This window comes from Electrophorus electricus, chromosome 2 (assembly GCF_041902795.1).
Source record: "Electrophorus electricus isolate QZ-2024a chromosome 2, ASM4190279v1, whole genome shotgun sequence".
Classification (NCBI taxonomy): domain Eukaryota; kingdom Metazoa; phylum Chordata; class Actinopteri; order Gymnotiformes; family Gymnotidae; genus Electrophorus; species Electrophorus electricus.
In genome coordinates, this window is record NC_137498.1 from 30,909,737 (window position 1) to 31,052,088 (window position 142,352).

At 41.0% G+C, this 142,352-nt stretch overlaps 10 protein-coding genes across 35 annotated transcripts; 5 read left to right on the top strand and 5 right to left on the bottom strand.

Annotated features, from left to right (window-relative positions):
- Positions 1-120: 120 nt before the first annotated feature.
- Positions 121-3,143, bottom strand: mpg (N-methylpurine DNA glycosylase). Its single transcript, XM_026995487.3, has 3 exons — positions 2,402-3,143; positions 879-1,083; positions 121-651 (listed from the first exon to the last, which is right to left on the bottom strand). The coding sequence occupies exons 1-3, from the start codon at positions 2,639-2,641 to the stop codon at positions 236-238; spliced, it is 861 nt and encodes a 286-aa protein (XP_026851288.2). The 5' UTR covers positions 2,642-3,143; the 3' UTR covers positions 121-235.
- Positions 3,144-11,579: 8,436 nt separating this feature from the next.
- Positions 11,580-44,113, top strand: rhbdf1a (rhomboid 5 homolog 1a (Drosophila)). 2 transcript variants are annotated; one of them, XM_027000641.3, is made up of 19 exons: positions 11,580-11,985; positions 29,934-30,075; positions 30,316-30,455; positions 31,613-31,720; positions 33,330-33,543; positions 34,018-34,224; positions 36,580-36,702; positions 36,833-36,993; positions 37,747-37,998; positions 38,394-38,505; positions 38,631-38,705; positions 38,812-38,973; positions 39,327-39,427; positions 39,516-39,579; positions 39,703-39,797; positions 39,942-40,017; positions 40,526-40,626; positions 42,754-42,907; positions 43,001-44,113. In XM_027000641.3, exons 2-19 carry the CDS (start codon positions 29,959-29,961, stop codon positions 43,418-43,420), a joined length of 2,682 nt encoding a protein of 893 aa, XP_026856442.2. In that variant the 5' UTR covers positions 11,580-11,985; positions 29,934-29,958; the 3' UTR covers positions 43,421-44,113. The 2 variants fall into 2 exon arrangements, with proteins under 2 accessions (XP_026856442.2, XP_026856525.2); XM_027000724.3 differs by lacking the exon at positions 31,613-31,720.
- Positions 44,114-44,293: 180 nt separating this feature from the next.
- On the bottom strand, positions 44,294-46,644 carry aanat2 (arylalkylamine N-acetyltransferase 2). Its single transcript, XM_035529127.2, is given in 3 exon segments — positions 44,294-44,796; positions 45,574-45,735; positions 46,481-46,644. Coding segments are annotated over 3 exon segments (609 nt in total). The 3' UTR covers positions 44,294-44,513.
- A 4,933-nt stretch (positions 46,645-51,577) lies between these two features.
- Positions 51,578-61,001, bottom strand: mgrn1b (mahogunin, ring finger 1b). 7 transcript variants are annotated; one of them, XM_081698681.1, is made up of 18 exons: positions 60,425-61,000; positions 59,773-59,891; positions 59,574-59,662; positions 59,204-59,350; positions 58,344-58,461; positions 57,206-57,272; positions 56,993-57,036; positions 56,748-56,795; positions 56,538-56,606; positions 56,142-56,301; positions 55,880-55,989; positions 55,376-55,590; positions 54,940-54,960; positions 54,722-54,833; positions 54,539-54,584; positions 54,103-54,189; positions 53,782-53,827; positions 51,578-53,539 (listed from the first exon to the last, which is right to left on the bottom strand). In XM_081698681.1, exons 1-17 carry the CDS (start codon positions 60,510-60,512, stop codon positions 53,787-53,789), a joined length of 1,581 nt encoding a protein of 526 aa, XP_081554807.1. In that variant the 5' UTR covers positions 60,513-61,000; the 3' UTR covers positions 51,578-53,539; positions 53,782-53,786. The 7 variants fall into 7 exon arrangements, 5 of the variants coding, with proteins under 5 accessions (XP_081554807.1, XP_081554812.1, XP_081554802.1 ...); XM_081698686.1 differs by lacking the exon at positions 54,103-54,189 and having other exon boundaries at positions 60,425-61,001; XM_081698676.1 differs by lacking the exon at positions 53,782-53,827 and having other exon boundaries at positions 60,425-61,001.
- Positions 61,002-61,511: 510 nt separating this feature from the next.
- Positions 61,512-64,916, top strand: ubald1b (UBA-like domain containing 1b). Its single transcript, XM_027005416.3, has 3 exons — positions 61,512-61,852; positions 62,304-62,357; positions 63,751-64,916. The coding sequence occupies exons 1-3, from the start codon at positions 61,745-61,747 to the stop codon at positions 64,045-64,047; spliced, it is 459 nt and encodes a 152-aa protein (XP_026861217.2). The 5' UTR covers positions 61,512-61,744; the 3' UTR covers positions 64,048-64,916.
- A 7,434-nt stretch (positions 64,917-72,350) lies between these two features.
- cdip1 (cell death-inducing p53 target 1) lies at positions 72,351-79,082 on the top strand. Of its 5 annotated transcripts, none has more exons than XM_026999459.3 (6): positions 72,351-72,485; positions 74,098-74,157; positions 74,839-74,994; positions 75,518-75,667; positions 75,934-76,186; positions 76,574-79,082. In XM_026999459.3, exons 3-6 carry the CDS (start codon positions 74,910-74,912, stop codon positions 76,683-76,685), a joined length of 600 nt encoding a protein of 199 aa, XP_026855260.1. In that variant the 5' UTR covers positions 72,351-72,485; positions 74,098-74,157; positions 74,839-74,909; the 3' UTR covers positions 76,686-79,082. The 5 variants fall into 5 exon arrangements, with proteins under 5 accessions (XP_026855260.1, XP_026855420.1, XP_081554914.1 ...); XM_026999619.3 differs by having other exon boundaries at positions 75,521-75,667; XM_026999542.3 differs by lacking the exon at positions 72,351-72,485 and adding an exon at positions 72,949-72,970.
- Positions 79,078-79,944, bottom strand: polr3k (polymerase (RNA) III (DNA directed) polypeptide K). The gene is made up of 3 exons (XM_026999734.3): positions 79,807-79,944; positions 79,580-79,667; positions 79,078-79,428 (listed from the first exon to the last, which is right to left on the bottom strand). The coding sequence occupies exons 1-3, from the start codon at positions 79,915-79,917 to the stop codon at positions 79,301-79,303; spliced, it is 327 nt and encodes a 108-aa protein (XP_026855535.1). The 5' UTR covers positions 79,918-79,944; the 3' UTR covers positions 79,078-79,300.
- On the top strand, positions 79,910-83,119 carry snrnp25 (small nuclear ribonucleoprotein 25). 3 transcript variants are annotated; one of them, XM_081698813.1, is made up of 7 exons: positions 79,910-80,033; positions 80,785-81,049; positions 81,174-81,264; positions 81,697-81,802; positions 81,897-81,971; positions 82,541-82,617; positions 82,931-83,119. In XM_081698813.1, the coding sequence occupies exons 2-6, from the start codon at positions 80,840-80,842 to the stop codon at positions 82,596-82,598; spliced, it is 540 nt and encodes a 179-aa protein (XP_081554939.1). In that variant the 5' UTR covers positions 79,910-80,033; positions 80,785-80,839; the 3' UTR covers positions 82,599-82,617; positions 82,931-83,119. The 3 variants fall into 3 exon arrangements, with proteins under 3 accessions (XP_081554939.1, XP_035384962.1, XP_081554936.1); XM_035529069.2 differs by lacking the exon at positions 79,910-80,033 and adding an exon at positions 80,250-80,633; XM_081698810.1 differs by lacking the exon at positions 79,910-80,033 and adding an exon at positions 80,250-80,474.
- Positions 83,120-83,272: 153 nt separating this feature from the next.
- Positions 83,273-86,899, top strand: LOC145643256 (uncharacterized). Of its 2 annotated transcripts, XM_081698794.1 has the most exons (5): positions 83,273-83,611; positions 83,729-83,830; positions 83,944-84,036; positions 85,666-85,813; positions 86,151-86,899. In XM_081698794.1, the coding sequence occupies exons 1-5, from the start codon at positions 83,464-83,466 to the stop codon at positions 86,257-86,259; spliced, it is 600 nt and encodes a 199-aa protein (XP_081554920.1). In that variant the 5' UTR covers positions 83,273-83,463; the 3' UTR covers positions 86,260-86,899. The 2 variants fall into 2 exon arrangements, with proteins under 2 accessions (XP_081554920.1, XP_081554925.1); XM_081698799.1 differs by lacking the exon at positions 83,944-84,036.
- Positions 86,485-114,319, bottom strand: mrtfbb (myocardin related transcription factor Bb). 12 transcript variants are annotated; one of them, XM_081698748.1, is made up of 17 exons: positions 114,174-114,319; positions 107,841-107,917; positions 103,423-103,597; positions 96,895-96,960; positions 95,243-95,298; positions 94,988-95,063; positions 94,592-94,753; positions 94,274-94,446; positions 93,705-93,794; positions 92,430-92,671; positions 91,663-91,804; positions 90,627-91,310; positions 90,416-90,538; positions 89,943-90,101; positions 89,426-89,560; positions 89,153-89,213; positions 86,485-89,058 (listed from the first exon to the last, which is right to left on the bottom strand). In XM_081698748.1, exons 3-17 carry the CDS (start codon positions 103,565-103,567, stop codon positions 88,586-88,588), a joined length of 2,787 nt encoding a protein of 928 aa, XP_081554874.1. In that variant the 5' UTR covers positions 103,568-103,597; positions 107,841-107,917; positions 114,174-114,319; the 3' UTR covers positions 86,485-88,585. The 12 variants fall into 12 exon arrangements, with proteins under 12 accessions (XP_081554874.1, XP_081554846.1, XP_081554847.1 ...); XM_081698720.1 differs by having other exon boundaries at positions 93,705-93,815; XM_081698721.1 differs by having other exon boundaries at positions 93,705-93,815; positions 103,423-103,649.
- Between the last annotated feature and the right edge of the window lie 28,033 nt (positions 114,320-142,352).

A 142,352-nucleotide genomic window follows, 5' to 3' on the forward strand; every position in this document is an offset into this window, starting at 1 on the left:
AAGAGCACAAGAGGAGATAGTTGGTTTAAAAGTGCTGAGTGTTGGCTGCGTTCTGGGTTTGGCTTTGAAACTAGATAGCATCTTCAAAACACCTGCAAAATCACTGAGCTCAAACATGGATTCAGACACAGATGTTTATTAGGAAATACACATCCTTTCTGGCTTCCACAGTAAAGCCTCTGTGAAAGTGAGTTGCTCTGATTATGCAAACAGAATGAGTTGCACATGGAGAATGTCAGGAAGAGTGCAGGATTGTGGCTGGCTGTCCTTCCAACTTGGCGGCTAGTCCCTGCTTGCTTTCTGCCTGCCTGTCCATGATGCTCACGCAAGGGTGGCCAAGCAGGTAGAAACGCAGTGGTTTGGTGGCCCACTCTCCATGGGACTCAACACCAATCCGGGGGGCCGACACCACCTCTCCGGTACTGCCACTGGGATCCCGTTCCAGCCACACCTCAGTGTCTGTGCCTAGGTCCCTACGGTCGAAGCAGCGCTGCACGTCCAGGGCCTGGCATAGTTTGGAGGGCCCGTTGCACAGCTCTTTGTCCTTCAGGACCCTGGCGCCCTCCCTGCGTCTTGCCGCCCGCAGCCTCCGCATGGTGTCCTGCCCATTGAGGGGCTCCAACGAGCGCAAAAGGACCGCCGCCCCCTCCCCTATACACACACAAAAGCATAACTTACCATGGCTCCATGTAGTCTCCTTCCCCTCTGGGCTCACACCTATTTTTGTCTAATGCTGGTATATAAATACTTCAGTTATTGTGTCAAAGTGCCCTTTAATAAAAAGCAGCTCAAGAAAACAGCACTGCATCAAACAGTGGTACCTACGCAGACCTAGGCCGGACATACCCTACCTCATTAGAAACAGCATGAGCTCTCACCTTGGCTGGAGACATTCATGCACAGGTAGATGCCATAAATAGGGTAGACGTAGATGGTGCCAGGCTTCATGAACATGGCCACATTCCTCTCCGTGCGCTTCCCGCCGGCCGAGTGTGACGCCTTGTCCTCGCCACCAAGATATGCCTCCGTCTCCACTACTCTGCCTCTCAGCTCTGTGCCATTGGAGTGCCTCCGGACCAGCACCTCTCACACACACACATTTAATACAAACAGTTGTACTCCACCCAATAATCTCTAGAGGGGAAAAACCCAAACTATGATTTGGCCAGCAGGTGGTGCATGTGTGCAAACAGTTTGTGTGAAATTAACACCAGCTACTGTTTATCAAAATCATCAGACAGCATGATAGAAAATTTTACATATTTTGAATAAAGAATAAAAATTCAATCACTGAACATCTGTAGGAGCTGCAGGTATCTATTTATGCCACATCTGACAATAGCTTTACAGCCTTTATGTGTGTTTTTCAGTGCCAGAATAAATACACTTTGGACCATGTTATGGTACCACAGTAAACCTCCATGATATAAGTCATTACAATAAAAATGATACTGACAGTTAATTTTGATGGGTAAACATCCATGTTCTGCCAAATTTGGGAAAGATCTTATCTTCCTCAGTGGTGCCCCCCAAAAAAGTATGACTTAGCTGGTAGTGTTTTTTTGTTTTTGTTTTTTTGTGCATGTTTTGTGACCTCACAGAAACCACTCAAACAGAAAATCAGAACAAAATCTTTTGTGCAATAGATGTGTATGCAGTGAACTCTGTGGAGTGTAAAACTGCCATAAGTACCGACTCCTACGACTGCCAGCTATAGATGGCCAGATAGCAGCAATTCATGATGCATGGTCAAATATAGGGTTGGGGGTTCCTGGTCCTCTTCAATCACAAACAAAAACTTCCAGAAATAGAGGTGCAACCACAATGTAAATTATGAGTTTTGCTATTGATCACTACTTCACCTGGCATTTGGAGATAAGTGGCCTAAATGCTTTCCTTAGCAGGTCTCTGCCTTTTCAATGACTCTTGTTAAATGGCAATAGGCACGGCTTGGGTCTGTGAACCTGGCTGCATGTTTGTCCTCTAAAGCACCTGATTACAAGTCAGGCTGTGTTGTGGCAGTTTATCTATGCTATATTTAATCAGAAACTGCTTAAACAGGTCACTTCCAAAACATGGATGGTATCCATGGCAGTACTATCCATGACAAGTGATTAAAGCATGTCTCATAGTACAAGTCTATCAGACATACGTGAAAATAACTTATTAGGAATACCAACAATACCAATCCATTATGCATTTTCCAATTTACAAAATGTTGTGTCCCACTTATTACCATTAAGCCTAACAACTGTGTTCGTTTAAATAGCTTCTTTTGTTCCTGAAGGAACGTTCTCTTAACTCCTTAGACTGCCACAACAAAACACAGTGTTGTCTAATTATGATTCATAGTGATATTAATAATTATACATATAATAATTCTAATGAACTTGAGCCTTACCTTGCCGATAAAAGCTTTAGCTAAATCAACACAGGGCTGGTTAAAGAAGTCGAATCTTAACCTGGCCCTATTTTCATCATTAATTGGAAAGTACTGACTGCGGATGCCTTCTTGGTCTTTGCCCTCGTCTCTGTGTCCTCCCTCCAGATGTGTTGTACGGTGCTGTAATTGCTCGGGCACAAAATTTAATTGATCGCAAACTTTTGCATTTGAAAGTAACTTCCTCTTTCGAGTCATCATGGTAATAATTAACTTAGCCTACTCGCTAGCAAGTGCTTTATCTATAATTACACTATTCTAAGTTATCGCTACTTCTTGCAAACAGCTCAACGTTATATTTTAGCGTTATCTCCGGTTACTGTATATTTAGCTAAGATCACCATATGTGGGTTTCTTATTAGCTAGCTAGCGTTAATAGAAATAGAAATCGCTAGGCTACGTTAGCTAGCTAGCTATGACTAGCTTCCAGGGCCCTCGCGATTTGAGCTAACGCTAACTCTACAACTAAACCAGTTAGATTACTGTCTTGGTTATGAGCTCTATTATGTTATTATGCCCAAGTCACAAACACTGATTTTCTGAGCAACAAAGCTTGCTGAAAGCTTTCTGAAACTCCGCTCAGCTTATTTGTTTACATTGTATCTAGTGGGTTTTTCCCCTGTAAAGCTAGCAACGTATTGTGGGATTGTTAAAGGCACCGCGACCACAATAAATAACAAACCGGGCCTTAGCATCTATGCGTGGAAGACGTTATATGGCAAAGGGATATTCCAGAAGATTTGTTATACCTTAAACTTAACCTTAAACTCTGAGCTGACCTAACTTGACCCGGCGTATCCTGATAGCGGCTGCAAAATAGGCGGTTAGAATTTCTTGGGTCGAAGGTCACGTTTAAGGTTTGATAAACTCGCTTTCTTGAATACCGATTTGCCTGCACAATAACGGCATGAAAAGATTTCTACGATTTTCACATACGCTTACTACTGAAAGAGCAGTAGTAACGATGCGGGTCTACACGGGCTATAAAAACACAAGATTCATGCTAAGACTCATTATGTTAAACTGGCCAAGCAACATACATTTTTAAAAGTTAAAGGGCCGTGGTTAAGGTACTTGACTTGTAATCGTAAGACTGCTGGTTCAAGCGTCACTACTGCCAAGTTGTCACTCTTGGGCCCCTGAGCAAGACCCTTAATCCTCAATTTCTCAAGTTGTACTCAGTCATAACTGTAAGTTGCTTTTGATAACTGCGTCAGCTAAAATGCCGTAAATGTAATGTAAAATTGTCTTGTCGACTTTCGCATGGGGAAACGTTTGTGCTAATGGCCAAATGTTCATCGATTGTTAAAAGCTTAAAGAGTAAAAAAATCAAATAGATTTAAAATGTCACATCCACGATCTTGTCGTCTGATTACGTTAAATATGATGGTTAAGAACGTACAAAAGATCTGAAAACGGTGGGTTAGTGAAAACAGTTAAAGAAATGTTTTAATGAAGTCTAAACACTCTACTTCCTTTGATATGATCACTTCTTAAAGTCAAAAGAATGATCCACAACTTCAGTTTCCTCTAAGAACAGTTTTTGGAACGCTGCGGATTTGGCCAGTGTTCTGATTACCTCTAGCCTATGTCCAGTAAACCTGTTAGTTTCCACTTATCTGGATATCACAGCAAACGGAAACCCCTGAGGTTTTACAAATTGTGAGTTGAAAGATCTGAGTTAGGGGTCAGAATTAAGGTGAAATTTTTCTTTACCTCTTTTCTGCTACTTTTGTCAGAATATATCGACCTGTACAGAGCACTTGCAAATGCGGGGCCCTTCTGGTGAAGCTAGATTTCAATGTGTCTGGTGAAGATAGATTTCAATGTGTTGTCCACATTTATTATCAGTAGGCTTGACTCAGGTAAAGATTTTTCTTGGTTCTTCTTCTTAGCATGTCTCTTTGTTACTACCCTGTCTAAAAAAAGGTTTAATTAACTAATAAAAAATAATAAAGCTTTATCAGTTAATTTTTTTCCACAAGTATATCTTGGAAAAATGCTGAGGCAAAAGCCATAGGCTTGTGTCATAAGCAGTTTTCCTGGCTGGCTTGATACTACATCATTACTGTATACTAATTACAGACACGGACCCTAGTAGAGTCATTCTCACCACAACAGGCACTTGCATCAGAAGACTAAGTTCTAAACAGCAAGCTAACTCCTGTGCCCATTCTTGCTGTTCCCACAGGACTCCCTCAGTTGAGGAGCCCTGCAGGAGAAGCAGGGGAAACCTGCCTCACACACCCCCTCCGACAGACTCTGCTGAAGAGCTTCCAGAGTCTTTTAAGTTGCTGGCAATATTCTGCTGTTGTTGAGCAGCTAGAGACGCACAGAGTTTCTGTCATATACTGTGTGTATGTTTTCAATTCGTCTTTTATTTTACACCTTTGCAAATATTGATACCCCTGTGAAGACATTTAATACATTAAAGGTTAGAAATAATCTCTTGGAAAACTGGTTTTCCCATTGTGTTTCCTTAGTGGATTTAATCAACCATATGGAAGAGTTGGTGTGTGAAAAGGCAAAGTGTTTTCTCATGTGGTTCTCTGTTAGTGTGGCTCAGCGACTGGGAGCCAGGCCAGCGAGACCAAATGCTCAGAGATTGCTGGTTTAATGTGTAACAGTGGTAGAAATAGGCAGGAAGCATAGTGCTGGCTGCTAATGGGTAAACTGATATATTTGGGTAACTCAAGAATGTAATAAACATTCCAAAATAAAATATGTGCGTGTATCGGTTTTACCAGACTATGGCAACTGTCCAGTAGTAATTTTTCCATCTGTCCATTAAATGTTTGTTGGAATTAACTCTTAAAAACACTGCAGGTCAATCAAATTTTTATGAGCAGTTTGTCTGCATTTGGGGACACGTGGTACCTCTGGCGTGAGTGATTTTTCATATGTGGAAAATTGCCAGGTAATTATGCTAGCCTTCACAATAAACCCAAGAAAACATACCCAAGTGGTGTTGCTGTTCTTTTAGTACATAAAATCTAGGGCTCAGCATAAAAAAGTTTACTCAATGACCTGATAACTACTGAACAGAAATCATATCTTGTTATTTCATGTATTCTTTGAATGTGAAACTTCACAGTACTGAAGAATATCTGCATATAATCTCCCTTCTGACTATTGATCACCATCAACACTCAATCTTCCGTTCATAGAACAACAAGCAGTTCTTTGCAGCTGTTGTTCAGCATGTGTAGAAGCAAAAGCCTAGCCATGGACACTGGGATCTACAGTAAATGTGCCCTCTGTGCCAGCTGGCGTGGGGACAGAGACTGACCGAGGCCGAAGCCAGACACACAAGCTCACCCGCTATAACTGCTAGTAAAAGCCAGGGAGGATTTGCTGACTGGGTCAGAGCTGTCGGCCTGGCTGGAGCCATTGTTGTTATACCTTGGCAGACTTTTGTGTGCACATCAGCAGAATGGATGGGGCTCTGGCAGGAACCTCTGCCATAGTTGTTTTCTGGTATGTTGAGTGCACTCAACCCCCATCACCCCCACCCGACACCCCACATCCCCCGCAAGGGCAGTAGGACATAGATCTGACATGCAGACAGGACCCCCTGCATCCCCAAATGCTTCGTTGATGCCGACTGATCACCTGCCACTTACTGACTCATGACTCACTGCTCCCAGCCATGTAGCATCTTTGCTGTGCAGGTAAAACACCCAGGTTTTCTAGGCAGCTGTGTCTGGCTTGCAGCTGCACTATATAAAAAGACTTCAGTTGTATTTTGGAAGAAGAATCTTTAAAGGGGTGTGTTGCTTCAAGAAAAAAAAAGGCATCACCTGTTTTAAATATTTATGATCGATTCCTAGTGGGAAGGAACAGGAGGGGAAAAGGCTAAAGTTGTCAGGGCAGGAGCCTGCTGTCTGACATGTTTTATGCAACTTTGACTATGGGGGTATGTAATGATTTACTTGCTAAATCATTTAGGCAGACAGATGGTCACCCTCTCTTCTTACCAGCCGACACCTGCACAGCACACTTCAGCAGAGAGAGAAGGGGAGAATAGTTGGTCTAAGTCCTGAATCATACATGACTTGCACTATATTGCTTACATGTCTGCTTTGTTCTGCTCAACCGGGCTGTTAGCACTGTCCGTCAGGTGGCTGGCATTTCCAGATGCACTCCACATTAGTAAGGAGACAAGGTAAAACCTAAGCATTTCAGTGTGAACTTTTCTCTCCATGACACCGTGCTCTGAGGATGGGAAACCTGCCCTACTGTAACAGAGTACCCGATCCTCTGGCTCCTGTGGGCGGTAAGTGCACGTGTGGTTTCTCCGAACCATGGCTAACGGGCCATTGAAGTAGCTATGGAGATGGCTTAACTAATTTTGTTTTGAAATATGAGGTCACATCATAGTGATTGCAGGAGTATAGAGACTTCCACTAAGTCTGCTCTGTTTGCCTCAGTGAACCTTGGCTAAATTTAAAGTGATAGCTCTGTCAGCTGACAGGAGGATTTTAGCATTACCAAACAGAGCCTTCACTGTCTCTTTTACTCTTTAATATTCCCTCTCTGCACCTCTCTGCCTGATACTGTATATTTCTGTAACTCAGCATTGTACACAGTGCTCCTCTAGAATTTTCCCCTTACTGTCACAGTTGAGTGACTCTGTCATTTTAATTGGTCTACAGTGATGTGCAATGCTCTTGTAGAACACCAGTTGAGGTTTGTTTGAACAGATTTCCCTTTGCTAAAGTGCATGTTGATGGTTTTGTTGTTCAATGGTTTGTTGGAATGCACGCTACTCTGCCCAGCTGAACTGTATCTGAGACCCACTGCCCTTGAGAGAGTTTGCTGAGTCCTTTGGGGAGGCATGTCAGAATTCCCCTTCCCACAGCCGAGCCCAGGACTGCTCCATTTTCCTGATTAAATTCATCACTAATTAAAAGCTCATTAATGTTTAAGGCCACTCCAGCTGTGCTACGTGGCGGGTGCCAGGTGTGATGCAGGCGCGTGGGTGACTCCACACGGGAGGGAGAGAGAGGCTGGATTACATGGGGGATTTCATGGGGTCAGTATCCGGACGCTGCACCTCTGGCGGGTGAGCAAATCAGCAGCATTGCTGCTCCAAACGAGAAGCAGGAAAACCATCCCAGCTGTATATCTAGTAACAGCAGCTGGAATGTAGGGGCCCACGGCCTTAGATGGCCTGAAAAGCAGAGGAATGTAATAACAGAACCTGGAAGTTCAACTTTCCTCTGGGAAGTTCACAAACACGCCTAAGGCATTGTACCCGGCATTAAAAATGGCTCGTGTGCAGCATATATTTGTTAGTTTGCACAGGGGATCCATGAGACCTCTTCTCTCTGACTTTGTTGTTCCTTTTTGCCAGTGTGGTCTCTATTTTCTTTCCAATTAGAGAACCTGACTCTGCGCTAGCATGCTTGCACACAGCTGTTAGTAAAGAAGATATGTGTGCAATCAAATAAAAACAACTGATTTCTAAAATCTGCAGAGGTTGGTGATAATACAAGCTGAACTTCATACAAGCTGAGAGACAGTGGCCACCCTTGTTTGATTGACCTTCTCACTTTGGTCTGCAAATTCTTCCGTGATGTGAACAGAAAACACTACTATATTTGACACTGATGTAACATCCATCACTGCTATAACAGAAAACACTGCCACATTTGAACACCGATCCAACAGAAAACACATCCACATGTGTCACTAATGTAACAGAGAACACTACCACATTTGTCACACATTCATGTGCTGTAACACATTCATCACTGCTGTAACAGAAAACACTACCATATTTATTTTACTCTGCTGAATTTGGCATCTGTCTAATGCATTTCAAAAATTATTTAGAAATAAGTAGAGAAGCTACAGCAATATCTCTGATCTGAAGATTAAATATTGATAAGTGGCAACATATGAAGCAACAAATCTTGTGTGTTGTTCCCTTAAGTTAGCAGGATAGCCTGTCTGGAGCACTTATCTTACTAAGGATGTGTGTGTGTGTGTGTGTGTGTGTGTGTGTGTGTGTGTGTGTGTGTGTGTGTGTGTGTGTGTGTGTGTGTGTGATAGGGTGGAGAGGTGGCTGCTCCTCAGACAACATAACTCTTTCATCAATCTTTAATCCACTGTTGGCACTCCTCCCTGTCCACTTGGTAAACTGCAGATATTCCAGAAGGGAAATGTTGGCATTCTTTCTTCCTGCATGCAGGTTCTTGCTTTTGCATCTTCTATGTATTTTTATACTTTATTAATCTTTTTGTGTGTCTCATAATAAATTTACACTCTGACAGAATTATTTTGAATGAAATGTCAGTGTGAAATGTAGAAGCTTACAATGTATGAGCTTAACCATTACTTCATTGTACAAATGGTTACTTGTCATACTGTAAGAAAGTAATGCAAGCAATCATTCCTGGTCCTAATTACACAATGACAGAATTACTTCAATAACATGGTAAGATGTCAGTGACTTGTAGGAAAGCAGTGGCATGTGGCTGGTGCCTAGTGGGCAGTTATTGATCTCTAGCCCTAGCACAGAAGTATGAGCCTGGGGGATTCAGAGTTGGGGGATTGATGCTGCACAAAGAACATCTAACAACAGAAATTCATCAGTACTTGTTCCTTTTTCTGATAGTTTACACACATATGGTGACAAAGGCACTGGAAACTCCAATCAAAAGATAAATGATTGTGAAAAGTATGTTTATGACAGGGTATTTTATTACATTAGAACTTCATGGAATTAAGAGATTTCTATGGCTGATTAAGGTTCCTCACAGATTTAATTTGCTCACTCATTCTGTGTCTTTTTAACTGAGGAGGTCAGTGATTTGAAACAGAACCTCTGATTGAGAACACAGCTGTGCTTCTTGGTCCCTGATAACAATTCAACACAGTGAAAATATCGAGCCTTCGTGTTCCGGTCACCTCTTCTTTCTTCCCTCCAGAATCTGTCATTAATCTTATCTGGCAAACAGGTTGTCTAACTTAGTCACTTGCAAGCACCTCACACATTTTTTCTGTGCAGTCAGTGCCAGCGGAAACCCTTTACAGGCCGTCGGCCTTTGTTCGTCAACTAAACAGGAGTCTGGTGTGCAAAGCCTTTTATCTTTGCTTGACTGAAGGGTTTTCAGAGAAGCTTAAATGGTCTCCCACCTTCACCACTAAGGCAACTGCACCCCAACCTCACTCATCTGCGCCAACTCGTTTCTAGCCCATGAGAACACTTCAGAATCCATTCATTACTCTTGGCCCATGGTATAGCACTCAGGAGCTTTGTCTAAGTTCGCAGGGAAAGTCAGTGCTGCTTATGTCTTTGAGTTTGTCTGAATGTTACAATGTTGTCATTCGGTGTGTAGGTAGATAAACCCCCAAGTAATCACATACAGCTTGCCCAAATGTGAATGTATAACTGGCTTCCAGATCAGACCTGTCTTCACCAAACTGGTTCTGGATAGCACCATTGCTTCTGCTGCTAGAAGAGCAGCCCATAACATGTCACCCACTGGCAGGACAAGAAAAGCTTGATGTGTGAAATTTGCCCACAACATGCCGAAACTGTACTGCATTAACCTGCTTGTCACATTAAAACAACAGCCAAAATCCAACTCTTGCCTTTCAGCGATTTGTGGAAAAATCCTATTTCAAACTACTCTGTGGGTGTCAGTGCTACAATGGGCTTGCGAAACACTGGGTTATAGTCTCTGTCTAGGTTAAGTGCTTTAGAGATGAGAGAACAATGTGCCAAGCTGCAATATCCTGAGAGGTCTATGTAGACTCTGCCCTTGTCAACACCACACTAATCCTAAACCTTTCAGGCACCAAATCACTCCTCTCCATGGTTTCTGAGCAGATATGAACTTGAACCAAAAACACATTACATGCTGAAGGGGCTATTTTCTTCACTGTTTCATAGAAACCTTTCTCAATTACATGGAGATTAGTAGATTTCTTTCTTTTAAGGTTCTGTCAAAAAAAAATCATATGATCAATATAGTTCACAAAACCTTTTTCAAAATATTTATCCATATAGAATGTTCCATTACACAACATTAATTACAGTGCAGTTGTAATAATAAAAAACAGAATACCAAAACCATCAAGGCATTTTATCCTTCCAGCTATTGTGAAATACCTGATCACTGCCTATGACCAGGGCAGAGGGCCAGGAGGTTAGATGAACAACTCTGTCAGGCACTCTGGAAATTCCCTGGAAGCAAATGGAATCTCAACAATGCAATGACAAAAATGGAATGTCATGCATGGCAGTGTGATCTCTATGGCTTAGGTCTGAACATTGAAGCTGAAACCTGAACAGTGAAGCTGAAACACAAGTCTAAACATTGAAGAACAACCTGTGGGAGTAATAACCTCTCTTTCTCCTTCTTCTCAGTATCCCTAGAGAACCATGCTTTGCCATCCCTGGAATGACTTACAGTCTCAGGAAAGAGTGAAACTGCACCTCAGCTCATATAATATCCAAAATGCTTATCACGATGCCTCAGACCTTCATTGCTTTTTTAAAAAAAATCGCACACAGTTCTGTTAAGAACCAAAATACTGTGTTTGAGATCCCCCAGGATAAAGACAATTGATACAGTGTTTCAGGTAATCTACAAAGCCATGGACACTTTTATGTGACATTCATTTAGATTTCATTTAACATGAAATAATGACGAAGTTAAAATTTTCAAATACAGGTCAAACAAGACACACAACAACAAAGACAAGATAAGGGTGCCATAGGGCTCCGGAAATAACATCTATTATTTTTCTAAGCATAAAGCTCCTTTTAGCCCCTGACACACACACACACACACACACACGCACACACACGCACACACACACACCCACACACCAAAACTGCACTAACCATGTAGATTAATTATGCTGACTTTTACACCTCAGGCTCAGGCAATAAACCAAAGTCTATGTTTACAGTCAGAATTATAGGACTAGGTTATGAGTGATATTTCAGGTAAATCCGCATATTAAAAAAAAATCTTTTTAAATGTCGACAAACCATCTCACACCACAATCGTTAAAGAAACTCGACTTTGACGAAACTTGTTCTGTCTCTTTAAGTATTCAAACTTGAGACCTTGCTTAGTCACGCCCGCCGGCTGAGCACAGCAAGCGACATCGCTGTGACTCCCAGGCCACACCGATTGGCCCCTGCGATTGTCAGGCTCCTCGGCCGACGCAGCGATACTTCGTAGCCACGGGCGGGGCACCGGTCGTCAAACTGAATTACCGGCAGCAGGCGAAAACTTACCCGAGCTGTTCTGTCGTCTATGGGAATGTACTGGATACTGCGTGGGAAAATTGGACTCAGTCAGCAATTTTTGAGAACGTCCTAACGTTGGAATGTTAATTCGATAACGCACATCCTGAATCAGATTTGAAGCTCCGACTATTCATTTTTTAAACTTATTATTATATTTTGTTTGTTGTGTACGATGAAGTGACAGCACATCCTCTATTATCTGAGATCTCAAGATTTCAGCGGAACTATTTTTTTCGCCACTTGTCGTGGTTGACTCGGGACCAGAGTAAGGGTGAGTTGATGTTTTTACAGCGCAGCAGCAGCACTCAAAATTCAGTTTAATGGAACACCTTGTCACGGAAACAAACGTCCAAGGCCGTTGAAAATCACTGCAGATCCATCAATACGAATATATTTTCCACGTTTGCGCGTGTCGCGAGATCAGTGAGAACTGCGCTGCTACACTGAATTATACAGTAAGAAGGGCGCCGCAGAACCGAACTGTAATGAATTTGCTAGAGATCACACCAGTTTATGTGTTTATTCTTGGACACGGTAGGGCTCTTATGTTTCCAAGTATTATTATGCATCTACTGTCCAGAAGGAATACTTTTAGTGCATGAAAAACGTAGAATGCATGCCACCTGTCAATCAGTGTGGACGCACCAAAAGGTTGCTAGCAATATTTGATCACGAGACTCGCTGGAATCTCACGGAGGTGCGCCTGTTCTGTTTAGATTTCACGGCAGTACCCTTTCCGTACATGTCGGCTGTGTTTGCTATGCTTATGTCGTGATCGCATGGCCGGTGAGAGGCGTTCTGTCTTACGCCTGAATGCCAAACTAGCGAACATTTTTTTACTCATAAGAACTGATGATCTGTTTTGCGCGTGCTGCCATGTATATACCGTGTGATTTATTTCGCCTCCCCCTGTGCTGTGTAACATGAAGGTTACTCTTTGATTACTTGAGTTTACACTAGTGTCAATTCGTCATTTCTACACGGTCAAGTTACATATATGGCGGATGTGTGTAAGACACTGCCATAATCTTGCTACATTAACTACTAAGATTGTTACTGCATCCTTTGGGAGAGTGCAACTTGAAATGGCTGGGGTGTTTTTTGTATTTGAAACAAGCATAATTTTTGATTATTAGATGTTTACAACATACCGGTATACAAACAGGCCCATTTTGGTTGGATAGTGTGAACTTGTTATAACGGTGACGAGCTGTCTTTAGTTGTGCAGCACTGAGACACGCGTGGCCCTCTCCCCGCAATTTGCTTGGGCGTGCTGTCACGGCCTTCGAAACATTATCTCATCCAGAGGGCTTCACATTCGGGGTGTTGTAATAAACCTGATAAAGCAAAGGGACCTGATGAGAAGACCACCATCAGCGTGCACCACGGGGAGTCCAAAGGGCGCGAGGTCAGTTCTTAGCATTCTAGAGATGGGGAAGAGTCTCTGGAACAGAATGAGACCTCCAGGTCTCGTTCTGGTATTGAGGCCAGCAGGTGGACTGTCCTGGCCTCGTTTTCAGTTATGTGGGCGTTACAGGAAGGAGAATGGGAGTAATACTGTCATGCCTCAGAGGGTCAGGGTGCAGTCTCTGTGTGTCTGGCCAAAGCTGGATCACTTTCATTACATGTGGGTTTGTTTTCTGGCAAGTCCCCCAGTCCCCCAATCCCCCCCCCCCCCCCCACCCAACCTAAGTATTTCTGGCACAGAAATTGTTTTAGTCCACAAGGCTAAAATTAGTCCCAATACTAGGATCTGGATGTACATGGTTTCACTACCCATGAGCACACCCCAAAGTCAAATGGTGTAAATACAGTTAACACATGACCTGTTGTTCACTGGGTGTTGTGTGGGTAGCCAGCATGGAAAAGCAGGATGTGTTCTTTTTAAATCTACAGAGCTATATTTCCTTTTTTAACATTAACAATAAATTCAGTGTGAGGTAATGGGGACTGTTGCCATAACCCACAGATTTAACTATGTGTAATTGTTTGCATTGTTTTCCCTTAATCTGAAGAATGAATTGTTTTTGTTGTCATTCATATGGTACTATGACACCTTTGTATGCTATTTACAGTTTTGAGTTTTGAAATGAGCTAATTACAAAATTGCCACATTCTTTTCCTAGCATGTGGTTCTGCGCAAGCATGTGGTTCTCCAGCTTGGCTAGAGCATGATACGTTCCATGTGCATGTACCACATGTGCTGCTTAAACATACCAGGTTGTGCTTTTATCTTGCTGGGCCAACTAGCACACATGATCGTGAGTGGAGCATTTCAGCCCAACTTGGGGTTCTGTGGTCTCATGCGCTTTGGCTATAAGCATACCTGCATCTGACCTGTGTGAATGTTTTTGAGATAGGAGAGGTATGATATGGAGATCAAAATAGGCCCTTCTAATCTAAGAAAGTATTTTTGTGCTCAAAACTGTTGAATCCTTCAAGATATCAAATGCAACATGGAAGCACACTGAGAGGAGAATTCAGCTAGGGATGCTGTCCTTTTAGTAAAACATGGAAACCTGTTTGACAGCTTTAGAAAAAAAAGGCTGCTCTTGAGCTAAATTTAAGAGGTCAGCTTTTTAAAAACTGTTTTATATCAGTACATATTTTTGAAGGTTCTTCTCTGGGTTTGGTCAAGCTTTGAATGCTGATAGCATGGGGACGTGTAGTTTAAGTCAAGGTGAGAACATTGGAAAAGTTATGCTGCTGTCTAAACCCATACAGCCTGTTCCTCTTGGTGTAAGACTGCAGTCTCATGGAAATGTTTAGGGAGATTTCCCTTTTGCAAGGCATTACTCTCAATATGTATTTGGCTGGGCAACAGTGACATACATATCACAATGACATACAATGCCTGCAAGTATTTTCCTGGTCAACACTAAAATGTATGTGTTGGGTGGGTGTTGACCATGCTTAGAGCATTTCATTGTGTGTGAGTTTAGATCATGCCATCCTCGTGGAGTAGGCCTGCTGTATGTCTACCAGCTATCAGCTGATTGCAGTTAAATTGAGTGTCGCCACTCCCACTGCTGTCATGGTTGTCGTGATGTTCTGCAAGAACAGGTGACTGCAGACTTGTGACATGGCCACAGACCTTCTGAAGTCTCATGGCTTGGCTACTGTTATCATGCTTCACAGAGATCATCTGCAATATGACAACATATCACCACTATATTAAAATCATATTGCTTAGCTCCTTCTCATAAAGACTCCACACAAGTTTTTCATTATATGTGAGAAGGTCATTTTTCCTCACCAAGCTTAGCCTTCATGAAAGTAGAGTAAAAAAATTATCACAGTGGTCTGTGCTGTGGGGCAGCCATATGTCTGTCTGACAGTGGGCCGGTCATGCGCCAGTCTGACAGTGAGCTGGTCACATGTCAGTCTGACAGTGGGCCAGGTGTGCATTAGTCTGACAGTGGGCTGGTCACCTGTCAGTCTGATAGTGGGCTGGGTGTGTGTCAGTCTGACAGTCTGATAGTGGGAATGTTGTGGGTGTTCACTCAGGAAGGGCTCCTAGTGCTTTAATCATAGGAATCTCTCACACGGTGCATGTTTTACCTCTGATGGGTGGTGTAGGAAACTGGTTCATGTCTTTAACTTTACACCCTCATGGTGTGCTGGAAACTCTGGTTACAAAACACTGGAAACTCTTTCAGTGGTCACACAGAATAAAATCGTACTTGAAGGAACACTGTAAAAGCTTAAAGGTGCATTCTGTGAAGACAAGTGTGGTGTCCATTTCACTGCGAGTTATACTGTGTATGACTATGTATGTGACGAATAAACCAAACTTGAACTTGAACTTGGTGGAGTGACCCTGACACTTGTTATAAAACTACAAAAAGGATATGAGCCCTTCCTCTTCAAACTCACCAGCCAAGCTCTTCGTTCAAGAACATAACATGTAAACATGTTTAGAAACCATAATTGGTTTGTTTACACTTGAGATTTTGTTTGTTACAAATGTAGTTTGTAATGTGAACAGTGGATGCTTCATGTGTTGGCTCATGAAGGGATAAAAAGGTACCCTAGCCATAAGCCATCTATGGTGATTTTTAAAACTATGTTTACAGGATGTAATATCGGTATATGAGCGCATGTTTAACTCGTGATGTATCGGTGTCTGCTGTTACCATTATTGCTGCCCCTGTCATCATCAGCACAGTATGCTCTACACAGAGAGAGGTTATGTTCAGTTTTTAGTGCTATTACTCAAGTGCAACACAGGCTCCATTTCCCCTCATTTTGAGGATGTTTAAACAGGAGTTCAGATTTCTCACAATACTATCTCAAGCTGCTGTTCAGGACTACAAATGGCTCAGAGTATTACACAATTTCCACAGTTCCAATATCCCTGTCTTTATTAAACAACCCCTTCAGAGACTTGTCCAGACATGCTAAACAAAAAAAAACAACATGCTTCTTCTTCAGCATGGTAAGGGCAGGGTTTGGAGCAAACACCCCTTCATATGTATCTTTAGCATGCATCCTGATGTCACTCAGAAGAAGCTCTCCGAAAACCCTCAGCCCCTCATGATGGCAGAATTTCTCGTGAGCGGTTCCTTGCTGACGGGGTTTCGGCTACAGCCAAGCACTCTGTCCAGACAGCAAGGGCGGTATATGAGGGCTTCAGCCTGACTTATAGGCTTAGCAGTGGGCTTTTGGGAAAGGGTGGAGAAGTGATGACTAGTAAAAATTTAAAGAAGCTCTTGTAAGAGCGAATGCATAAAGGCCGCATGCTCAGAGAAGGTCTTCTAGCTGAAACGCGGTGCTCATTCCATAGAAGATGATGTAATGGCACGCCCCCAACCACGCATGAGAGAAGTGTCTTGGGACCCAGGCGTGGCTCTGTCAGCCACCCTATGCTGCCAATACCAGAGCATGGTTCTCACACAGTGCTTCTCTCCATTCTCTTGCCAGGAACGATACCATAAATGCTCTTAAAATATGCAGGAGGAGGCCACCCAGGCAGGATGAACCAGGCTTGTGCACCTGCAGCTGAGAGTCCAGAAGGAAGGCTTTTTCTGGGCATAGAGACTCATAACCATGAGACTCAAAATATGAAAAAAAAAAAAGAGCTATTTAGAGTGGGCAGCCGGATGGTTGCTCTGTTGGGAGGGAGCCCAGATTCACTGTGGCACTCAAACAGGAGGCTCCAGACAGATGCGGACTCATCATATCACTCTCCTGGGTTTTGTACACACGCACATGCGTGCAAACACCCAGTGTTTTCCGAGTGCATTGGAAATGTGTACTTCCTCTCATCTTTTCTCCCTGGCGTTTCTTTCTTTCTTTACTTTGGATTGTCCACAGTAGTTTGTTTTTTGTTAGTCAGCAGCATGGGCTCTCCCACTCTCCAGCTTGGTTTCTCCCTGAGGCCTTTGTCCTGTCTTCCTGCGTCTGTGTGCTTGACCTTCCTTCATGTACCTTCTCTCTCTCTTTCTCTCTCTCTCTCTTTCTTTCTTTCTCTCTCTCTCTCTGATTCCTTCTATTTCTGGCTCGTTTTTTGTGTGTGCCGTGACCTCTACTTTCAGAATGACCCTTCCCAAGGTCAGTTTCCCTTCCACACAGTAACTTCTGTCAGTGGTAGCTCAGTTGATAGGTATGTGAAGTTAAGTGGCTTACACCACCAGCAGTTGACCTGCTCTGCTGAAAATGAATAGATACAGGAGGATGAAAGTGGAGAGCTTTGCCGAGTCACCGTCAGCTTTTGTAATTCACTATGACACTGTAGCTGTTTTGGTGTCCTTTGGAGACTGCTACGATCTAATTCTTCTCTAGAACACATGCCCATTTACAATTAATATGCTAAACAATCTATTTCCTTCAGCTACATCTCATATACATCATCCTCTGGGGACTTTGAAAACCTTGATGTTATTCTTTCAAACCAAGATAGTAATGTTTGGTGTTGTTGAAGCATTTAAATGTATGTTCATCTTCCTCTTTTAAAGAGCTCTGAATTTCCAGACTCACAGACCTCTGTGAGATGTATCCCATATGGGTTAGAACGTCATAAAGAGCATATCTGTAGCAGGCTATTATTTTAAGCCCCAGATCTAGCTCTGAGCCATCTTCCGGGCTTTTTTCCTTTAAGCCTCCTTTTTTGCACATAGGACGGTATATGTTTGTGCACCTCTGTGCTAAGGTTTGGGTGGGGCTGTGTGTGAAAATTGGCCCACATGTCAGAGCCTGAGGTGAGAGCACCTGTCTAAACCTCAGATCAGAGCAGCACTTCTCAGGCATCTCCAGGCCAGCTGTTCTAGTCTCACTTTAATGGAGGTAGGCTCCACCTGATAGGGCTTCCCTCTCTCATCTCATGCTACATGTTCACATAGGATTTGAGAAGGGACTCCGGCTGTTGTCTTTCTTGTAACTCTAACTGCTGGCGTGAATGGGAGCTTTTAGATGGACCTGAATTCAGAACAGGCCTTCATGAATTATGATAGATCACTGGACCATTGCCAGTCCATGGCTTAGTCCTGTTTATTTTGGGAATAACTGATTTCCAGTTGTAGCCAACTATGCTCTGTATATGATATATGTACTGTATATAGAGAGCTATTTCGGGAAGCCTTCAGTATGTTACTACTGTGAATGCAGCAGTGAAGGAGTCATGTGGGACAGGAGACCCGAGGCATTCCGTGCCACTACCACTGCTGGTGCGCTGCCTACACACTGACTATCTCAGTACATCAGGCCTCCGGTTGAGGCAGGAATTATTGAGGCTTGCTCAGAAGAGTGTTAAATAAAGGTCTTTTGGACTCAAATTGTATCAGGTTCTTTTAAACCAGATACAGGGTTGTCACCTTTTCGAACAGCATCTCAGGTTTCACTGTGTTGGTGTGGTGTGGTGATGACTTGTTAATGACGATCCAGGCTTCTGAAAGAACCAGGACGGGAAAGTCGCTAAGGGCATTTCCTGTAACTTGATGATCTCATGGGCCTGTATTATTACTAATTAGCATATTTGATTTTCACAACACATCCCAGCAGTCTGATGCTTTCTTTGTTTTAGACTAATCATAGACTCATGTAGACACATTGCTTGTTCCCTCTTTCTTTCAGAGCAGTAAACTGGATCTCTAAATGGCAGGAAGTCCCGGAATTTTCAGCCCTCTGTGTTTTTTCCTGAGTGGCAGGACTCAGAGGGTGACGCGACATGTCCTTCATGCATCATCTGCACATCATCTAGATTCTTTGTGTCAAAACAAGTCACTTCAAAACAATCAGTCTCAATTTCTTCCCAGTGTGTCAGTGATTTCTATCACCACTTAGCTGCCATAGGCCGCTACTCAGCTACGGCATGTTGGTGGTGGAGCATCTGAAGTGTGGTGTGTTGTTTCTGTCACTGCATCTGGCCAGGAGACAGCTCCCAGACGTGAGGGCGTTTCCTGTCTCCGTTTGGATGTCATCCTCTCCTCTGCTCTCCACTTCCTTCCCTCTGCTCTTTAAATAAACTAGCCTCTGACCTCGGGGGCTCCTGGTCACTGGCAACGGATGTGATATGATTTTGCAACCACTATTCCTTGGCCACTGTTTGTTGTTCCTTTTAATAGATAAGACAAATTTAAGTGTCTGATGATATGGCCTAAAGAAGGTGCATGTTATTTATAGAGCACTGGTAGTACTGAGGATTTGTCTGTTTGTTTGTTTGTTTGTTTGTTTGTTTTGTTTTGTTATGTTTGCTAATCAGCCAAGTTGGAGTTAGGACCAATGACTTTAGTTTTCTGGGGTTATATTAAGCCACCCCTCAGCCCCCGTTGTGAGTGACAGAGGTGGCTCAGTCTGTTTCATGGATACTGACCTCCTGTTGGGCTTCATGCTCACCGGGCTGATCCACATCGCACAATAGGGTCCTTTGTGACTTGATTCAGGCTGATATCATGCTGGAAAGTATTCAGATGGAGATCACATGTTGTTTGGCTATGCTGCAGTTCTGAGTCTCTTCCTTATCTAGCTCACGTAACAAGAAAAGTGTCTGTCCCACAACAGACAGTAAAGCACTTGTTTAGTGTTTCAGGGATGTAACTGGGAGCCTCTCTGCTGGGATCCCTGGTAAAAAACAGCTAACATCCTCTTTTGTCTCCTCCGGGAGTTCTATAGGGAAGGAAACTTGGTGCTGACTGAGCGTCATTTTAAAATGGCAAACATGTGGTCTGAGTACTACTGTGAACTGCTAATGCCTTTGACCAGTTAGCAACTGCAGCAGTGTCTACATCTGTTTCTTCTTGAGTTTGCAACATTTAAGTTTCACATGCACCTTTGCTGAATTTGTGGGAAAGAACATCTAGCTTGTCTTCCTGAAAGTAGGTCAGTAAATAACTGCTACTTGACTGCTGTTGTATTTATACCTGTTAAGTCACATTTTCATATGCATTACATGGAAAGTCTATTAGCATGTATTTAGCAAGTGTACTTAGTGTATTTAACCCATAGATTTAGTGTATTCATTTATTTAGTGTATAGAATATACAGTGAAATTAGAAATTGTCACCTAAATTAAGTCACCTAATATGTCATCCTTGCCCCATATTACTGGGATGAAGATGTTATTTATTGCACTGGTCATTTTACTTCGTTTATGTATTTTTGCCTGCTGTATCCAAGTATGTTTTCAACATTTCTTGATCATCTATAGTTGTTTTGTTTCAGTATGCTCATATATCATTAGTTATAGTATTGAAAAGTTGTTCCAAGGAAGGTGGATCCCCTCTGTGTTGTCAGACAACTGCTGGACACTGTAGAGGTGCTGGATACCAACAGTGAGAGCTTGATTTATTATGGGCAAATCCAGGATTGTACAGAACAGTCAGAACAGTCCAGGTGTAACATTGTCCCGAGGACGCACAGACTCCCTTGATGCTGTGAAACATTTATTGACATGAAACACAAATGACAACGGGGGCACTCACACAGAAGAACAACAGTGAACGTGAACACACACAAATGTTTTTTAAACAGCGTGAACATTAGCACAGACTGCATAAACATCAATGATGGCTAATGCTAACATACACCGACACTAACAATGACCAACAGTGAGGGGGTTTAAATAGACAGACAGACACTCAACGTTAAACCCCGTGCAGGTACGTGCCATCACAGAGGGCATGGCTACATACAAGGGTGAACCCCCCCCCCCTTGTACCTGGCAGGCCGTACCATGTGACGGGGGGAGCATCCCGTGACACCAGGGTCATAGAGCCAATACGAAATGTACAAGAATACATGGTGAAGACAAAACAAAACACATGATGACAAAAGGGGACAATAAGAACAAATAACTGAGACTAGAAATAACAAACAGGCAGAGAAAACACGAGGCTTGGAATAACACACAGAGGCTAGGATTAACATTGACCAGCCAAAACACAGGCAACAAGGCAGGGTTTAAACACATGTACTAATAAGATTTAACAAGACACAGGTGCTACACAAGATGGGCAGGGAAAAACAACATGGAAGAAAAACAAATACACGAGACAGGGTAACCATGACAAGGAAGATGCTAGGAGGGACAAAACAAGAGGAATGTTCCTGAAGCCTAATATAGACAAAAGTCATACATTTTAGAAGTATGTTTGTACACATTTTAAGTGTAATAACAGACCTATTTATGAATAAGTAATATATACTTAATGTAATTAATACTGTTGCTTAAAAACCATGCACAATAGAATAATTCTAAAAATAAGATTCAAATTCAACATAAAAACTACTATAAGGTCCATCTATTTAATTTCGGAAGCAAAAAAAAGTCAATTATTTTTTGCCAAGTATTATATGCATGCATAAGTCAATCCTTTCAAAGTGTATTTCCATGTATTTAGTAAATGTATGTAGAGAATGTAATATATAAGTGTATTTAGTGTATTGAATCTACATTTAGAAATTATGCATTCACCTAATATGTCACCCTTGATGTAGATTATTGGGATGTAAATGTTTTTATTATTTGCATTCATTCATTAATATTTTCAAAGACATACACTGTGCAGATAAAGCTCATTTTTAGTCCATTCTGTTGAACCTGTATGTCACTAATCATGCTGATTGCTACTGTGTATTTGGAGTATCTACATCATGTACTAATGAAGAGACAATACACAGAGACAGTACATAGTGTAGGCTAGCTCTACTGGTTTGACCACTCCATGGTGCGTGTGCAGTGTGCAGTGTGCGTGTGCGTGTGTGTGTGTTTAACCCTTCACCAAGAAACCCTACACAGACCTGCAAAACCTCACACAGAGACCCTCCACAGATCAACAAACCTTTATACAGAGGCCCTCTACAGACCAGCACACCCTCTCTCAGAGAGACTCCACAGACCCGCACACCTTCATACATACCACTTTTTCACCAACAATGTGCTGGTGCTTGTGGTGCCAGTTCCTGTGAACTAGTGAACCTTTTAAGAATATACCCACTAGTTTGAAAGCCCATTGGTTACACATGTGGATGTGGGCATTCCATCATTCAGAAACAGAAGTCGGAAGACTTCGTATAGACTACATGGCAGAATGCTTTCTTCTTTTGCATATTTTGTTTCTTTGTTTGAGGGCATAACTTTTGCAGTGTCTGTGGCCACCCTTTGGCCACTCGTGTGACAGATTGATTGGTTCCAGACCATCAATATTATGGGGCCAGAATGTAACCAATTTTTGTCCAAGAACCTGTGATTTTGTTGGGGGACGTGCAGTACCGTTCGGGATTTTGGCACCAGCACTGACACCATGCCAGTAGAACAGAGACCCTGCCCAGACCAGCACCCCTTTACTAAGAGATAAGGCCAGTACTGCACCAGAAAGGAATATAGATTTGTTTAGACATTCAACGCAAAAAGGTATAGACAGTCTTGCACTGATACCATCCTATATATTCTCACAGAAAATAATTTATTAATGCCACCATTGCTAACCCTGTTGTGGTAATTGCCATCCTTTTTTGTGTGTGTGTGTGTGGGGGGGGGTGCTTGGTGTAGTGGTTGCTGTGGTTAAGCCTAGATACCGTGTCATTGTGTAGGACAGGCTTCTTGGTCTTTACCTGTCTGGTGTAGCAACTCCTATGCCTGTATAATTCAGGTCCCACATTAGTGTTTTTCAAACACTGTGGCTGAACTAGACCTTGACCTAATTCATAGTGTTTTTAGATGCAATGCAACTTATGTACCTGGCTTGTAACTCACTCACTCACTCACACATGTTCAACATAATTTGCCATGAGGCGGCAGTGTTGGAACTGAAATAGCTTGGTGCTTTGTATCATTGACACTGTATGTCCTTGTTTTTCCCTGTAAGCCCAGTAAACATTTACTTGAAGCTTTATAGTGGATAATAAGATGGACCATTGTTTGGGGTGGTCTTGTTCTGGGACAGTTGTCTGGGGTGGTCTTATTCTGAGACAGTTGTCTGGGGTGGTCTTGTTCTGGGACAGTTGTCTGGGGTGGTTTTGTTCTGGGACAGTTGTCTGGGGTGGTCTTATTCTGAGACAGTTGTCTGGGGTGGTCTTATTCTGGGGCAGTTGTCTGGGGTGGTCTTGTTCTGGGACAGTTGTCTGGGGTGGTCTTGTTCTGGGACAGTTGTCTGGGGTGTTTTTTTTTTTTTCTGGGACAGCTCTCTGTGATGGGTTTGTTTTGGGACAGTTATCTGGGGGATCTTGCTCTGGGTGGTCTTCTCATGGTGCACAGCAAGGGTCCAAAAAGCAAATGCACTGTGAATTATTAATCGTAGGCCATCTAAATCATGTATTGATTTTATAATCTATCCAGCTGTAAGCTTTAAGACAGGAGAACTAATAAAAAAGAACAAATAAAAAAAGGTTATGTACTTGCGGTTAGCTTCTCTCAGTCCTTCTGTGCCTCACAAAGTCTTGAAAAGAAGACAGGCCAATTAATCTCTTGTTCCCTCTGGAACTGCATCATGTAACTGTAAAAGGCTCATAACATCTCTGAAGTTTCAAGCACAAGGACTGCAGTAAAATATCGAGTGGAACTTATGCTAGGAGTTACAACAGAGACTCTAGATTAAGGCCTCCAGAATGAGTGTTAAATATATACAAGCCTATTTTGGATCCTGGGTGTTGAGTGGTAGAACTCTACATTATACTAGAAACAGCGAAAGGTCACTGAACAATATGCAGCCAGAAGCTCCTCCAAAAACCAGGGGCAGAGTTCATTCAGCACTAGGGATAGAGCTCGCACTTTCTAAGTGTACAACAGCTGTATTGTCAGTAATTGAGTCCTTTGTAGGAACTATATGAAGAGGCGTGAGAGAGAGAAAGTGATTAGCTGAGTGACTTCCAAATTGTTCATAGATCACTTGTATTATAATTCTCATTGAAATTTTGCCCCAGTAAAATAGAACACTTGATTTGACCCCTTGGTTTGAGGCATGTTCTACATAATAGTATGTCACGGTGTTCAACACTGCCACTCTGGCAGTCAGTGGGAGGCCTCTGCAGCTTTTTGATGTGCATGTGCACACACACACACTCTCACTCTCTCTCACACTCACTCACATTAGCACTCATCCCAGTCTGCAAGTGCCCACTTTGAAGTGTTTGCTTTGCCTGGTGAAAGCAGTGTTGGTGGCAGCAGGCCAAGCTTCAGAACTATGCAATCACGGGTGGTGGTATGAGCTCCCGCAGACGGTTCCACCCACCCACTGGTCTGACACTTGATCACATGGTCTGCTGTGGTGGGTGGGTAGGTAGAGATGTTCACGCATGTGTGTGTATATGGTGTTTGTTTGTTAGTGTCCGATGGAAAGGTTTTGCCATTGTGTTGAGCCCAGTGTGAATACATGCAATGTACCTATGGAAGATGGGCTGCCTAGCCCTTATCTTCCTATTGCCTATGTCAGACAGACGAAATTGCTTCTAGAGAATGGAATTCCCCATGCTGGCTGGAAGCAGAGGGGCCAGACAGTGAGACCAGCTTCTTCTGCTTTAAAGCTGCTTGGAAATTTGTTCGTGTTTTTGCTCCTTGTGGGGAAGAGCTACACTATTCTGTTATTCATCAGACAGACACAGAGAGAATGTTTATAAACCAGGAAGAGCTGAGCCAAGACTGGTAAAGCAAGTCAGTGAGAGTGAGAGTGAGAGAGTGAGAGTGAGAGAGCGAGAGTGAGAGAGAAATCAAGAGAAGAAAAGTGGGAAAAAAAATGGGAGTGTGTGTGACTGAAAAAGGGTGTGTACTTGTATGAGTGTACGTGTGTGCGCTCAGAGTGGCTTGGCAGTCTTGATTACATCACTCTGGCAGTAGTCTCCAGAACACAGCACAGTCACCTCGCTCAACTCTTTCTTATACATGAAGAGCTTTATTTTTAGAAGCTAAATCTAGTCCAGGACTTGTCATTGCCAGGCCTAAATTAGTCCTCAAACCTCAAAAATGAAATATGCAATTAACGCGAGAGTTATACAGCAAACAACTAGATAATTTTCTAGATAACACTAGATAATTTTCATTTTCAACAATTCCCCATAAATGAGTTTAGTTTCTCCTTAAAGGAATTCCCCACCCCCTCAAAATAAATAAAATCCTAATGTAGTTTATAACAATGGAATGGGAGTAGAGATGGGTTAGCATATTTTCCTGACTCACACTAGCTTTAAGAAACATGAGCGATATTTCTCAAGGTCTGCTGATGCTCTTAGACTGCTGTTCAGCAGCCTTGCTGCATGAGACAGGGATTAGTAACGTGACATTTCAGAAGAGTGACTGAAGAGGCTTTGGTCTGTGTCATACATACATCCTCGTGGGTGGAGGGGAAAGGGCGAGTGAGTGTGCTGTGAGCTATAATGAGCCTGTACATCTAATCAGCTTGTTTGAAAAGGGACAAATGGCATCCAAATGTCATTAAAAGTGTTTTTTAACAGGTGGCTTCCAGAGGTATCTGAGTATCCAATGGATAGCTGTTCTGTGTGTCCAAATAATATTGTGGGGGGAGGGGAGAGAGAAAGAGAGAGAGAGAGAGTAAACACTTCAACCCAGGATGTGCAGTGCTGAGGAAAGAAGCATCCAGTGGTGTATTCTCTCTCTCTCTCGCACTCTCTCACACACACACCTCACACACACACACACACACATACATTGATGAGCCCATCCATAATTGTGCTTGGTCCACTCTCTCTCATCCCCCAAGACTTTTCTGGCCAGACCTGTCAGCCCCAGTAAGATGCAGCCATGTCTGTGTGTCACAAGACCTACATATCTACTGAGTGCTGTGGTGCTGGCACACAGATCCCCTGCACAACTGCCCGTTCTGGTTGGACAGTATTCTCCCTGCTTCACAGTCTACTCTGTATGCTTTCTCTAGGAATGTTCACATGACAGACACAATTAGACAGTTAGATCATCTTACTCCACAAGGACCCTCTTGGGAATGTAGGTTTTAAGGGGCTAGTTTGACTGAGAAAGCTATCTAAGGTGGCTAACAATATATGTAAAATTATCCCGTCTTCTGGACATAAATAGGATTCATCAGCAGATCTACAGTTGGAGTGCTAGAATGGCTCTGTAGTTAAGTAGTATGTCTGCATGACTGTTAGCTACCAGCTTTTACTCTGAGACATTTTGTTCTTGCAAGAATCCCATGAAAATGAGAATTGCTGCCATATGAAAGGGCATACAGCCCAGGTGGTCTTGGAGACTTTAAGCTTTACTGTGCCATACAGACTGAAATGCCTAAAATGCTATGTGTATGAACTACATACATTCCTTATTTGGTCCTTATAATACTTAGTGAATGTGATCCTTTCTTTTGGCATTTCTTTTCATTTGTTTTTTTAGTCAAGACAAACGTATTAGTCTCTGAAAGAGCTCTGTATAAATCCTAAATGATTGGAAATGTTGGACAGGAAGTTTCCATTAAGAAAACACTGTGGGGAACATTTGTCTTTGCTGTGAGATAGCAGGAGGAAACATGTGTGCTAAAAAGCACACAATAGAGAGAGTTAACCAGGACACACCCCCCTCCCCTTTACCCATATCCCCACCTCCTCTCCCTCATCTAAACTTTTTCAAACAGGCAAGTGAGAAGGCACCACATGCAGCTATGCTAAATATTACTGTACACCTCATCTCATCTGCTTTAGCAGTATGGTTGTAGTATTATTAGTATCAGTCCTCAGCAGTCACGCATGAGTAGTTCCCATTCAGAAGCTTAATATATTTGTTTGTGGCCTACTATGTGTGTTGGCCTATGCCTGCTGAACTATAAGTGTCCTTCAAATCAAGTAGATGCAGCACCTGCAGTCTGATGGGCTCAAGTAAAGCCAAAACAACATCAGTCCCCATAAAAAAATACCTTCACAGATTTTGAATCTGACAGTGTATCTGCAGCCTGGGTTTAAGGTGCCAATAGATAATCGGTTTCCCTGTAACCATTGCCTGTCAGACTAAAAGTTATATAAACAACTAACTGATTTGTGTAAGACCACATTTTTTTGCTTCCTCTGTGTTTTAAATGTTTATGATCGTAGCACGGGAAGGATTATCTACCAGTGTACCAGCCTGGGGGACGGAGTGCAGGAAGCTAATCATATCCAGCATGTCGCTGAGAAGGGAGGCCAGGGTTTCTTTCAACAGATTTTGATCCGAACGTCAAAACAAACGTCTTCAAGGCCATATATCAACCTAGGCTTGTTTCCAGAAACTAAATTCCCCAGAGACTCAGATATGGTGCCGTCACAGTGGGCCCTGCTTACATAAATTGGAATGCGACAAAAGTTGTCTGGGTCCGCTTGGCATTCCTCTCAAATATCCACATTACTGCCACAAAAATGCTTTTATCTGTTATAATCTGTACATGTCACATAACTTGTGGTACAAGTGACCTTTCCAAGGTTATTATATGTCTGGATTGAATGGGACAATTTCCTTTTTTGTGTGTATGAGCATAAATCTTCAATCAAAACCTTCAAAGAAGGCAAAACCAGATACCATGGATGGGGGCCAAGTGCAGAACTTAATCCACTCATTCCCCCTGGCAAGGCTGGCTGTGTTGTTCAAGGATATCTCCCTTGGCCATGAACGTGGTGCCTTAGACAGTCAAACCTAATTCAGGTGTAATGGGCGAAGGCCTAAAGGCCTTCAAGTACTGCCTTTCCCCAATGGTGGGCCCCAGTGTCCTGCCACCTCTCCCTAGTGGTGGGCCCCCATGTCCAGCTGCCTCTCTCCAGTGGTGGGTCCTTGCTTACAAAGACACCAGCTGTTGGCCAGCCTGGGGGTTGCTTACCTGTTTGTAGCAGAGGAGAAAATGAGGGTGGCTCAGAAAAAACATGTATCTGGCTTTCCAAGGTTTGGGCTTGGTGTCTCTTAGAGTGTGACAACACCCAGTGTCCAAAGAGTGGTTAGTGGCTGCAAAGCCCACAGGGAGCTGGATTTGGTGAGTTGCTGCATGGGCAGACAGATGCATGAGCCCTCAGGGATCATTAAAGGGGGAAAGCAATTAGATAAGTGATTGAGGTCTGACATGGACACTAAATGGAGATGGTGGTCTGTTTTCACTTAGAGAGCAGAAAGGAGGCCTTTCACTCAAGCTCTGTTCAGCCGTCTGACACAGGGTGTGTCTGTGACTCCAGATTCCAATGTCAAACAGTGCTCACTACCTTTCCATCAGACACAGGCCAGGAAATGGAGCCAAGCTCCTGACTAAGAGCTGACCTAAGGGATGTTCTGGAAGAGGTTTGTGGTCATTGGGTTGAGAGCTTGTCAAATAATGGGAGGTGGTGGTTCCTGTAAGCTCTCCTGACTGAGCATTGGAGAGCATTGCTGGGAAAGGAGCAACCTGAGTGTTCTCTGAGCTTCTGTCTGGACCAGCTTTGTTAGAGTCTGCCGCCATATTCCACACAGTCACTGCAGTGTAGACAAGAAGGGTGATGATGGCATCTGCGCCACGTTTCTCCATTACCAGGCGAGTGGTTCTAATTGGGCGGACCTAGCTGTTGGCTCAACACAACAGTGTTCTGCACAACAGTTCTCCGCTTTTAATTCCATCCTCTCGCATTTCAGATACTGGGTTCATTACAGGGCCAAGCAAGTAGATACTTTGATATTTGTCTTCAGTTGCATGTAAATTAAGCTTCTAATGCATATCCTTCACTTTAGCTTTTCAAACTAAGGAGGTGCAACTTCAGTGAATGTCTTACCATACTCACATCTCATGCTTAGGAAGGCTTGTTTTTCTCAAGTTCCAGCCATGTTTTTCTATGTAACCTCCACCACTGCCAAACCTTCAGAGGATTTGAAGTTTTGAGATTCTCATTGACCATGCTCCTTATCTACACAGCTGGACGTGGGCGCTGTGTTGTGTTAGAGCTCTGTAGTTTTGGCTGCAACCCAAACCTGATGTGATGGACTCCCTAAGATGAGAGTGCATATGACCCAGTATGGCTTGCTCGGTGATTGGCTCATGGCTCTGACCATCTGCTGGCCAGCTTGAACTGTACGAGAACAGGACAGAAGACAGCATCTTGCTTTTGCTCTGCTTTTCTAATGCGTCCAGCTCCAGTTGATTCCAGGGAATGGCACTCCTGCACCTGTCTCTTATCTTCCTGCTTTTTCCAACAGATGAAGCAGCACCTCCTTTTCTCCACAGCCAGACTTTTGCTTTTTTTTGTATTTGCATAGGCAATGTTTCCTCCAAACCCTTAGACCTCCTGCAGGCTGGAGCACTACTGAACGTATGCGTAAAGGAAAAAAGTGAGAATATACAGACACAGCGAGGCAGTGGCAGCTTCTTGTCTGTGAGGTTTCGATGATATGGGTGAGGCTATCACTCGCTGCACTAGCCAGCCTCCTGCGGTGACCCTGTAGCTGGGTCTCACTAAAGGTGGTCTCCCCCAACACCAACTGTGTGGCCATGAAAGACACACATGCAGTCACTTGAATATGGAAATCGGAGGCTAAGAGTACGTAAGCTGCTGTGTAGAGTGGCTTCTTCAGTCACTGGTAAACCTTACTCCTTCCTGTAGAGCAAATGTTCACTGCTCACTGGAACAGAGCAGGGATGCTTTAAGTGAATGCAGAGCTCTTCACTTGCAGCCACTGGGTTTTCCTTTAATAACACAGTAGAGCTATATGTTGGACTAATGATTTTACAGTGCCATCTTCTGGTGCAGTGGTAACCATGACTCAGGTTTTATATGGTTTCTCTCCCTCTCTCCCTCTGTTTCTCCCTCCCACTCCCCCCCTCCCTCTCTCTCTCCCTGCAGCTGGCTGGTTTGTGGAGAAGCAGGCATGGCTGAACCCAGGCGAGACAGCAGCAGCAGTTTGCAGAGGAAGAAGCCCCCATGGCTCAAATTGACCATTCCTAGTGCTCAGGCATCCCTAGATGAACCACCCACCTTCATTCAGGTGCAAAAGGCGCTCTCCCTCTCCCTCGCTCTCTCTTTCTGTTTCTCTGTGTCATTTTCTCTTTCTCCCTCTCCCTCCCTCTCTCTTTCTGCTTCCCTTGCGCTCTCTCTCCCAAACCATCAATGCATTTAACACTTTATTGCTGTGAATGTGAAGCCTTACATTACTGCATCATATCTCTCTCTTTTTCCCTCTTTCTCTCTATCCTTCTATCTCGCCTTCCATCTCTCCCTGTGACAGCCCGGGAAGAGGCAAGGCTTTCTCCGCAGCGTCAGCATGCCCGTTGAAACCTCCCATCTCGCCTCACCACCACGTGACCTTTTTGACCACCGGCGAGCTCCGCTGCAGCACCAGACCTCCATCACACAGACCATCAAGAGGTAGGTGGAGCCTGCAGCCAGGTCACTGGCTACAGAGAGTGGAAGCTGCTTATTACTCATTCCCTTGGTGTTATGGTGACATGCTCCTCTTCCACAAATCATCACTTGTGTAACAAAACTAATCTTACTCCAGTTTAGAGGTATTTGACTCCAGACTACAGACTCCGGTCCTGGATTTGGTAATCACATGTAGCTCATTGAACAGGTAATTAATGACTGGTCACTTTGTTGTCAAACCAGTAGAGAGGAAAAATCAGTGGGACCTGGACCTTGTGGGTTATGATTTAAAAACCTTTGTTCTATGACATTAACTTACTACCCGTGATTACAAAATCCAGAATCTTCTGTTTGCCTTAATCTATATGCTGTATTTAGGTATGGTGTGAGTCCAACAACCATGGTAGTGTTGCAGTGTGGACATTTAAAGTTATAAATTGCTGTTGCTGGGCTCTCTTGTTTGCACGAAATGCGTTGTTTCGAAAGGAACGTGTGTGTAAGATGTTTTGTAAGGAGCATGTGTGTGTGCTGGCTCATCCATGATGATGTGTCATCCTTGGCATATCTTCCTCCATCCCCAATTTTTAATGAGAGGGACAGCAGAGGGCCTCCTATTAGATAAGCCAAACCACCGTGACTGCAAATCTGAGCTGTGAAGCTTTATGTGAACTTGCTTCAGCTATGTGTGCAAGTCTGTGTATGTAAATCTATATATGTGTTTGTGTGTTTGTGTGTGTGTGTGTGTGTGTGTGTGTGTGTGTGTGTGTGTGTGTGTGTGTGTGAATGCACTGATGTGTGTATGTTATATGCATGTTTTGTGCATGTCTGTGGGTATGTGTGTGTGTTTATGTGAGTGAGACGTTTCCCCCACCCCTGCATGCTTCAACTCATCAGCTCTTCATGCCGTGTGTGATTATGTGCACTCCATAATTGGAGGACCCAGTGCTGGATTCCTGAGCTTTCCCTGGCCAAATGCTGACCTGGGCTGAACGTCACACCTGGGCTGATCCTCACGCCGTGCCTCTCACACTCTGTCTTCCAGCTGTTCTCATGCTGCCTTGCCTTTTCTCTTTGTGTCTCTTTTCCTCTCTTCCCTGTCCTTGCTTCCTCTTTGTCGTTCTCCTCCTCTTCCTCCCCTCCCCCGTGCACCCCGTCAACAGCATCAGGAGGGTCCACTTTGAGCGGATACACACAGTGCCCGTTAAGGGTCACCGCGCTGGACGCCATAGTTTCAGGAAGCACCAGTCACTCTCCAGAACCCTGATCAGGTACACCCTAAGGACCACCGCACCCTCCACCCCGCCTCTGGGCTGACCTGATCTGCCCTGTGCCATACTGAGATCTTTCAGTAAGAGGTCATATGGTGGTTGCTGTGTATTTTTGTTTGTTTGTTTGTTTGTTTGTTTTTATAACATGCCTGAGTGGATTTCTGTGGGACTGTACAACACTAATTTACTATAAAGTGTATTTCTTTGAAGGCTAGTTAATGTGCCACAAAGATCTGATCCCCGGGCTTTTGTTAGTCATTTATTACCGCCTCATTGTTGTGACTGCTGTAGGCAGGCTCACGTGGGTGAGCTCACGTGGGCTGCTGCCTCAGCAGCACAGGGTGGATTGGAGGGTTGACTCTCACTTAATTCTTAGCATACTTTCATGCTAAATTAGCCGCGTTATCACAGGTACATTCCTCTGCTTGAGACCGTTATGCGGCCTTAGCTAGAAATCAACGTCATCCACAGCGCTGTCCTAGCATTTCACAAGTGCTGATGTATCCTTGTTCTTCTTTCACCATTTGCCAAGACTAGCTGATTGTTTGCTGCCCCAGAGATGTACTCCAGTAAGCCACTGTTTTGACGCTAAGTTGGTTGTCAGTGCAGCCCCTGTCAGAGAGAGGGAGGTTCTGTGAGTGTCCTCCCAGGTCCTCCAGGCTACAGGTGCACTGGCCTGTTTACACCCAGTCATGCTAAGTTGTGAAATATCACTAGTTGATGTGGCAAGACCTTTGGTAGAGATGGACTGGCAGCAGTTTTAATGTGAAAGCCAACTTTACATACTCAGGTTTTCATAGACTCCACTGTACAAACCATTTGTCGTGTGATTCATAAGCTGAGGAAACCTCCCTTGTGAAGATTAGGTTGTAATCTCTTTTATGGACTGTAATGTAAACCTGATCATTGTATTAGTGGACATATTGTTGTCTTTAACCCCTTGGGTTTTTCAATACACCATCACAACCCATTTATTCAATGTAATCTATCTTTCTATTGTTCTATTATTCTGTTATTATTCCAGTGCTTTTAATGAAGTGTACAGTTACATGTGGACAGTTGTGTGGTCTGGGTGTGTATGATCTTGAAAGTGGTAATCTAATTGGAGGATGTGAGCATCAGTGTGGAATCTTTTCTCAGCTGGACATGTCTGTGGTTCATTATCAGTGAGGGACAATAAGGGAAGAATGTTTGTCTTACTGCCAAGCAGCAGTGCAGAAGGTGAGGCAGCAGCAGACCCTTCTGTGTGTGTGTGTGAGAGAGTGTGTGCTGGTTACAATATAAGAAGGAACTTTAAAAGTCTGTATACGGAGGCATGTCTGGGCAAGTCCCTTTTTCCCTTCCAAGCACCTGACGATCTTCCACGCTTGTCTTGCTTCTTGTTTCTTGGAACATGCCCTCATTAGTTGGCTGGATTTTTCCAGGCACTCTCTGAGCTGCCCACCCTTGGCCACTGCTCTGCTTTCCCTCTGCCTTTGCCACACTCTCACTTCCTGTCAGCAGATCAGCGTACACCTGACCGAAGCCCAACGTCCAGATAGGTCTGCCGGCGAACTGCCTGTTCTACAATCAATGATCTGCCTGAACAGCCTACCTTGCTTATTGTCAGGGGCACAGCTGACTGGTTTGGGGTCAGCAAGGATGGCGACGCGACACAGAAGTGGCAGAGGAAGAGCCTGCGACACTGCAGCCTGCGCTACGGTAAGCTGAAGCCCCAGGTTATCCGGGAGATGGAGCTACCCAGCCAGGACAACATCTCTCTAACTAGCACGGAGACGCCGCCACCACTCTATGTGCCCTCATCCCAGCACGGCATACCCAAGGTACAGCTCCCTAGTCTGAATATATATATATATATATATATATATATATATATATATATATATATGTGTGTGTGTGTGTGTACATTGGCATCAAGGACAGAATTAGATTTACAGTTATGACACTTTTATCCACAATTCTGACTGAATATGAGGGTTAAGGGCCTTGATCAGGGGCCCAACAGGGGCATCTTGGCAGCTGTGGGGCTTGAACTGGCAACCTTCTGATCACTAGTCAAGTACTTTAACCGCTGACATACCACTGTCCTTAAACTGCTGTCCATACCATTAGAGAGAGGCTCCTCATCAGACAAGCACACTCAGGGTTATTGTTCATTTGTTCAGCTGTTTTCACTAAGTGTCAGCCATTGATAAGGTTTCCTATGACGTCACCACTTCTGCTGGGTGCTAAATTGTTTGGGAAAGGTTGATTACACTTTATGCAGGTGTTTTACTGATGCTTTTGCATCCAATCAGATCGTTGACCCACTGGCACGTGGGCGGGCCTTCCGCATGATGGACGAGGTGGATGGCTACAGTGTTCCCCATACGCCCATCACACCCGGTGCCACCTCCCTCTGCTCCTTCACCAGCTCCCGCTCCGGACTCAACCGGATACCACGGCGACGCAAGCGTGAGTCTGTGGCCAAGATGAGCTTCAGGGCAGCAGCAGCACTTGTCAAGGTGAGCTTCAGATGCTGCCCGCACGGATTTACTCATGGCCCCTCAATAACGAACAGAAGTGTATTGTTTCAGGGGACGGATTATGCCACTGTTCACCTACTGCTATCAGCTTTATCGATTGGCATTGAGAAATTGAGTCATATTTAATGAAAAGAGTGCAAAACCCAAACAGCTGTTGTGCAAGGACAGTGGGGCACTTTCATGGCAATGATCACATGTTCCCTGAGGCTCTCTGAAAATGATTGCCTGATTAATTCAAGTAGAATTTTGACTGGCCAGCAATTACAAGCACAATCTAGAGAAATGTAAAAATGTAACACCATATGCAAAGTATTTTAATGACATCCTGTGACACTTTTCTTGAAAGTGATTTTGGTTAAAAATGTATTTCACTGTATTTTCAGATAGTTTTGATAATGTGTAAACTGATGATAACTGGATGGAAATCCACAGTAAATAATCTGTATATGAACAATACCACTTATTGAAACATTTACTAGCATTTAGTGACATTTATTGATGTTAGCAAGACCATGGTAATCTTTCTGACCAGATAAGAAAAAACTGCATTGCATTGGTAAGGAGTGCTGCTGATGGTTGTTTAGATCAGAAAATAAATGGATACTAAAGCTCATGGAATGGGTTCACTCTGGGAGTATTTTGTAGGTTTTTCTTAATTCCTTCCTTATTTCAAGAAACAGCATCTCTGCTATAAAATACCATAACACAGTTCTCAAAGACTTGCATTTTGCCAATCCTTATATATTGTGAGCAGAATTAAATGCTGAGGTCAAAACCACAGATATTGTCCTCAAAAATATATTTTAATAGCAGTATTTACACTTATTGTGTGAATCTAAACTGTTTTCACACTTCACTAATAAATTGAGGACACAGCTGCCACTGTTTGTATGCTGCTATATTTGTTGTATCCACAGAATAGAGGTAGGTGATAGTAAATGCATAATTGACAAATGACAGTTATCTATTGATGCATTTACTTATTTAAAGTAAAATTAAAGTAGGGTCCTACACTAACAGGGATTGCAGCTATAGACCACCCAGTGGCAAGAGGGGAAAAATAATTACTGTAAAGGAAGGAGAATGTTGCTTTAAAAAGCAGCTACGGAAAAATATTAGATTACATATCACATCATAAAACACATCCAAAAACTAAAAATCTAGGCTCCAGGTACTCTACCCGTCTCAGGAGCTCAGACCTGTTGCTACACAGGATTGGCTGGTTGCACCCATGATGAAACCAGGGTTTATCACCTTTCTGATTTCTGGTGCCCAGATTTTAGAAACCACTTGCACAAGGCCATCCTAGTCTTCCATCCTAGTCTCTTCCTTCCCTTCCTCTCTTCACCCTTGTCCCATTGTAGAGGTTATCCCTACTGCTCTCTCCCTGTAGCTACAGCTACTTACTGTAGAGCCACCTACTGTTGCAATACAGTAAGTAGAGTAACGCAACATACTGCTTCTTTGTGAGTTCATATCCACTTCTTCCTGCATTTATCTAGAATGTCCTGACTTAACATTTACCAAAATATGGCATATTGTTATGATTCCACCAGGAACAGGCAGAGTTAGAATGCAGTTGCAGGAGGCGGTTTATTAAATGAGGAAACAGGAACATGAAGGGTAAAACAAACAGAGGCAAACGGGGTAACACTAAGGGTAAAATAACACGCTACTGGAGTAAACAGAAAGTAATGACAACAACAGTAAGTGAGCATAAGGCAGAACTGACAGAAGGACGTAGCTTACCACCATAATCAACAACCAGAAGACAAAACCACAGGGCTTAAATAAGCAAGACAATCAGACACTAAACAGATACAGCTGAACATGGGAACAGCGGAAGCTAAAACAAGGAGTGGAATAGAGGAACCGACGGGGGCAGAAAAAAACGAAACTAAGGCATGGAACTAGGGAATGCAGGAAGACAGGGAAACCGTGACATCAGGGACGTGAGGAGGGTGGCCATTTGTGACACATATAGGTTCAGCAAGTAATTTGTTCAGCATCGTGCTTGTTCAAACACCAACTGTTTGTTCAAATACTCCAAAAAATTCATTTTTACAATAAGAGGTTTAGAAATAGCATTGATGCTTTCTGGGTTCCACTGGTCTTCATCCAAAATGCAGAGTAATGAACAGCAGCTATTTCCATAACATGATATTATGGTGTTGTTACTCAATCCTATCAGTGCAGTTAAAATGTTTGTTTAATTTTATACTCTTGTGTTTTCCCTGAATTACTCACTTTTTTAGTGATTCACTATTTGTACAATAGTACAGCAAATTCGGACAAGCGTGTTGATATGCATTGATGTTATTTGTGGCTTTCCAGGGACGCTCACTAAAAGAAGGCACACTGCGGCGAGCTCACAGACGCAGTTTTACTCCAGCTAGCTTCATTGAGGAGGACGTGGTGGATTTTCCAGATGAGCTGGACACCTCCTTCTTCGCCAGGGTAAGCCCGTATGCCGTTAAATGTGTGGCCAGCTCTCTTCTCTCTCTTCTCTCCTCTATGCTGCCTTCACGTGCCTCACTATGTGCGCAGCTCACATGCACCCAACCTCTGGCTATGTGTCCGTGCCCAGGATGTGCTAATGCAGGAGGAGCTGTCAACGTTCCATGACGAGGTGTTTGAGTCTCCCTCCGACTCCACCAGCAAGGATGTGGACAGCAAGCAGTTGGATGAGTCAGAGCTGACGGGTAGTGCCCTGGACAAGAGCGAGCTGGAGAGGAGTCACCTCATGCTGTAAGTCCCTGTGCTTTGAAAGGAGTCACCTCATGCTGTGAGTCTCTGTGCTTTGAGAGGAGTCACCTCATGCTGTGAGTCCTTGTGCTTTGAGAGGAGTCACCTCATGCTGTGAGTCTCTGTGCTTTGAGAGGAGTCACCTCATGCTGTGAGTCCCTGTGCTTTGAGAGGAGTCATCTCATGCTGTGAGTCCCTGTGCTTTGAGAGGAGTCACCTCATGCTGTGAGTCCCTCTGCTTTGAGAGGAGTCACCTCATGCTGTGAGTCCCTGTGCTTTGAGAGGAGTCACCTCATGCTGTGAGTCCCTGTGCTTTGAGAGGAGTCACCTCATGCTGTGAGTCCCTGTGCTTTGAGAGGAGTCACCTCATGCTGTGAGTCCCTGTGCTTTGAGAGGAGTCACCTCATGCTGTGAGTCCCTGTGCTTTGAGAGGAGTCACCCCATGCTGTGAGTCCCTGTGCTGTTTACTCTGCGCCTCCACCTTGATGCTCATTGCACAAGCGGCTCAGTTACACTACAGCACCAGAATGATTTTTATCCCTCCTGCCTGTGAAATGTTTGAGATGCTCTCTGAAGCCATGATCTGTGTGTGTATGTGCATGTGTGTATGTGCATGTGTGTATGTGCATGTGTATATGTGTATGTGTATGTGTATATGTGTGTGTGTATGTATGTGTATGTATGTGTGTGTGTGTGTGTGTGTGTGTGTGCGTGTGTGTGTGTGTGTGTGTGTGTGTGTGTGTGTGTGTGTGAAAGACCTCTGGAGCGAGGCTGGAGAAAGGTCAAAGAGGGAACGCCGGCGCCGCCCAAAGTGCGGCTGAAACAGGAAGTGGTCAGCGTCAATGGGCAGCGACGAGGCCAGCGCATTGCTGTGCCTGTCAAGAAGCTCTTCGCCCGTGAGAAAAGGCCATATGGGCTGGGTATGGTGGGCAAACTGACCAACCGCACGTACCGCAAACGCATTGATAGCTATGTGAAGAGGCAAATTGAGGACATGGATGATCACCGGTAAGTCTGAGAACATCAGAATCTTTTAGGAGTTTTAAAAGTGTGAGCAGTTGTCATGTCATCTTACTCTCCTTAACTAGTGCTTCTGTGGAGATTTTGACATGTGATTTGAAGGCACAATTTGACTATTACAAACTATTCCACTGCAGGCTGTCAGATGTAGTCCGTAACTGAGCTGTTCTTCCTGCAGGCTGTCAGATGTAGTCCGTAACTGAGCTGTTCTTCCTGCAGGCTGTCAGATGTAGTCCGTAACTGAGCTGTTCTTCCTGCAGGCTGTCAGATGTAGTCCGTAACTGAGCTGTTCTTCCTGCAGGCTGTCAGATGTAGTCCGTAACTGAGCTGTTCTTCCTGCAGGCTGTCAGATGTAGTCCGTAACTGAGCTGTTCTTCCTGCAGGCCTTTTTTCACCTACTGGATCACATTTGTCCACCTCCTCATCACCATCCTGGCTGTTTGTATTTATGGCATAGCACCTGTGGGCTTCTCCCAACATGAGACCGTTGATTCTGTGAGTATTGCCACTTTGGGAAATGTTGCCTTGTTTTGTTTGCATGCGTGCTTGCGTATGTGTCTATATGTGTGTCTTGCCAGCTCATGTAATGCTTTGACAATGTTCTTATGCTTTTTGTTAAGGTTCTAAGAAATAAAGGTGTCTATGAGAATGTGAAGTTTGTGCAGCAAGAGAACTTTTGGATTGGACCAAGTTCGGTATGTTAAGTTTCATTCAGAACCAGCTATTGTGTTAATGGATTATTCAGGAAGTGTGTAATAATTATAAATCTGGTCATCACTGCTCTTCACCTCCACACCACAGGAGGCGCTGATCCATCTGGGAGCCAAATTCTCACCCTGTATGCGACAGGACCAGGAAGTGTATGATCTGATCCGGCAGAAGCGTGATCTAGAACGGAACTCAGCCTGCTGCGTGCGCAACGACCGCTCAGGGTGCCTGCAGACTTTGGAGGAGGAGTGCTCGGTGAGCGTGCTTGATTCTTGGTTCTCCTGTAGCTCACTTCGTAGAGCAGCTAGAGCCTGGTGCTTGTAACACTGTTTGTGGGTTCAATTCCCAGGGATCATGTGTACTGTCATACTGATAAAATATACATAATTTCTCTGGACAAGAACATCAACCAAGTGGGAACAGACATTAGGTTTTATCATGCAGTTAGAAATAATACATTGCACAGACATTGCTGCTGCTGCTGCAAAAAAAAAAAAAAGATTATGAGACACAGGCTAAAGAGTGGGTTAGATGCACATTTTGCTGGGAAGTGATTTAAAGCCTCCATTCAATTTTATTTAATGTCCATGGATGCCTCTCTCGCTCAGAGCACTTTGGCCGAGTGGGTGAAGTGGCCCCAGCACCCCAGCACCCCTCAGCTGGAGGGCAACCCCAGGCAGTACGGCTCCGTGTGCCACCAGGACCCCAGGTGAGGCCTGCACATGTCTCACTGAGCTTTTTCCAGTCAGTGTACTTAACGCCTTGTAACCGAGTGTGTGCATTTGGGCTGTGTGCAGGATATGCCTCGAGCCAGCCTCCGTGTCACCTCATGAATGGCCTGATGACATCACCAAGTGGCCAGTAAGTGTAGCACCAGATCTGATCTGTCGGTGCTCATGGACTGCTCTACAGCTGCCCTGGGGGCTTTTTTAGGTCTGATGTAGAATGCCAGTGGGTTACAGTCTGCTCTGGTGGTTGTTGTAGATCTGCACCAGGTATAACACAGGGAACCACACCAACCTACCCCACATCGACTGCACCATCACCGGCCGGCCCTGTTGCATCGGAACTAAGGGGAGGTGAGGGTGACAATACACACACACACACACACACACACACACACACACACACTTAATTTCAACTAACTGTTAAATGGAGAAGCAAACTCTAGTTCTTTTTACTGGTAAGTATTCTACTTATACATTACTGTTCACCATGTGTAGGTGCGAGATCACATCAAGGGAGTACTGTGACTTCATGAAAGGTTATTTCCATGAAGAGGCAACACTATGTTCCCAAGTAAGCAACCATTTCACATAACATTGAAACATATATTTTTAATTATAGTACTAATGTGTGGGAACTTATATTGTGTATGTGAAAAACACTACCCAAAATTGTCTAAATTTCTCCCATACCTATGCCTTCATCCACCTCATGGGTTTTACCTTTTGCCGTATCCCCTGTTTCTTACCCTGCTAAGTTAATGACCCTGGCTGTTACCAGCTACAGACCAAGATGCTATCCCAGACTAGGTGCGCAGTAACCACTGTGGAGGTTGCCATGCTAAACTGGTCTCGGTTTGGCAAAATCCCTTTTTAGTCTGAGAGGGCATAGTGTGTTGGCTTTATTGTCTGTGCCAGCTCTTCCAGTCTGGGTGATGTTTAGAATCACTTTGTGTCTTGAAGGTGTGTCTTAGAGATTTCCCACCAGTAACAAAGCACTTTTGTTCTTCCTATTTCTGTTGTTTCTGAAAAATTGTTTTGGGACTATAATGTGCTCTCCTTCTCCCTCCCTTCCTCACTAGGTGCACTGTATGGACGATGTGTGTGGCCTCTTGCCCTTCCTGAACCCAGAAATCCCAGACCAGTTCTACAGGCTGTGGCTGTCTCTCTTCCTGCATGCTGGGTAATCTTCCCTCCTGTATCCTCATTGGCATGACACTGGTACAGACTGACCAGTGTCATGGTACCACATAAACAGCTCTGCTTGGACCTCTGTACATACAGGACTTTTACTTACATGTGTGGACCTTTATATTTGTACAAGACTTTTCACTGTAAGGGTATGGACTTGAGGGTCTACATATTAATTCACTGTATGGTGATGGAGGTCTGTTTTTAGATTTGTATAGAGTGTATCTCTGATGACGAAGGACCTTAATCTTATGCTGGGGTCACTACATTAATTCAGTCCGATTTTTGACGCAATATTGTCGTAGTTGACAAATTTGCAGTCAGACCCGAATATGAGCATCAGGAACGAGGAACAGGTAGCCCTTTTTGACCAACATGGACCAGGTTCCATTCCAGTTCGCGCACCTAATTGTGAACCCTTCGGTTCATTTCCACCAAAGTAAACAGGTTCTGGAACCAGAAAAGGTTGTTCCTAGCTGGAACCAAAGACTAGTAGGTTTTTCAGTGCGACCTGTGATGGCAAGTTGAACCGTGATGGCAGGTTGCTCCTGCTTTATCCATTAGCATAGTGTTATTATATTTCAATGACTATTTAATATTTAATATTGTAATATTAATTATATTAACATTGTTTATTACTTGTAATACTTATTTCATATAATTTACTTTTATAATTTATTTAATATTTCATTAATTTCATTAAACACTTCAGTTGGAGACTCACAAATGCTTCCTCCTTTTTTCCTGCACATTCTTCGTCTGTGACAAATATAACTAATAGTTGGTTTGGTTTGGTTTTTGGATAAAAACAAACATCTGTAACAACAGCACAAATAATTGCAGGTTACAAATGATGCACCACCTTGTTACTACTCTTTACTTCTGTTGTGCAACACCCTCTGCTGAGGATGCATCCTTGGTTCCAGCAAAAACTGGTGTAAATGTGGGATGGTACTCTCAATAGCAACAATGGCCTAAAAAACCTGAATGGAACCTGTTCAAGCACCAGAGTTTTTGGTCAAAAAGGACTAGTAGTGTGACATAATCAAAGAACAGCAATGTGGCATCTGTAACACACCACAACAGCCTGACGAATAGTCTAGAATGTCAGAATTTACTCATTTATTTATTTATTGCTTTTTCTCACCTAGTCTGATAACTTCCTTTGACATATTCCTCATTGTTGGCCAGTAGTATGACAGAGTCATCTCTGGTGTTACTGATGTTTTCAGTTACAATTATTGTGAAATGCTCTGATATCATAAGATATTGTATCTGCATTAATCAGAGTATATAAACCGAAACATTTTAACTCCACAAAACATTCTGTTTACGTACAATGAACCTGGCAACTAGCTACATTTATGTGACGTTTTTGACATAACACATTTATGTTTTTGAAGGGCAGACAGTCCAGTGTCCTCGCCATGACACTCATGAACAGATCCACAGTCATTTTTGATTTCTTTCCTGTTTTATTTCTAAACACAAACGTGGCAGCATCACACAGTGCCTCTGTGGCCATGACTGATAGTTTTTTGATCCGCATCCCCAACATCCTATGATCTCGAACAATGATATGTGCGAGGAAAGTTTGGTGTCAAATGTGTAGGGTTGCCAGTCTTGACCAAGACACAGGAAGAAGTTATACCACTATGATCACCTAATCTGAGACAGTGACCATCATGAAAGACAAAAATATTGTGTAGTCTGAACCCAGCATTAGAAGCATGTTTGATTAGGTTGGCTCTTTTGCGAAGCATCTTACTGTAATGCTGTGAAGAGCTGAATTGCTGTTGTGCAGTGATTTCAGGCTGGGTGGACAGTAATTAAAGACTGCCTTGTCAAAGCCTGAGTCTCCCTGAGCCTTTCTGTCTGGAAGCATTTCCTTTTCTTACATATTCCCTCGTTGCACTTTTCATTAACCTGCTACACGTGCACACATACACATAAACGCACAAATAGGCCAATACGCACATGTATACATACATACATGCACATTTTAACAATTGAATAAAAGCATTCAAACGTATACAGACCTGTTAGTCTTAAAGAACCTACTTTTTGTGTGTGTGTGTGTGTGTGTGTGTGTGTGTGTGTGTGTGTGTGTACACAACAGGATTCTGCACTGCTTGGTTTCAGTGCTGTTTCAGATGACTATCCTGAGAGATCTGGAGAAGCTGGCTGGCTGGCTACGTATCTCCATCATCTACATCCTAAGTGGCATCACAGGAAACCTGGCCAGTGCCATCTTCCTGCCCTACAGAGCTGAGGTGCCTACCGCCCTCCCTGATGCTGCTTCTGTGGCCTTGTGCTGTTCAGTTTTGGTTCTAACTTTGTTCTCCCTCTCTCTCTCCCTGGCCCAGGTGGGTCCAGCTGGGTCACAGTTCGGCATCCTGGCCTGCCTGTTCGTGGAACTATTCCAGAGCTGGCAGATCCTGGCACAGCCTTGGCGTGCCTTTGTCAAGCTGCTGTGTGTGGTCCTCTTCCTCTTTGCTTTCGGCCTGCTGCCCTGGATCGACAACTTCGCCCACATCGGTGGCTTTGTCTCAGGCTTCTTCCTCTCCTTTGCCTTCCTCCCCTACATCAGCTTCGGTCGCATGGACATGTACCGTAAGCGCTGCCAGATCCTGGTCTTCCTGGCCGTATTCGTGGGCCTGTTTGCCGGCCTGGTGGTGCTCTTCTACGTCTACCCCATCAAGTGTGCATGGTGTGAGCTGCTTACCTGCATTCCCCTGACGGACAAGTTCTGTGAGAAGTACGACCTCAACGCCCACCTCCACTGACAAAGCAGCAAACGGACAGGAGGTGGGGCTTTGGGGAGGGAGGGGATTGGATTGGACTGTTGTTGCACATCAGTTCTGTGCCTGTCAGGGAATGAAGATAAGATGGACATTGTCCTGCCCCTCTGAGGTAATTTCTGTGTGATCTTGGATGATGCTTGTGTTGTATAATTTTTTAAACTCTCAGTACAAGTTGGAATGCCACCTTTGACCATTGTGATGATTCTGAAAATGTTTTTTAGGTTTCCCCAAAGTCATTTTTGTTGGTTGAACAGGGTGTCTTGTGATGATGTCGTCTTTAAAATATGGACACCCTAGCCCCACTCTCTCACACTCAGTTCCTTGTCGGTCTATGGGGTGTGAGTCTAATCACCGGTACAACAAACAGAACAATACCTGATTAAAAAAACATCATTTTGAACTTCTCTTGTTTTAGCATGTCACTAAATCATATTTTATGATTGTTCAGACAACCTCAGAATCCAGGGACAGAAAAGAAAAACAATCTATACCTTTGGTGCCTTGGTAAATGTAACTACTACTGCCATATTTTGGTCACATGTCAAGCATTCAAATGTTATTCTTTTATTTCTGTACTGCTTCAAATGGAGTAATGATTAAATACTTAAGGGTAGTGTTTTAGCTACCTATTCACTCACTTGTTACAAAATACATCTTAAAACAATATGCACCTCAGATGGTTGTTTGTCTGTTTCTTATCACCGGCCAAGTCTTTCTTAGTGTAGGTTATGCATTTTAATTAAGCATATTTTTCTACGTAAAATCTACATAATATGATTAAATCAAATTCTTAGGGTTGATAAGATTATGTATTATAAATGAGAACTTGGGGAACTCACTGACAGTTTTCAGATATATTTGTAATTATCCAATACATTTATAGGCTACCCTATAAATTATCATTCTGAAAAATGCCATGTCACAACACTCTCACTGCAGCATCACACAGAAACATTTTTTATCTCCAAAAAGAGTCAGCCTGCTTCACACACCATGAAAGAAAACTGCGATACTGACTGTTGCAGCTTGTGCATAATGCAAGCACCGTGCCTGCTACTTTAAAGCCGATGTCCTGTCAACAGCTGCTGTTGCGACACGTGTAAGACAGTCGCCTGAGCGTGTATTCCATTTCTCTGAAGCAGAACGATCCCACTGAGATGTCTGAAGGAGCGTTCTCCTTGAAGCCGGCCTTCTCGTAGAAGGGCACAAGAAATGCCTCGCATATGAGCAGGGCTCGGCGTACGCCAGGCAAGCAGCGCAGGTACTGCAGGTAGCGCCACAACAAGACGAAGGCCCTCCCCTGCTGCCTGCAGTGCCGGTGCACAGCCAGCACGTGAACGTGCACAGACAGGGGCATCCTGTTGAAAACACGCACCAAGAACAGTGCAGGGATACGACAGTTTAAAGTGAAAATTCACTTTTATATTGCTGTTAACATGGTTTTACTATAAGTGTATAATGTTGTATGGACGCAGGTTTGATTTTCAATCTTATTAGCATAGTTTTTATCATTTGAATCCATGATCATTCAGATTATAAAAATATAGAGTTTTACATGTAAAGCGTAAAGTTTACAGATATCTTTTCCTCGACCACATGTCCAATTCAGGTCCTGGATTACATCCAGGCAGTACAAAATCTGGGGCATTTAAAAAGTTATAATTTAAGTTTTAAGTTTTTAATTTAAGTTTTAATTTTAAAAAGTCATTTTGATTAATTGAAAGATTTTGATTACTTTTTCCTTCATCAAAGTCATCACACTTAAAAAAGACCTCTTAAAATTAGATGTTTAATATACCTAAACTTTTCAGTGAAAGAAAGTGTATAGCAACACTGATATACAGCACAAGAACTAATAAGAGAATATAATCTACTAGCACATAAAGAGCAAAATCCCCAAGACTGAATCAACACCTTCATCCACACCAGCCACTTTATTAGAAATACACACCCTGTTCCTGTCCTCAAATAGACTGCTGGTGAAGGGTGAGTGGATGAGTAACACAAATTGTGCAAGAGAGCCACTATAATGAACTGGCTGGATAAAGTGTTTGTATTAATTCCACTGGAAATTAAGGCTCTAAGAGTTAATTCAGCAATATATGTGTTAATGGGTGATTTTAAAGGGTATACACTTTACCTTTTGCAATTTTTCCTTGTCCCAGCCTGATCTAATGATAAAAGCCAGCAGCTGTCCTTCCTTGAACCAGCCCATGAAGAGCACAGAACACAGGCCTAGGATGCTCAGCACTTCAGCATGCATGAGCAGGCACTCCCTAGACCCTGAGATGAAAGCTACAACTAACAGACAGACAGGCAGACAATCAGATGCACCTGAGGTGGTGGTGTCAGTCCCAAAGGACTAAGGGCTCATAATCCTGCTCTAACATGAGAGCACAAACACAGGATTATCTGCAGATCAGCCAAGAGTTCAACCCTCTGCCCACAATCAAATTAACCTATCATCCATAATCCTCTTTCCACATTTTTTGTGTACAGTGCAAATAAAAGATGTCATTCTGCGTTTGGCAAATTTCAGACCATTTTTCAGTATTATGTTCAAGAGCTACATAATTGGTAGAAATAACATTTTAGGAACTACTGTAAAATGAACTACATTAAAATTAGTACATTGATAAGGGTTACAGTATATTTAAATGAAAGTGTTAGCAGAAATCAAATTTACACAATTATTATTCACATAATTCATATATGTTTGATGTCTAGGCTAAATTTTAGGCTAACGTGACTAACAAATACTGTAAACATATGGACACCATGGTCACTAACACTACCATGGCAACAAGATACTTAAGTGGTATGATGCCAAAATACTGGCTAAAAAGAATTTATTAAATTCTGGCTGCCACTAAATGTTTCAGCTATTTAATGTACTTTTGTTTAATTTTGTTGATCAGACAGGGCTAAAAAAACCCAAAACAAAACAAAAAACCTGCTACAGCCTTTCGAGGGTCATAATTTTAGGACTGCATCATGTAGCCTACACGGCAGACCTCTTTGCCCTTTGTGAATTTCTCAGCTTCTCTCTGGAACTCAAACACGCTGAGGGTGTCTTGTGGCGTGAGGTTGCGGAACTCACTGGCATGGAGTGTGTGTCTCTGCTGACAGGGAGAACCAGATATGCTCAGTGCAGGCTTTAGGGAAAACAGCTCATGGAAAGGAGAGCTGTTTACCTACTGGGTCATCCTTGCACACAGATATGCTGCCCGCAGACCCACTGTGCATGGAGAAGCAACGTTCCACCTTCCACCTTCTTGCTGACTTCCTGCCTCTTTCTGGCTGGCTGGATTCATTTACTCTTGGGTTGACTCTGTGATGTGTTTTTTTTTTTGCAGTCTCTCAGCCAGCCCTCTTTTGTCCTCTTCAGCCTCTCTCTCTAGTACAGCTCTCCTCACACACACACACACACACATACACACACACACACACACACACGCGTGCACGCGCGTGATGTCTCCTGCCCTCACTCCTGAGCTCCTACAACAGTGTCCTCTTTAGACGGTTGTGCACATGAGTTTCATGAGCCACAGATGTCTGGCAGGCTTATGTGGTGCTAATACGCCAGAGCACTGCTGACCAGGCTGCACAGCTTGCTTAACTCCATCTACTGCAATTCCAACCATGATTAGGGTTCTGTGTAATGCAAGCTGGAAAACACCCCCAGAGACACAACATATGAGTACTGTGGGCTCACCTATAGCAGATCGTTTGGAGGACTTATACTGCAGTAATTTGCTATTTCATGCCACCAGTGCTGTATAATTATTCAGCATTTGTTGTCTGTAATTACTTGGATTTGCTGCCATTAAGATCAAAGGAAGTACTGTAAATTGATTCAATTTCCTGACTGATGTACAGGTGAGCTAGTGATATTGAATTATGTAAAATGTGTCATCTATCAAAGAGATGAACAAATTCAGAGTGATTTAAATGAATCAAGACAATAATAATTTCATTATTTTGATAATGCAATTACTCCTCATTTGAAAACCTCCACGAATACAGAAAATGGCATGTGGCTCACTTAACAAAGCCATGGAAGTATGTGTGTGTGAACATAAGAAGGATGAAAGACCTGATTTCATGTGACAAAGTGGGTTAGGGGAGTCATTAAAGTGGAAAGGACCTGTTTTAGCCAATTTGCTAAATTGTTCCAATCTGCTAAATTTATTTAACTTGTGATGCTTGAGTTAGTCTATAGGTTTGCAGATAACTGTATAGGGACACATTTTTCATTGTGTTCTAGCAAATTAGATTTTTAATGAAATAGCGACCATAAAATTTAAGCACAGACAAATTTTTGCACAGCACAGATTTAATCCCAGGGTATGCACATCCAAATGAGATGGATACTTTGAAGAAGAAACCCTTTTTACCCAGTCCTAAAAAAAACCTAACTTTTACCCAGTTAGTGGCTCAGGGAATTTTGGCCAGCTGTGTGCTGCTGCTTGGTGAGCTCAAAGCAAGCAGGAACTGAAACTGGACGAATTACAGGCCTGGCCAAAGGGAAGATCCTCAGCATCCGGTGATGTGTAGATCTCAGATTTCAAGCAGGAATGACAGCCAAGGATTTACAGCCATATAATGAACATGACAATAACATTCATGATTCAAGAAAATATGCAATGGTTGTAGTAGAGTTCACCCTGTACAGCTGTACAGTCAAATTAAAGCTACGCTTCTACTCATAGTTATTGTTTCATTTCAAATCCAATGTTCTGGAATAGAGTTCCCAAAACAAACAAGCAAACAACACTGTGTCACTGTTTAATTACTTATGGACAGCATTTGATGAATCCTGGCTAGTGGACTGTGTTTCCCCCTGGTTTGCCTATAGATGAGAGGAAATCCTTTGATTGAGCTCTGTGAAGCATCAGGACAGAGAAAGGAATTCGTAGAGTAACCATGAGAAAGCCATAGTGTAACTGTGAGCCTAATTAGGCAGCCTGGAGTGGAATTAGCTAATTGCTGACACTGAACAAGAGCAACAGAGACACTAATCACCTCAGAGGCAGTGAGCCACTTTAGCCTGGGTGAGGAACTTGATTGGAGCATCACATACACAAAGGTTTAAACAGACAACTTGCTGAATTCATAGTGGCATTATGTACAATTATTACACATATTTATATATGTAATAATATGTAATATATTCAATAATTTGAGCATAGTGTGAGTTGCTACAGAATATAATTAATAATTTATATAATCATATAATTAATGTTTTACTATAATATTTTATAATAAAATTATAATATAATGAAATATAGTATATGTAAATAATTAATAATATAATTCATTGTACTTTCTCCTACAAACTGTTAATATACATGCAGCATAGAACAGAAATGAAAAAATAAACAAATGCATTTTGTGGAATGTATTTTGTCAAAAACTCTGAACATTAAAAGAATAACAGCACATTAACATACGCTAAAATACATACATATTGTACAATAAAAATTAATTGCAAAGATTAGAATGCAGACTGAACAGAGCAACATGTAATTTTCTCCATCGGCAGCAGAGGGCACACTATAGAAAAAAAAAAACAAGTGTTGAGCTAAATAAATCAATGACTAATTAAATTATTGTATAATGTTGTTGGTATTAATAATGTTTTGATGGGAAAAAAAAAAACCCAAAAGCTGGGTCAAAGAAGGTATTATGCATAACCAGGGACACCAGTCAGTGAAGAAGGCTTCACACTATACACGGAAAATAAGGGTTCAGACAGGGGAAGGGTTGGTTACTGAACCTTTATGAGTTAGAGCTAATTGCCCAGAACCAGCCAAAGGTGAGCCAGGATTAGAAACAAGTGCTGATGTTTATCTGTCAGGGGGAGGGACAACTAAATTTGACATGCTGTTTAGAAGTGAGTGTATTATCTCCAACACTACTACAATTAGTACTGTTACTACTACTACTACTACTACTACTAATAATAATAATAATAATAATAATAGCTAGTATAAATATGGCCGCATGTAACAATAGTCTAAACTTCCTGCTGCTTTGTCCAGCTATAATCTCTATCATACATTTATTACTGGCCCAAGAATATACTCAGAGGTTAGCTTGCTGACTCTAGCATGGCCAAATAAATGTCCAAAAATTTCAATAAAATGTTCCAGTCCACTTGTCTTTTGTAATCCCAGTCCATATCAGACATGCTAATCTAATGAAACCATAAAATATTTGTGAGTATACTAACTGTGCACAGCAGATTTCTTGGGAGTATGACTTCCACATTTCAAGAGCTCTGATGATGCTGGACAGGTGCAGTTCTACAGTCCTATTGCAGGTTGATCCTGCTCCTCCACTACTGGCTCCCATGTGGTGGACTAGGGTTCAGTCCCTGTCAGGCCAAGTGCTCTATGCTATACCAATATGAGCCCTTGTGCAAAACTCCTAACATTACACTCACCTACCTTTGTTACATTGAATAATTCTGAGTTGCTCTACCAAATGTGCTAAACGTAAATATCCCAGCAACTGGGCCAAGGAATTGACCCCATTCTGAGAGCATGCTACAGTCACCCACATCCCTATACCTGTCCTTCTGATACCTTACTTTAAATCATATATAATACATGTATAATAAAATAAAACAAAAGTAACTCTAGCAGTCAGAATACATAAAGCACAGAAGTGAAACATTGATCTTCCATGAGGCTCAATGGATTGCCTGAGGGCAGAAGGTGGAAGATGGAAGAAGGATAAAGCAAATGACCTAGTCAAGGTAACCCAGGAAACAGACAAATGGGAGCTTGGTGGATCATGTAGAGTCAACAAGTGTACATGAAGTGATGGAAATGCAGTACTCAAGATCTTCCTAATAGAGATGCTCAAAAGAGGACTGGTAAGGAATTACAATTTTACTAAACAGAATGCCATGGTGATGGAAGGCCACAAAGAATTGGGGAAGCCATGTGCAGGAGGAGAACAATAGGTGTCTACTGGAATGGGGACAGAATAAATGGGGAGGTTGGGATGAAAGTATAAGAATATGGATTAAAAGGGGGTGGGGTTGGGATAAAAAGGAGGAGTTGGAAAGGAAGGGGGGAGGCCAGGGATAGAGGATAAAAAGGGGAGGTTCAAAAGGGAGAAACCATCTCTGGATTGGTCCATTGGTTGTTGCAGAGGAAAGTCTGAGATTAAAACAGAAGAGAGAACTGAAGCAGGCAAGGAACACAGGCTGAAGCAGAAGACTGCATAACCAGACATGCTGGGCTGTAGTCAGGAAAACATGGGATGGGTGGGACTTGGCTTTCTGTGAACACTGTAGAAGACATGATGTCACACAACCAAGTCAGACAGTATAAACTAAAGGACTTTCTGTTAATAATGCAGACAGTGGAGGAAAAACTTGGAAGATTCAGAGTTGTGCTGATCTCAGTTTGAAATGATTTGTTCAATAAAGTGTTTAACTTTTTCTACTTCTCTTTTTAAAAGTCTTCACCAGGCAGTTGAATATGTGCACTGCCAGATAGTAAGGATTATTGGACTACGGCAGATGTCAATGTTAATATACACTGAATATCATTCTTTAATTAACTTATGAAAGTGAAGTAGCCTACATACAAAATGTCATGGATTGATTATGGATTATTATACCAACTCCCACATGCTGTTACAACAATGTGAGTAGTCAAGCATAAGGATACTTTACATTCCTTGTTTGTCACAAACATGTTTATGCACTTGCAATAAAGTATATGGACTTACAAAACACAAAAGGGGCACATGTTAATACTTAAGGATTACTAAAATTTAATTACATTTTGAAACTTTTAAGTCTTACTTGTACAAGATTGTTTTTAGTTTTAGTAAACATTTGTCTAATTCTCCCAGACCGGACACATGCCCTTATCTGTTATCTGCAGCATAGGCATGCTTAGTGTTGTTATATGATTGAGATCTACTTGCTGTGACAGCCTAAACAAAACCCTCCATACCTCATCATACATATTAGTCTATGACTACAACAGTAATACAATAACTCCTTCATTGACTTTCAGCAATTAATTCCCAGTTTCAGTCACTATTCAATAATCCATAGTAGGTGGACAGCATGTTCAGAAATTTAAACACTGACAGAAACTAGCAGAGACAAGCTACTTTTAATATTAGTTTTATTGGTATTCACATGCAGCAGTATACTATGCATTTGGACAGAACATATGCTAATCTTAAGCTTGAAAACCATGGCTGACCCAATGTTAACATCCTGGATACCAGGCCAATATTACAAGGAACAAGAAGGCACAGTGGATCAAGTTGAAATGGCACACTATTAGAGGGAGATAAATAAGTGAGCATCTTCCATTGCCAAGAGCTGTATTAAGTACCAACATATCATGCAGAGTTTAGTCTGATAATTAATAAGAAGCCACTAATCGATATTGCATATTACATATCTGAGGTTTCAAATACATTTATAGAGCAACCATCTATGAGTAAACCATAAATCTATTGATCCGCTCAAAATTATGTTGCACTAAACATATCTGTATCAAACACACACCCACACATATCAAATAACTAGCTTCATTATCCAATATAGTACCTATTTAAATAGTCAAAGATTCATCCTTCATTGGTAGATCATTAGAAATACTCTCAGAACCAGTCATACTACACAAACACTACAAACTTTAGAGCTTAGTTCAATGCATGGTCATATGCCATAAGCAAAAACAAAACAAAAACCCCCCCAAAGCAAACAAAGAAAACAAAAACCCCCACCTATCTCTAGCTTCCAAATGCTCCCCCATCACAAGAACTGAGGAAAAGAACAGCTCAAAGCACGATTAAGTAGCAACATTTGTTCTTGCTCAAAGGCACGTATACCTCTATGCATAATGCTACATTTACAAGACAGTTTAACACTGCAAGTCATGGTGCTTTGGGTTGGATGAGATAAGGGCAATGATGAAATAAATGCATGCTGAGAGTATACTCATCAGTGCATGTGCACATTAAGCAGTTCTTTCCTTTTACAAAGCACAGAAGCCTACTAGCAATGGTAAAGGCAGAAATATAAGACAGGATCCAATATCCACCACTTTTGCAACCATGCATAAAACACTTTCTCAGCTGTAGACCAAAGGAAGGGAATCTCATTTGTAAAATAAAGAACTTAAAACAAGGTACTTTAAGGAATGATCATAAATACTTCACATTATGTAGTGCATTGTTTGTTGTACAAAACATATGTTGGAGGTGTAAATTCACTATATCATTATTTGGTCAGAAAACTGAAGTAAGCATCTGCCTGTATGATACAAACACACAGGGGCCAGCTCTCAATCACATGCGTTTGCAACTATTCTTAAATTAATAAAAGAAAGAAAAAAAAAAGTCAAAACATTTATACACTTCCTATAAAACATTACTTCATATGAAATTCACAAAGTTACAGATCTGTAGTATACACAAAGTGTTAATTCACACCACACCTCTATATTATTATCAACACTGATTACAGTCATAAAGACATCAAGACTGAAATGCTGAGACTTCCTGCTTATTAAGATGTGCTTTAACCAGACCTGGTTAGCATGGTGTCTGTTGTGATACACCTCATTGTTCCCACACTTGCCTCAAAAGAACACTTGCCACAAAAAGAACAGGCAAAATACACAGATTGTTCTCCTATCTCTGCAGTTGGCTTTGTGCTGGCCTGTTTATTTTTATGGTAAATTTGTCAGAATTTTAAAATAAATAGACATTTAAAAAAAATCATCCAGTGGTAAAAGGAACAAAGAAATACAAGACCTTTTCTTTTCATGACTTGCCATTAAAGCTAGTACACCTTGGACAGGAGGCAGGATTGATGTAATTAGCGAGGGTGGCGTGAACACACATCCCATCTGACGAGGAGCTGAGGGGGGGCGTCAGGAGCAGTGAGGCTGGCACTGGCGCAGATAGGAGAAGCTCCACAGAAAGGAAGGGGAGTGGGAGGGTTTATGGTTCTTTATTCATCCTCCATGTGCAAACCGCTGGTGGGACACAGGAGAGGCTGGCTGGAACAGCTCGTGCCCTGAGTGTCCAGGCTCTCCATGGAGCCCGAAAGACCTGCGAGGTGGGAGGGACATCACAACCAAGGCCACACGACGGATGAGATGAAAGACATGTCTACATCACACTGTAGTTTAACGGCCAAGAAGAAACAAGCAGGCACCATGGCACCCACTGACTCGCTTTTCAACATTTATGGACTTTTGTTTCCAGGGTTATGGAAAACATGAAGCACACTAGTTTGTCTGCGTGAACAGAGGAAAGGATAATGAAAGACTGAGGCAGAGCAGCCTACATACCAGAGTTACTCTTCCATACCAATAGAGCAGGAATCAGGACCTAGAGCTGCCCAGAGCAAGGGGAAGGAGATGGCAGGCAAGAGAAGTGAGAAACAGAAAGAGAGAAGACAGCACACAGGTTAGACTGCACACAGGTTAGACTGTGAAGCTGACAAGGCAAGTTAAGAGATGCAGAGTGCCTGCTAGAAAACCCACAGAGGGCCGTGCACACACACGGGGCCACACACACTTTTGTTAAATTTATGTTGCAACAGTATTTCTCAATCGGGTCAACTGGGTCTTTGGTAGAAGTCTGGCCATCCTACCAAAGAGGCTACTCACCAGTTGGTTCACTTTCAGTTTTAGTCAGGCTGCTGTGCTCACTACTACAGTCAGGCCCAATTTCCCCCTCCGAGTTCAGCCTGTCCTCTGTACAGAGCAGGGTACACACATGTACAAGTACAGAAACACACATACAAATGGTCCTGGGTGTGAAATAGGACTCTAGGACCAGGCCTGAGAGACTGTTTTATACCTTGTTTCAACTCTGCCATTTGTAATAAGCTACTTCAGCCAGAGATAAGCTTAGATCAGATATGTGTGCCCTTCTGCAATTTACACTTGTAGTTAGATTGCATAATAGAAATTACAATTGCACTTTGCGTATCTCTGGATCTTTGTTTCAGTTTGTCTCCCATTAAGGAGACTTTAGTTAATATGGAGTTTTGGGCAGAAAGAGCTCTGGGATCTTTAGGATTATATGAAATACACCACTAACCATCTTCTGGAGACAGAGAGTCAGGAGCATCCTCTCCTGCCGTGCCCTTTGAGTGAGAGAGGCCACAGGGTTAATGTGTGTGTGTATGTGTGTGTGTGTGTGTGTGTGTGTGTGTGTGTGTCAGAAAGTAAAACAAAACAAAACAAAACAAAACAAAAGCCAGGATTGGCCAGCAAGCCTGACCTCAGTAGGAGCGGGACTACTGGACAGCAGGGTGTGGGCTTGTGTGTCAGACAACTCTGACAGCTTCTCCTCATCCTCCTCCTGGATGGGTGAGGAGGGGGAGCGCAGGGTGCTGTGGACAGGGCAGAGAACACTTCAGCTGGGAAGACCCTGTGGGCTGCAAGATGTGACCTGGCCTTTCACCCCACCTCCCAGGCTGCCCTCCGAGCCCCACCAACCTGGCTTGGCCCCAGTGCTGGCTGCAAGAGGAGGTCATGTCCTCTGAGTATTGCAAAGGTAGAGAGAAGTCTGCTTTTGTCATCAACTCGTGACATAGCTAATTTTAAACCGCACTCAGTGATGCGTCACATCAGATCTAAAGGAATGCCTCAGCCATGCTAACGCAGCTGATGATCAATGTTGGGGCCAACTGTGTTTTGGTTCATTTCAGTCAATTACTCCAACAGACAAAGATAAATATGAGAACAACTGATATTGGGAGATAATTTTAATTCATCTGGAAATAGAATCTACTTCTTTAATTTGATCCAACCTTACTAAGATTAAATGAGATTGTCCGGTTAGTATGATTGAATTTGCATAATCATTTCCTATTAACTTCGTATTGGTTTTGAGGTGAATGACTTCTTTAAGATGCAGTGGTGGCAGGTTTACCTGTCGGGCGACTTGCTGACTTTGCCCTTCTGAAGGCCGCTGTCTCCAGAGTGTTCTGGAGAGCTCAGTTGCCTACTGTCTCCGCTGAGGCTCCCCGAGAAGTTGATCTCATCGTACAGAGGGGCGGAGGGGACTCCGGGGGAGATGGCGGTGAGCCCGTTCAGAGCCTCCAATAGTGAGATGGGCTCAAAGCCGGGAGGAACAGAGTCAGAACTCTGACAACATACCCAAAGAGATACAAAGAGTGAACAAACCAATACTGGTGGATACTGCATAGAAAGCACTAGTTAAATGCAGACCTGGTCAACATGAACTCTGAGAGGAAATCAACACATGTATATTTCAAAGACTATTCTGATACCCTAATCATTACCAAACATAGTGTATCAGAATTTGTTGTGTTTGGTAATGATTAGGGTACATGCTTGTTAGAGTAAGGGTACAATGCTCATGACTGTACTAATGGTACTGTTCAGAGGAGTGCAGGCAGGGTAGGGCACGTACAGAGTGCTCGTCATGCTCCATGCTCTGAGCCAGCACGGGACTGAAGGAGACAGGGGAGAGAACACCGGCTTTCTTCCTCACCGCCCGGATCTGCAGCAGGGCTCGAAATGCTGCACATGCACACATATGTACGCACACAGACCAGTTTCACCATTCCAAACACTGTCGATACAGAGATGGCTACTTAAAACCACCTGTTATGTATTAATCACTTGTTCTGATCATAAACATGCTGTAGTTAAATGATCCAGGTGATACGTACGCAGTCTGCAAATGGGGCAATTGTTGGCCTGGTAACGCAGTGTATCTGCACACGAGTTACATAGACACAGGTGTCTACATGGAAGGATGAGTGTGTCACGTAAGTCCGACAGGCACACGACACATTCATTGCTGTTGTCACTATTCTCATCATCAGATGGCTGGTGGAGGGATAGCAGACAGAAAGTTAGGTTAGGTTTTGACATTCAAACCACAGGCCAGTTCTGTTTGAAAACTCTCACCATGCATTCTTTTTTTAAAAAGAAATTAATTTATATTAATACGTTATCAAGCGGCAAAATTCTTTTCAGATTATGAAATTTCAGATTTTCACATTTCAAATTGTGACAGAGACAAGTCTAACTGAAGTCTAACTGAAAATGGGGATTACATTCACCTTAGTCTCTTGGTTGTTCTTGTTTTCAATGCCATAGATCTCCTGGAGCAAGTAACTAACCCGATCCACCTATGGACAGTCAGCAGGGATATCAGGTGACACAACAGACACTTAGCACAAATGTAAGGTGATCTCATGAACAAATCAATAATCCATTCCGCAGTGTTTAATAAGTAAAATGGTGAATGAATGGAGAAATGTATTACTTACGATTTGTTTCTGCTTTAAGGGCTTCACAGAGAAGCTGCCATCAACATGCTGCCAAAGGGGGAGGGGAAAAAACCCCAAAAAAAAACAAAAACAAAACACCACATCTCTCCAATTCCAATATCCAGTAAATATGTATTCTCTTCAACACGCAAATTAAGTCACTATTTTCATCATAGTTTGGTACTGTACAGATATTGACCATTTTGTACATGGTTAATCTCAAAACTTAGTTTGGCTCCACCTACTTTCTCAAAGGCAGCCAATAGCACATGTGCATGTCCCAAGCAATCTGCAAGAAAAAGGTGTCAATTAACAACCTGTGCCAAGCCAATATCATTCCCAAGTCACTGGCCTCTATTAAGACACAGCACACAATATGGGTGATAAGATTTGGAATGAGAGTAATATATATATAGACATGTTCTTGTCCAGGACACATCACCAACTTTGCCACGCACCATCTCCTTCATCCACCACGGCCTGGATGACTATAGGGAAAACACCTCTGTCCAAATCAAAGTTCAGCTGAAATGGCATTAGAGAAAATATATTTAAATTGTTCCTTTAGTTCACTTAAAACATTTGAAATATTGATAGTTTATAATTGATTTCTATCCCTGTTGCACTATTATGTCTTCTAGCAAGAGGAGTAGCCAAGAAGGACTGGCTGTTAATCTCAGGTCCTTTAAGGATAGGCTTGCTGTTTTTTAAGCCATATTGAAATGGTTTCTTCACATCGTTTATGACAGTGTAGTCAAATATGTATACATGTAGTTTATGTTTATTGAGGACAAGCTTTTCCTAGCATAATTTAAGCTCCTGTTCTGCTGCACATGCTGCTAAGAGATCCTTTTTGCAGAAATGCAAATCAAACCAAATAAGACATCCTTGACTATTTTTTTTAAAATGTTTTTGTTCATAAAAAGGACAGTATAATGTAAGGGCTAACAAAGCATATTCTGATGTTTATAGATATCTATTTTTCTGTTAGACAAATTAAGCATGTTTTTTACATGAAATACTGTAAAATATCCTGGAAATGTATGTTTGGCATCATAGCTATCAGTCCACCAACTTCCTAGTCTGCTGTTATATACAACAGCTGCTGCCTTTACAGTGGTTTCATATAAGCTTTTTCTAATTATTTGTTCTATTACTCATCAATTCTATTTTTTTTTGTCTAGTACAAAATGTGTAGTTTTTAATAGAGATTACATTTATTCTTAAATTCCACCATTCACACACAGATATTCTCTTGCTTCATGATTGTTGATCACTTTCTAGAAAACCATATATCCAATAATAAGTTATCCCCATATACTCATTGGACTTCAAATAGAAGTAAAACTGAAAGCTGACTTATTAGTGGTTCTGCAGATATACTGTACACAGACATAAATAAATTTATCTGCATTTTCGCCATTACCAAATTATCAAGCCTTTTCATATTGTTACTAGTTAAAAATGTCTGTTTTTGTCTGTCATCTGTTAGACTAATCTCATTCTACTAAAAATGGAGGTGTACTAGAGGTAAAATGCAATATTTGTCCTCATAAAAGATGATTGTGACATCATTAAGGTGGTTACAGAACTCACATCTTCCTCCTTCCATTCAGAAAAATTGATCTTGAAGGAGGGCAGAGAAAACTGCTGGCTCACTCCCCGCTTGTAGTGCACTGTTTCAGACATCATCACAGGATTCCTGGGATTATAACTTCAGGGAAAAAGACAGCAAAACAGTCACACAAAATCTATTTGTTTGACATCAAATTGTATACTTTTCTTTGTTCTCTTATCCCCAGGGCTTGTGAGAAAATTTTAAGAATGTCTGATCATGTATATGACTCAAAGTAAATACTTTATGAAATTAGACATCTGTGAGCCAAGTCATTGAATTAACACAAATGGAGGAAATGGGGAATCTAAGAGGCTAATTAATTAAAGCCATTAGGTGCTTATAGAACTCTGCTATACATAGCCTATCCTCCCGCTCACTGCAAACATGTTGTATATCCATGGAAACACTCTTGTTGCTAAGGGCTCTGAATATCTCTTCACGTGGTTCTCAGGCCTACATCTATTATTCTTATTTAGCTTGGCGTATAACCCAACAAAATTTTAACCAGAATGGCAGATGTTTTTTAAAGCATATAATACAAAAACAAACAATTAAACAAAACAAAAAAAACCTTGATGATTAAAACTGCAATTTCAGCTGTATGTAAGGCATTATATCTTTTATATGACAGCAATACCTAAATAGCTGAAGTGTATAATAAATAAGACTAGATTGACTGAAATCAGTTAAGATGTTTGTCTTATGAACATAAAAGCTTATCTGCCTCTATGAACCTCAGGCTGAGAAACAGTTCCTCAAAGGTGAGGCAGAAAAATCTGAAGTTTGCCTCTCCAGGGTTTGTGTAATGTGGTCTAATAACATACACAGCTATCCTTACATTGCCATTCCATTAGTGAACTCCTCAAACGCCTGGCAGTAGACAGTGATAGCAATTCGAGCGTCTGAGTCGAAGGTGAACTCCACTCCATATAAAACCTTAGGCTTCACTCCATCCTCCGTGGGTGTATCACCATCATCTTTGTACCTGTAAAGTACACAAAATATCACCTCAAACTCTGCAGAAATTCCATAGACTTTGTGTGTGATCTAATGTAAATTCAAATTTTTAACTGGTTCCTTTCCCAGCCTCTGAATCAGCAGTTGAACATATTCAATAAGGTGCAACTAATCCTCCTTTTCTGCTTTAAACCATGGCATTGAAGAGGTGAGCACTGCATTAAAATGAGTAAATTTAGAAAGGTGCACACCTGACAAGTCGTAAAGAGTCTTTTCTGATGTTAACAAGGCTTCGTAATGTCTTCACTGGTTCATGAGGTGCTGGGGTCACATAGGGAAACTGCGTATCAATGTTAACAGAGATGTTACGATCATAACAGCTTAAACACACCAAATTAGAAACATGATGACTTATGATAAACTTCTGAGGAAAGCCTTTCACTTCCACACCTGCACAGGACGGTTGCCTAGGAAATTGAGGTCCATGTTTTCTCCAAACAAGTAACCTTCAGGGTGGGGTGTGTCAAATTTCTCACCTCCCATGAAGAAGTGACTAGCAAAATAATTCCCTTTGAGGAAAAGAGGGAACCAAATTGGATTGAGTTTCACCTTCAAAAAACAACAGCCCAAACAATCTGTTATGTAACTCGCACCATCCATTAACATGCCATTACAAAACATTTGGCGTAGTCTGTTAAGATATCGTATATAGGTTATAGTGGGTCATGTTAACCAATAGCAATGATCTGAAAGCCTTTACTACGATTCATTAATAAAGCTATCAAAGGGAACATCATAAAAGGCTGTGGACCCCTGAAATCACAAAACAAGACACCGAAACTGTAGTTAGTGACCCCATCAACTAAAGCATCGCAACGTATAACTTTTCTTTCTATCGCAGAGAATAAACAGAATGACAGACATGAGCAGCTGGTTAGGTAACTTAGTTAGCTAACCGCTGTCTACGCTGTGGGAGAGTATTATTAAATAGCTAGCTAGTACACAAACAGCTAGGTTATCTTGCGTTAGCTAATCAAACTAGCAAGCTAGTCTAGCCATTTTAGCTAACCTAAGTAATTGTCAAACAAGCCGACAAACTTACCAGATTTAGGTGGAAACCTGTATGCTGAGTTAGCCTGAATATCAATGTCCTCCACCCCAGCGATCCTTCGACCAAGGACTGAGCCCATGATTCACTACCCGAACTACTCGCTTAACTAGCTTGCTAACTAGTTAGGAGAGCAAATTGTTTGCGGGAGCTAGCGACAATTTACAAGGACAGAGATGCCAACGTCGGGTAGTTATTTGCTTCTATGGTTTAAAACCAATACCAAACGATATTTCCTTGACGTTCAATTGGATAAATAGTTTAATTTAAAGATGACAAGTAACTATTCAATCGCCATTTACCCACGTAGCTAGCTATATTTACGTTAACGTTATGCTAGCTGGCTAATTAGCTAGTTTGTAAAGCCAGCTAGCTACAAACGCAATAATTAGATAGCTAGGGTCAATCTACTTTTAGATAGCTCAGAAAGGAGCTTCGCCTTTCCAAAAACGCAAATTCGTAGAGGCTATAAACTTTCGTAGCGAGCCACCTATTTTATGATAACGTACGCTTTAAAGACGACACTAACACTAAAAAACAACAAACCGGGAAGTGCTAGCTATTTAAGAGATAGGCTGTGCTTGGATTTGTCATCGTGACAAACAGATTATTCATCCAATCCAGTCTACAGACGCCACAGGCACGTTTTCTTTTGTCCCCTTTAAATAACGAAGATGCAAATTTGCTATGTAGGCAAAGTTCACACTGAGGTGCATGTTTAATTAACAGGATCGAAGCTAAAGGCGCACCGACGTACATTTGCTTATATAACTAACTATCAGATTAATGTCTACACTGTTTACACTGTCTACACTGGCCGATTTATTGAGTACATCAGAAGATACATTAGGTTGTCCCTATAAAAGAGCAAGGCAAGATATTAAAAATAATTGAAGACTATGTAAAAGTGGGCTTCTGCACTTGAGTAGACGCATAATTATGTTGATGCAAATGATTACTCTAGCTAATGAAAATGTTACTATAATATAGCACAAAAATCTAGGAAGTGTTTCTATTCATCCAATGCCGACAAATGTCAACGGATTTCTATAGAGCACAAATACAATGTAAAAACAATTAGTTTTATTCGTGTACTCACTAACGTTTGGTTTTATAGGCGTACAAGAAATACGTTTTTTTTTCTAGAATCCCGGGAGTTTTGACGGTTACAGGGTGCGCCCATTAGGCGGCGCTATGGACACCGACGTACACGGCAAAATATTTTGCATCAGCAAGTACGATATGAGTGACCACTCTGAGTTGGAAGAAGTATAAGGGAAGCGATTCATATAGACTGATAGATTGCTTAGTAGCATGGAAGAACTAAAGCATCAAGTTATGATAAACCAGTTTGTCTTAATAGCTGGATGTGCGTCAGACCAAGCAAAGCAGCTTCTACAAGCGGCACACTGGCAGTTTGAGGTAGGTTATTTTAGCAGGTTATTTACTAGTTAATGCACCTCTGCGGTCATAATACTGCATGTAATGTAACTAGCTAGCTTGCCAGCCTGTACAAGTTTTTTAGCTAGCTAGCTACTACTGAATCCATTTCGTTTGGCTATCTAGACTATAACACAAAAATGTTTTGCAGTTCAAAGTTTCCTAGAAATTAGAGTGAAGAAGGCAAGAACACGAGCATGCATCACTCATTTTATGGGTTGATTTAAAACTTCCAAAATTGAGTAACTCATCCTAGCGAGCTAATTAACGTTATGAATGAAAAACCTAGCTATACCGTGGAGCTATTTAACTTATCGATTTAATTACGAGGGTAGCCTGATTCCTGTTATATGCACATTTCTTAGTATTAGCTAATTAGACTAACACTACAGATATTAGCTAGCTAACATGTTTTTCCTTCTTTTTGTTATAGACTGCTCTTAGCGCATTTTTCCAAGAAGCTAATATTCCATACAGCCACCAAATGGTGAGTTTAAATAATAATATTATTTATAAATGGTTCTCAATTTTTTACTTCCGCCATGTTGTGTGAGCGAGTACATGAGTCAGGCGAAAATAAACATATCTGCCACGCGTTTTCCCATGGTCGAGATTTCATGTTAGTCTACAAAGGCACAATTTAATGAATAGTTTGCTGTCTAGGCACTTAACGTCTGTCAGCCTTGATTCTATATTTTTAACAAGTTGATTTTTTGTAAACATGTCCCAAGCCGTGGGGGAGAGAGATTCCTGGAAAAGGAGAGAACAAGATACAACTTCCGACAGTTATGTTTATCGCCTGAACAAAAACAAAAAAATATGTAGGATAGTGATCTGCCAAACTGCATGCATATTGGTGCCAAACCAACGATCCCGTTAAGCAAATGATATACACTACTTATTACTTAATTTATTAGTTAAACATACATTTAACCTCAAGATTTTTTATGTACAGTGATATAAAAATGCCTTTGCCTGATTTTCATTGTTTACTATGATTCAGACAATGCCAGCCAAATCTAGAAATTTTAATCTCTAATACTATATAAACGTCTGTTTACATTTATTACTGGTTATGGCTAATGTATTACTATAAATTTATTTTTTGAAGACAGTTCTATGAGTGTGTTCAGCTCAGCACTCCATCCACATTTCGTTACAATGAAATCATCTTTTGGTTGATTTGACTTGGAGCCAAATGTACATATTTTACAAGGAAGCCGTTAGAATGTCTGTGGGACAGTGCTGTGCTAAATCAGTTTGGGGGGTTTCCCGGATGTGCCAGGAATGACCTTGCATGGGAAATGTGCTCAAGCCTACTGAGCTCAGAGGCCTCCTGAAATCTGCTAAAAGAATGAACACCAGGACTTGTGAGCAGAAGGCTGAGAGAAGGAGCCATCTCAAATAACACAGCTCTTGCCTGCTTGAGCCTCTCAGACAGAGGCATTCTTTCAGAAGGAGAATGGTGCTTCACTGTTCTTGCATGTGCACCCCTCCATGTTGTAACCAAGTCAGATAAGTGTTTCAAGTGACATATTTATGCCTTACTGACTATTAAAGTGTGTGTGTGTGTGTGTGTGTGTGTGTGTGTGTGTGTGTGTGTGTGTGTGTGTGTGTGTGTGTGTGCGTGCGCGTGTGTGCATGTGCGTGTGTGCTTTTCTGGAGGTCATCTGTGACTTAGCTGATATAAAGGATTTCTGTAGTAGTGTACATAACAGCAATGAACACTTGTCTTGATCGCTAGTCTTGGAGTACCTGACTGTGAGTGAAAAGGATATTTATATGTTTATAACTGTCTATAAACAAAGTTTGCCTCTGAATTAAATCCAAACCTGCTAACGAGACTCTTGCTTACACCCATCTCTCATCTCTTGCAACAGATGTGCACGCCTTCCAACACCCCGGCAACTCCGCCCAACTTCCCGGACGCTCTCACCATGTTCTCCCACCTCCGAGCCTCCGAGAGCATGAGCGCTGGTAGCTCCATGGCACCCATGGCCACCTCGCCGCCCCCGTATATGAACTGGTCCATGGGCGCTGCACACAGCCCCGGGCCGCAGGGACTCTGGGCTGCGGCTCAGCTGCCATCCCAGACAGTGGCATCGGACTGGCCCTCGGCACTCACCCAGCAGGCATCCTCTGAGCAGCCAGGTCTCGCCGTGGAGGCAGAGAGATGAGGATGTGGGAGGCCTGGTCCGTCCTGCAGGCGGTCCTGGTTCAACAGCGGCCTGAAGAGCAGCTCTGGTGGTGCGACGGCAGGAGAACACTGAGAGGCTGGATAACGCAGCGGGTGGGCATTTGAGACATGGGAGCAGAGCACGTGTGCTTGTTCCAGAGACTGGACAGGAGACTAGAGACAGATAAAGTTCCTGGGTTTTTTAAAATGTTTTTGTTGTTATTGTTGTTTTTCCATAGTAATTTAATTTCAAAGCATTAATTTCTTGCTTATGTATCCCCTTCAAAAGAGCTCAATGAGCAAGGAGTCATTTCTGCTGTTTGCACTGTGATGCGTATAATTTCCTGTTGCAGTGTTGATCCTGATGATGAACTGAAATCAGTTTGTGTGTGACTGTTGTAGGCAGTAGGAGCTGGAATGCTGAAATCATACTTTGAGACACAGGACAACTTGATTTTAGTTTTTTTGTTTGTTCGTTTTAACAAAAAACACCACCACTGATTATGATGTTAAGATGGTCTAGGAAGTAATGTATATGTCAAGATCCAATTAATCATCTGTTATGTGTATGGAGAAGGGACATATTTACACAGAAGCAGTTTTCCACGTAACATTATTTATTTCCTTAAAATGTTTGTATAATAGCTCTAGTTAGAAATGGTCAGTGTACAGATCCCTTTTCTAACAGTTTATTAAATTGCAAATGGCCAGTCTAGATATGCTCCATTTTTGCTAAAATCACTAAGTACAAATATGGCATTGTTATGACTCTTCTTTCTCTATGGCTGTGTTTTAAAATCCATAACATATTTGTTAATTTTAACTAGATTGCCAATTTTTGTCAGTTATTAAATAAACAGTTTTACAGTGTGTTTTACACAGCCTCCATGACTTCAAACCCTGCCCCCTCCTTGCGTGTCTAAATCTGTTAGGCCAAATGCAAGAGATGGCAGTGCATAGTCACAGGGCACTCAGACATTCAGTTCTTCTCATTGTTATGACTGGCAAAAACAAAACAAACAAAAAAGAATGCTTTAACATCCAAAGTCTGTTTAGAACAAATCCCAAGGATACATTCTATCTGTCCAGACAAAATTAAATCATGGTACAGCCACTTTCTTCTGAAGCCCTTTTGCTTTTTATCTTGACTGCCTGTTTCTTCACTGTTTATATTGGTTCTGCAGGGTGTGATGTGAACACCTGGTGGCTTCCAGGTTTTGTATAGGTAGTGAATTCCCATATCTGATTCCCTGAAGCATTACTGGCCAGGATACTTATGTACATGTTCAGAATTAATGGTATACTAAATTCAAGGCAAAGAAGCTTAGCAAACTGCTGGTCATTTGGAATCTGTTCTGAAAAGTCTCAGTGTCTTTTTCTCTTTTTCTATCCCTTGATTCCTTTACCCAGATGCCCTGCAGCAGCAAGCCTGAACTAAGTAAGCAGAAATTACTCTCTTCCTCAACATTTACTTTACTAACCTATACAACTATGGTTGAAAAATGCACTGATGAGTGTTATGGGTAAAATGGTTTATTTGTGAGCCTTTATGTACCATCTGAATAGGAAGTGGCTAAGAGGTCACTAACACATGCAATACAAAGGTCTGTGCAAAAGGAGCACCCATGGAAAATTATGTATGTGATAGGCTTAATATCTAAAAACAATCTCAGAATTAAGACTGAAAGTGATGAAAAGGCTGCATATTGTGTCCCTCATCCTCTACAGAACCTTCTTATGAAAATAACTACATACACAGTAAGTCATGTAATGTATAGTAATAGTAATGTATAGCTGTGCTATGCAGAAAGGTTTGGCCGCACAGACTAACAAAATGTTAAAAACAAAACAGAAACACAAAATGATAGATGTGCTCACAATGTCCTTTTATTTATTAACAACAGATATTCCTCCCAATAACTACATTCCACCAAAAATTTAAGAGGGGTAAAAGAGAGAGAGCGAGAGCACTTCCACAGGGACTCCCTCTGGTTGTTGTCTCTATTGAAGCGCAGGCACATCAGAGCACTCTCGAGTACCCTGCTGCCTAATTGCTGGTCCCCCATGTGGTGTGTGCACCTCGCTTCCAGAACAAAATGTTCTGGTGTAGCAAAACGTACATGCCATGACAGAGGCAGGAGATTTCCTATGATTACAGCGCTACCATGACTACCGTGCCTGCCTAACTACACCTAACTCACCTAAACTCTCATCTGGACACACTCAGTGACTTTGTTTTTAAACTGTTACAGACATAGACATAAATTATTTATTATATCTAATCCCATACTGTGGGTAAAAAGAGAAAAAAGAAGAAGATATAGTGAAATACATGCACACACATACATTACAGTGCATAAACTATATATACTGCGGTAAGAGATTTTCAAAATTGTAGTGAAGTACATAAGGTTGGATACAGAGTACTATCTTTAAATTGATAACATCTATATTGGAAGACCTATATAATTGCTGAGCTTTTCACAATTAGTTTTATATGCCATATATGTTACAAATATGATTAATTTGACTAGGTCATTGTACATGTAACATATCAAATAGACTAAAACAGTCAGTAGAGTCCACAGTTGAGTCCACAGAATATATAATAAAATTTCTATAGTAATATTGTGACCTATTGTTATATAAAACATTTATAGTATATTACTGTAGGAAAATGGGCATTTCTGTACATATACAGTTCTATTCTGGATAATAAAGATAGAAAGTTACATTTGTGTAGTGCAAGCAATGGAACTCTATAATGAAGAGGATGCTAGATGATAGGCTAAAGTGCCAAATGTTCACTGTGGTTAATGAGGGCCACAGCTCTGGGGATAAGTTTGCCCTTGTGTCTCTCTGTGCTGGATTTGATGACTCTGAGACTTCTGCATGATGGAAGGTGGTTTCCAAGGTGAGAGGGGTCACTTTTGAGTTTTCCCTGCATGCTTCATGACTCTTGATGATGCCAGGTTGCATATGATAATCCTGTTTAGGCTAGTACTTGGTTGCAGATCTATGTTTTGTCTTAAACCTGCAGTCCAGAGCACATTTTGTTTTGTTTTTTTTGTTTTTTTTGGTTAGAAATATCTAATTATAGGTTATTAATGTCTAATCCTATTTCCAGGACAATTAAATGAGTTGAAACAAAAATTAGTAATTTACATTTAAAACAGACTTCTCAATATGCACTTGCACAAGGTCCATGTTAAGGTATTCCATGTTAAACCTTCCCTGCTGTCGTTTTCATATACAGTATTTCCAAAATTTAATTACGTCATGCAGTGTTTAAACGCATTAAAGGTTTTTGATGTTTTTGTGTGCACAGAGCCCCCTAGTGATACACTGGAGATCAATTCTTCATTGCATTGACATGAAAGAGATCAATAAACCTATATTTACTGAAAATACTGCAAGCTTCTGTGCCTTAGGTAGGAAATCACACATCTGTTTAATCCTTTTTCAGCCTTCTTCAGATTTTTTGTTATTAAAAATAAAGCTGCGCAGAGCCCCTTCTGTATGAGTTTTGAGTATTTTACATGAAAATAAAAATATGTAGTTTTAAAAATTGAAATTTCTAATTCTACTAATTGTATTTTCCACTTTGTTTGACATACAAAACTGCCAAGCTGCATACAGAGATGCAGAGATAATCAGTGGCTGGGCTGCAGAACATTCTCTCTCATAATGGGTGTTTTTTTGTTTTGTTTTGTTTTGTTTTTTTGCTTTGTAAAAGGAAATATGCCATCCCTTGTAGAATCCCCAGTCTCTATGGTGGTTGACAAGGAGACAACTTAAGGTGAGGAAGAAACGACTCAGAAGAAAAGAAAGAATCGCCGCAAGAAGTGCAGAAATGCAGGAGAAAGAAAGGCTCTGCCTCAAGCAAAAGAAGAGAAAAAACGGATACAACTAGAAGCAGAGAAAAAGGCTTGGGAGAGAATAAAAGGAGGAGCTGAAGAGTCAACTGAGTCTGTTGTTACAGAGATTTCCTTTGAGTTACCTGACCCAAGAATAGGACTGAAACTTGTTACTCACCAAATGGATGTATTGTGTACTAAGCTGGAATGTGGAATGTCCATGTTAGATATAACTGAGTACAATTGGTTTGCTAAGTAACTGAGTAATATAACCTGCTAATAAAAGGGACATCGCTTTGTGAGAGCCATGCGCTCAGAACTTTAAGTCATATGCGGATTGCATTTTTGAGCACGTGTTAATACCGGATCATTAATGTTGGACCAATTGCATTTGTGATTATTATTTGTTGTAAATAGATAAAATTATAATTAATAAAACAAAGCCCACCATTTGGGTGATTCGGAAAAAATATAGAGTTCAATCCCTACTCTTCCCTTTAAGAGAACCCATATCAATTTAGGGTAAGATTCTTAATCTTGTTTTTATCTACACTATAGGAATTGTCAGATAATTTCTCACAGCATATCTATCTTCTTTTTATTTTTTAGTTATTTTTCACTTTTTATTTAAGTGGAAGTGAATAAGAATAGTGACTAAGGCTTTACTTTTTTTCACAACCAACATAGCATACCATTAAACCTCATTACACTTACCCTTATACATAATTTCAACCCATTAACCACCCCACATGCCCATTACATAGTACAGAATCCACACCTACAACTGAATTGTATCAGTGATAATTAAGTGTATGGTATTAAGGCACCCTTGCCATCACTTTGAAGAAGACCATTTATATCGACCAACTGCATAAATAATCATGAATAATACATTCCTTGCTTGTGGCAGGAAAAATGAACACCTGTGCTCTTCATGGGTTTGAATGACTGTCACGTTTTTGGGAGCAACTACATGGTAAATTTCATTACTTACATTGACAGCGATATCAATGTATTGATGTAATGTAATGTAATGACAGTAGAACTAATAGAACACTAGTAGATCAGCAGAACTAGAAAAACCAAACACTACAATCTAGAATGTTCCTAAATTTCCCACATTAAATTACAGGGACAATAATGTATTGATCATTCAACTCATTAATTTATTGAATACTTCAAGTTTCAAGTTTGGTTTATTTGTCACATACATAGTCATACACAGTATAACTCACAGTGAAATAGTTGAGAGTGCTCTGTCCAAACTGAGGAAAAGAAAACAGGGATGCATAGAGAAATATAGATATTCTATATATGTGAAATATATATATGCAAAGAGAAAAATATATATTCTATGTATGTACAAAATATATCAACAATGTATGTACAATATATGTATATTATGATTATATACACAATGTACAATGTACATGGTTGTGTATATATGTACACAATGTACAGAATGTACAGATCCATTTTGTAGAATAACATATTTACAGTTGTGTTACAAGGTAATTGAAAATTATATTATATTATATATATATATATATATATATATATATATATATATATATATATATATATATATATATATATATATATATATATATTATATATATATATATATATATACATACATACATACATATACACACACACACACACACACACACACACATATATATACACACACAGTTATACAGTTATGTTACATGGTGGTGGTGGTCCCCACAGTTTATAAGTTTCCCTGATTCAGGGCCTGAATGGCCTGTGGAAAGAAGCTCCTCTTCAGTCTCTCTGTCTTGGTCTTCAGGGAGCGAAAGCGCCTCCCTGAGCTCAACAGAGAGAAGAGTCTATTGTTGGGATGGGTGGGGTCCTTCACAATCCTCCTGGCCTTGGTCTGGCACTGCTTGTAGTAGATGGTCTGCAGGTCAGGAAGTTCCGTGTGAGTGATGCGCTCTGCTGAACGCACTACCCTTTGGAGTGCTTGTCTGTCCTGCCTGGTGCTATTCCAAAACCAGACTGTGATGTTCCCCGTGAGGATGCTCTCGATAGAGCAGGTGTAGAAGTTCCGCAGTACCTTGGAGGGCAGTCTGAAGTCTCTTAGGCGTCTGAGGTGGTAAAGACGCTGACGAGCCTTCTTTGCCAGGGAGTTGGTATGGCGGGACCAGCACAGGTCCTGCGAGATGTGAACACCAAGGTACCTGAAACTATCTACTCTCTCCACAGTGGTTCCACTGATCCTCACAGGTTGGTAGTGCCGCTCCTGCTTCTTTCTGCAATCCACGATCAGATCCTTTGTCTTACTGACGTTTAGGAGGATATTATTTTCCTGGCACCAGTTTTCCAGGTGTTTAATCTCCTCCAGGTAGGCCCTCTCGTCGTTGTCCGAGATCAGACCCATGACAACGGTGTCGTCAGCAAACTTGACAATGATGGTGGAGCTGGAAGTGGCTGTGCAGTCATGGGTGTACAGTGAGTAGAGCAGGGGGCTTAGGACACAACCCTGAGGAGCTCCAGTGCTGAGGGTGAGGGTGGATGAGGCGCAGTTGCCCACCCGTACTGATTGTGGTCTGTCTGTTAGGAAGTTGGAGATCCAGTCTTACAGGGATGTATGCAGTCCTAGACCCCCCAACTTAGTAGTGAGTAGGGAGGGGATGATGGTGTTAAATGCTGAACTGTAGTCGACAAACAGCATTTTAACATAATTTCACCTCCCTTCGTCCAGGTGAGTCAGCGTAGTGTGGAGCAGATACGCAATTGCATCGTCAGTGGAGCGGTTGTGGCGGTATGCAAACTGCAGTGGGTCCATGAAGTCTCTGGCTAGCTTTTCAAAGCACTTCATTACGACTGATGTGAGGGCAACAGGGCGGTAGTCATTGAGGTCGGAGGGGCGAGGTTTCTTCGGGACGGGGACGATGGTGGATCGCTTGAAGCTGGACGGGACGATACCGAGCGTCAGGGAGAGATTGAAGATGTCGGTGAATACCGGGGCTAGCTGATCTGCGCAGGCTTTGAGGACCCTCTCGCAGATACCGTCTGGTCCCATCGCCTTCCTGGTATTCACCCTTTTAAACACTCTCCTCACGTCACTCCGTGATGATGAGAGGGCGCTGTTCTATGGTGGGCCCTGCGCATGCGCCATTGGCTGCGCCTATAGTACTATTAGCACTAACGCTGCTAGCATTAGTGCTGTTAGCACTAGCGCCGTTGTCATTAGCGCTGCTAGATGTAGCCTCGAAGCGAGCGAAGAATGTATTCAACTCGTTCGCCAGAGACTCATCCGCACTCATCAGTCCAGAGGGTGGGCTCCTGTAGTCCATGATCGTCCGTAGTCCCTGCCACAGGGATCTGGAGCCACTCTGCTGGAACTGTGTGTCTAATTTCTTCCCGTAGCACCGCTTCGCCTCCCTCACCACCCTGCGCACTCCGTATGCTGCAGACTTGTACTCGTCCATGTTCCCGCTGATGATCCCCGCATTGTAGGCAGCAGTGCGAGAGTTCAGAGCCGCGCGGATGTTTCTGTCCACCCAGGGCTTCTGGTTGGGAAACCTCTTGATGGTGGTTCTTGGAATCGTGTCAACCACCAGTTTCCCAATAAACCCCACTACTGCCTCCGTAAACTCGCTGACATCATCAGTGCTGCGCCGGAACATGTCCCAGAATGCGTCATCCAGAGCGTTCTGCAGAGCGGCCACCGATTGGTCTGTCCAGCGCGCGACCTCCCTCTGAACCGGAGCTTCCCGTTTCAGCCTTTGTTTATATTTTGGTAGGAGGAAGATGGCGGCGTCCGACTTATCATATAGGAGAAAAAAGTATATAGGAGAAATAAGTAATTTTCAAAAAAACTCTTCTTCACATTATGAAATAACCATTACATTGACATCTAGTGGCCTGGATGTTTATGAGATGCATGACTGCTTCCAGGTGTGGGACCCACTCTATGGAGTATAAACCATAGACTGTATACAGTTGGGCATAATGAACTACAAATCAATATCACTTGAACTGTGTATAATACAAAGCACAAATATTTAACTGACACTTTTATCCAAAGCGACTTTATGACTGAATATAACATGAGCAACTGAGTGTTAAGGGCCTTTTTCAGGGGCCCAACAATGGAAAATTGGTGGTGATGGGGCTTGAACTAGTAACCTTATGATTACTAGTCAAATACTTTAACCACTGCTACGAAACTACACACAAACGTCAGAAGTAGGGGCAAACATATGTCACATATGCAAATATATATGCAATATTTGAAGGTATCTAGCTATATGTAATGCAAATTCCCTAAGTCCCAAACAACGTTTCAGTTTTGAGACATACAATTAACAATTAACCTTACTAACTTATTAAGGTATTCAGAACATTTTACATTTTTCTTGCCTAAACACACACACACACACACACACACACACACACACACACATCACACATCACAGTTACGTCAATCCTTCCTACCAGTGGATATTATTGGAGAAATAAGATAGGTTGTCTCTTCAAGAGCTAGCTCCCGAAGGAGTTAACTTCACGGAGTTCTCAGGTGATATTCAAGTTGGAAAAATTCACTTATAAGGTAAACTGAAAGTTATGTTCATCCACATTGCCTCTGATAAATTATTTCAAATTATTTTTTGACGGAGTACGTTGACATTGGCTAAGATAGTCAGCACTGTAGCTAACCGCTAGCTAACCATGGCCCAAGTAATTGACAGAACGAAAGATTCTCGCAACCTATTTAATAGCGACAGTTATCAGTTTATTTAATCCAATGTATAAGATTTACTGGGTGGATACCATGGTGATCGCTAGTCATCATGTCAATATGTCTGACAACCCGTTTAATAAAAAAACAACAACTGTCATTTGTACGTTTCAGCACTGGACATTAACCAAGCTGGCTAATTAACTAGAGCAGTTGTTTACATTACATGCATTATCACCGAGCCCTGCCTACTCAGCTTGAGTTAGATATCTGTCTAGCTTTATGTCAGTCCTGTTAACCGAGAATAGCCATACATTTGCTTGTTTGAACTGAGTCGGGTAATAAGCTAACATAAGGTAGTTTAACAGCTGGGTGTGTGCATTTTATAATCATAATTTACGTTGGCGTGTGTATTTCGTGTTAGCCTATGCTATTGAAATCAAGTTACTATCTAGCTAGGTTAGTTAACTAGTACTTTAATTTCTGATAGTGTATGCTAGCTAGCCAGCTTCTTTGACAGTGCAGTTATAGTTGGCGATAGTGAATTGCTTTGCAGAAGTTTTTTTAATACTACCACAAGCATACTAAAATGCTTCCATGTAAGACTGTTCGTTATCTTTAGACTATATAAGATAACTAGCTACAAAACGTTAGCTAGCTAGGTTAGCGAAATCGGTTGACCTGTCTAATAATTAGCTAGCTAAGCTACCCTTTGGATGGCGTGTGAGAAGGTACTAGAAGAATAGGGTCCTAGCTAATTTAACGCTTAGCTAAAATTTAAATGGTTCACGACCTGGGTTGCTAACGAACGATCATCGCAACGGCGCTCTTATAGCTAAAGAAGCAGCAGCCTACTGGCAAAGAATACGCTATGTCTAAGACAGCAGCTAATATACTCTGTCTATGTAAGACAGCAGATAAATTTACTATGTCTGTGTAAGAGCAGAGAATACGCTATGTCTATGTAAGACTGTGATCGTTCCTACTTAAACAAATAATGACAATGTACTAAAATGTATTACACTTATTCTGTCATTTGAATTATACAATTATTTTAGGTAAGAATCTAAGTAAGACGTGTACGCTTTAGACTAAACAACCACGGGAGTTGTTTTGATGCACGTTTTAAACTTCTAAAATGATGAATGGTCTAGTTTATTGTGAAGTATCTTGTATCTAAGAATAGTTTTTAGTAGGTGGTCATTAGATTCTTGACTACGGCACTGAAATGTTTTCCCTGCTCTGATTAATCTGATTCAAACTGTAATGAAGCCCTTGAGCTGAATGAGATATATTATAGCTAAACACCCCTAAACTGTACTGTGGTGTTCCAGAGCTGGCCTCAGACATCTCTAGTTTGTATAGGCACCAACTTACCTGATTATCTTTCATTTAGAAAGTGCTATTTGCATTGTGGGAGTTACCATTATGACTATGTACAACTTCTCAGTGTCTTATCAAATTATCTTTTTGGGCTTTCTAGGTAACACTGGTGTTTTGCAGAAGAAGAGGCTTATTTGATTGGGAAGGCTTTACCTAGGAGGTACTGCATTTTCCTGTCATCTTAAACTGGTTCTGTCTGGTGTTACTGTTCATAAAAGGGAACCTCAGCTTGCGGGCCCTTCAACTTTTAGATAAGGAATGTAGGTTAAAAGCCTTTTGTTATTGATTGGTTTACATTTTTATTTATTACTTTGTAAGAATTGTGAACCTCAGTAACAAAAAATATTTTTCATGTATAAGCTTTTAATTTGAAGACAGAGGATGTACTTGTTAGAGTGATGGCCTTGTATTCTGAACAGAATGGTGACATGGTGATTGTAATTTTATATGGACTAACACAATACTTAAGCAACATTCCAAGGTGGTTTTCACAGTGTGTGTTGTGGGATGTTTTTAAGTGTTTTTTTAAATTATTATTGCCACAACGTATTAAGATGCTTCTATGTAAGACTATTAGTTTTAGACATCACCTAGTTAGATAGCGTCAGCTATCTTAACTTGTCATTTGTGGTGGTATAACGTAATTAGCTAGTTATCATTTTGAAGGCAGATGACAAGGTACTAGAATTGATGCTTATCTAGCTAGCTACAAATTCAGAAGGTTCATGGCATGGATTTCTAACAAGTGGTCATCACAATATAATAGTGTTGTCTTAAAAAGAAAACTGCCTGTTGGCATAGAATATACTTGAACTTCAAGTATCCTTTGTGCTTACTTAAGAGACCCCGAGAGAGTCTGTGTCTGGGCTGTGAGCAGAGCTACCTTGTGAGTTCTCCTCCAAGAGAAGCAGTATGTCTGGTGAACCCCCTCCTCCCTACCCGGGGGCACCTAGTGCCCCTCTAATTGAGGAGAAGAATGGACAACCTCCAGTCTCTGGTACATCTTTTTATTTTCCCTTCGTTTCTTGGACACTCCACCTGATAGGATCATATTTGTGAATTTGTAGAAGGGTTTGAATTTGACTGTGAATCAGGAACTACAATCATGCATCGACCTGTCAGTTTCTTCACTTGGGAATCGTTACTAGCTGTACTTTGGTGCTGAATTACAAAAGTGGTAAAAGCCAACAGGAAACCAGGGAGACTAGGACTGAAGGCTGGCCATGCTTGTTAATGACTCTAGTTGTCCTACTGCTTTGATTCTCAAACAAAAAAGAACTGAATGTTTTTAGTTTGTTGCAAGCTTTGAAGTTCAAAGAGTATTTGTGCCTTAATCTTCCAGAGTCAGCTGAATTTAGAAAAACTAAGGAAAAGTCTTAGAATGGAAAAAGCCATGAGAATTCTAAAATTCTCACTTTTTGAACTACAATCTTTAATAGACTGTTTTCTCACAGAAAGAAAGACAGTAATTTATATATTACTGCAGTGGGTATCAAAATGCCATGTGATTGGTTCTCCAGCAGGCCCAACTATGGCAACCAGCGGGCCCCCACACGGACATACCATGCCCCCAGAATATGGGCCTCCACCATACGAGGCCACTATGCAGCCAGGCTTTGTTCCCCCACATGTCCCGGGTGAGGGCCCCATGCCCATGCCTCATCCCCAGGGTACGCCTACTGTTGATAAAGGCCACATCTCTGCTACAGGAGCTTTGTTTAAACTTTATGTATGAGATTCTGAACTCTTAAGTGAAAAGTGCAATATTGATGATGATGATTTCTTCTTCTTCTTCTTCTTCTTAATAATAATAATAATAATAATAATGTTTCTGAACCAATAATATACCTACTCTAAGGATAACTTTCTATTTCTGGTAAGAAAAAATGTTACCAAAGTCTTATAAGACGTGAGCATTGCTTGTCATGCTTTTCAGGTGGTTTCTACCCTCCTCCTGGTCACTACCCCCATCCAATGCCGGGTCACTTTGGCCCGACTCCAGGCCATACGGCCACAGTGATCGCCCCACCGGGGGCTGCCACCACAGTGACGGTGCTGCAGGGGGAGATGTTCCAGTCAGCGCCCGTGCAGACAGTGTGCCCCCACTGCCAGCAGGCTATCATCACCCGCATAAGCCATGATGTAGGCCTCATGAACACCCTCTTCTGCCTCTTCTGCTTCTTCGTGGGGTAAGTGGTCCTGGCTAGGCTAAAGCCACATATGGATGCTGCTCAGGCCTCTGGGAAGACTAGAAGGTGTGTTCTTTTTGTCACAACTATCAATAGGATAAGTAAAACCACAGTGAATTTGGAAGGGATATAAATGAATTTGACTGTCTTTATTTATAGTCTGTGGACATGCCATTATGCAAAATTTCTCTTTTCATGCAACAAGGCACCAATATGTGACCACTGAGGGAAGTTTACAAACTCCTTTCTGCTCTTTTAAAACACTATTGGCCCATTCAGATGTTTTCTGGCTCCATGTAGCATAACAAAGACAGATAGATCGATCTTTAATTTAACCATTACGTGAGGGCTGTAAATGACCTTGTCTCCCCCATCCTTTTCTTGCAGTTGTGATCTAGGCTGCTGCTTAATCCCATGTCTGATTGATGACCTCAAGGATGTGACACATACCTGTCCCAACTGCAAGGGCTACATTTACACATACAAACGCATATGCTAACGACATCCCTCCTCCCCATACTGCTCTGTTCCTCCCCTCCCTGCCCATAGTGGCTGCACTAACATCGTGGTTCACTCTCGTCTGTTTTGCAGCACTCTCTTCACTTTCTTTCCCCACTCCACGTGCTGTGCTTCATTTACCCCCCTGCCAGTTGTCCAGTTTGTTTTTCCCAGGCTCCCACACACTAATCACTGTATATAACTACACAAAGAGACCTGGGTTTAGTTGGCAATGCTACAAAATTCAATAAAAAAAGAACAGTCTAAATCTTCACTGAAGAAGGGGCGATGAGTCAGGACTTTTTTTATGCACATGCAAACAGTACTGAGCTGTGAAAGTAGCGTGAAGATTTTTGTATTGGTTGAGCATGTTTTAGTGGCAAATGGCCATGTCGAGGGAGGCTATGAAAATAGTCAATTTTTCAATCTTGTATGGAAACTGTACGTAGCATAACTGAAGGATCAAGTACATTTCAGGGTCAGTGTTATTTTTAATGTAACTTTCAGATATTATTTATGTCATTATTTTAAGATATTAACATGAGAGCCTGTAATAGTGCCGTCTGTGAAGGCGAAAACGACCACGGTCGAGCTATCTAAGATGTTCATTCTACATGTGAAGACTATCGCTTGTGTATCCAATTTCTCCTGCTCATGTTACAGCCAGAAAGATATTTTTAGTTTGCCAGTTTGAGGTTATTTGGATTCAAAAGATTTAATATGCTCATTAATGGTTATGAAACACACTCTTGTATAGACTTGTGCAATTTTACATGCAGAAATTCTTAAGCTGACAGCAAATGTAATGCAAATGTCCAAATTAATTTGCTCTTTGTAATAAAGAAATATTAGATGGGTTCTGCACAAAGTTCATGTATCAGTGCTGCACTGTCTTATCATTTGTGGTATGCTCGTGGTGCACTTATTGGAATATTTGCTGTTCTGTTAAACTGTGAATCACACAAATGGCTCTAATGCTCTTCAGCCATTATCCTTAATCATTCTTCTATGCTGTTTGTGAGTTGTCAGGCTCTTATTGTTGGGGCTTCATATCTCCGTACCATTTATTAATGTCAAAATGTAGACCCAAGAGTCAGCTAAGCAAGCATAAATAAAAAAAATCTCACAAAAACCACCACCTTTATAGTCCATTGCAGGCTCTTGTGTATGTTTGAATAATTGCCTCCCATCTGGACCAATAGGGGGAAACAGCATGTTCATAGGAAGCAGTCTATTGTTTAGCCTAGAGTGATAGTAGTAGCTTGTACTTTGTGGGAAAAGGGGGCCCACTGTCAGTGGCAGCACAGAGAAAAGCTGCTTGCCCAGAGAACTCTATCAAAGTGCAAGGAGTCACTATGCATGATATCGCTGTAATCCCGAGCAGCACTCGCTGTCCTGTCCTGTCTGAATTGGGAGCTCAGTGTTGGTCTCTCTGCTGCTCACTGCACTGGGCCTCCAAAACCCAAAGCAGATTAACCATTCACTTACTCATGTCTACTGTTGGGATTTAAAGACAGGGAGGACTGTTTTTCTCCACAATCTCTGGAAAATAAATCTCCTAAGACCCACCTACTCTGTAGTAATAATAATTAGTGTGGTAGTGAGATCAACTTTCTTAATTCTTAATCAATCTAACTCCTGCTTAAAACTCTTGGGGTATGTTATCCAGCACTGAAATACTGCGACAGATGTATCAGTGGTTTTCACCAGTGTGTTTTCCCCTCCTGTATGCTTGATTGACTGTTAATTATATGGACTATTTAAAAATTAAGTTCTGTTTAGCTGTGGTTAAAAAAAAAAAAGTTTTTTATGCAAGAAAAGAGATACATCAGGTTTGAAGCTTTATTCCCTTCCTAGAAATTATCCAATGTCATGCATTCTGCATGTAATGTGCCACAACAGAATCATAACATGTTAGTTCAGAAGGGAATTTGGATCAAATGTTGTTTTACAGTCTGTTTTATCTGTTGTATCACCACTAAACCATATTTTATTCTTCCAAGACACATCTCAACACATTTAGATACCAGCATGAACATACACATGAAAATCACATGGATGCCTCTCTGTGACGAAAACAATCTAATGCAAAAACAGTATGCATGCTCCTCTGAATTTGAGAACTTGCACAATCTGAGCTGACACCCTTTAATCCAACATGCTTTTGAACGCTGTAGGCCTACAGTGCTTTGTTAAGTGGCTTGATGCTGTGGAAGACAGATTAGATGTAAAGCTTGTGTTACTGGAATGCATCAATTTTAGATAAGTGACTACAGGTAGTTTGTGGCATAGTACATGTTGCCATTCTAAACTGGAACTGAATATGTAATGTATGTAAAGCGGAATAATCTGACTGTATATTATTTTAAGAATAATAATAAAAAATACAATAGTCTGAGTGGTTGTTTTATTACATTTAAACATAAACTGTTTTACAAATCATCAACATAAGTTCACAACTTCATATGCAACACTTTGTCAATCCTTTTAAAGAATCTGCCTATTTTACCTAAATAGAGCCTTAAGATTCTCATCTATCACCACGTAGGACTGTTGTCTGTGTTCATGACCTTTCATGGCACACAATCTATATAAACCACTGTACACACTGATTGTTCAGTCTCTCCAACGATGACCACACTGTGGATTGCAGCATTTATAGAAAGTGGTCATCGGTTCATCAGCAGATCTGGTCTGTATCTGCATGAAATAAGCCCTCGGATGTTCGCACTTAGGACAAGGTTCTGTAGTTAAACACATTTAAGATAGAAAAGGGTTTGTGATCGTGATAGTGATCAGACAGTGAAAATAGTGATCAGACAGAGACTGCTGAAATAACTTACTGTCCATACACTTTGATTATTTAGCTAGGTTAGGTTAGCTAACCTAACTTACCTGCTGTGGAATCTACATTTTCCCAAGCAGCAGCGCCCCCAAGAACGTCATCTACCTCTTTCAGTTTGGGGTACTTTCTGTTGTTAACCTAATAACACAAAGCGTACACCTAGAGACTATCGTCAAGTTAACGGAACAAAATCTCTACAAACTTCAAAAGGCAGTGACATATGTTGCTGTTATATATTTGTAGTTAGTTATGCTAATGCTAAGCCTAGCTATCTTACCTTCCTTGTGATGTTGTGAACGTAGGGGCATGTGTTGCAAGCGAACCTGTAACATCTTTGACCCTCCTCTACGATCAGCACATTTCCACACGTTGGACAAAATAGCAGCATTTTCTTTTAGCTGTGATACAGGATAACACAGTCGTACTACAAACAAATAATTGCTTTCATTACGTCTTCCACATTTAGCTAGCGAACAGCGCTGTGACGAACGGAAGCTAACTTTGGCAAGTGTAACCGATTATTTGAGTTCGGCAAGAAACAAAGCGAGAGACTCAAAAGAGATGTATGTAAATAATTACACTTTAAAAATACAACCAACAAAATCCAAGTAATTTGCATGTTATATCGTTTGTAATGTAATTTATTTGAGTAGTTTAACTTTCTTTTTTATGTCTTTATTTGCTTTGGGAACCTGTGTGCCATATATTTGATACTCTCGATTCAATAACATGGGACGCACATGCTTGTAAAAATCTCATGGCTAGGCTACATAGCTAGCTACCGTGCTATCTTACACGTTACTTAATCTAAGCTAACTGATAGAAACTGACTGTTAGAATTTTACAGTGCAGATAGTGGTGGTTAACTAGCACTACAAGACTAAACGCATGTACAAAGCGCACACAACTGAACATCTGTAACCTACCAAAGTTAGCTAACGCTAGGTAACTAGCTAAGATTGGTAAATTTGTCGCTAGCTAGCCAACCTAGCTGTAAACTTTGTGTAAACTTTGACTTGTGTTGTTTCAAGTACACATGCATCTAGTTATTTTTAGTTAAGATAACAACGATCGAGTAACGTTATATCCTTTTCGACACCATAGGTAACTAGCTACTTTTCCATTAGAAATGGATACTGAAGTGTGCTAAGATGCAATAAACCATTCACAGGTTTAAACTGCTTTGTCTTCCGTTAAAAAGGAAAAAAAAATGTTTTTAAATTAATTGTAAGGGTGTTTAATTTATTTCACACAGATGACAGGGGCGAAGGTAAAGACAAGAAAATCGGGTCCTTGAAGTACAGTCTAAAATGGACGACGAACTAAAGGTAGACGAGACACGAACAAAAAATGTGGATGAGACTAAAATGGAAGATGAAAATACTGAAGAAAAAGTGAAACAGGAAACGGAAGAAGAGGAAGACGAGGAGGCCTTGCCACATTCAGAATTTTTGGATATCTTTGAAGAAGGTCTGGCTTTGATAGTACAGGACCCACTACTTTGTGACCTACCAATACAGGTGGGTGATCAGAGCTAGCTTTCCACCCCCCCATATCAATTATGCTAAATACATCCCCAAACAATTATATCTGATGCTCTAAACCACTGGTTTAACTTTGTTATTTCCATCATCTCTATTATAGGTCACTTTGGAGGAGGTAAACTCTCAGGTTGCGCTGGAGTATGGGCAGGCCATGACTGTGCGTGTGTGTAAAGCTGATGGAGAGATCATGCGTGAGTCTGATCAGAATTAATTTAACTTCGATCAATAAAAAGTATTCAGGGTCCAACAACAAAAAAGAAATGAACAAAAACTTCTACCAACAACCTTTGGGTTGTTCAATCTAAACTGGCAATGAAACTGAAGCAATCAGCACTCCTTCTAGTTTCAAGTTTGGTTTATTTGTCACATACATAGTCATACACAGTACAACACGCAGTGAAATGGTGGGGTTCTACATTACATTGCGGCTCTAACCTGTTATCTTACTGGAATTTCATTGTCTGCTTTGGTCATTCGCTTGTGATTTAGGCAGTGGTCATTCTGATGGAGGTTGATTTGTCTTGAACGGTGCAAACGCTTTTATTAAAACATGACTAGCACTGGTTAAAGCATTTGCTTGGCATGTGCAGTTCAGTGACTCAGCATATTTGAATTTTCTTCAGCCATCGTGGTAGTTCAGTCTGCCACTGTACTGGATCTCAAAAAGGCCCTGCGGCGGTACATGGAGCTCAAGCAGCAGCGTGAGGGTGGCATCAAGCACATCAGCTGGTACTTCTCTCATTTGCTAGGACAAGTTGCTTAAAAATTACTTTAAAATTCTTTTTTTTTTGAGAGTTTGTATTAAAAGTTTTTTTCTCTTAAGGAAATATGTGTGGCGAACCTATCACTTGGTCTTTAATGGAGAAAGATTAGAAGATGACAAAAGGAAACTAAAGGAGTAAGTACAAACAAGTTCATTTCATCATGGGACTTGTACTAAAGCATTATAAAAAATGTTTATTTAAAAAAGTTTTACCAGATATACAGTTCTCTGGCTGTCTTTCACACAGGCATAGTCAGATCTCTGTGACCAATGCTTTTAGTTGTCTCCATTGCCCTAAAATTATGGAGATTCAGATTTTCTACAGTGTTATATCCAGGTTAGTTATGGATGTATCTTATTTCTTTACACTTGCGAGCAGGTGGGGCTGGTAAGCATCTGCACTGTTGCTTTGTCTGATTCCATAAAAGAATGCAGATCTTAAACTAACCTGGGATAGGTACACATGCTACTACTACATGGTTACAACATCAAAACCTGTCTCACAATAGCAGAATCCTTCTTTTTCATCTCAGGTTGAAAATCAACTGACTTGTCATGCACACCACTGCAAGCTCTGGTGACTTATCTAGACTCTACTTTTAAAAGAAGTTGGAGGGCCATGCACACCATATGCAAAGAGGCCTGTTTTTCCACAGAATTGTGCATAGTATGTTGTTAATTGTCTCATATAATTCTGTCATCAGCTATGGAATCAGGAACAGAGATGAAGTAACTTTCATGAAGAAATTGAGGAAGAAATGAAAAGGAGGGACTTATAAAGGTTTGTCTTTTATTACGAATATAACCTGTGGTGAGAGAAAGCAGTCAAGTTTAATTTGGTCAGCTAATGTATAATTTTATTCCAAAGTCAAAGTTCTTGCAATATTCAAAACATGTTGTATAAGAGGAACAGAGAGCTGTTGTTTACTTATATAGTAGTTATCTTATTTACATCAGGATGCAAATTTAAAAATCTAAACACAATGAGTGTATAACCATTTGAGCACATACCCCTTAAGAAAGGGAAAAATAAACTAGACAGTATGTTGATTATTGCTTTATCTATCTTTTTCATTTTTTATGTTCCAATACAGCTCATTTTTTAAGGTTCTCCCTTTGGCAGTCAGCATCTGGTGTGCAGAAGCCTGGAACTCAGGACAGTTGATATTCAACCACAAGCTTTAAATATTATAATCTAGTTCCTGGTGTTGTGACCTGAAACTCCAGTGTTCAGCATTTCCTGGCTAAACCCAGCAGACTACTGAGACACTGGCTATAACAAATATCAAGATCTTTGAACTGTATTTTTAAAATTTCCTTTCTGGGGTTATACTTTCAAATCTAATTTTCTTTTCTTTGAGATTAATTTTATAGCTCATTTGAAGCTTTCGAAGTTGAGTATTCATTTTTATTTGTACATCTTAAGACTCCTTATGTGTAAATTTTGTTTTCCCGGTAATACTCCTTAATTTTGTCAATAAAGTTCTTAAGTTGTGATGTTATTAAGTAATTAAGTAATAATAAGGCTGCAGTTGATGCTCAAGGTTGCGCAGGAGCAGGATCTTCAGGGTTTGGAGCTGTGAGGAAGTTGGGATAAAGATCACTTGCATCTTCCTTGGCATTCAGCATGCCTGAGAAATCAAAAGAGTTTCAGCTGGAGATGGTTTTCGCGGAGCTACAGGAACTGGCATTCCGCAGGGAGCATCTCACAAACCGGCTCAATCTGTTGATTATGCTAACGGAATTCCGGCAGAATGCTGGCCTTCATGAGGAAGGTTAGTAAGGCAAGACTGGACATTAATTTCAGTTACTGAAAAGTTGTAACCATGCAAAATTAGCTGAATAATTATAGCATGTGTTTAAGATGAACTGATTGTCATTGTTGCCTGTAGTTGATGAAAAAGAAGGCATTGCGGAAGAACTTAAGAAACTTTCAGAAAGGAAGAGACAACTGCAACAATTGCAAGAAAGACTTGAGTTTAAACATTTTACAGGTAATGTTCAATGCTGGACGCTGATCTTTAATGCTGATTTCAGCCATTTGCTCAATTGAACAGAATTTTACATATCACAATGTATTATAGCATATTTTAAAATGGTGTTATAGGTGGTACTTTCACCACCGTTCCGATAGATGAGCCTACCACACCTTCATCTATGGGTACTGAAATATTTTTTGTGGAACCCCCACCCTATCCAGGTTAGAAAACTTGATATTTAATTATCTAAGTACAATGTAAAATATCTCAGTAATATGTCTAGAGTAAAAATATTTGCAATATCTATAGTAATGCTGTCTTGGTGTTAGGAAAAAAAAATAGACATTGTACATGTATTAACTAATACGTAAACATGATGGGGCAGTAATGGGGACTCCACCTGTTTGCTACAGGTGGGGGACAAAGCAAAAGAAACACCAGGTGATAATTGGGCCTACATCTATTGCATGTATATACACTTTTATACATGTGCATATACATTTAGTTTGTTTAGTTTGTTACTAGCATCGTTCAGTGTTGCTATCAAGTTGCTGAGTTTCCAGCTGAAGTTGTCATGTATAAACATACTCCTGCTGCTACCCACGTGCATTTTGTCCTCTGGGGTTGGAATTAGTGGAGGTGATGGAGGAGGGTTTCACCTGAATAACTGCAACTTTTGGTTTCGCCTTTTTCAGCACAACAGTGTCAGGGTATGTATGTGCATGATGAGTGATTTGTGTATGAATTAACGCCTACACCAGAGCTAGCAAAAGATGTTGAGTTGATTTTATATGCAGCATTTTAATCTGGACTAAAGTTTTGAATGAAAACTATTTGCTGAAGGTGCATTTAGAAGAAGTGTAATTGTTTTATTCATTTATTTATTTTTCTTTTGGAAATCCTATGAAGCCTGTCAACTTTCATTTATATTTGTATTGAAAAAAAATAAGCATAAATCATTAGATTAAAATGACTTCAAGACTGAAAAAAACATCAGGTGTGTCCACTTTTTGACTGGTACTTTACATTTTTGTGGATCCATGAGCCAAAGTGGACGATGTCATTCATGAAACATGGAGTAGTTGAAAAAAAAGATAATATGAACTTCCATGTGAATGCTGGAAGACACTTTCGGTGGTCCATTTTAGATTAATTAAACACTCAACAAACTCTCAGTAACATTAGTGGTGTAGTGGTAGTGAAGAATCTGCTATGCCTGGGAGCTGGCTCTTTGGTCTAGTGGTCAGGGTATGTATTTATCGTGCTTATAGGACCCAGGTTCAAGATGACTGTAGGTGCATATATTTTGGGATATGTATGTATCAGCTTAGTCCATATTGATCCTGATATTTTGCCTTTTCTTCTAATCAAAATTGCTCAAGAATTTTCAGATTGGATGGAAACCTTTGTGTACCACCACAGTGTAGTTTAGGGTTGTTGTTCTGTTGAAAGCTAAACTCTATCCCAGTCTCAAGTCTTGCAAACAGGAAATGATTTTCTTTAAGAAATTAACTTTATTTGGATTCATCCACTTGGCCTTCAACATTGACCAGTTTCTAGCCAAAAGGCTCTTTGCAAGATACTACCACCACCATGCTTCATTGGGGATAGTGTTGTCAGGGTGGTGAGCACTGTTGTTTTTCTACTAAATATGATGCTTTACATCTAGGATTTCCCAACCCACTGCATCATTTTGGGTTAATTTGTGTAAGAATGACATATAATCCAAATCATAATCAATTTCACTTAGGTTTTAACACTACCAAAATTCAAGGAGAGACCATACTTATGTAATTAAAGAATTTTAAGTTCTCAAGAATTTACATCTGTCATATGTCTGTCTGATTCAGCTCCTCAGGTGATTATGGACGTATCAAAACTGCCCCCATGTTCCTCTCCAACAAGATGCCCCCATTGTGAACAGTTTGTTACTACAGAGGTGATCACCATGACAGGGAGCACAGCCTGGCTAGTGTGCCTTGTATGTGCTTTCCTTGGGTGAGTTTCATCACATGTGATTACATGTTAGAGCAGGTAAAACATAGAGCTGACAACACCATGGCCCTGGGTTCTGTTCCCAAGGACCACAAATTCTGTCATACTGATAAATATATAAATGTATATATGTATGTTACAGTATTACCATTCTCATTAGTGGTCAGACCTTTTGTAAATTGCTGGCATGTTATTCCTGTTCTATTTACTTTATTCAGCTTCAGGGCAAGTAAAGGGATAGAAGACATTGATGGTGTATGTGTGAGCACTGAGCATAGAAAAAGCATGTGGTTATAAAGGGCTATGCCCGTTTTATGTCTTCTTTACGATCCTTGTTCAGATGCATAGCAGGCTGCTGCCTCATTCCCTTCTGCATGAGTAACTACAAAGACATTGTACACAAGTGTCCAAAGTGTCGCAGTCAGATCCACAAGTGCACCAAGCTTTGAGTGTGGAGGATTTCAGCAATGAAGTGCCTTGTTTCCCAGACAGCTGAGTGAGTTTTTCAGCTGGTTGCAAATGGGACCATCAAAGGATTAAAGTACAATGTTGACTTTGTTAAGAGCTCGAAAGGTTGAAAGCTTCACTGCTCTTCATGAAAGAGACAAACTCTTAGCATGTGATACAGACTTCTAAAGTTTTTAAAGCAACAAAGATTTTAGAGATTGTGTTGCTGGGATTACACTGGGAACAAAGGAAGTCTGTTCCTTTTTTAATGGTGCAAGTCTGTATATACAATAAACATATGTACAAAAACAATTATTTACAGTTGCATATGTGCCAAAGTTATAAACTGAATATAAAGAAATATTTACACTGTGCAAAAAGATGTATTGTATTCTACAAAGTCAAACTATATACCAAGTTTTATCAGCTATTATTGAAAGGTTTTCCAGCATGTACTCATTTTTGCATAATGGGACCTGAAAGTGTTGAAAGACCTCGGTCTGTAATAACTTGTAATGTTGCACACAGTAGCGACTGGATGTAGACAGGAAGCCTGCTGTGTTTCTGATGAAGGTCTACATGCTGTCCAATAGAAAACCTTTAACTCCCAACAGCATAAATAAAGGAGAATGTGTTTGCTGATCTTTGAGAAGTGTCCTTTGTAAATATATATTGTAAAAGGGAATTTACAGGAATGTTTTTTCAAAGGCTCAACATTATCTATGTTGTGCATGAGATAAGAAAAAAAAGTAATCTGTTCATTCCCTCTTTGGCAGAAGGCTGAAATACATCCAAATCATTATGTAAATTACATTCAGCACATTACATTACATATCATAGGTTTGAATGTGTGGTAAATAGTGAATAGATTGTTCAGATACGTATTCTAGATACGGGTAAACTGCTGCATATTTGGCACCACTTGAAAGCCAGCTTTCAATAAGCATACAGTGGCATTTTCAGATAACAGATTATGGTCAACATACTACCAGCCTTCCTAGCTGCCAAGCCAAAGCCAAATAATACTGTAGCTAAAACAAACAGTTCACCAGTTCATCCTAGCTCATTCAAATGTCTGTTTTCAGTATTTCCACGAGGTGGTGCTATATTTTCACATTTTACCATAAAGGGTAAGAGAGATTTCTAAAGACCATTTTTATATAAAATGAAGTAATTAATTACAGATAATCTTAAATTTCATTTAATGCTTAAGATCTTTGTGAATCAGCAACATTAGCACCAAGACACACTGTGGCTCCAAGTAATCCAAGTTCTCATGCCTCATCCATCAGAAATATTACAAATATACCACTGGTCTTTGTTCCCAAAGCTATTAGTGCAGCAGTTCTTACTCTGGTCCACAATTCCTGCTGAAAGCAGCACTCCTGCTAAACAACATGAATATTCTTTTAAATGATCAGTAATGGCTCTGTACCCACACAGAGGCTGGGCTTACACTGTTCACGTTCCCTTCTGCTGAGGATGAATATGGCCTGGCTAGCCTTGATCACACAAGTAGGCTCTTTAGTTCTCTGTACAGTGACCCCAAGCTGGACTTGGTAGGCAAACTCATTATGACCCTAGCAGAGCAGGCGTGCTGTTGTCAGGAATACTGCATGTCTGACAAGCTGAGGGTCCCTAGCACTCCTACTCTGAGTGGCTATGACCCAGGAGCTTAAGGCCTTCACAGCAAAAGGAAACTCAAGAATGTGTTCAGTGCTTTGGCATTGTAAGCCTCAATGACATGCCAGCATGACTCCATGCAATGAGGAGTAGATGCTAATGTAAAACTTTAGTTGCCAAATTTTATGCATAAATATTCTTGTGCTGACCACAGTACTAATGTTAAAATAGGGACTTTTTGGACACGATTACAAAAATGCACAATAAACCATGTGCCATTGACATAAGAAGGTCAAGGAAATGAGATAACAGAGTGTAACAGAATGTATCTGACATTTCAAAAGGAATATGCTAAGCCATAATTCTAAAACATTCTATAAGGTTTTTTTCAATAATGACACAAAAGCTGCCAAAGCCATGTGAGTCTGTAACATAAAACTACCTTGAAAATATCAGAAAATAATTTACAAAAATATCCAACATTCTTTCTGTCTTGAAACATACTCATTAGTGCACAAGATCTTAAGGATATCTGGTATAGATGAAAAGAGCAGGTGCTTAACTGCTCACGGTCAGTGTCTAGCATGTGCACTGCAACAATTCTGTAGCATCTGCAAGAGATCTTTAGTACTCAGTGCATTAATCATGTCTAGGTCGGTTCGAATATCTGCTCAGGCCTGTGTCAGAAACTGTGTGGTCATCCCCTCAGTTCCAGTGCAGATCACGCGTGTCCAAGAATTCAGAGGAGAAGACACCAGCGACTGCAGAGATGCCCACTGGTCCAGGTCCGGTCAGGTCCAGCCACTCCATGTGCTCCAGGGTGGGGTCGTGCAGGTGGAGGGGCGCCGGCGGTGGTGAGGGGGAGAACCCCAGCTCACTGGTGTCTACGGAGGAGTTAGGCTCCAGGAGCTGGCTGTGCAGCTCATCCATCAGTTGGAGGGCACGGGGCTCAGCCTCTGCTGAGAGCGAACTCTCCAGCAAGGCCTCCAGCTGGTGCTCTGTGGCCAGCGCCACCAGGCTGGGCAAAGGTTCTGGGGTAGGACAGGGGATGCGGGCCACCTGGACTTGCGCAGGAGGCCGTGAAAGCACAGTGTTGACAGGGAGGGTGGTCACGCATGCTGTCACAGGCAGTAGCGTGTCCAAGGAGAGTGGATCTTGCTGGATCAGGGGGGAGATTTCTGGGCCAGACAAGAAGATAGGATGTTAAAAGAATTTTTGTCTCAAACTATTTGATGGTGAACAAATCCTTTCAAATGTATGAATTTTCCTCACCGCCACTCTCGATCAAGACGTCAAACAAATCATCCATGTGCTGGCTAGTTGCAGTAGGAACCTTTGAGAAATAAGATGATGATCATCTTACATTTATGGCATTTAGCTGACACTTTTATCCAAAGCAACAAACAATTATGACTGAATACATCTTGAGCAATTGAGGGTTGCTGAACAGTGGCAACTTGGTGGGGCTGGGGCTTGAACTAGCAACCTTCTGAGTACAAGTCGAGTGCTGGGCATTACAGAGCATTGTAAAGCCCTCACCGTTACCTGCATGGTAGCCTGAAGTGCTCTGGTCTGTTTTACAGCCTCCTCATAGCGGGGTGGGTCTTTGCTTTTGGGGCTGTGATGGTTAGTGAACGGAGATGGTGGTAGGATGTAAACAGGCGGGTGAGGTGATGGACACTAATGTGGAAATGGAGACAAGGAGCAAAGGGATTTATTAAGCAGACAGAGTGGGAAGCAAACCTCTCTTTTACTAGATCAATTCAGCTGTTCCAAACTGATGTTATACTCAAGGGGTGCGATAGTGGTACACTAAGAGAGGGCAGAAGGCCTGCAAGTATTTGCGATTAATCCCACAACCCTTTTTTACTAGTCAACACCTTCAACCTTTAGGCTTTGTTCATTATTTGTCTAAGAGTAAGACTGCACTTATGAATTTACTTCCTCATACATGCAGTTATATACTACAAATCCCAAAGTGTGTATTCTGTGATGCATAAAAAAAACCACAACCTTAGAAAAGCTTCATGTAAAACAATTCTGTAAATGCAATCAGTCTTACTTTGGTGGTGAGGCCATTAGGGGCAGAGTGTCCTGGCGAGACCCTGGGAGAGCAGGAATCTGGGGAGTTGGTGAGGAAACACTGGGCCACATCATTGGGCTGGCTCTCCTTTAGCCCCGGCTGGTATGCTGAATCTGTGCTGGTGCACAGGGACATTGCCTGTGGGCAAAAGCACTGCAGTGAGGTGTGCTGGGGCAAAGCTTGTGAGTTCATGTTTGTGTGTGAGAGAGACTGGCTAGAAAAGTGTGACTGCCACCTATTTATCACTCTGCTCATGGCCAAGCTGGTGCCACAGTTGTGATGCTGCTAGGAGAGGAATTGCAATGCTGTGGAGGTGGGGGAGTTAAGTGAGGACCACAGTGTGGGAATAAGGGAGAAGCTTTCCATCTCAGCGACCGAGCCAAGTCGCCCACCAAAAAGGAACCAAACCAGTTTTGATTTTGATGGTAGCATGTGGGGATCCTGGTGCTTACCTGAGGTGCAGCCTGAGCTGGATGACTGTGCTGCTCTAATGCTGCATTCTCTATTTTCAGCAGTGAATTCTGTTGGGTGTCCTTGGTCGGGTTGGACGGCGCAGTTTGGAGAACCGGCTCCGTCTGCACAGACATAGAGTGCTTACGATGGACATGTGCATGCCAAACTAACATGACCACATGATGAAGTGTGGACTGAGTGAGTAGTGACCTGTGCAGTGGATGTGCTTGGCCCTTGGAGGGCTGGGGTGAACAGGACGTGACCTGGTTGAGTGAGCACCGTTTGGGGCTGCTGCAGCCTCAGTGGCACCTGCGTAGGGCCCACATAGAACTGCTGCACATGTGACTGGGGTTCCTGCTTTAGCCCTGCCGGGGGTTCCCCCAGAGGGCAATGAGTAGAACTGCAGCCAGGCAAGGCCTCGCGCTCCTGTTTGATTAGAGCTGGGGGAGCCGGATCAGCCTGCTGCGTCGCCCCCTGCTGGCTCCTCTTCTCCACCTCCAGTTGCATCTTCAGCTGCTCCACCAGGCGTTGTTCCTGCTCCAGTTTGCGCATCAGCTCCTTGATCTGGCGCTCCTTCTCATGGAGACGTTTGTCCTTCTCATGGAGACGCTGGTCCTTCTCAGACACTTGGGCTTCCACTGCCTCCTCCGCTTTCAGAGGCAGGGTCCCTGACACCGCTGTCTCCTCTGAAGTTACCGGGGACACTGGGGGAGTTGTGCTCAGGCATTCAGGCTGCTCACTGGTTGTCAGTACGGTGATGTTCACGATTGTGGCAGGCTGGCCACTGGAGGTGGTGATGCTCTCCTTGAATGGCCTGAGCCTCTCGATGAGATCCGTTTTCGTTCCAGACACAGGAAGGCCACGAAGTTTCAGCTCCATTTTCAGCTCAGCCACCTGGCACACACAGAACACCTTATTATTTATTTAGCTTTATCAAACTCAACTAATAATTAATTAATTAATAGCCATCTAATTATTGCTAATTAGCTAAAAGCAAATACTGTACTTATTAAATAATAATAAATATTGTTATTTATAACAATTATTTAATTATTTAAATAATTAGCTATTTCTAATATTTAGAGAAGGCCTCTATTTTTTATTAGCCATACTAACATTAAAATAATCCTCTCAAGAATTTGATTTATTCATTGATAAATACTGGACACAAAACACTGCAGCACGTATCTATATCATGTAGATTGTTTTATTTATGTTAGCAAATGTACAATGATGATCAGCACACCTTCATCTCATCCAGGTTGGCAGGCAGTGGGCTAGGCTTGCGGCTGCTGCTGGTGTGGTTAGGCCGTGTGAGATTGGTGCAGGGCGGCGACACTACGGCAGGAGGGTGGAGGGCATGCCCGCTCTGGGTCTCAGACACAGGCCTGCCATACACACAAGACAAAGGTGGGGGGGGGGGGCAGTTAAAGGGGGACTTCCTGGATCCTCATCATTCACAATCAATAAGCTGCATCTAGGACAATAGCAACAGAAGGTGACTTGGCACAAAACAGGAGTGTGGAAGAATGTGTGGAAGTGTCATGTGCTGGTGGAGGCACTGACGTGTTAGGCCAGATTGACTGGCGAAACCGTAGCATTCAGAAGTCATAAATCAGCACTTTATGTCTTTGTATTCTGCTCAGCCTTACATAAGAACTGTCGCTGAGTGAACCAATCCCTTACCACGGTCCTTAATCCAAGCGTCAGACCCGATATACCACAATGGTGAGCAGAGGTCGGAGCTGTGCTCCAGCCGACAGTGAGGTGAATGGAAAAACTCTACTGTTGTTAATAATGTATGAGGAATTTAGCGTTACACACATGTTGTACTCAGATTACTCATATGTGTAACATAGCTGGAAAAAAAAGTGATTCTGAAATATGCTAAATGATTAAGCCACATCTGACCCGAAGGTGCAGGAGGGCATCGTGGAAGCACAGGGCCGAACTGCTGGCACTGGCACAGGTACAGACACTGGTGCTGTCACATACTCTGGCACTGGCACACACCTGCAGGGGGCTGGTAAAATGGCCTGGTAGCTGTGCTGCTGCTGGCTGAGGATTTGGAGGTGCAGGAAGTGCTGCTGCTGCTGCAGCAGGCGGGCATAGGCTGAGTCCATGTGCGCCTCGCTGGGCTCCTGCTTCTGGTCTGGTGGGACATACTGGTGGTACTTCAGTGTCCGCACCCTTGGTTTGGGCTCCTTGCTCTTTTTGCTGCGGCTCTTCTCACTGCTCAGTTTGGGCTGGCTTTGCTGGAACAGGAAGGAGGTATGAGGGAGACAGAGGGCGGGCAGGGCAGGTTTAAGTCAGGGAGCACACCAGCCAACGCACACCTGTAATCACACGATTAAGCATAGCCTGACTGACTGGGCGTCAGCACCAACACTGCAGCCCTTGACTGAGAGATTTATGGGTAAAGCCACGACGCTTCACACACACTAGTGAATAGGTGGGCCGCGAGTCAACACCTACCTCAAATGGCAGGATGGGGAAACAGGATGTATGAAGGGGGACATGACCCTTATTGTTTCAAAATACTTGGCTACAGGATACATATGAAAAGCCTGTGAAGGAGACAGCTGAAAGCCACTAATTTATAATAATGTCATTTCAGGCTGGCTTTCGCAAGCACAGAGGCTCAGGTTCACTCTTTCGCCCTGGGGAGGGTGGGACAGCTCTCAGAACAAATATTGGGAATATGCTTTTAAGGGTATGTATTAAGATGAATGTGAAAGTTATTGCCTCACTCCTGGTTCATGGATCTGCACTTTTATCAGCTCCCCACCACAGCAGATGTATAACAAGAGCATTTCGCTTGACCTCCCACTGAAGATAGGAGGCAGCTGCTGCTGTCCCTGGGTTTACTGAGATCTTTGTAGCTTTGTTTTAGCCTAAAGGTACCTCAGGGAAGTGCAATCTCACTGTCAGTCTGTTCTTATTATGACAGACTGTTTAGTATCCCTGGCCTCCACTCCTGGATCCTCCCAGTGCCTCCTGCCACTGCTTGTGTTTCTAAAGAGCTTTACAGAGAGCAGGCCAGATCAAAGGAGTCAAATCAGTGATATTCTATATGAAGATACAGGCCACTATCTTAAAAGCATAAGTGATCAAGGGTTATTTCATTGTAGACAATTATTTTATCTTCCCATTTATCACTTAGTTACAGCTGACAAGGAGGCCTCCTGCAGAACAATAACTACTCTTTTGGGATTGAGTCATCAAACACTGTACACAAGGACAGAAAAACATCATCAGGAAGTAACATCATCCTAGCAAATTGCTCACCTTCACAAGAGTGGGGCCAGGTTTGGTAGGGGCAGCAATGGCGGCCAGCCTAGAAGCAGCAGTGATCTGAGAGTGGACCTGATCTGAGCCCTGGGACATAGGTGGACAGAGCTGAGATAAAGACAGACAGAAACCACAGGGCCAAGACTCTTCAAACGCAAGGGAGAGGAATCTGACACAGAACACAGACTGGATAGATGTCAGAACCACAGCAGAGATGCACCCACTAGCTAGAGTGGAAAGAAGAATAGCTCAACACCATTGTATGTATCAAAACTCTCTGCTGGTTTTAGTCCATTCCTTTGCTTTTCATATTCAAATGAACAGAGTTGTATGGTTTGGGGGTCGCTCATCCTTAATCAACCACCAATTATTGAAATAATATCCAGATGTTGTGTTTCAATAAAAGCAAGCAGTGTTCTTTATAACAAACTTCAGATGCAATATTTAAAAAAAAAAAAAAAATCAGTGTTCTTTGTAAACAAATCTATCATGTGTAGCCAATTGTAGACAACTGCAAACGGTCTATTTTAGGATTAATAGCAGGGAAGACTGTTGGTGAGCATCACCTGAGAGTTGGCACCAGGGCTTGGAGAAGCAGAGATCTCTGGTAGCTTGGCCTCTCTGGGTGACGGGATTGAGCATTGAGATTCCTGACTGTCTGGGTTCTCTGGAGACAGTGCTTCGCTGCTGTCCTCATCAAAGTTATACACGTCCAGGGTCTTCCGGGAGTTCGCCTCTTCTGTTGTGCCATCAGCACAAAAGTAAAGCACAAAGCCATTCTCAATACTCTGTAATGAGATCATATTTTGGGTTCAAGTTGAATATGGTCTCATTACAAAACAGCCTTCAAAGTTATTGCTTTCTTCTATTATAAGACCCTTTACCAATGATGGCCTCCTTAACGCTAGAGTCTACAGGTAGGATGTTCTTCTGTACCAGCTCCAATGGGCCAGGCCTCTGGGCAATCTTCTCATTGAGGTCATCGGCCAGCCGGGCCCTCTTCAGTTTCATCTGGGCAGCCTGCAGTGAGGGTTCTGCCTGGGTCTCTGAAACACACCACCATGAGTGCAAGAACATGCAGAAAGAATGCTTACATCTCTGGTTTTCAACCAGTTCATATACATTAATGCTCTTGTACACAAGTTTGTCTATGAAATGTCCATGGTTTTATTAAACAATACGCAAATTTAATCTACTACATGGCTGATGAGTTATGAGAAATCTCTACAACACTCCTTATCTAGAGCAAATCACAGATAAAAAGTTAGTGGTGTGGTTACCTTGCAGAATATGCATACGGACAAGCTCAGCACGATCAGGCCTGCTACGAATCTTGTGCTTCAGGAAGTTTTCAGTCTGTCCATAGTGAAGTCACAAGAACATCAGAGTGTAAGAGAACAGAATGCCTTGAGCACATCTGAATTATGAACGACCTTCTCTGTATCAGCAGACTTCTCTGTATTGGCCCTGGTTTATGAACCTGTACATTTCTAAAATCCAAATTGATTCTTAGGGGCTGTCTCTGATAATCTCACCCTGGATCTCTCCAGACTTCGGATCTGTTCATGAAACACAGCAGGAGTCTTCAGTGCTATAAAGGGAAATGTACAGAAAATCATGAAGACAAAAGGTTTTTTATCTCTTAGCTAATATCAAAGACCTCTTTGGTTAATTCTAAAATGGGTTTTGCTTACTCTGATAGCAACTCTGTCTAAAGATGTTCACAGTAGATACACACAATCTTCTCTAGAAAAGACCTTTTTTATGAACAGCCATTCCCCCAATGCCTGTTTATGAAAACAAGTTCCTATAATCAATCTTTCATATTTATTTTTATCTGCAGAAGTAAAACTAGTCAGCATTTTGACACACTTTCAAAGAACACACACACTGTGAAGATGAAAGGCTTCTCCCCCAACTTCTAGTTGGTGAGTCAGTTTCTACAAAGCACTGGCTTCTAGAATGAACAGGAAGTGACTCTTTTGTCCACTCATGACAGGCAGGCTAAGCTCTTGAGTCATCAAGTAATCCAACAACCACATTTCAGACAATCTATTTCTGCTGTATCAACCACAGTACATCACCCACTAGCTGCACAGTGCCAGTCATGATGCCATAACAAATACACGTCAGGAGGCAACCATAAGGACTTACTAGAACAGCGAATGAATTGAAAATTTTAATGAACTCCTAATGAAGGCTGAGATAAAATTAGAGATAAGGATTTATAAATGCTCAATTTGGTTTCAACTGCTTTGTGCCTCAGATACACCTCTGAGCAGTATTTCTCCATTTTCAGGACTTATCGCACTTTAATTGTTTGCTAAATAGCAAGATGCAAGTTATTTTGCTTTTGTTTTAGTTTATACTCTGGACATTAAAAGTGCAGTGGGTTTGAGAGGGAAAATATATCGGTATAACTTTCTTTGCACCAGATTTTGCTGTAATCCACTAACAGCAGTGTCCCCAGACGTGCACATTCATCACAAATTCATGTCTCACTAGGTGAGACTGGTCACCCTACTAAAGAAGCACCCAAACATTCCTTTGAAATGCAGTGTTCTAGGCACAGTGTTCCAGGCACATAAACATGTTGTGTTTGATTGATGTTCCTTGTGAGTATCAGATCCAGCTGTAAGCAGAGGGTCTGGGTGCAGGGCTGAGGCAATGGGGCTTTCAGAGCAGCAGAAGCCCAGTGGTTTACTCAAGCGTGGCAGGAGCATGGTGCTCTGAAGAAGCCAATCCTGACGACCACTGGTCTGAGAGGTGGGTGAGCTATATCCAAGCCAGACAGACATCAGTCACACCACTGTTCTCTCTGCTCTCTTATCAGTGTCTATCCTCCACAAACACATTCTTTTATTATAACTGCCCCTCTTACTGGCACTCACGACACATTCCATCCGCCATAGGACACATCAAGAGAAATCTGGGATTTGTGGGCAACACGCTCCACTTTATACCAAGCATGTGGTTGCAAGGTTTGTCTGCGATAATGTGTGCACACAAAATCACTGATAACAGATAATCATTGCCTGAGGCCATGCAAGACTTCAGAAGGGTGACAAACAAACAGGTTTGATCTTGCTTCTCCTTCTGCTGATCATTGTGGGTGGGATTAATAAGATGTTTAATCATTACTGGGTGGCATTTAGCTGTTTTGCTTGGCTGCAGGATAAGTACTCACGTGGCATGATGCCCTGGTCTACAAGCTGCTCCCGTGTTCTTCTCTGCTGGAGTCTGAGCTGCAGGACTGGGAGAGCAGAAGAAACAGCACTGTCATCAGACACACACCTAACCATCCCCTTTTCTCTACATGCAGGTTGAATAAGCGCTCAGTTTCATATGTCCCAAAGTAGCAACACAAGCCAGACACACTGAGCTCGCTTAATAACCCACCATAGCCAAAACTAGAAAAACAGATCATTCATCTTTATAAAAATATTTTTAATACATGATGCACAAACTCACAGCCAAAATAATTCCTTTTATATTTTTAGAAGACTACTTTTATTCCAAAATAATGAAAGCATGAATCAAGGGGTGAGAAAGGGGGACTGACCTCAAAGAGCATGTACACCAAACATGTATTACTGCTACAGAGATACCAGCATAAGCGAGAGAGGGCTTTCTGAGCACATTAGCAGATAAAAAACAACTAATGAAGATCCTGATGGTCTCATCAGTTGCTTCACTATGCTGTCAGAATGGTGTGGGCTGAACAGTATCTCTGTGACGAGCACTGACCAATAAAAAAAAGAACAAACCATGTAGTTTCTGCTCTGCATGGATATGTGCTGATCCACTAAGCTTTTGGAAGCTCAAAAAAAAAAAAAAAAAGATGAAGTCCCAGGCACAGCAGTGAACTGCTGAGTATGAGCAGTGCCTGTAAATCCTTGGACAGTTCTAAATACGCAAGCATGGATGGGTTATTTTGGTATATAACACTACTGCTCTGTAAAAATATTTGAAGAGGAATGACAAGGCGATTGCCTACATGCATTCATGCACACCCTCTCGCGCCCATGCAGAGTCAGGCCCCTGCAGAGATTCTTCTCTAGGCCGACATACTCAGGCCTGACATGCTCCCAGGAGAGTTTCCAGTGTGTCTGCACAGGGCTCTGACTCATCCTGGTGAAAATAAACCCGAGCGCTGTGAGAACAAGGCCTGGGAATAAACGGAGGCAGAGGCTGGCGTGTGGGGAGGGGCCGGCCTGAGAGCAGTGCAGACCTGTGTTCCCTGCAGACCGGCAAGGCTGGGACCTTAGAACCTTAGCAGCCTCCCCCCTCAGCCCTCCAGGCCCAAAACTCTCCATGCCTGTGTTTTCCATTACACCCCTGTGCCAGGGACTTACGTAGGTCCACAAAGAATGCACTTCAGGCTGCCTCTGTTGTGATGCAATAACAATAGTAAAAATCCACCACTACACCGAAAGTGTATTACAACAAATGAAAATTATACTGACTGTACTAGCCACTTGGACTGCAAGGTAATACGGCGGGATAATCGGTGCAGGCATGCGGCCTGCCCGGGAGCTTCCTCGTATGCGCCAGGCCTGATATCCATGCTTACTTTCTTTCGCGTGAACCTTGGCTGACTTGTGTATGACGCAAACTGGGTTCGCTGTCCAGGCTCTCTAACTCTATGATAAAGGTATTCAGTCTCTAACTGTTTCTGCCCAGCTGTCTGATCTGGTTATAATTGCCCCGCCCAGTTGTTCTTAACCGCTCGCAGCAAAAGAGCCTGGAACACTGGACATCGCACACATAAACAAAACCAACTGGCTTTGTTATGGCTACTGAGCCCTTCACTTTGACAAACCTCAAAGTGTTTAAGAAACAGACTGACCCTACACCGGACTGTGTTGACATTACCTCTACAAAATAACCCCTCCTCCCGCCCCGCACACGTGCTTACAGTAAAAAAAAACAGGGATCACATTAATTGCGCAGATCCAAGAGACTAAGTTATGTGTTAGGCAACACTGAAATTAATAAACGGCTATAGACTTTGGGTGATATACTGTATCATCAACATCCCATAAAACAATAGCTCATACGTTAAAGTTACACATGCATCGTTCCCTACATCAAAAGAGAAGACGGTAAATACAGACTTTGTATTTGGATGCACATATAATGCACAGAAAAGGATATGAACAGAAAAGCCTGTCAGCGGAAAAAAAAACTCTCCGAGATCTACTGAAAAAGACGAATGCCACAAATTGGGAAAGAAAAAAAAAGCCGTCGTGTAATTAATCAGAACGTGAGATAACATGAGCATTAAACATTCACACCAGATCAGATAGCATGTACCCACAGAAAATGCCCACCGGGACTCTTTAGGCAACTAATATCAGAATGTTTATCATCATCGTCATCACCGTCATTAATATCGCTATCGATATCGTCCTTGCAAAACTTTACATGCTGTTAACAAGCACTTATTTTGTTGACATACATTGCGAATAAAAAGTTTTAACTAACTTGTATTTGTCTCTAGAAGATTTTAAATATTAAGTCTACCTCAGACGTAATTTCCTCGTTCAGTTATATTTTATATCAGATATTAATATAATTGTAATGACGCGCAAGAATAAATCGGTAATTCCCCAAACAGGATAAAGTGAAATGTAATTTTCAAAGAGCAGACGCGTTAAAAAAAAGCCGGCATAGCTGATTAATTTACCCTTGCAGACGGTTGGCGTTTCAACGTCGAGGCAGGCCATGGAACAGAGAGGGGGGAACCGAATCCCATGGAGCGCCCTCCGCTGCAAGTGTTGTTACCGAGTGGTGATATTTGGCAGAAACAGCCACAACGCGGAATTCAGTTGCAGCCGGGTTGAATTCGCTCCCTTTTTCTCTCCCTTTCTGGTTGCTCTCTCTGCCGCGGCTGAGCCAGTAAGCGACCGGAGGCGGGACAGTGAGCCGACACTGTTAACCCTCAGTATGATATCCTCACCGCGCTCACAACAAACCTCAAAGGACAACCGGGGACGCGACAGTAGTCATACGAAGAAACTTGCTTCGAAAGAAGCGAGCCACAAACCAAAACGTCTAAGTTCCAATTTTCTTTTTTACTTTCATACATTTACTCTATGAGCTCCAGCACATCTTGAGTAAATGAACCGTGAGTTTTTTTTCCCCTTCAAACATTTAATTGTGCAAAAATGACTAAAACAAACACGTAAGTACCCGTGGGACAGCATTGTTTACCTTCTGTGGAGTCCTAAACAGAACACCATTGACATTTCAGCTGTTGCTGATTTTTGGATTTCAAATGACTTCTACATTATTCTTCCAAAAAACGACCAATGCTCCACAGGAAGCGCCGTTTGTTCTTAGCATGAAATGTCATCACTGACATATCATCTCCCAGGTGCAGGCGTACTCCAGGGGGGCAGTGGTAGCTCAGTGGTTACGGTACTTGACTTGTACTCGGAAGGTTGCTGTTTCAAGTCCCACCAAGTTGCCACTGTTAGCCCCCTGAGTAAGACCCGTAATTGCTCAAGTTATACTCAGTCATAACTGTAAATGTCTTTGGATGACTGAGCTAAGTGCCATAAATGTAATCTTAACTGCTGGGAGGGGAAACAACTATTAAAAACAGTTCAGTGATTTAAAATGGAATCATTTATAGGTGCCACTCACGCAACGTCGTTATTTCCCGGAGTAAGGGAAACCGAGAAGAGAAGGAAAAGGAAAAAATAGCGCAAGGAGAATAAAACAGTGGAGCATGATAACGATGAATGAATAGCATTTCCATCCCGTTAGTAATTCTTCGGTACTATGACAGTGAGTCAGCGCCGAGGAGATTAAGAAGCACTGTCTGCAGCACTCACTTTGAATTGAAACCCTATGGATTACAATTCCCTATACAAATCAAATTTACATTTCGGCACAGCTGTTACTTTAGACTATTAGCGTGAACTGGGAAAAAAAAAAGATTGGGAAAAAATAGTTGAAACCATGCGTTTAGTAGAATATTTAGCTCAAAACTACACAATGGTTATAAGAAATATTTAGGCCATTCCTTTTTACAAAACTATTTATCACAAACATTTTGGGGTCATGCCACACCATCTTAACTGGTTTAAGATCTTATTGATCATTCCAGGACACAACTGGTTCTTTTGTTGATCGGCTCCGATGTTTTTCATGACCTTGTTTCATCTACAAGTGTAACATCATATACTGTAGTGAATGATATGGGACATCAAACAGCTCATCTTTATTCGTATGTTTTGATTTTGTTGTTCAATTCAGTGTGATTGTTAATGTGTCTCTGGGACATCCACTTCGAAGCACAGACCTGTTTGCACTGTCAGCGTGTTAGCCAGATGCTCTACTGGAGCATATGCAATACTTACTACAGAAATAACAAACAAAATAGTCAAGGTTTCATACAAGCTATCTAGCTAATAAACAGTTGTGCACACGTTGTGTTTTCGATATGTCCATTTTCATTCCATTTTCCATGTCCATATTTCCATTTTCATGTTTTTCCATTTCCTCACCACCTTTTTTATACTAGCTTGTACAGCATGCAAAATAATACATGTATTAATTTATTGTTATTTTTTGATGTAAGGGATGAAATAGTAAATAAACCTAATAGTATTAAAAAGTAATAAGACATTACTAGAATATGTCACTGAACGCTCGCCTCCCACGAGTCACGTGGTTTGGCCCTCCACATGCAGTGGGAGGGTCTTGTATGTTTACTGTGTTTGTAACCACACCTGCACACATCTGCACCTGGTTTAGTCTCGTTATGTCTATGTGTTTAAACCCAGGCTGGTGGGTGCAGTGTTGTCGGTCACTGTTCATGTTTGCCTTTGTTCATGGTTGTTTTACTAGTCATACGTGTATTCATGTTAACCGTATATGTTAGTGTTGCCGTCGTTAGTGTTCATGCCAGTGTTATGTGTATTCATGTTAACCGTTTATGTTATGTGTGAGTGCCATCGTCGTATGCGTTGTATGTTAATAAACGTCTGTCAAAGTCGAGGGAGTTTGTGCGTCCTGCTCCACGCCCTGCGGCACTCGGGCCGTCACAGAATAACTATTTGGATGATTTTGCTAATCACGTTCTCAATCAATAATCTGTACATGCTAGGGAATACACATTAAAATAACAAATTTTTAATGTTAAATGTTTAGTACATTGAAAATGCAAATGTGAGACATATTCTCACATACACTTGTTTTTGCTGTATCAAAGATTTATCTAACTGCAATACTGTGAGGAGAACAGACTCCAAGCAATCAAACTCGTGCAACATTTTTGTAAGGCGGGGCACATCAAAACCATAGCTTCAGTATTACCTTACTGGAACACCAATAGATTCAAAATGGTTTTTAAGAAGTTATTAGCATAGAGGACTTTGCATGTTTAAATTATTTTGTCAACGCAGTAGTTAGAGCAAATCATGTTTGTCTCTTCATGTGATGATCAGACAAGTAATGTAGAACTTCAGGTAATTCCAAAGGGTTCACAAACTTTGCAGTTGTATATGTTCAGATCATGAGAATTCTGTAGAAATTCTGATGGACACATTTTATCTTTAACACAACCTGGGGAAACATGAAATCCAGAAGAGGAAGAGATTGTTACTGAAGCCCAGAATTTGATGTTCTCATAAACTGGGACTAATTTAAAATTGGGGACAGTCTGAGTTCAGTTGAATTAATTCCAGAATTTAAAATTATCTTGAAGAAAGGTCAGAGTTGACACATCACAGCAATATAATTTCAAGGCCTCAATGAGCCGTGTGAACATTATGATGTCCTACATTATTTGGAACCCTTTATTATGACAATACCAGAGGTTACGGCTTCTGGGTAATGATTTACCAGACATGAACCAGTGTAAACAAACAAAGACATTCCTTTTTCATTTTTGAGATAGCAGCCTCAGTGAGTCATGATTTCAATTGTTTTTCCAAGCAGCTGTGCTTGTGGGCTGGGCTTGGGGGTTGTCAAATGACACATGATTGTGGTTGGATGAAGGGCCCTGGGTTCTAGGGTGATGCGATCCTCGCTTCATCCCCTCTGCAGCCCCGACGACCAACCTCAAGTGGTTGTCTCCCAGGCAGGAGTGGCCAATCAGAGGATAATGCTGTGCTGCAGGATCCCAGGGGCCAAATGGATGTGAAATTGTTGGTGGCTCTACTGGGGTGTTGTTTAGTACCAGCCTGCCCGGCAGGTCTCCTCATTATGGTTCACATGCCAGGAAAACATTTACAGCCAGGAGCTTTGGCCATGATTGTGAGAACCAGGCAAAAACATGGACATGAGCATGGGAACAAAATGTCACAGTGACCAGAGGCCTCAAGAACCCAGTGAAGCTTTTCAGCATCGAGAAAGTCACAGCTGAGACAACAATCAACATCATGGAGTGCAGTTTTAAGACCATTTAATATTGGAGCACTCTGGCAGTCGAGGCTGACACAAAGATATATCGTATTAGTTTACCACTCATGCATGCTAAAATGAGCCAAAAACCCCTACACAAGAGCAAAAGGGGCCATTTAAGATGTGATTATATGTTGGAATCTGCATGCAATTCCAGTGCAATTCCCCCACTTCTCTCTCCACAAATTTCTCATCTGTCTGGAGGGGCTTATTTTCTCAGTGACAGAACAGGGCTGGAGTTCAGTAGACGATGCGGACGCAAAACTGCATGCTGCCGTGTTTTGGGGCATGCTCTTACCGCTCTTTCGCTCCTTGATGGGTGGAAGACTCTGACTTGACTGCAAGGAGAGCTCCTCCATATTGTGGGTCACAGCCTCACTCCTTGGACTCGTAACCAGAACCCCCTGGTCCCGCTCAGCTCCTAGACTCCCCTTGGGCTCCATGTCTCTTCAGAGGCAGGACCAAGGGTTGCCCTGAAAACAAGAGGGGATGGGGGGCAGCAGTTTGTGGCAACCTCACACTGCGCTGTGTAAAAAAAAACCAAGCAAAAAGTTGGAATCATTTTGGAATCATTACCATGAATTGACAATTTGGTTAAGGGTTTAAGGGCTTGGATTATGGCCCAGCTGGATTGTTCAGTAAGCTTTATAAAGATTTTTTTGTACACATGCTACTTGCAATTAATGTTTTTATTTTTCAGAGGCAAACAAATGTGAGTAGTAAGAGTTCCACACATAAATAATCATAATATTCATAAATCAAATTGAATCGGTACTTCAAAGTCAAACGTGCATCATTATGCCACGAATACCTAAATTATTAAGACTAATTGTACGTTTCGTTATGTGCTAACAAATGAATTAATGAATTAATTATTGATGGCTATTATTACATTACTGTTATTACATTACTTTCTCTTCTGTATCATGTGAACTTATTCAAATAAACAGTTTGATACCCAGGAACATTCTTCCTTAAGATAGTTAGCTTTGGCAACCCACCTCCACCCAGTTCTTGCACACAATACAAGTTTCAGTAAACCCTTGCATGATGTACTTCTGTTAGTGATCTGAAGAACTGCATGTGTCTTTATATGCTCCCTATCCAGCACAGTGGTACTGGTCTTGAAAGAAACTCTGGGAGAACTGGACAGACGCTGCATATGCAGCATAAGTTCCATATGGAGCAAGAATAACTAGTAAATCATTACTGTGCTAGATGGTGTGATCAATGAATCATTTCTACAATTGAAGTGGAAAATGCAGATAACAGAATGCCAGTACGAGGATGATGACTACTTTTAGCTACTCTTTATTCTTTTCTGATTTAGGAGAAAAGAACATGATTAATTGATTACTAGGAATTCAATCATAACAAGAATTGCTTTACTTAATGTCTAGTATGAAGGATTGGAAAAGCAGGATTGCATCAGCTTCTCACAGGAAACACTCTATATGCAGAGAGGACAGGTCTGCATCCTCTAACATGATGGGGTTTTAGATAGTCTCTTAACAAGCCCATCTCTGTGAAATAGAGAAATGTAAAAGTGGAGCTAAAAAAGTGACAACGTAAGGTTTCCAATCAAGGTTGGGCTTTGGTGGAGGGCTACCAACTTCGTGGCATGTAAACACGTGTGCCAAATCTGAGCAAGACTCGACCAGGAGCAAATGGATTTTAGCTGCCCTAAACAAGCCAACACTTGTGTATCTTACAGATAGTGTAATGTGTGTGCACATCAGCCTTTGACAGAGAGAGAAAAGTGGTTTATGATGTGTGAATGGGGTCAAGGCAGAGTGAGACTGATGACTCCAGAAGGCACGCATGCCAAATTTTGTGAAGGAGCAGCCTGGGAGTTGATAAGTTTTCACTGTTTTGAACAAAATATCTCTAGTTTATGTCACCAAAGCCCTTGGGATAACTATGATGTACTTGATAAGACTGTTATACTTGACAATGCTGATATACCTCTTAAGATGATCTAGTTTAGTTAGTAGAACAGCTTTGAAATGTATTGTAACATCCCTTATTAGTCACAGTAGATCAAACTTGGCATGATGACACTAGGACACTGTGTACCTGGGTGTAAGGTTGGATAAAGGGCTGAGGATTTAGAGCTTATTTTATGGAAAGTAAATGTTAAGATATTTTGGATAAAATGATGGATACATTTTTGACTCTTCTGAGCTCATTAAGCATATGTTTGTAAAAGATGGCCATTGACATGTTTTTGAATACTTTTTTAATGAGCAGCTTTTTGGAAAAAATGCAAATTAGCTGTAAATCTCACAGATGTTTATGGTCCATAAGGCAAGTTTGTGTGTCTTCATGCAAGAAATCTCAATCAAGAATTTTCATTCTATGAGGTTATCACACCACTATGTAACACTGCTATGAATTTGATACTGTCTTGAAGACTACTGAACAACTCTGTATAATTTTCATGATGCTGAAAGTCTGATGAGACTTGTTCCAAACACTGCCTTGCTCCTGTCTGTTATGACATTGTTTTTACTTTTCACATGCCAATTCAGGTGTGTTAAGAGCAGGTTTGAACAGTCTTAGGATATAGATCAAAGTAATGCAATCCTCTATTAATGTCTGAGAGCAGAACAGAAATCACACTCAAAACAATATGCTGGAAAATCAGCATTTGTATCATCATTTGGTCATTAAAAAATGCATTTCATTTTATAACTCTTATATCTCATTATCCTTAACTTACTTGGATTTAAAACAAACTGAATTCTGAGATGGCAAAAGGCTCAGGCTAATAGTTGACAACTGTCCCGTATACAAATATAGTGGAAGAACTCAAGAAACTGCCATGTTATAACACCTGGATTCTATGTCTCAGTGAATGGCCAAAATTACAGTCATCAGAAAATTGCAAAGCTATTAAACTGTACGTGTTTAGCCTGTATGTGAAATATACCAGATTCTTATTTTCATTAGCTTTTTCCCAAATTTGGTCATATATATATATATATATATATATATATATATATATATAGTGTGCCAGGAAAGTTTGAACTGAAATGAAATTAAAAATCCCTCAGAATAATCTATTTCACTAGTTTATGAACACAGACCTCATTTTACAAAACATATCAACAAAAAATGTGTTTTTCCACAAAAACCCAACCAACTAGTGAATCATTAAATCCTTACTTGATCCAGAACCCAAAGTAATGATGCTTCAAAACCAAACCAACTAATTGATTCAGGCAATCTCCCTGCTCTCCAGCACTTTAAGACAAATTCCAAAGGCTGCCAGCAACAACAGGACTCTAAACCCACTTACAAAGGAACTTAAATGGCTTAAATGGTGACAATTCCAAGCTGTGTTTCTACTCAGATGGTGCAACTTAAGATAGGCCATCCTTTATGAATTAATTATGATGCAATTAAGCTCAGATGAGGAATACATCCACCTCATCATCTGTTCTTAAACAGAAGCTGAATTTCGTTTCAATGGATTAACTGGGTGGGAGTCAAAAAGGGATTCTGATGGGACAAGACAGATGCACTGGTGGGAGGTGAAGCTATGGGTGCAATTTTTTCATGTCAGAGAATCAGTCCTTCCCTTGGCTAGCTCACTGCTTCATGCCAAACTGAAGACAGAGTGATTAGGTCTTGGCACAAGCACAATACTTCTTACCCCACTCTCACCAAGATATACCCCCTGCCATGTGTAATGTGCTGAGCACATCCAAGATAATCTCTCTCTCTCTATCTCTCCCTCTTTGTGTTAATTGCAGCAACTAGCAAGATATGGGATTGGATGATGGATTGCACTGATGTAAGAGATTAGACGTTGATTACAAGTTAGTTCAAACATCTTGTTTAACCCTATGCATTATATGAGTTTGTTAACGTGGATCAATTACTTAGGCAGATGCTGCCAGTAATCTTACCATTTAATCAGCTGTAAATTATGAAAAATGACAGCGGATGTTAGCCTTTGGCATCTTTACCTAAGGATTTATGCACAGTTGATTCAAGATGAACAGCACTGGGCCATTTCTGCTTGTTGCTCCTTCACTGAGGGATATCCCAAATAACAGCCACCCCCACTTCTGTGTTAACCCCTCCCTGGGGTCTGCTTCTAGCAAGGCTAATGGTGGGAAAAGCAGGGGCTGAACCCTGAGGACCATGGCCCAGTCTTTGAAGACATGCAAATCACAGATGCCTGGAGCAGGCTTTGTTGGGGCATAAACTAGGCACAATGCTATTTGCAGCATGTGGGTGTTTAGCTTTTCACAGGAAAATCTAGACAATAGGGTGTAATAAAGAACCTACTGGGTTAGCTGTGGAGAGAGTAATTACTGTATGCAATCTGAGAGCACTTCATAACTAGTTGAAATGCATACATAATGCTATACACTTCTAAAACCTTAGACTCTCATCCCAGGTTTGTTTGGAGGTTAGGGAAAATGCATAAGATGGTCAGTAGGTGGTGCTGTGATCATGATGTGGTGAAGAGGGTTATCACCTGAACACTTGTGCAGCTACCAGTACCAACTTCAGAAGTCATAATGCAGCTTAATGCTGTCAGTACTTATAATGCTTGGAGAGCTTTTTCAAAATCTATTTTCACTGTCTTTCTTATTTGGAATTTAAAAGAAGAAAAACATTGTTCAGGGAGAATTGATTACTGATATAACATATTAATTTCATATCTTACAATATCTCTGTGAGAACAGAGCTGAAGGTTACCTGACACAGGAGAACTGGTGGAAAAGGACCGTCTGGTTTATGCTGGTGCTATCAGAGCACACTAGGTCATGATGCCTCTGAAACAAGAAGTATATTGTTTTATATTAATAAAAAAGGGTAGCTACAACATGTGATGCCCTGACAAACAGCAAAAAAAAAAAAGAAAAAAAAAAAGGGTATTTACTAAATGTTTTGATTAACTAGTACTAAGGAACATACAATCACTAACTTCTTGAAAGAGATGTTGAAATAAGCTTCATGAGAAAGAAGTATTTAGGTTCAATTTGGTCAAGAGCACTGAATGTTAGTGGGATAATGCCACTGGTCTAGAACTCTTCTTCTTCTTGTTCTTGTTCTTGTTCTTCTTCTTCTTCTTCTTCTTCTTCTTCTTCTTCTTCTTCTTCTTCTTCTTCTTCTTCTTCTTCTTCTTCTTCTTCATGTGGACTGCTGGAGTGCATACTGCACCTCTAATAGGTCTGAAGCCTACCATTATATATTTTTAAATGAGTAGTATCATTCATCAACATAAATGTTTAAACTAGTAGTATCATACAGTGGTGACGAACACCTGAGAGGGAATTTTTAAGCAGGATTGCAGCAGTTTACTCATTGAGGTAAAAAAGAATATTTGAAAGAATTTTTGATGGAAAATAAATATTTTATAGATAAACAAATCCCTGCTTCCAATGACAAACCATAACCCCTGGTTCTGATCACACTATAAATACATGTCATTAGAATAAACCCTTTTCCTTAAAAACCCTCCCAATGCTTACTGCTCAAGGCGCAAATGAATGGAACTCCCCTGCTATGCCGCCCAGGTCAGCACACACTTTAGAAAATCCTTCACAAGCTGCAGGGAGGAGAGTCTGGGATGTCTGGTTTGAAAGAGTCCAGACAAACATGAATCACCTGCAAGTACCACATCTCATCATACGAGAATCTTGGAGCCTTGGTGGTGGGCACACTGTTTACGGCTGTGAGAAGGGTCCCACCCCCTGCCATGGGTACTATAAAGCTGAATGCACTGTTCAGTGGCACTGACTCCTGCCCCAAACACCATTTAGGCAGTCAGGCAGATAGCAGAGACAGGATACATGAGGACTTTCAGAGAAATAGAATTCTGTATCTTTCAAGCAAAATATTAGGAAAATTTAAGAATGTTCTGTGAATTTAATTTGACTATATATAACAAATATTATAAAGAATAAAAGAATAAACTTTATAAATTATACAATTGTCCTCCAGATAATCTGGTAAAATGGTGAAGTCAAGTCAATGATCACCACGTTGCACTGTCTTGCCTTTGTATATCACTTGGAGATATTTCTCATTTATTAAAAAGAAATATTATTAGTTATAGCAAAGTTCTTTATAAAGCCACAAACCTCACCTAGAACACGGTGAATTTCTTGTAGACTGTGAAGCAAATTAACAACTTCAAAGGGCCTAAAGAGTTGTTTACTTCTAATCAAATGCAGTTGTTATGGAAACTGTAATCTTGCCATGTACTAATAGATCGCGTTAAATAATAGTGGGACAGATATTTATGGATGAGGGCCTCTCCACTGAAGTGTCCATTAAGAGATATGGAAAATAAGCTCATGGAAGCTCAAGCTACAATATCAGAAATTATTCTCTGTGCTCTGGTATCCAGTGCAAAAAATCTTTCTTAAAGGGGAAGGCTTAAACATTCATTAAAGTCCACTTTAGCACATTTATACTGTGAATACTGTCAAGTGTCAAAGTAGACTTCTTTAAGGGATGAATGAAACACCTTTTAATTTCTGAGCTAAATTGCACAAGGCCCACATGCTTAACTAATCTTAAGAAATTCAGTTCTCTGTGGAAAGCTGGATGAAATGTGCCGGCAATCAAAATGATCTTGTTATCTTTTACAAATTAAACCCAAAAGGCCGACGGCTGGCTTAACTCTTCCAGGTACATGGGACACTGTGGCTGCCGAAGCTCATGGGAGATTGCTTTCTTGGCTGCTTAAAAATGTGCTGCCATAGCTCTAAGAACCAAGAGACTTTATGGCTGGGTCTTAGAGGGTTTGTATTGTATATGACGCATGGCTCCTGCTTCGTCTTCCTGAAGTGCAATTTATAAACCTCAAATTGCAAAAAGATTGATTTTGTGGTGGGCTGTAATTGCCTTGGCAACAGGCGAGTGAGGGATGAGGGTGTGGGGGCGGGGCTGGTCTGAGCTGAGAGCGGAAAGTAGGCTGTGCCATAACTCCTTTCGAACAAGCAGTATTATGCATCCCAACTCCACTTTGAACAGGAAGTGAGGTCATGCATGACTGAGTGCTGGTGTAAACAGCTCCCAAACCCTGAGTAGCTCTCAAAACACAGTGCTGGTGATAATGACAGCAATAATATCCAGAAATCAGTACAGTCCATACCATTCTAACAGTCTAACAGTCACAGTCTAACAGTCATAAAATGTTGATTAACAATAACAAAAAGTAGTAAAACGTTTCTTCAGTGATAGAAGTCATTGTTACCATGGCAGAATGCTAAAACAAGTCATAAGTACATTAAACACTACAATTAGCTATGAAATTCTCCCCACAACAAATACTGACTGATTCACTGATTCACCAGCAGTGCAATAGCAGAGTTCAGCTGGGGCGCTAAATATATCTCTGAGACAATCCAGAATAAGCAGCTGGAAAACACAACAAAAAAGTCCACACACCCCCTTTTCCATGCCTGTGCATGTGAGGGGAAGTCAGTATTCAGCACACAGACAACAGTGTGAGACTAACTTGAGTAAGAGAAAGTAAAGGGGAGGGGGAATTCCTTAAATGTTCCCAAAAATGACCCCACATTTTAAACAACTTTCCCAGAAAGCCAGATAAGTCCCCGGGGTTTGTCCCAGAGTCCTGGCACACATGGCCTTTGCCCCTCCTGCTCCACCCCGCAGGGCTCTCAGGTTGGTAAGCAGAGCTCAGCAGGGGGTCATTAGAGATGGGGGCAGCGTGGATGTAGCTCAAAATAGCCTCCCATCTGTGCTCCCTGCTCCAGACCACTGCAAGAGCATACTGAATAGGGTGGGGGTGGGGGTCCTCCAAACACACCGACCTCAGAACTGAAGATGTTTTTCCGAGAGGTACAATGATTCACAAGATGAATGTGCTGTTGTAAACTGCAGCAAGGCTCATTGAATTAATACTGATTTACTCAAACTGTCTGTCAACAAGTTCATTGAACTTGTGAATGGAAAACACACATACAACACTTATTCTAGATTGTTACTTATTACATATGTGAACTCTTTCTGAATAAATGGATCCTTTAATATGATCTCATTTTCAATGAAGTCATAACAATAAAACAGACAGCATTGCTCACCAAACCACAATTTAAAGACAAAAAATGGCCTACCCTGATTTTATACCACACCAAGGCATGCATGTGGGAAGAACAATACTATTGATCTATATCTATCTTATAGATTTCTTTATATTTAAAGCTTGTACACCTGGGGTGCCAGACTTCTGGAGGCTGCGGCAACAGCACTTTGGTGATTTCTCCTGGCTTTAAACATGTACTAAGCCCAGTGTTCTTAACTAATAGGTTGGGCTGGGCACACCTAATATGCACTTCCAGTAGACAGAAGACAGAAAAGGATTCAAAAAGCCCAGCAAAGCGGACATACTCAGGAATCTTTCTGTGCAAAAGCATTTGGAATGAGCAACCGCCATGAAGTGAACCAGAGGAGTTTGGCTCATCACTTATCCATGCATCTCTTTCGATCTGACCAGTATCTGAGAGCAGTGTAATGTTTCTGGTTCAGCAAGAAATCTAACCAGAATGCAAATGTGAGAGGCTCAGAGAAAGGGGAAAGTTGTTCGTCCGATATCAGAGCCAAACATTCCACTAGAGGCACTAAGTGTAAAAGTGGGGAGGATGTTTATATTGTGACATCATGGTGATCATGATCATAGAAAAACATGCCTGGCTTGTTTTGTTCAGATTCCTACCAGTGACTGTGAGCTTTTATGTGCTGCAGCTCAACCGCAAAAGATCAGTAATAACATTTATCCACATTTTAACAGGTAACAATAACAGCATCCGTGCTTTCGGCAGGCGGCACAGCAGGCTGAGAAAACAAAGTCCAGAACACAAGGGACTTGAGTATAAATATGGAGACCTCCAGCCCCTCTATCACAGAGCACAGCTGTGGCCTATGGCCCCCACACTCGAAACCTCAACCGGAGGATGGGAGTCAAAATCAAGATGAAATCTTTTCAATCCTGTCCTGACTCACAGGAAGGGAGATGTCCTGACTGCACATCCTTTCAGCTTGCCTTGCAATAAAAAAAAAAAGAGATTTGATGTTGAGCATGCCTAAAGAGGGGGTGGAGGGGTTAGGGTAATCAGTTCTCATGGACCCCTCTCCCAATCCCCACCCAGTGAGGACCACGTGGAATAAGTCACTGTGGAGTCTTCCTGAGCATCTGCAGCACACATGCTCAGTTCTACATTTTAAAGAGTAAATAAAACACAGGCAGTCTGATTCAATGTAAGGCTGTACTATATATCATTTGTCTGTTATCACTATATTGCCTTTTGCAATACTGACACAGCAGAAGGTTGCAATATGCAAATACATCCTCTGAAATATTGTGTGCTGTGAGCATCTATGTCAGTCCCAGAATTTACACATAACAGCCTGCAGTTGTTTTATGGAAACACAGCAAGCTTCTGTCTTTAATCCTGCTACTCAAGGGTTTGCCAACATGTTCTAATATATTACAATGCACATCGCATGGGCAATACATAGCAATATAATTGCGATATAGTAGTTTTGTTCATATTGTGCATTCCTAACACAAATCACTGAGATTTTAGCACTGAAAAGCGGAAGACGCTGAGCCGACAATGAAAGAAACTTTTGCATGGCTTCACAGAATAAGACCCATTCAAAGAGGTGCATTTGCCAACAGTGCACCAATACCTGATAGTGTGCAGACAACCTGAGACTACTTCACATAAACAGACTGAAAATATGAAGCGCCGCTGTGCTAAAGTGTACCTTAAACATCACCCTGCTTCTACAGAACACTTGTCCTGTTAATTGGAACAGTCTGTCTTGTATGCCACAACACAGCTCAGTAAAAGCAATCAGCAGCTGGAGAAGAAAACCCAGCAGTGCAAGACAGAGCAAGACAAACCACTGCAACTTCAACTACATTGGCAGAACCCAATAAACGAGTACTGTCTTCATCATATGTATGCTGATAACTCAGAAAACCATTTTTTAAAAATATAGGGAAAACTGTAGTAGGCAGGTAACACAGTTATATTAAAAAGGTGATACTGGTACTGCATCAAATTTTGTGTTGTACAGTTCATTTATATTTGCTCAACATATTATTTACATTTCTTACAGAGTGTAATTACCCAGGTTGTGAAGCTGCCCTACACCATAACTCATGAAGGAATGTGGATATGTAACAGCGAACGCTTAACTGTAGTCATGAAGCGAAAGTCCCATGATATGTGTGTGTGTGTGTGTGTGTGTGTGTGTGTTTGTGTGTGTGTGTTTGTGCTTGGTTCATTTTTTAATGAACCATGAAAGAAAGTCATAAAAGGACAGAGTTAATTTGATGAAATAACAATAAACATTTTGTGTATTATACTATTTGTCTTCACATCTGTGATACGATAAATGTAAAATGTTTCAGAGAGGGCTGTCACTTCAGTCAAAATCCACTTAATAGCCATCATCCTGTCACACAACAGAATGCATCTCAAACTGCGCACATACATACACAAATACACAAACACAGAGAGTGAGAGAGTGAAAAGAGTGTTAAGTATGGAATTACTAATTACTGATCATACTGCACACGGTTTGGGGTTTCACATAGAACCTACCGTTAAATCAACAGAAATAGTAATTAATGCTTAAAGAACCTGTTATACTTGTGTACTCGCCATGATATAGATAAGATAGATTATACTTTGTATTACTCCGAGATGTCTTCAAATGATCATTCCAATTACTTTACCAACGGTTATTAATTGTATTAAGCACAATAGAATCTCATGACTCTAAAAACAAACACATAAAAACAGCGGACAAACCTACTACCCTGACCAATAAATAAATAAATAAATAAACAAAACCATGAACTGAAAAGCCTGACAAATTAAATACTGATGATATTCCCACACAGGCGAAGTGCCAGGACACTGTCAAGCGGGTTGCGTTTGGATTACAAAGTGTCATTCTCGAACTCACCGGGAGTTGCATCTTGAATACTTAAATCTAAAAAACTACAGAAAAAAAAGTTTATAAGGAACGAAACGGCCTTACCACTTGGGAAACTTTCCAGATTATGTTGTTGAAAACAAACTGAATGACACCACGGAAATAAAATAAAATTAAAACTAACAGGACATTCGTTTTCTTCGTTGTGAAGTTGTTAATCTTATAAAAAAAAAAAAGAAAAAAAAAAAAGGCCGCTCCTACTCTGGTTGGATATGATGATGTAATCTGAAGATTAACCCTTCACTTCCAAATGCTTGTAAATATCATTACCGTTCAACTGTCTTAAAAATGCAATTATAATCGAATAAATCTTTAATATAAATGAAAAAAATTACTTCACGCCACAACACAAAATTATTGTCATCTTGTCAATTGTCAATGTATAACTACTGTACAGTAACAGCCTAACTAACCAGGTAGACTAAGCATAAATTAAAAAAGAAAATATATATCTAGCTATCTAGCTATCTATCTATGAAGTTTGAAAACATTTGAGTGCAGAACCCAGGGTTTCCACTGAGAAACAGACAGTGAATAAAGGTCCTATCTGACAATCACTGTGTGACACTGCCATCTAGTGTGCCATATTTGTGTTTTAAAACTACATGGCAAAAAAACTATTGTCAGGAAGGGGATGTGGGTGATGTAGACTTAACAAAAGCTTTAAAAACACAGATTAATTGATTCACTCACAGGGAACTCATGGGTCCATCCCCAGCAGTGGGCTCCACCTCTCCTGAGTATAGACACCTTTGGCTTTTTCTCCTTCTCACTACTGAACTCCTGTAAAAGTGCACTCTCATTGACTCTGTGTGAAGCCTTGCGCCTGCCCATGTGCCTGTCTTGCTGCCAGGCAATGGAAAACTATCAATGATATGGAACTGTTGACAAATCAGCTAGAAAACAAATTTAGCTCATAAACATGTTAGGTATCCTGAGGTAAAAACCTTCAACCATATATTTGTTTCACATGAAAATATAGGGTTGACATTTGGAAATTTTACTTAGCTATTTTACTAGACATAAAAACTGTGTGCTTATTATGAGGGATGTGCCATTAACAAAGAAAACATGATATATGCAACTTGCAAGTCCATCAAGTGACATGTATTTTCATATTAAATACACAACAGGTTACACTAAAGGTTACACAGACTGAGCAGTTCCCTTGACCCACATCATATGATTAACATGAGTGGAATTCAAAGGCACCACTTAGTAACCCTCTGGAGTGGAGAGCAGATAGGGGCTGAATAGCCTACCATCAACAACACACAGACATACATTTAAATTTTCAGACTTTGCTAGATGCTCTTCTCCAGATCAACTTATATATTTATCAGTATGATCATATGTGTGCTTTCTGGGAATATCAGAAGAGGAGATGTTAGATCATTTCTAAGGTTGCCTGTAATTTCTACATTCAGAACTGAATGGTCCTCTTCTGTATTTGAACAAACTGGCTGATGAGAGCTTGGTTTTGCAGTAGAACCAGGCAATGGCACATAAAGTGATGCTCAATAAGGTGATAGCCAAATAGATGATGGCCAGTTAGCTGATGGCCAGTATGTTCATGGGCTAAAAGAAGAAGACCAGCCCAGAGACAGCACTTCTGGTTGTGGATATTGTAGAAATATTGCTGTGCACTTAATTCCTCATAAATAAATATGTGCTTTATGAAAATGCAGATTACTCATCTAATCATTTAAGACCATGGCCTATGGTGTTAATGGCCTGTGTGGAGATGTCACGCCCCGAGAGAACCATTGATGAGTAATAGAGAAAAACAAAACCTTAACTTCAACACACTCTCTCTCTCTCTCTCTCTCTCTCTCTCTCTCTCTCTCTCTCTTGCTATGATCACACAGTTGGGTCATTATACTGTTGCAGGTGAAAGTCCCAGTAAAAAACTCAGAGCATAATTTCAGGAACATGGGGAGGAGTGGACTGGAGAAGGTAGACTCATCTCATGTTTGTGTGAACTGATTCATCCCGGCATGATCCGTTCTTCTCCAGCATTTTCTCTGTTGTGTGCACAGATGGTGGGAGATGGACAGGCAAAGATCAGAAGGAACAGGATCAACTGCCTGCAAATCCAGAGATGCAAAAACACTGTATCTTGTGCAAAAAAATGACTGAACACAGAGCAGGCCTCTCACACATTTGTGTCCCAGTGGAAATGTTTAGCTGTGTACACCGAGTGCCTGCTGGATGAAAAAAGAGTGAAATGACACTTTGGTTCTTCATCTGTTGGTGGAACTGACAGGTGTTATTTATAAATGCACAAGTACAAGCATGCATGCATATACAAGCAAACAGATGAACTGACCTTTTGAAAAATACTTTTATACTAACAAGCATTATTTATAACACTTTAATGATTTATTCTAACCAGGTGAAAAACATAAGCCTATAAATCATTATATTATAATTTTAAATAAACCATCTCATGGTAGAATAAATATAAATGTTCCCTGAAAATAATGAACAATATTGTCAAAATCTGTACAAATATTTCTTATATAATTGATTTTATATATGCACATATTAGTCAGTTTGAATAACTACAGTTGGCTCATAGATGTTTACTAATGAGCTAAATCAAAGCATTAACTGCATTAAGTACCTAACTTAGAGGCTAAAAGACTAATGACAAAGGAAACAAACGAGCCTTGAAATTGGTCATTGATTTACTACAACTTAATTGAGGCATTTTCCAATTCAAACTGCAATATGTCACCAGGGGGCAGTATGGCATTTTCCTTCGCTCCTCCAAAAGCTGTAATGCATTTTCTGAGAAATGACAAAATTAGACTTTGTGTTTTGTATTAAATACCCAGAACAATAGTCAGAACTTTGAACCCCCCCCCCCACACACACATATACACACATACAGACAGAAACACACACACACACACACACACACACACACACACACACACACACACACACACACACACACACACACACACACACACACACACAATCAGGGTCTGAAGAATGAGCAATACAATAAAGGAAGAAATGTTGTGAGGAGGGGTTTTTTTGTGTGGACATTTTCAGTATTGCCAAATAAGCTCAAAGAGTCTCAAACATCCATTGGAAACTGAGTGGTGGTCATTTTACTGATGATATTCTATCGAAGATACTGATTAGTTTCTATCAAGCAATTCTGCAATATAAATGCAATATAGAAGTCTTACCCTAAACAGAGTCTCCTTTCATTATATTAACAGTGTGCCCTGAGTTCAGTGTATGTTATTGGAGTTCATGGGCTGTTTTTTGTTCTAGGAAAGCTAGATTAAATTATCTTGGTGTATTTAGAAAGCAACCCGACAATTACAACAGCATGATAAACCTCTGGCTCTAATAATGACAGATCTTTGTCTCTCTCTCTCTCTCTCTCTCTCTCTCTCTCTCTCTCTCTCTCTCTCTCTCTCTCTCTCTCTCTCTCTCTCTCTCTCTCTCTCTCTCTCTCTCTCTCTCTCTCTCTCTCTCTCTCTCTCTCTCTCTCACACACACACACACACACACACACACACATTCACAGCTGCTGCCTGACAACATACATTAGCATAGGCGAATATCGAGTGTGGACCGAAAAAAATCCTTATTTGTAGCGCAACAGCCCCCTTTTCAATAGACGGATGCCGAACATCTGCATCTAATTTAATGCCCTCCGATGCTGACGGATGTGCGTAGCCGTTTATAGCTGAGCTAATCCTGCCACCCATTCTAATGCCGAGACAGTGAGAGCTCCAATCCTGCCAAAGCCATTTCAGATATTCTCAAAGTCCGCAAGAGCCCAGAAATGACATTCCACCGCAACGTGAAATGTCGCATTGTTAACCAAGATGCCAAAGTGAGACCATGCCCTCCCCACAGCCAGCCAGAGGAAAGGACATGAACCTTGTGAATTTGATCACAGTATTGCAATAAAAACAACTCCTTTACTGGAGGAACCATGGGGGATTTTCTTAGCATGGAAGTAAATTACCTGTTAGACAAAAGCAGCTCTGTGTTTCCTTCCTTCCTTCCTGCCGGGTCTCCTGCTGTTGCTAATTATCCTTAGTTTCTGTGGCAGGTGAGGGTGCACTGAGAAAATGTAGTTGTGCACTTGTATAAGAGAAAAAAACAGCTCCAAAGAAAATACACCCCCCCCCCAACAGATCAGGGCCCCTTTCTGCAAATCTTAAGATTGCCTTAAATGCTTAAATGAATGCGTTCACTGTGACACTCAATCCACCGTTTAGCAATAATCTTTCTGTTACACACGCATTTGGGAAGAATGTTCGATCCTAAATCAGTTTAGGATATTACCTCTTTTGTTTTAAAAGTGTCATGAAGATTTCATGTATGAGCTCCAATCCTAGCAGTTACAATGACTTTGAAATATTTTTTGCTATAAGTCTGCACACAGATTTTATTTCCTACTGCACTGAAGTGCAAATCAAACAGGCCATGGATGAGAAGACACAGCTATTTCTCACTCAACAGTTGTGAGAGTTAGTGAAAGATCAGATGCCAGGTCAACAGAATGTAAAGTTTAATCTGCCTTTGTTACCTACATTAAAATAATTAAAATACAGTTTTAAACATGGAAGAAATGGCAATGGCATACATTCTTCTTAAGTCCTAAGTTTCATTTAGATTAAAATGATTTTGATAGAATAAGATGATTTTTTAACAGTATAGGGCTGTCTACAGTAGATGGGACATTCCTCTTAAATCTGTGGATGCACCAACATTGTTTTACCTCAAAAGGCATGAAGCCATATGTGAAAATCCATATTAAATGGCTTCTTTCTGTTCCCAAGACATAAAACAAATCTGACACTACACTGTAGTGTCCTGTTTGCAATGTTTTTTTTCCATTCGATCTCTCTGCTTGAAACCAAATATTTATTGAATTCACTGGGTGTGGATAGTAAGATGAATTCACTGTGTAGGATTGTAAGATGGCGAGTGTTAGTAAACAATCTGATGTCTTGGCCAGCACAACAATGGCAAGGAGACAAGGATACAGACTTGGGGAAGGTCTGTTGTTCTCTCCAAGACTGAATTTGTATAGTTATACAGACAGTTACTTAAATCCATTTTTGTCTGAAACAGCATGGAAATGTACATACAAATAATACTAAGCCATGATAAGTTGACAACTACTTAATGTCACGGAACGCTCGCCTCCCGCGGGTCACGTGGGTTGGCCCGCCACGTGCAGTGGGAGGGTTGTTGTTTGTGACCACACCTGCACCTTGTTTTGTTTGTATTGAAGCACGTCGTAGTGTGCAGGACTCTTGGTCATTGTGGATGTAACGTCGTAACGTGTTGCTGTAATGTTCCTTTCGTCCTTGTTAAACGTATGCGTGTTTATTGTGCTCGTTTCTTGTTAACCGTTTCATGTTCGTGTTAACGTTTGTAATACTTGAGTGCCGTTATCGTTCCGAGTTTCTATATGAATAAAGGTACGTGCCAGTCGCTGGAGTCTGTGCGTCCTGCCCCTCGCCGGAGTCTGTGCGTCCTGCCCCTCGCCTTGCGGCACTTGGGCCACTACGCGTTACATTTAAACAACCACAGGCTATATGAGCTCAGCTAAGCTTACCTATAAAATAAATACAGATTACAGGCATGAAAACTTGAGGAGTGGAAAAATATGAAAAGTTCAGAAGGCAAAGCCTGCTGTAGGCAGGTCTGAAGGTATCGTTGCTAGTCAGACCACGCGTGTAACATTGTTACACATGACATTAATCCACTGGGAAGAAAATAGAATGCAGTTCAGAGAGGCAAAAAAGTTTTATCTTCCTTAGCACTGGAAATCCGGCCTTTACTGGCAAATTAAAGAAAACAGTCCATTTTGAATTTAATTATTTATTTTCAAACATCCAAGAGCTCTTTAGCTACCAATTCTGAATGAAGCATGAGGTAGTAGGAGGCTTCTTTGTTTCACCTTAATTAGTACAGCAGTTGTTTTCTTATTCAAAATTTTATTTTACCTTATTAGCCTCTTATTCCAATGTACTCTTCCACCTCAAATCTTAATTTTTTTGTTTCATAATTTCAGGTGGCTTGGAAAATACAACTAAAAAGCAAACTTCATCTTTATGAATGACCCTACATACGGAGATATTTAAATGGTAAGCAACAGAAATGTGATCTGTGCTTCAGATGGTGGACCTTTTCTGACAAGCATGAGCTCTGTTGCATTCTGAGCTGTTTGGATAAGCAGTGCTGCTGCAGCCACGTGTGCTTCTTTCAGAATATTTATCTTGGCTCCAGCTGCTTCCTATTTCACTGGCCTGGAGGAATTTATGTAAACTAAAAGATAAGGATATGTACTTTTTTAGACAATTATCTAAACTCAACTATAACACTGCATGTAGGAACAAATGCAACTAAACCAACTTAGCTTCAGATCTGTTAGATGCTTTAGCATTTACATGAAAGGTAAATGACCAACAGCTCCAAACATCTTATGGAGGTTCTAGATATTGTCTTATTTCTAATGAGAATGACTGAAAAATACATATTAATTGCTGTGTCATAATTTAATGCGAAAAGTAGGGCAAACCAAAAACTCCTTGTTTTTACACTATTCATGTGGATGATGTATTTTAAATGTTTTATAAAAGACCATGACAGAAACCATATTGCTACGCCCTGGGGTTGGAGGGGCTTACGTGCCCTTGACTGTGGGCAGTGGGTCTGAGGCAGCTGGAAATATGAGCAATGGAGCAAATGGCTGGTAACTAAGTTTGTTACAAACAAAAGGTTGTACTGCCATTCTAGTATTTATATGTTTTAAATTAGGTAATGAGGCAGTATAATGTTAAAACATCCAGACCTCTAAGGGGAGCAAGTGCATCTAAAAGTAGTTCTAGTACCCTATATGATGGTGGTGAACTAAATGTTAAGCAGAATGTTGGCACTTACAATTACTGGTGGTTGTTTATTCCAAAATTGCTCAACCAAGAGGAATTTAGTAGATTGGGGGGGGGGGGGGGGATAATCCTGAGGTAGGTTTTGGTCAATCCAACTACGTTGCCTGTCCCACCAGCCATTTGGCTTCTTCTGTGATGTACAGGGTCTGCAAACATTTGTTGACATTGAACCAGCTCCTGGGTGTGCTTGACAACAAGGTGATGCAGAGAATATGTTGCACATCTTAGGATACAGGTGGTATCGAAGGGTAGCACTAGACCTGACAGGACCTTGGAGACTCCACCCAAGCCTAGTGTGAACTACAGCAGGCCCACCTGGCAAACTGAGTCTTACAGGCTCTCAGAACTGTCATCAAGAACTGCATTTGTCTATGTTTTGATCTCCTTAGTGAAAAAACTCAGGGACCACTTTTAGCCTTACCCAATTGTCTCTAGATGGTATTGTTATTGTTTTGGGAGTTGTTGCATTTTATTTTACTTTGTACCTGCTACAAATGCCCATGGGACAAATAATCCTTGAACTGAAATTACTTTGTGCAGCTCAATGTGGTCTAGCACAACGGCAGGGCATTCTCACTATGCAGTCCTTAAGATGGTCTCTAGACAATTCAGTTATAGCACTACGATCACTAAGGTAATGTTTGTCATTTTAAAAATTAACTGTATGCTTTACCCTGGCATTCTTCTTCCTTGAGTGACGGTGGTGGACTATGAAGACAATGAAGCCCATGCTCCATGCAGCATTGTCACATTCTGCTGTCCATGCCAGTATTAGGCTTTAGTTTCTGCTTGTCCTAAACTCCTCTCACTGTTGCCTATTTGAAAAATCTATGGCTCCATGTCTAATAGTGGTGATGGCCAGTCTGAGAAATCATGCAGTGAATGAATGGTTCAAGCTTGATGGATCATCTGAGAACAGAACTTTGATCTCTGTTTTGAGCTGATGTTTCCTCAAAGCAAGTTGGAATTTGTCATGGAGGGCTTCCATAACTTATGTTGAGTTGGTGTGTTTATATAGGCATCAGCATGACCACATATAATCTAAAATGATTCTACTAATATTTGACATTAAAAAAGTTCAGTGCCATTTGAAGGAAGCAGATTTTCAAAAGGAATACCGAGAAGGGGAACCCTCACTAGGGTCTGCATGGATGACCTAAGGCAGTATAAGTTTAAGGCCTCAGTATACTTGTTCGACAGTAGAGGCAGTTCACAGGTTGGGAGGCTGGTGTTGGGAGTCAGGCATGCTGCACTGTACTGGCTGGGGCACCTGGTGTTCTACAGGCAGGGAAAGCTGCATGGTATGATGTAATAGCCACAGAGAATCAGATATGCTGGTTGAGCAAGAATGAGATATCATAAATGGAAGATAGTTGGAAGATAGTTACATTGTGTTGACTAACTAACATGAAGTAATACATTAGCTAACATGAACAAGACAAGAAGTAATACATTAAAATAATTAACAAATATTAAATACACATGTAACAAATGCATTAGTTAATGTTGCTTTCATATGAAATGTTTAATAATTAAGTACTGCATTTGATAACATGAACTGAAGTACTTCATTAATAATGGTTAACCAATGTCAAGTAAACATATATCAGCTTCATTAGTTCATGTCTTTCAGTCATGTGCTGCAGTTATACAGAATGGTTGAAAAAGCCATTAAAACCTTAATTGGCTGGAATTACATTTAAACAGTGGTAGCTATGAATTTGTTTTATTTACTCGCTTCCATTTTCTGATGTAATATTTTATACTTTCCACTGTATTCTTAAGTGATAAAACATTTACTTCTGCTTACTGCTTTTCCCACTGTTCCATTCAGCTATTAATGTCTAGTTGCTTTTTGCGGTTTTATTGTGTCATTTTGTTGAGGTGCTTCACATTCTGTTTCACCTCTTTGTTGTTCGCTTCTCTCACTTTGGAGCTTTAGTATTTTAGTTTAGAGCAAAAAAAGAATAAACAGTTAAGAACAGAGTCTTGACACACTTCAGTTCCTATATTGATTGATCCTGGATGTATTGAGCTCCACAGGAAAGTTCCAAGTTACTCATTGCTTATGTAAGTAAATCAGTGCAATGTAATATATTATTATATATATAAAGCTTTAATTTATATGCTACATTATGATGCATGTTAGATATGCTTCTGTGTGCATTGCAAAAAAATTATACATACCATTCTCTCATCAGTCAGGCCTGTATGGGGCAACATTCTGCAATTGTATACTCACCTAACACATTTCTCTTACATTTGCTTAATGTTATACTGCATATGGGTGAGTGTGAATGTCATGTTTTTAGGATGTTGTCGTGCATTTAAAAATTGTGAATATAAACATGACTGTATAAACACATTATTTTCATCATGGAACCAATCAGAGAGCATATGATTTATGTTAAAACCAATAAAGTCTTTGTAAACATTACTACACATTCATGGTTTTTTTTCTGTGAATTGTATGCATTTGATGTGAATTGAAATGCTTCACATACATTTATTTGTATTTCTACTGGGTCAAAATAGAATAAACAAAAAAAATTACATTTATCACTCTTTGACAATGTTTTCAGTCATTTAACAGAACACTGCAGTAAACAATTTAATAACTTTTAAATAAACCATTTTTTCCCCCCTGTTTATACAAAACATTCTGTTCATAGCTGTAATGGTGAGTGGTAAGTAGGCAGAAGCATGTGTGGAGAAGAGTGAGATTTAAGGTCAAATCCAGAGTCGTAGTCGTAAGAGTAGTCCAGGGTCAAAGAGCCAACATGGAGAGTATGAGGATACATGATAAACAAAACAAGGGCTAGGACAACGAAGGCTAGGAAACACTTACCAAAAGCACATGAAGGCAAACAGAAGAAGCAGGCTATAACAAAGATGTTAGGAAGAACTTGGAGAAACATACATATATTCAGGCAGATGCAAGTTTACAGGTTGTCAGACATACAGTGAGTAAACAGCAGAGACACAGGGCACCAGAGAGGGTTTAAATGTATGAACTAATTAACTCAAAACCAGAAGAAGGTGAAAGGAATAACAGGCGTGGAAAAACAGTCGAAGGGGCAGAGAAAATGAAACCAAGGAACGGAACAACTAGGAAGTAAAGGAAAACAGACACGACAGGGAAACCACTTAAACAAGGATGCCAGGAAGGTGGCCATTCATGACAATAGCATCTTTGAGCAAAAATTTGCTTAAATGCAAAATTACATGCTGTACCTGAAAAAGTGCCCTGAGTTTTAGAAAGCACCACATCCACTCAATACATTATCCTACTTGTTCTTCTGAATAGGAAGCAATTTGCCCTCTAGTTTCAGATCTCAGCAATGCATTTGTCTGACGCTACTGCATCTTTGCACTTTTTAGCAATGTCTAACAACCTCTTTCTTTTTCCATGTTCATCACAGAGCTGGTGGTATGTTTTTGGTGTGGCAAGGGATAACTCAGCAATCGAAGCAGTCTGTGTGATTGTGTTGCGGTCTACCCTGTATTTTGGGAAAGATTTGGCCATTGTGTTTCTTTTTATTTACACGGCCAGCACTTTTTCATATCCTCAGATCACCTCCAAAGGATCACCAACTAAAGAAAATAGAAGACATAGACAATTACATAACTTTCTTACAGAAATTTGTTTAAAACCAAAATAAAAAAGTGAGCGAATGGTGTATAAATGAGTACCTTTACATTAGTTAATCTTATTCAGTTAATGGAAAACTGGTACCACTGAATTAATTATTAATTGTAACAAGTTCTCACCAGGCAGCTACTGTTAAGTGGTAGTAGTAAATAAACAAAGGACCAAACAAACATTAACTACCCACTGTCCTGTATACTACCCACTGCTGGTATATACAGTATATGGAAAAGTATTGGGACACCTGCTCATTCACTGTTTCTTCCAAAATCAGTGAGTAACTATGTGGACTTGATTGCATTCAGTGACAAGGGTGTTAGTGTAGTCAGGATGTGGAATGATTACCACCCAACTCATCCACAACTGCCCAACTGATCCCAAAAGTACTGGATGGAGCGCCATCATTCCAGAGAACACAGTTCCACTGCTCAATGCTGTGGGGCTTGACATCCCTCTAGCCCACATCTGGCATTAGACACGGAGCCAACAGGCTCATGTTTATCTGAGCTGTGTGTGTTCATTTGCACATCTGTGTCAACAATGGGGTGAAACTAAAAGTAGCTGAACGAATTCATTAGAAAGGATGTCCACAAACATTTTGGACATATAGTGTAGCATGATTGAGCCACACCTATGCAAGTTAGCAACTTGTTCTAATGAAATGCAGTTTCTCTTTTTCTCCAATTGCAGTCATGTAATCTTATAATTATTGGAGTAATGTGTCAGGAGCTTAAGTTACTTCTTTCCCATCTCTTCTTTTTCTTTTTAAAAGAGGAATCAGTGGTGACAGAATCAAATGAGGATTCTGACGCATCTAATGAGTTAGAATATGTGATGACTGCTTTTTTCTTTCTTTTTATTTCATCCTTCTCATTCTCCTCCTTATTCTGCTTGTTAGCTAAACACAACATCAACAGCAACAACAAATGGATAAACAAACATTAACATTTTTACATTTTCATTTCTGGTATAACTAATCATAACTGGTCAATAACAATGTAAATGGAAAAATCAGATGCTACTCTAATGCATGTGCTTATATCTATTAGTCAAGTATAGACATATGGTGATATTAAAAATGTATGGTAATATTATGGACACTTCAAATATCGTCACTGCCTCTTAATAAAACAAGCAGTCGGAACAAATGTAGTTGTATATAACATTCTTGCTCTGTTCAGTGAGGTCACTTCAGAGAACATCTCATACAACTCTTTTTTCAATAGCACTGATTTTTATACTATTATTCCAAAAACATCAGTAATATAAGTGTCATGGTCCTCTCCCCAAACGTCTCCCTGTGTGTGCGTGTGTGCGCGCGTGTGTGTTCGTCTGCATGACCACGCCCTCCTTGTGTTTCACACCTGCTCCGTATTGTGTGGTGTTAGTGTGTATGTATACAAGTCCTGTGTCTACATATAAGCTTAGTCGTTGTTTGAACTAGGTTAGCTTGCTAACCACGTTGTCACCTATGTGTGAAATAAAATGTTGTTGTTGTGTTAGACATGGCTCGTCCCCGCATCCTGCTATGCCTCCGAACGTCACAATAAGCCTACCATTTTCACCTGGAATTGGCTGGTGAGGAGGAATCGATAAACATTTTGTGCTTCCTCACAGACAGTCTCGGTGAATATATTTCAGTAAGAGGATCCCAGTTATGACACAACTGTGCTTAGTTTAATCGATGGGAAGAAAAACAGATGTTCTGCCCTGAAACTAATCAAATAGTTCATGAAGAAAAAAAATACACATGGCCAAAACTAGATGCAATAGGTGCAACAGACCAATGAAAATAGTTCCACATTCTCATAAAAGGACCAATTTACATGGTAAGAAATTAATTCTGATAAATATTTTATATCACTTCATTATATTAACAGTGCATCACAGAAAATATAAACTTATATAAATATAAACATTCCTTTAGGATTTGCAACAGAGAGCCACACATAAGGAAGCCATGCACCAAATCCATCAGGGAAGGATCCTTAGTCAGTTTTCATGGATGAAATTCATATATAGGTATGTCATATAGCAAACATGTTTTTCATGTTAATTTGTATATATGCCTGATACTGTACTAAAAGCCTTCATTCCAGAAACCTCTGCTTTATTGCTTCACATTTCCCTTCATGCAGTGATTTATTTTATATTAATGCAATGGCTTTCAAATACATTATGTTACTATTCACATTTTTACAAGGTTTCAAAAATTAAAATTTAGTTGGTATTGATAATGTATCAGTGCATTAGTTTGGTATCACATGGTATCAGATTGAAAAGAAAATTTGTGATATCATCTAAAAGTTAGAGTCTACATTGAGATTATATAGATCATTGGTTGATATTTAGTTTATGTTAGCTTTCCTTTAGCCTTCATCAGTGCTCCGTTTCTGACCACAAAGCTGCTGTTGTCTGGATAAACTCTATGGATTTAGCATGGCAGTGGTAATGCTATGATGAGAATTTGCTTAAAAAGAAAATAACATCTAGTTATCAGCTGTCCTGTGGCCAGAAACTGATTGATGTTGAAGAGAGCAGCCAATAACATGCAATATAAGAGATAAGCAACAATGCAATCATACACCTGTATAATGAAGCTAAGGCAGATGGAGATTGTGTGAACTCTTTAGAAATTTCTATATTTCTGCATAAATATGACTTAAGATGTAACTAGATTTTCACACAAGTCCTAATAGTACATAGAAAATTAAACAAATGGGAAAAAGTATTTTACTTGGTCTTTCATTTGTTGAGGAAAATAAAAGCATGTGAACCATTGCTTTCAGCATGTGATGTGATCACCTTGTGCAGCAGTAACTGCAACTCGACAATTGCAGTAACGGTTTTTCAGTCCTTTAAATCAGCTTGGAGGAATTTTAGCACATTCCTCTGTACTGAACAGCTTCAACTCTGGGGCGTTGGAGTGTTTCCTCACATGAACTGTTCACATCAGCGGCTTCCACAACATTTTGACCTTAAATGTATTTTTCTTTGACCATTCTTTGGTAGAACAACTTGTCTGAACAGGGTTTGCTGCCCACTGATTGAAAACATGTCTCTAATTTCACCTTCAGATTAACTGCTTATCTTAGAGATTTGCATACTTTTGCCACTTACAGATATATAATATTAGATCACTTCCATCATTGAATAAATGCATTATATTTTTGTCTCATTTGTTTAATTGGGTTATTTCTGTTGGCTTTTATGACTTTTGAAAATCTGATGATGTTTTAGGTATTTATACAAAAATATCTAAAGGGTTCAACTTTTGAGCACCACTTTAGGAGTGGAAGGTAGATGCTTAGTTTTTTAAATTAAAATCTTTACTGCAATGCAAAACAACAGAATCATATATTCTTCATTTGATTACATAACCACAGTTATTTTATTTCAGATTTCCTAGGGTCTTCAACTAAGACAAGTCAACGTGATCAGTGATGGCATAGGTGGCAGGTCATGGACAGTATCCACAAGGGCAAAGTGTTTATGCAATTTGTATAAAAATTCTGTGGCTTCCTTCATCAGAGAAAAGGACAGCATGTTGGTGGTCAAAGTGAATTTACTGTGATTGATGAGAGCCATTTTTGAAATAAACACAAGGTAAAAATGATTGATTCCTATGTCTGTCATTTTTTCAACAGTTTGTAGAGTAATTAAAGTTATTATTTCTTGAAATAATTTGGTAAGACTTTATATGAATTTGTAATTTGGTAATAATGCTTTGTAAGCATACTCATAAACTTCAACAATGCCTCATAATTCATGTATAATTAATTCATTATTTTTTGACTTTTGTGATTAAAATGTTATAGCATGAGAGTTATAATTCTTTATAATGCATTATAAACAGATAATAACCTGTACATCATTATAAAAGATTTATAATACTTTAACAATTATAAAAACATTATGAACATTATGAACTTATTACATATTGACTGAACCAGAAATAATGCATTAACAGAATGTAAAACACAAATTATTTTTCTGTCTTATAAATTCAGTTAACTTGAACTTTAAAGGCAGCTGAGAAACCTTTTTTCCCCATTGTTGTTAATACTAAATGCATAAATGTTAATGCATATGTCCTCATACAAATAATGTCTGTTTATACAGTCATGTTTATATTCACAATTTTTAAATGCACAACTTCCTAAAAACATGACATTCACACTCACCCATATGCAGGATAACATTAAGCAAATGTAAAATAAATTTGGTAGGTGAGTATACAATTGCAGAATGTTGCCCCATACAGGCCTGACTGATGAGAGAATGGTATGTATAATTTTTTTGCAATGCACACAGAAGCATATCTAACATGCATCATAATGTAGCATATAAATTAAAGCTTTATATATATAATAATATATTACATTGCACTGATTTACTTACATAAGCAATGAGTAACTTGGAACTTTCCTGTGGAGCTCAATACATCCAGGATCAATCAATATAGGAACTGAAGTGTGTCAAGACTCTGTTCTTAACTGTTTATTCTTTTTTTGCTCTAAACTAAAATACTAAAGCTCCAAAGTGAGAGAAGCGAACAACAAAGAGGTGAAACAGAATGTGAAGCACCTCAACAAAATGACACAATAAAACCGCAAAAAGCAACTAGACATTAATAGCTGAATGGAACAGTGGGAAAAGCAGTAAGCAGAAGTAAATGTTTTATCACTTAAGAATACAGTGGAAAGTATAAAATATTACATCAGAAAATGGAAGCGAGTAAATAAAACAAATTCATAGCTACCACTGTTTACATTTTCTTGACTCTTTTTATCCAAAGCAACTTACAATAACGACTGAGTACAACTTGAGCAATTGAGGGTTAAGGGTCTTGCTCAGGGGCCCAACAGTAGTAACTTGGCAGTGGTGGGACTGAATCAGCAACCTTCTGATTACAAGTCAAGTACCTTAACCCCTCTGTCAGGACAATAATGGTAAGGAGACAGAAGGTTTGTTCTTCTTATTGTCCTTATTGGTGTGATTTTACAGATTCTTAACTGCAAGAGACATCTGAAAAAACGTAAAATGACAATTCCATCAAAACAGCATCATCTCCAGCAATGTTTCTGGAAAGCATAACAACATGATCTTACTTAGCAACAAGTTACAACAAAGAGTTGGCATTTCTGTATAAACTGTAGTGCATTTCAATCAAGGCTACCCAATGAGAAAATAATTAACATAAGCAAGGCTTAAAGATTATCACTAAAATAAACAAATACTGTGAATTTGTGTCATAGACTCACATCCAACATAAATTAGCATTAGATGGAGAATCACTCATCATGCTCCTTGTTCTAAGAATGTCCATTAATGTTATGAGCTCCACAAGAAAACATAACTGAACATGCCATGAAGGTTCCTTTTATATAAGAATATGGCACCCTTAAAGGCTTTACAGTTGACTTGGATGCATATGCTCATGTGCAGGTATGCCTATCTCATACAGATTAATTGCATTTAAGAGCTATTCCTCACTCTAAAACCACCTTTGAAGAGTTCTAGTAATTTATCCATGAACAAGGGAAACTAGTACAGGCATACTAAGCAAAGCCATTAGACTAAAACAAAAATATTCATGAGTTTAAATAGTCATTGCCAAACACGATCATTCTTTTAGATGCAGAGAATTTATGACCATATTATAGGCTATTGTTTCTGCAAATATAACAAGCTTGTCAGACCAGGGCAATATAACATTGTTTGCAGGCAAGAGCTGGGAGACAGATGACTGGAGAAAGTAAATTTACACAGAACAGAAAATGGGAGAAAAACAAACAGACGTCCTGGGCGAGATGCAGGCATGAGCTGTGTTCAGAATAAGGGGTAAACAATCACTCGACATATAAATCAGTAGGACTTTCAGCCCCAAGACAGATGGGGGAATGTTTGACTATGCTGTCAATGGGAGACAGGAGTGCAGTTTTGAAATATAGTGGTAGTGTCACCACCTCCTTAAAAGAACCCAAGACATCCAACAAGTAGAAATGTAGACTTGTTTTATGGGATATGAATTTCAAAGTTAGAACAAACCTGTCACTGATGGCTGCACACCAAAGCAAGCATATCGCAATCTTCTGAGAGAGGTGTTTAGAGGCATGGTGGAACCTGGCTAGCTACGATTAAGGTGGTATCCAAGATGAAGTGATTCAACATCCAGCCTGGTAGTCCAGGACAGTGAATTTCCTAAATGACAAAGCTTTATAGGAGCCTTTATAGGAAAATTAGGTCATGCTTCAGAGAGAATGTTTTTAGCTTCGTTAAGTACAATTTTTGAGATGTACACATGCATGTCTATTGTAATGACCACACATGCATGTCTAAGGTCAACCAGAAATCAAAATGTACTTTTCTTTTACCTTGGTAACTCAAGTCTTTTGTCATATTAAACATGATTCAAGGTGAAAAAGCATTTAATATACAAAATCCTTGTTTCTTCAGAATCAATGTGCAATGACATTTGCCCACCTCTAACCCACTTCTGATGGTTTGCTATGTCAATGTGGACAAAAAGTGTGTTAAAAATATTAATCAGTAATATTATGTCATGTGTTCTGCGTAGGTGAGAATTTGGTTATACATCCTTGTTCCCTCTATAGGGTACATAAAATCGTTACATATGCTCACAGTGGCTTGAATTTTTTGAAAAAGATAGTAGAGAAGACCAGGTCATGTCCAAGGTATTTTACCCAGGGTTATTTCAACTGAAAATAAACTGAAACTAAAGCAACTGTCTACACTCTGATACTGATGGATATGACAGTGCTGTCAGATTGCTAAGTGCATTTTGAAAACATATTCCCTTTAATACCCTGCCTTCTTTTTCATTGTTATAAAGGTAATATTCCTTATCTAACTACTGACCATCTAGAAATGTGTAATGGTACAGTGTGTAAATTTGGATTCATTGTGCTCCACTACAGATTGCAGGCTGGTGTCCATATCTGACACCATATTAATGTTGAAATGCTCACTTTTCCAATCAAATTGCCCATAGTTTTTCCCTGTTTCACTTTAAAATGCACCATGTTAAGGAATTAAAATATGTTCTGTTTCTGCTTTACACTGACTTTAATAAGATTTCCTAAATAGCTCTCCTAACCTGTCCTCCCCAGCATGAATACCCTTATACAGACTTCTGTTGGACTGCCTTTGGACCTGGAAGCCCTAAATAGACGGGTGGATCGAAGTTACTGTGATTTGTATTACACACCAGAGGTACTCAGCAATGCCCTCTGAGGTCAGTCAAAGGCTCAGCTCAGATATCACCAGTAGTATCTAATAAATGAGGGTTTTTAGTTTTGTTTAGGAGAGCAAAGTATGATAATCCAGAAGTGCATTCAGAATATTCCATTTGGATATAGTGTACAGAAAGACATTATGCATTGTATATATACACTCTATATGCCCAGTGCATTATGGTGCACATGAGTAAAGAAGTAGAAAGTGCATCATTGTGAGTATGGTGATAGGGGTCTATTTTTCTCTTTAAAGTTTTCCAGAATACCAGAATGATAGATGAAATTTTTTAAAACTTTAAATTGCTTGCATAGTGAAACACACCTTAATGGACTTTCTCATCCTAATCATTTGCAGAACTGAACAACAGCAGGAGCCTCTGCTGGTGCTGTGAGTCATAATTGTCTGGGATGGATCCCAGAGTCCTGTCGTGTGTGTCGCCAAGGCGTCCTGTCCGTTTCACCACCCCCTGCTCTCAGTGACTCAACTTCTGACTCTTCTCCAGCCCCAGGTGCTTCTAGTCTTCTCACTGTGGGTGTCCTAGTGCAATGCAAACTCACTGCAATCAAGTAGTATTTGTTTTTGTTTTTTTGGTAAGGTGTGATTGATGGAACCAACGATGTACAGCAAGACCATCAACAAGGTTTAGAGGTGGAAAATGAAAATGTCTAGAGTATGTTCTTAATTGGCTATTGGGGAACATTATGCTCTGGAAATTTCCAAAGGACTTGTTTTGTTAAGAGAGTGAAGGACAGAGAGAAATATACTGACACACAGAGAAAAAGAGAAGCAGGGAAAAAATTAAAGATAGTCTCAGTCACACAGGAAGACAAATATTTCTTCCCAGAGTCTCTGTAAAACAAGACTTAACATCTTTCTCCTTGGACTAGATAAAAATGGCTATACACGAAGTAGATCACATCAAGGCAAGGACAGAAAGCCACCACTTTGGATATCTGTCACTGATTAAAGGAAATCTGTGTTGGTCCACCCTTAACAGACTTATACAGGATAAGGCAATTTAAAAACCATCATGTGAAAAATCATATATGCTTAATATAAAAGACCTAATCTTCCAGTAGCATCATGTTGTCTTAACTGTTGTTTTACAGCATATCCGAAGTCTAGCATTTTACAAGGTTGTCCAGGCTATGACTCAGCACTGTAAAGCTGTCCCAGAATGCATTGTGCATTATAGCAGGTAAGGCTAGTAGGAAGAGAAAAGATGACAGTACTGCTTCCCAGAAAGCTCTCCCTGCAGTGCCAGCTGTGTGGTACTGTGCCTCCAGCATGGCTGTGCTGGCAGTGCATGGCCTGTTCATGCTGTAGGAGTCAGGCAGGTGGGACCTGTTTCCCCATGTCCGCATCTCCTCACCTCCTGCCTGCTCCTTCTGCTTTCAACTCCATGGTGAGCACTCAGGCCAAACAAGCACACAAGATGGTTTTGTACATTTGTACCTTGAATTACAGAGGGTCAGAGAATGTTACTGTATTGCAGTGATATTTTAGTTTGTCTAATGTCACACTGTTCTACATTTGCATTTCGAGTCCTTTTTGTCATCAGAGAAATAAGGAAGAGCAAACCGATGCTACAGAAGGTTAAGCCATGGTGGATGACTCCCATATGGTAAAAAACAACATACAGGAAGGTTTTTAAAAGTTTGTAGGAGCTTTTAAAAGGCTTTTCAAAAGTTTATTGCTCTCCTATCAATGTGGTTTACTGCCTATTGCCTTTCCTGGTGATGCCAGGATGAAACAGCATGTTTATTAAAATTTGCTACATTTACTTTATTCTGTTTGCCCAAAAGTTTCCTCCAACATGACAGTTCTTAAAGTTTACTCTGCTGTGGATATCCTAACATGCCAAAAAAATAAATTCTCTGCATGATGAATAGTTGACATGAAAGCATCATAATGGGCAACAGCTAAGAATCTTTTAGCTCTCCTGATTCAGAGGAGTGTTATATTTCTGAGTCAGTTTTGATCTTTCTGCTCAAACAACAACAGCTAAAACTCTATAAACCATACATGGATGCGAGTTCCAAATTCCCTTTCTGACTGTAAATCAGGCCCAAATTTAATCCCCTCTCTGGGTGCCAAGATCAACTCTGATGTTTGTGATGGGATAAAACGGTATGATGGCTCCCACTTCAGTAGTAATGAGAGCATAGCACTGCAGGAGCACTGCATGCGCACTGCATAAGCAGCACTGTAGAAGCAGCACTGCATACACACTGCATAAGCAGCACTGTAGAAGCAGCACTGTAGAAGCAGCACTGTAGGAGCACTGCAGGAGCCGCACTGCTGTGAGCACTCTGAAGTGGCTGATATCAGCATTCTCTAAGCCTCCTCAGTGACATGTTGGAAAAACTTATTTTTTAATCTTTTTGGATCTTGTACGAGACAATACCTTGCTTTCTTTTCACTTGGTCTCTCTGCACAGACGTTTGGGGGAAGAAAATGATCATCTGCTTGTGCTGTAACTTCTGGAACCTGCTAAACAGATTTAGAGCAAATGAAATGTGAGTTATAATGTTAAGGCTAATAAGACAAGATGGATAACCCTAGTACCATGATGTCAGTGACATGGAGCTATGACAGCATACCATAGGCTCTGTCAAACTGTGAAGAAGCCACACAGATATATGAATGTCAGGTGATGAGCACCTGAGACAGATGAATACATGTGAGCTCGCACACAGGCTGACACTTCAGCTGGGTGTCACAGGGCCCATTGTTCATCTGGCTCTTTCATACAGCTACCTTTGTGGACTGTCCGGATGAAGCAATTTTGAAGTGAAAGCAGATCATAAAATGCATTTCACAATGGACTTCCCTAACATGGCCCTTTTTGCTCATGGCCATGAAGACTGTGTTCAGATGTCGCCATGACAACCCCTCTCCAACCACAATTTTCTGAATGTTCCAAATAATGACAGAAAAGGGGGAAATATACTTGCAGAATTTGTCAGTTTAAAACCTCATAGCCAGAAACCACAAACTAATTACAAATTGTTATTGTTATTTCAGAAAGAAAGAGCACAGTGGGCATAACAGCTTGAATGTCCCATAGTTTGTAGGTTTCTGATCTGAATTTCAACAGCTTCTACCCTTGAGGGACTCTGTGACTGCACTGTCACTCTGTTAGATGTCAGCCACTCAAAACTGGTAATTGTCCAGCCTGGCTTGTTCTTATAGCCCTCAAAAAGCAAAGAAATCAACTGCCAAGTTTCTCTTTCATCTGCATATTGTGACAAATAACCACAGCAACATCAACGAAGCATTTTTAGCACACTAAGGTTTAGCCTGCAAGCAAATTCTTGTTTTTTTTTTTCCCCAACATAAGCCTCTGGTGAATATCCATGCCCACATCTTGTTGACATCTTCAAGGAACCCACTAAACTTGCAGCACTAGAGAGAAAACAATTCAGACTTGGGAAACAATGGGGAAGTACTGTTGTTACTAAAGATTCTGGTGCTTAGAGGAACAAAAGTCAATTTCAGAGCTACTCCACATGCTACTGCACGTGGGCTGAACATGCACTCCTGCCAGGGATGCGTCACACGTGCCAAGCACCTATCTCTCCGGCCACGCTAGGTGTGCAGTGAACACGGCCCTCATCATTCCAGTCATCCCCTACCCCCATATGCCTTCATGAGCCTCTTACCACGCTGCTGCTTGTGTTGCACAATGCAAATGCGTACAAGAGCCCTCAGATGCCACCTCTCATTGTTAGAGGAACACTTCACAACATAGCGCTCACGTGGCCAATAATGAATGTATGTCAGTAGGAAGTGGTTAGCATGATCTCATTTGCTACCTGCCTCCTGCTGGCTGTTATTTATTAGCATTAACAGCTGAAACATGGTTGTAGTCTGCTCCATGTTAATATAGCAATGCTTAACTGAAAGAATAAAATGATAAAAGAATAAGAATTAAATACATTTTTAGGAACATTCAAGGTTTCTTTACTGAGAAAAGATCAAGTTCAAAGTTCAGGAGACAGACTTTTATATGTTGCCCTGGATAGCCACACTAAAAGAAGCTTAAAATGAAAGAGAATCTAAAAAAAGAGATCAAGCGAGAGAAGACAGCTCAGACCCACTAATATCCAACCATAAGGTGTGGACAGAGAGGGTGTTATTAACACTGAGAAGATTCAGTAACTCTTAACTCTTACATCTCCACACAGAGTAGCAAGAGCTCAATTCTGCTCCCCAATCGCTTACTCCATAAATTCAAATTAAGATTCCCTTGATTATACTGTTGACAGTGTCATTTAACATTATAGTATTAAATTCTTTGGCATTCAAATGTAAGAGAAAAGCACTCAGGAAATACACAAGCATACAGTATTTCAGAAGGAAAACAGTGAAGTTATATATTCACAAAGCAATAATTACCGTAACTTTAGTTTCTGACTTTAGAAAACATTGATCTACTAGGAACTCATGGAATTCAGTCTTTGGCAAGCCCCCCCCCCCCCCCCCCCATGCGTGCACACCAGCACATACACACACACACACACACATTATTCACAGTGGGAGCCCCAAGCTCAAAGAACAGCTTGTGTGCACAACGTCATTTCGAAAAGGGTTTCAAAACCTGTTAATTTGCTTTCCAATCCAGACTGCCTCATCGCTTAATAGTCAGTAATTACTGTACACTTGCTGAAATTGAAAATAAAAAAGTCCCTTATAGCTATCTTGCTGACTCAATAATGCAGGCCAGATGTAGTGGTAAATATGCTTTGAATACTACATCATATTTTCATTTTAATTTCAGAAAATTATTTCAATTTGTAGTGGATTAATCTGCATGGGTTGGTGATATTTGATGCTATATATATATATATATATATATATATATATATATATATATATATATATATATATATATATATATATATATATATATAAAAGAACTAAAAGTGTTTCATATCCTCAGTAATATTCTGTAGCATGTAAAACATCATTCATAAGGGATATTCATATGACCTGAATATTAATGACACAAATTTCCATATTATTAATCATTAAAGCAAAAAGGATTTGTAAATTCTAATACATGGGTATTCAAACCATTCCATGTAATTCAAAATCCTAAACATTGGGATTCTTATAAGCAGCCCTTATAAGATGGTCGTTGGAATTCAGTTACTAGTTGATTAATGTATCACAATAACTGCATTCAATCCCTAGTCAAGCCCCATCCAAGCTCTGCAAATACAAATGCAAAAATGGTGAAACCAAACTTTTCATATGCAAAAATGCTAGTGATAAGAACACCTCATTGAGAAACAGGAAACACTTTCACGTGAGAGTATTGGGACACAGTGATCATGGGTGAAAACAATTCACCAGTGAGGGTTTAGTCTGCCTGCCTCCAGACTCCTGGGCTGAGTGAGGATGGGTCTCCCACACTAGCCTTATGGAAAATCCACTATGCTTGTCAGAAGAGATCTCAAGCAGATAAATTAAATCTGAGGCTTCCATTACAGTAAGGAAATTAGCTCTGTGGGGTAATTCCAGCTCCACACATCCACAGCTTGTGTTCACCTCCTCAGAAAGTAGAAGGCATTACCTTCAGCAAGGCTACTGATTGATGCTTGCGATGAGGCCATATAAAGGAAGACAGCGAATCCCTCACTGCCTCCTGACGTTAATATAATCTGTCATGAAGCAAGAAATGTGCAGTGGGTTGTGGAAGCACAGCACTGAATAGGACGTGTCACCAGTCAGTCCTTTCTAGCGGAATCTGCCGATGCGCCAGACAAGACGGGTCTATTGTCAGAGCTGGAGGCAGCGGAAAGGTCAGCCTATGCGAGTCGCTTTTGAGGCTCTGTGGGGCGGGGACTAATCGAGTGCTGGAGTGTCAGAGAGGGGGAGCCATTTCAGGGAAAGTGAAAACACAACTGACATGTGAAGAGACAGAGACAACATCCTCCACCCCCATAACCCTTCCCCCTTTTTTGGGACCTCTCACCCTCACAGTTCATAGTGTTTTGTACTCAGATGGGAGAGGATGCTGAGGTAAGAGACGAAGCATGTCATCGTGGTAAAGTGAGGCACTGCGAGGCAGCAGAGAGAGAGGCAGAGAGAGAAGTAGGAGAGGCAAAGAAGAATGGGAGAAGTTGAAAAAGTTAAGTGAATTAAAGTTGCAATGGATAGTCCCTGATCAGTTTTCTGTGTGTGCATGAAAAAGAGAGAGACACACACACAGAGCATAATGCTTTATGATCTACAATTCAGTCACAATATAGGACAAAGTAAAAGAGAGAGGGAAAAGGAAAAAATGGATGACTGAGCAAATCCCAGGAGTGTCTGTGAGGTGTGTCTGTGAGGAGCGTCTGTAAGGAGTGTCTGTTAGGAGTGGGCTCTGGCACCAGTGTAGGCCCCTGGATGGGACCAAATTAGCAATTGGGTCTTTCAGAACCACTTGGGTCTTTCAGAACCAGTGGGAAAGTGTTCTGGCATTGAGAAGAGAGATGAAAGCAGAGGCTTCAGACAGATGGCAGACCATCTAGCTCCCTCTGTGGCTGCTGATCCTTTCCAATTCCACTCTGGAAAAAATCAATATGCACAAACAAACGTAGGGTGGAGAGTCAGGAATTATGGGTTTTACATCTAACTGGCTTAGTAACAAAGTATTTACAATACATAGCTGTCAAAGTATTAATAATGGGGAGTTTCTTCTCCTTCTCTGCCTATCTGAAAACATGGCAAACACCTTTTGCTGCCCTCCTTTGCCCATACAAGGCAAAAGGAGTTTCACAATGTTAACAAAATTGTTAGAGAAATGAAAAATACAGACTGTTCCCAAATCATCTGCGACTAAAACGATAGTGTTGTGATCACCCTAGATTAAAATGGAAACAAGGCATGTGACTGGGCTATTAAAATCAATCTGATTGAAAGGGTGTGTTGCTACAGATGACAAAACACAGAGCCAATCTAGTCTGGGCCATCTTATGTGAAGAACAGCCAAATGATGAGCTATGTTGATTAGTTACTGTCAGGTAGCATGGGGAGCAGGGAATTGTGAGAAGAGATGGCAGGGTATGACACTGGCTAAACTGAATCTGTTAATCCACAGACACGCAGACACGTACACACACACGCATGCACACACACAGGGGATGGTAATGTGGTAATGTTTGTATTTCACTTCCCTGACACTCAAATAAATCAACCCAAGGGTCACTCATATATTGAGTTCATTTTATCAGTTCACATCACTAACTCATGGGAAAGCTGGATGTAGTGTTGGCAAAATGCACTGGCACAAGAATTTACAGTCAGCAAACTGCCAATGCACATAACAACATTACATATCTTTTACATGCTGCTGCTACTTTTCCACATGCAGTATGCCATCTTTGTCCTTTACAACTGTGAGCATGTCTAAACATACATAAACTGTGAATGCCATTGACAGTATTTGCATAATGTCAACAGCATTGCTCAAAAAATTCACCACTTTTGGTAGACAGATTGCTCAGAGGAACATTTAAAGCATGCTATTTAGCTCCTTTCATTTTCAAAAACTTCAGTTTCTAGCAGAAAGCTATCATGTTCTTCTGAAATAAAGAACATCCCTTATTTAAGAGCTGGTGACATGAATATGGTTCTGAGAAACAACACATTTTCTATATACTATGTCTACTGTATGTGTTTTATGTAAAATGTCCTTGGAAAGAGCCTTTGATGGTAATAATATATCTTTATGTACTGAGACAAGGAAAGTTCACATGAAAAAATATCAGTAGAGGTGCAATAACATGAGAGATGTAGAAGTAATAACATGATGTTGGTATAACTAACAAGAACTGACTTCACAAGTCCTTAGAGCACACCAAAGTCCATCTTTAATGATAAAAAGACACATGAGGGGCCTGTTACAGCCACTGTCTATTCAAGGAAGGTGTCTGTTCTCAAGATAACCTCTAAAATCAAACACAATTTATGTCTGAGACACGGACTCTCCCATTCGCTTGTTTCTAAGCCATCAAATGTTAATTAACTAAATTGACAGCACAACATGAGTAATGATTCTTAATGGAGGCTTATTTTTCAAAGGTGTGGTCTCTGCAAAGCCAGGCAGCATAGTGGTCAGTTAATGAGTCAACCTTTACCATTTTCTATAAGATAATGACATAATACACTACATTAATATGACAAGGCTTTTATACCTTGACTACATATACATTTTTCCTTTTACAATTCACTTACCAGCAGTTTCTTGCTTGCAAAAAGTCCCACACGGTACTTAATAGGTAATTAATGAGTGACATTCTCCCTCAGATCAAATGAGATGAGTGTATAATGCATGCTGGGAAGCTCTCTCCTTACCATCACCACACTGCTGAACATAGAAACTGGCCTTTCATCTCTGTATCAGGAGAAGCCGGTCACAGCTTTGAGGAGCAGTAAGAGCACATTTTCCTCTGGGATATGAGTGAGCTTCAAACATGTGGATTGGAGTTCTGAACGGGGGCGAGAGTGGTGCGTGAAGCAGGGCTCACACTCTGAAACTCTGAGTTTCCCACAGGAGCGATGTGACGTCTGGCATCCTTCAAACATCAGAGGAGCTAAGGGTGCATGGAACTGGAGTCAGAAAACTGGGCCTGCACCTGGGGATATGACGGGGTAGTCTTTCTTGTATCCAGTGTTGTTGTTTTGAATTAGTTTTCTTTCCACTTCCACTCTTTTTTAACAGAGATTATGGAGTTGTGGAGTTATAATTATATGGAGTTATAATTGTGTTGATTATTTGATATGCATCATTTGCTGCGCAAAATATGTTGCTGTGCCCAGAAAAACATAGCCTCTGGATGAAATTATGAATGGCTCTCTGCTCATCAGCCCAAATGAATAACACTAGAACACTTTATGAACTTTTCGATAATGAAAAAGCTCCCTTTTCTGTCCTGATTAAAGTGGAGTCCATAAGAGTTTCTCCTCAGTGGTTCCTTCACACCTTAAGGGCTTCTGGAACCTTGAAGATGATAAAAGAATACCTTCTCTTCAGTGGATGCACCTCCCTCTTTAACATTCTCAAGGTTGTGTGTGTCAGACACAGATGACCTCAGTGATTTGGCAGTTACAACCTGAGCACATAGTTTGAGCCCACTTCAGTCACATTTACCAGGACTTAAGACTTCCAATGAGGTCTGCTGAGCCACTCTAGAATGTGCTGTTGGCCATGAAACTGTGCACTGCACAGAGTCATACCCGAATCCTCATTTGCTGGTCTGTACTTGCCAAACTACCGTTTAGTTGTTTGATATACAGATATGAAGTTCTGGATGAGCTCCAGGTGCCATAGCTGGAGGAAGATCAATTGCAAAAACCATGGTCAAAAAAGCAGGCTATAGTAAACTGGTGAACTGTAAACTTGTGAACTGGTGACAAACAATATAAGAGAATCTTTGAATGGTAGGGACTGGTTTGGAAATCTTTTCATGGGGAGCTTTTCCCCTAAACAAAAATGTCCAGCAGCAACTTAAGCAAATTCATGTTGGAGATGTCTGACAGAAGAGAACCGACCAGCAGCCATGGTTCTTTATTTACTGATCAACAACGAGGGTTGTTTTGTTTTCTTGTTTTCTGAGAGCAGGTTGCTTGGCTCCCTTGTATCTGACTGATTGAAGATCAGTACTTTGATGAGTAAGCAGATTGTGGGAGGGGGCCCACAACAATACATGGAATGTCTTTCTGCCCAAGATTGTTTTCTTTATTTTTCCAGCTACTGATGGCCACTAGCAACAGCCAAGTGCTGATCTCAGACAGAATCCTGGTGAAAGTCATTTAAACTGGATTGAACTCCTGCCCAGTATACACACTTCTCCATGGCATTTCTCCATGGGACTACTGGGTGTAAAGAAAGAGATGCTCTTTCAGCATCAGGGACTGATTGTAGTCCACAAGTGAAGAGTTAATTGACACATTGGTAATGTGCATCCACAGAGATCTGATGCAAAGGAAATTCAGGAAAAACTCCCAGGAAGAGGCATGATTTCTGTATCTTCCGCTCATGGATAAACTCTGTATAAACTCTGCACTAGAAGAACCTTTTCATGTAAAGTGTATCAAATGTTTCTTCCGATTATTATGCACAAATACATGTGTGATAGGAAAAGACAACTTAAAGTGAAAAGCATCATGGTGTCAGGGAAAGAAACCACACTGGCGTCTTACGAACACTTTCGGGTCTTTATTCCGACAGATCCCACTGACTGGGATTGTGAGTAAAATTATAAGAAGAAAAAAACTTAAGAAAAGAAAACAAATCATGTCAGTCTATTACAGGGGATTCATAAACATGGGACATCAAAAATTAGCATTCACCTCTCTGGTGAGTTTAAGTCATGACCCTGT

Excerpts from the sequence above, each read along its gene's own strand:
- polr3k (XM_026999734.3), bottom strand. The coding sequence starts at position 79,917 with ATGCTGCTATTTTGTCCAACGTGTGGAAATGTGCTGATCGTAGAGGAG. Across the intron at positions 79,668-79,806 it reads TTCACAACATCACAAGGAAG|GTTAACAACAGAAAGTACCC; the intron begins GTAAGATAGCTA and ends TTGTGTTATTAG. Across the intron at positions 79,429-79,579 it reads AAATGTAGATTCCACAGCAG|AACCTTGTCCTAAGTGCGAA; the intron begins GTAAGTTAGGTT and ends GTTTAACTACAG.
- mpg (XM_026995487.3), bottom strand. The coding sequence starts at position 2,641 with ATGATGACTCGAAAGAGGAAGTTACTTTCAAATGCAAAAGTTTGCGAT. Across the intron at positions 1,084-2,401 it reads CTAAAGCTTTTATCGGCAAG|GTGCTGGTCCGGAGGCACTC; the intron begins GTAAGGCTCAAG and ends TGTGTGTGAGAG. Across the intron at positions 652-878 it reads CATGAATGTCTCCAGCCAAG|GGGAGGGGGCGGCGGTCCTT; the intron begins GTGAGAGCTCAT and ends GTGTGTGTATAG.
- mgrn1b (XM_081698676.1), bottom strand. The coding sequence starts at position 60,512 with ATGGGCTCAGTCCTTGGTCGAAGGATCGCTGGGGTGGAGGACATTGAT. Across the intron at positions 59,351-59,573 it reads GACTCTTTACGACTTGTCAG|GTACAAAGATGATGGTGATA; the intron begins GTGTGCACCTTT and ends TGTACTTTACAG. Across the intron at positions 58,462-59,203 it reads TTCACTAATGGAATGGCAAT|TTATAATCCCAGGAATCCTG; the intron begins GTAAGGATAGCT and ends TTTTCCCTGAAG.
- LOC145643256 (XM_081698794.1), top strand. The coding sequence starts at position 83,464 with ATGCCTGAGAAATCAAAAGAGTTTCAGCTGGAGATGGTTTTCGCGGAG. Across the intron at positions 83,831-83,943 it reads TGAGTTTAAACATTTTACAG|GTGGTACTTTCACCACCGTT; the intron begins GTAATGTTCAAT and ends ATGGTGTTATAG. Across the intron at positions 84,037-85,665 it reads GGAACCCCCACCCTATCCAG|CTCCTCAGGTGATTATGGAC; the intron begins GTTAGAAAACTT and ends TGTCTGATTCAG.
- rhbdf1a (XM_027000641.3), top strand. The coding sequence starts at position 29,959 with ATGGCTGAACCCAGGCGAGACAGCAGCAGCAGTTTGCAGAGGAAGAAG. Across the intron at positions 34,225-36,579 it reads CAGCAGCAGCACTTGTCAAG|GGACGCTCACTAAAAGAAGG; the intron begins GTGAGCTTCAGA and ends GTGGCTTTCCAG. Across the intron at positions 42,908-43,000 it reads TCCTGCCCTACAGAGCTGAG|GTGGGTCCAGCTGGGTCACA; the intron begins GTGCCTACCGCC and ends TCCCTGGCCCAG.
- mrtfbb (XM_081698745.1), bottom strand. The coding sequence starts at position 103,567 with ATGGAGCCCAAGGGGAGTCTAGGAGCTGAGCGGGACCAGGGGGTTCTG. Across the intron at positions 92,672-93,704 it reads CTGGCCCCACTCTTGTGAAG|CAAAGCCAGCCCAAACTGAG; the intron begins GTGAGCAATTTG and ends TTCCTGTTCCAG. Across the intron at positions 89,561-89,942 it reads CTAATGGCCTCACCACCAAA|TGTCCATCACCTCACCCGCC; the intron begins GTAAGACTGATT and ends TTTCCACATTAG.
- cdip1 (XM_026999459.3), top strand. The coding sequence starts at position 74,910 with ATGTCTGGTGAACCCCCTCCTCCCTACCCGGGGGCACCTAGTGCCCCT. Across the intron at positions 74,995-75,517 it reads TGGACAACCTCCAGTCTCTG|CAGGCCCAACTATGGCAACC; the intron begins GTACATCTTTTT and ends TTGGTTCTCCAG. Across the intron at positions 75,668-75,933 it reads GCCCATGCCTCATCCCCAGG|GTGGTTTCTACCCTCCTCCT; the intron begins GTACGCCTACTG and ends CATGCTTTTCAG.
- snrnp25 (XM_081698813.1), top strand. The coding sequence starts at position 80,840 with ATGGACGACGAACTAAAGGTAGACGAGACACGAACAAAAAATGTGGAT. Across the intron at positions 81,265-81,696 it reads AGCTGATGGAGAGATCATGC|CCATCGTGGTAGTTCAGTCT; the intron begins GTGAGTCTGATC and ends AATTTTCTTCAG. Across the intron at positions 81,803-81,896 it reads GGCATCAAGCACATCAGCTG|GAAATATGTGTGGCGAACCT; the intron begins GTACTTCTCTCA and ends TTTTCTCTTAAG.
- ubald1b (XM_027005416.3), top strand. The coding sequence starts at position 61,745 with ATGGAAGAACTAAAGCATCAAGTTATGATAAACCAGTTTGTCTTAATA. Across the intron at positions 61,853-62,303 it reads CGGCACACTGGCAGTTTGAG|ACTGCTCTTAGCGCATTTTT; the intron begins GTAGGTTATTTT and ends TTTTTGTTATAG. Across the intron at positions 62,358-63,750 it reads TTCCATACAGCCACCAAATG|ATGTGCACGCCTTCCAACAC; the intron begins GTGAGTTTAAAT and ends CTCTTGCAACAG.